The sequence below is a fragment of the Oryctolagus cuniculus genome, chromosome 8, assembly GCF_051225735.1.
Source record: "Oryctolagus cuniculus isolate XC-2025 breed Fujian yellow rabbit chromosome 8, ASM5122573v1, whole genome shotgun sequence".
NCBI classification, from domain to species: Eukaryota; Metazoa; Chordata; class Mammalia; order Lagomorpha; family Leporidae; genus Oryctolagus; species Oryctolagus cuniculus.
This window is the reverse complement of record NC_142874.1, coordinates 28,296,126-28,440,304: the sequence shown is the minus strand read 5'-3', so window position 1 is coordinate 28,440,304 and position 144,179 is coordinate 28,296,126. Positions and strand designations below refer to the sequence as shown.

Sequence of the window (144,179 nt, the reverse complement as noted above, 5' to 3'; positions counted from 1 at the left end):
AATGCTCCCACCTGGCGCTCTGGCTCCTGTCGACTTTCCCTTTCCTTCTTGTCAGATGTCTTGCTTGTCATGGTGTTGTAAGAACACTTGGGAAACATACATAGAAAAGAACAGCAGTCCCGCATTTGTCCTTTACAGAGGCTCTTTTCCCAGTACGTTTTTTTTTGTTTGTTTGTTTGTTTGTTGTTGTGTTTTTGTTTTGTTTTGTTTTGTTTTTGTTTTTTTTTGTTTTTTTTTGGTTTTTTTTTTTTTTTTTTTGACAGGCAGAGTAGACAGTGAGAGAGAGAGACAGAGAGAAAGGTCTTCCTTTGCTGTTGGTTCAGCCTTCAACGGCCGCCGCGGCCGGCGCACCGCGCTGATCCGATGGCAGGAGCCAGGTACTTCTCCTGGTCTCCCATGTGGGTGCAGGGCCCAAGCACTTTGGCCATCCTCCACTGCACTCCCTGGCCACAGCAGAGAGCTGGCCTGGAAGAGGAGCAGGCAGAGGATTAGCCTAGTGAGCCGCGGCGCCGGCCTTTTTTTTTTTTTTTTTTTTAAGACTTATTTATTTGAAAGGAAGAGAAATGGGGTAGAGTAGAGGGGGTGCAGAGGGAGAGGGAGAGATTGATTTTCCAAATACTGGTTCACTCCCTAAATGTCCACAACAGCCATGGCTGGGCCTTGCTGGAACCAAAAGCCTGGAACTCCATCTGGGTCTCTGGCAGGGGTCGCAGCGGTGCCAGTACTTGAGCTGCCTTCTGTGCCTTCCCAGGGACACAGCAGGAAGGTGAGTGGGAAGCAAAGTAGTTGGGACTCACACCAGTACTCCTGCACAGTGTGCTAGCACCATAAGCAGTGCCTTCACACCAGCTTCAGCTTTTAGCTTTTCTGAAGACATGACTTCTTACTTCGTTCTTGTCCATGAACTGCATCTTCGCATAAGAAGGTGTATTTTTTTCTAAATCTAGGATAAGAATTTGGTAATTTTTACGTAAGAGAAAGAAAAAGATGAGTTAATTATAGGAAGCCTATCTTGAGTCACCTAGACCTTGACTGCACACCCTCTGGCCTCTCTGTAATTCTCTGTGCGACTATTTCCTGGTACCTACTAAGCAGTGACCTAAGGATACGTTTTGTTGTTGTTGTTATTGTTGTTGTTGAGTTCCCACTATGTTGCACATCCCAGGGTGAGGGGAGCTTGTCTGTATGCCTTGAACACTTAGTAATCACTTAAATACAGAGTAAGAAAGTGTGTGATGAGATAGGTAAGAGGTAGAATTACAATTTGAAAACCTTGTTTTATTGTTTACACCTCATATATATAATTTTCCTTCGTAAGAATTTCAAACTCTACCCTAGTTCTTTACCTGGTATTAATATACATGAGAACAAAACCTTTCCCCCATTTTCTCAGTAGCAAACAACAGGTTCCGACAAAAGTGAGATTGAAAAGGACAGAACTTTATTTAAACATTTTAGAGAATGAGCAAGTATCCAGAAGAGCCAGAAAATCTACCTTAAACGCTCAGCTTCCCAAAACATAGATCCACCCAGGACTGCCCCTGTGAAGTCTGATCACTCTTGTCACATTTATTTTTCTTATCTGAAAAACACACTTGGAGTCTTTCATGGTGCGTGACCTTGTGGAAGTAGACCTGTCTGACAGGGAACGTCAAGTTCAAGGAGGCTAGACAAGTGTGCCTCTGGCTTCTGTTTTGGATAGACAGGGCTCCCAAGAAAGTCCCTCCAACAGAAGTTTGTTCAAAAGATGCCACAGGGGGCCAGTGCTGTGGCTCGGCAGGTAAAGCTGCCGCCTGCAATGCCAGTATCCCATGTGGGTGCCAGTTCAAGTCCCGGCTGCTCCAGTTCTAATCCAGCTCCCTGCTAATGCACCTGTTTTTCATTTTGTCTCTTCCTGCCTTTTTAAAATTTTGCTTCTCACTTCCATGTCTCTACATTATATGTCTGTCACTACTTTTTATCTCCCAGCAGTGGGTATTTCTTATAGATTCACTTTGCTTTCTGCTCTTTTTTTTTTGTGTCCTGCCTCCACTCTCTGTCTTCTCTTACCACACTCCCATTATGCCAGCTTAAGTATCTTAAGTATGCAGCTTAAGTTGCAAACCTCATGGCTTCCTTTTTCTTACCGTGTTTGGTGGAATACACCATCCTGTAGCTTTCCTGATGAGTGTGCAAAGGAAGTAAGCAATCTTCAGTATTTCCTGAGCGACTTCTCGCTCTTCCTTCATTCTTTCTAGAACTGCTCATTTGTGTCTGTAACATCCTGAGCCTTTTTAAAGTCTTTGGACAGTTTGTATTGGTCTCTGCATCTTTACGCTATTCCCAGAGGAAGCCATTCCTTTTCTTTCTGAGAAGTCGATGTTCAAGCATTATGTTGACATTTTCCTTTTGGCTATACTCACATAGTTTTCAAGAACTCTCTGTTTCTTCTTACAGTCCCAAACTGTATTATACCCTGTTCTGGACTGATGCTTGCAATACTTTCCCCTATATATCCAAGGATGCTAATTATAGTTTTGGAATTTTTTGTGTATTTGCACAGACTTTGTTAGCCCCTGTTAACTTTCTTCTGTCTATTTTTCTTACTCTCGACCTTTCACATTGGATGCTTTGCCATGTGTCAGGTGACACTTTTTGTTCACATGCTAGCTGAGCATTCTGAGTGTGTATCCTGGGCTTACCTATCCCCTCCTCTGTCCAGAGGGATCACATTTGACTTGGACATTTACTGTGTGATCGTCTTTGGGACTTCCCCTGCAAATGCTCAGACTCTGATGAGGGTGTTTGCCCAGGAAGCACGGAAAGTGAAAGCCTTATTTGCCGCACTGGGAGAGGGACTGTGGTGGCAGGCAAGGTGTTAGCTCTGTAGGCACACATTTCTGTGGGACCGTGGATGTGCAAGGCAACCTTGTCCTCATCTATGATGGGTGACGTCTCCTCCAGAGAGCACCTGTTTTATCCTCTCCAGAAAACAGAACACTGCCTCTTGCAGGAGTGAGAGGTGAGTAACTGTAATAGAGGAAAGACTGTATCCAGTTTGCTGATTCTTAGTAGATTTTCAGCCAGTTCTGTTTAAATTTTCTTCTCTTGACCTACACATGAAGTCATAACTGGCACCAATCATTTTAGAGTCTTCTGGGGACTTTTAAAAATGTGATTATGGTTAATTTCTCTTTCCTATTTACCTTCTTTGGTTTCATATTCTTGAGAGTCATATTCCTTTCCCTAACAGTCTTTCATCATTAGCATTTGTAGCTGAGGTCATCCATCCTGGTCTTCCCATGCCGGTTGATGTATCATTAAAAATCCCTTTATCTTTATCGTGGTTTCAAGATAAGGTGAAAGTTCCTTTGTGTATCTCACGTATAATCTTTTCTGAAATTTTCTCTTAATATAAAATTTTCTCTTTATCTAATAAGATAAATCAGTAGGAGAGTTTTGGGTTTGGACCTTATCTCTATTTTTAGGTTAGTTTCCAAACATGCATTTGCTTATGAGAAGAAGATGTATCAATTCTTTACAAATACTTCTCATATGATTGGTATTTCAAATTGTCAACACTGAAAATGTAATCTCAAGTTTGTGTTTAAAAATTAGGGTCTGGCCTGTGCCACGGCTCAATAGGCTTAATCCTCTGCCTGCGGTGCTGGCACACCTGGTTCTAGTCCCGGTCAGGGCGCTGGATTCTGTCCCGGTTGCTCCTCTTCCAGTCCAGCTCTCTGCTGTGGCCCAAGAGTGCAGTGGAGGATGGCCCAGGTCCTTGGGCCCTGCACCCACATGGGAGACCAGGAGGAAGCACCTGACTCCTGCCTTCGGATCAGCATGGTGCACCAGCCGCAGCGGCCATTGGAGGGTGAACCAACGGTAAAGGAAGACCTTTCTCCCTGTCTCTCTCTCTCTCTCACTGTCCACTCTGCCTGTCAAAAAAAAAAAAAATTAGGGTCAATGCACTTCCACCACAATGTGAGAGGCAGGCAAGACCACCATAGCCCATCAGGGCCAACTGAGCAAAACAAACTCTTTTTATTACTATTTTAGTGGTAAAACAAGTCTTCCCAAAACATGTAATGGAAAAATCTGTTGCTATTAAGGAGAATCATCTCCCTTGAAATTCATTGTACAACTCCTTATACCTTACTATGACATGTTGAAAAGATGAATGATCAATTAACATTGAATAGCATTATAACCATAAGGTAAGGAAATAGAAAAGTTCTCCTTTGTGAGACCTCGGGGCAGATATTGTTTCCTACTGCTACTGTCTGGTGAGCTCTGTAATATTTTTGTCATTCTCACAAATAACTCTTCTGCTCTTTGTCATTGTGGCATTGTGATTCTTTCCTACAATGGTCTAGAAAGAAATTAAATCCAAGGAGTCCTTTGAGTTCACACATGTTGGTCAAGAAAACAAAAAGTTCATTAAATTAAAACAAGGAGTGGGCATTTGGGGGCAGTGATTAAAACACCTCTTGAATGCCCACATCTCATATCCAAGTGCTAGGGTTTGGGTCCTGTCTCAAACAGGGTACACCAACTTCCTGCTAATAAGCACCCTGGGAGGCAGCAACTTATGGGTCAGTTAGTTGAATCACTGTCACCAACATGGGAGACCTGAATCGACTTCTTGGCTTCTGGCTTCTGGCCTGCCCAGCCCTGGATGTTATGGTCTTTTGAAGAGTGAACCAGAAAATGGAAGATCCATTTTTGTCTGTCTCTGTCTCTCTCACTCTGTGTCTCTCTTCCCTAAACATCAAAACAAAACAAAAGAAAGTCTCAGTATCCACAGGGGTTGGTTCTAGGACCTCCCATGGATACCAGACTTATTCCTGAGTTTGCTTACATAAAAGAGTATAGTATTTTCATATAACTCATGCATATACTCCTGTATTTTTTGACTCATCTCCAGATTGCTTACAAAATCTAATGCAATATGAATTCTATGTGAACAGTTCTATGGTATTGTTCAAGGATGATATGAAGAAAAAAAACCAAACTCTGGCCGGTGCCGCGGCTCAATAGGCTAATCCTCCACCTTGTTTAAATGAAGATGGCGGCAGTGATAATGTGTAAGAGAGTGAATGTCATTAAAATTTCAGAAGAGATGATGGTGTTCATAATAAGGTGATGACAAAGATGGAGGTAAAAGAAGAAAGGGAATGATGGCAGTATTTTGATGTCATTGAAAAAAATCACATTGAAAGAGAGAAGTCCAAAAACAGCCAATGATATTGAAGGAGAAGAACAAAGTCAGAGGACTGACTTTAAGGTTTACTGTAAGGATACAATTGTAATTATAGCATGGTGTGAATGAACAAATAAGAAATAAACGAGTGGAAAAGAAAATCACAATGTGCTCCATAAATATACACATATTTTATTTAGTTATTCTTATTCATTTAAAATATAGGGAGTGGGAGAGAGAAAGTAAAAGAGATAGAGCGAAGAGTGAGAGACATAGAGAGACTGCCCGTATGCTGGTTCACTGCACAGATACCCACAACAGCTGAAGCTAGGCTGGGCCAAAGCCCAGCGAAGAACTCACACAGCTCTCTCATGTAGCAGGGACCCACGTACTGGAGCCCTGTCCCCCTGCTTCCCTGAGTGTGCATTCAGGAAGCTGGAACTGGAGGTGAAGCTGGAACTTAAACCCAGGCCCTCAGATACGGGATGCTGGTGTCCCACAGAGCGTCTTCACCACTGCCCCAATTACCTGTCCCTCAGTCATGTTAAGTTCTGTATTAATTCTCTATTAATTTAATGAGTTATTTGAATATTTGATTTTTAACATGCAAATGGAGAATTTATTTTTTATATTTAGTTTCCCTTTTTAAAAAGCTTTGGTTCATATTACATAGATTATGACTGGGGGTGATTTTTTATGGCCTACTATAAGATCAAATTTTGTGAGTGTTCAATATGTATTTGAATATAATACATATTTCCTTAATATTAATTACTAGATATATGTAAATGTATGTAGTTGTATTCTATATGTCCATGTTTGAATATTTGTTAACCCAAACACTGTGTGCTTTCTTGTATTGATAAAGTATCCATCTGTGACTGAAAAACCAAGGCTTAGACAAGGGGAAGATTTTTTGAGACTATAGTACAATGTGGTGAATAGAACTAATAACAGTATTATAAATTCAAAATTGCTTCAAGAGTAAATTTCAAATGTTCTCACCGCAGGAAAATCTAAGTATATGAGGGGATGGGTATGTTAACTAGCTCAATTTAATTAATCCACAGTGTATTCAAAAATCACAACCCCATTTTTTCTATCAATTTACACAATTATAACTTATTAATTTGTCATACAACAGAAACTGTGACTTTGTCAATTTCTCACTGATGTTCTTTCGGTTTTAGCTGTACTTCAACTTTACACATTATTCATGTTTTGAATTCTGTCCCCAAATGTGTCATTAACTGTGCAATACAAAATGAGGCAGCAGTTTAGTTCCTCAGTGTTTCTCACTGCTAAACTAATGGGCGAAACTAGTCCATTTCTAAGGGTACTTGTAGATCCAACATTCTGTGACTTTTATTTGCAGTGACTATTATTGTAAAGCACCTTTGACCTTTGAAGACCAATTATTCACAATCATTTCTTTCTGTATAATTGTGCAGACTGAGGAGAGATATGAAACAGTCAAGGATCAAAAAGCAGATCTCATTGGTGGAGAATTCTTCTCCATCAGAGTTGAAATTAAATGTAGGCATAAAAGGAGAGACTACAGGATGCCTGCCTCTATCTGGAAGGCTGTCATAGGGTCTCAGGAAACTGCATGAGGGACATCATATGTCATTAGAATAGAGACGAATATTTCCTCCAAAAGGCTCTGGAACTAGGTATTTCACCCTACCAATCTACTATTAATCTATTTTATATCATTGTAGGCTTTAACTCGTCATTTAAAATGACTGCACAGTATTACACTGTGGTCAATTTAACCGAGTATCAATTGTTATAAATTTAAATTAACCTAACTACATTTATTTCTTTCATGATTGTTTATCTCAGATGAAGTTGAAAAAGCTCAGAATTCTCTACCATTACGAGTAATCATCCTATCGCAATCCATTTTTATGCCAACCACAGCTTCTGTTTAATTGCATTGACCAGAGCAATCTGATAAATGCTTCATTGCTAGAGAATATTTGCTAAATCCCAAGGTTTTCTTATGGGACTGCTTTCATTGTTTCAAGTAGAAAATTCACACAGTGTCATAACCTGAATTTACATTTACCTGCTAGAGATGTGATGGAGTTTGTTTAATCTTTAACTAATACCTGCAAAACACAAAGAATTAATACAAATGGGCAAAAACTTCTTGTAATCCTTTGACATAGTACACTATTTATAGTCACAACTAAAAGGAATGAATACTGGAGGACTTATATTTGTTATGATACCTCATATGTTTCAACATTTAAATATTTTTAGATAAGAAAGTGAATAAAATAACCACTTTGATGAACATAAATTACCACTTTTACAAATAAATAATAAAAATTGTTTGGGAATGTAAGCCCAGTGCCAAAAACTACCTTGTAATAACCAAAATCATATCAGAAAATAAATACTTCAAAATTCTACTTGTTCTAACTGTTTCTAAGAGATTCTGTCTCATTCATTCATTAAATCATCCCTGTAATGATATGATTATTCCTTATTTTTATAAAGCTTATTGAGAGTGACATAAATACACCAGTCAAAAACCGATATGATTCACCATTCAAATTATCTAAATGTTGATAGGAATTATTCTCAAGCTCAATATCTTAGGAAATCAACTCTTAAGAAGAGACATACCTTTGTGGTAACCAATCCATCATCTCAATCCAAAATCTGTAGTCTTCAGAATTCAATTTATGATGTAATAATAACAAAGCATAGATTAGAAGTCAACAGGGGGGCCGGCGCCATGGCACAGTAGGTTAATCCTCCGCCTGCAGCGCCGGCATCCCAAATGGACTCCGGTTCGAGTCCCGGCCGCTCCTCTTCCAGTCCAGCTCTCTGCTGTGTCCTGGGAAAGCAGTAAAAGACTGCCCAAGACCTAGGGCCCCTGCACCTGCATGGGATACCAGGAAGAAGCACCTGGCTCTGGCTTCGGATGGGCGCAGCTCTGGCCATTGTGGCCATTTGGGGAGTGAACCAAAGAAAGGAAGACCTTTCTCTCTCTCTCTCTCATGGTCTGTAATTCTACCCTGTAAAATACATAAATAAAATCTTTAAGAAAAAAAAGCAGTCAACAGGAATTCTGTGAGAATATGATTAGCTTCCTAGAGCATTCTGCTTTAACATTGTAAGCAGGTCATCTTACTTACCTCTTAAAGGGCATATCCTTTGTCGCTGTTTGCTTTCTGATAAATCCCCACTGCAAGGGGAGTATTATATTGGCCATCTCAACATTCCCCAGAATACCATCAGCTAGATATATGGTATGTCAACAAAAGCAACAAAAACAGCAAAGCTCATCTCAAAATCTGAATCCCCTCTTTTAGATCCTGCAAAGCAAAAGTTGCCTTGCAATTTTCAGAATGAGTCAACAGAACAGTGATTGGCCTTCCTCTGCCTCTTAATCATAATTTCCAATTATGATCCCGCACTTGCAATTTTATTTCTCAAACCACTTTGCTTTATTCAACTAATTAAAAATTGGCTTACATCCTTTCTGCTTTCCTAAAAATAGCCTGTGTTTCACATTGTTTCCCAATAGTCACAAACTAATTTATATTTATGCAGCATTTGAATAGAACAGAATTGAAAGTTGCTTTATAAAGCAACCTGTTCTGTTTCTTCTTGACTTCCACTAAACTTCATCCCCACCCCTTGCTTCTTTGCTGGCTCCTCCACCTGTTCCTAACTGAGGATGCTTCTTAGACTCCTGACAAAGACTGCTATTTTTCTTCTTCTACAGGTACATCCATTTCTTGTGTTTCTTAGACATATCTACCAATCCTATATTTCCTCCAAGCAAAACACATGTACCTACACAACTTATGTCACACTAAGATCATTATGTTATACTTGAAACTTTTTCTCTGAAATTAATGACTTTATTTTTTAGAAGTTTTACATTTACAGAAAAGTTGAGCAGAAAGTTATATATTCCCTCTCAACTCTCCCTGATTCCCCCTCCAACTAACATCTTGCCTTCATGTACTACATTTGTTAAAATTGATGAGACAATATTGATATACTACTGACTGGGGTCTGTGGTTTACATTAGAATTCTTTATGTTGTGCCTTTTATGGACTGGACAAGTATACAGCAGCGCACATACACCATTACAGAATTATGAAAGAATTTCACACCCCCAAAATGTTCTGTGCTCTTCCTATTAATCCCTAGCAATCACTGATCTTTTTGCCGTCTTCATAGTTTTGCCTTTTCAGAATGTCATATAGTTGGAATCATACAGTCTGTAGACTTTTTACGTCGTTTCTTTCATTTGGAGGGAGAGAGAATCTTACTATATATATATATATACACACACACACACACACACACACGTATATAAATATCTCATCCATGTCTTTTTTGTAGATGGTTCATTTCTCTTTACTGCACAGTAAGACTCTGTCATTTGCATGTTCCATAGTTTGTTTTTCCATTCACCTATTCAATGCCTTTTTTGGCTGGTTTTAGGTTTTTGTAATTATGTATAACATGTCTACAAACATGTGTGTGCAGGTTTTTGGGTGCCCACTTTGGTAATACCATGGCAGTGATTGCTGGATAGTATACTATATTTATTTTGTAAGAAATCATCATACTGTAACCATTTGACATTCCCACCAACAATGAATGAGAGTCACTATTGCTCCACATCCTTAATAGCACTGGGTGATGTCTTTGTTTTCTAGTTTTGTAATTCTAACAGGTGTGTGATGGTATTTTGTTTTTTAATTTGTAATTCCCTAATGAAATAGCACATTAAACATCTTTTCACATGCTTATGTGCAATATATATATATATATATATATATATATATATATATCTTGGGAGTTGTCTGTTCATATCTTTATATTTTTAAAATTGCATTTTTTGCTTTTTTATTATTAGGTGTTAAGAACTCTGTGTATTTTGTACAGTAGTTTTTTTTAATCAGATATATATTTTGCAATTATTTTCTTCCAGTAGCTAGTTTGTCTTTTCTTTCTCTCAATTGTGTCTTTATGCAGAGCAAAACTAATGAATTTCAACTTATGGATTCTTTTTTCATGGGTCATGCTTGCGGTATTGTATCTACATAGTCATTGCCAAACCCAAGATTGCATAAATTTTTCCCATATTATCCTGAAGAAATTAATGGGTTTTGCATTTCATGTTTTAATCTATGATCCATTTTTGTGGAAGCTATAAGGTCTGTACCTAGACTCACTTTTTCACATGTAGATTTCCAGTTGTTGCAGCAAATTTATCAAAAATATTATGCTTCCTGCACTCTATTCCTTTGTTCTTTGGCCGAAAATGAGTTGACTGATTTCATGTGTGTATTTCTGAGTTGTCCATTCTTTTCCACTCGTTTATTTCTTATTTGTTCATTCACACCATGCTATAATTACAATTGTATCCTTACAGTAAACCTTAAAGTCAGTCCTCTGACTTTGTTCTTCTCCTTCAATATCATTGGCTGTTTTTGGACTTCTCTCTTTCAATGTGATTTTTTTCAATGACATCAAAATACTGCCATCATTCCCTTTCTTCTTTTACCTCCATCTTTGTCATCACCTTATTATGAACACCATCATCTCTTCTGAAATTTTAATGACATTCACTCTCTTACACATTATCACTGCCGCCATCTTCATTTAAACTCTTACATTTGCCTGTAATAAAGCCTCCTTCTCTTTAGTAGGATTATTACTGACAGTTTCTTCTTTTCTTAGTTCACCTCCAGATTTAAGTTGTAATTTTTGAAAATACGAAGTAATATTTACTTCAAGTAACAGCATTTAATGAAATTCACAGAATCATTAAATACCAATGAATTTTATGATAAATACGTACTCCATGTAGGCACGACTAAGAATGAGAGTTTCTAACTTTTCAAAAAATTCTCCGAACCTCATTTCCAGTCCATCCTCATTCCTCATGCCGATCCATTTCTATGGTTTACATAATTATAGGTTAGCTTTCTTTTCTTGACCTTCACCTGGATGAATTTGTACAGTGGCTACTCTTCCCTACCTGCCTTTATTGGGTCAGCACAATGTTTTTCAGATTCATGCATGTTGTTATATTTAAGAATAGGCTACTAGTTTTATTACCAAATAATATTCCACTGTGTGCAAATATCTCAATTTACGTATCCACTCTGCCATTCGTGAACATTCCAATTATATCTAGTTTCTCTTATTATGAGTTATGTTGCTGTGAACACCATGTAATTCTTTTTTAAAAAATATGTATTTACACCTCTCTTGAGTAAATATCTAGGAATATAATTAATGGGTCATAGGTAGGTTTATTTATTTAACATTTTAAGGAGCTGCTGAGCCCTCTTCTAAAGCAATTGAACATTTCAGGCTCCCACAAGCTGCGTCTGTACCGGTTGCTCTCCTATCCTTGCCACCTTCTCTCGTCATTAGCCCTTTCTGTTTTTGACATCTAGTGGGTGTTTAATGGTATCTCATTGTGGTTGTCAGAATGATAAATTAAAAATGAAATCAGTTCACACCAGCTCCTGTTTCAACACCTCCAGCGACTTGGTAGCACCTGCTGCTTTGCAGAAGATTCCTACTGCTCAGTGTCCCACGGCCTCTCCGAGCTCCAGGGAGACTGTGCCACGTCCACACGCCTAGTGTCCTCCTTCTTGTCCTCACTCCCACTGTGGGTCTGTCCCCATCCATGGGTGAATGTTTTCCCGAATGCTCACTGCCCTCTCCGTTCTCTGGGCTTTGTGCTAATCCTTTCCCGTTAAAGACCCTTCCTTTTTTTCCTTCTGGGAGAACAACAGCTATCTGATCAGCTCAATTACCCCCTTTCTCTGGAACCTTCCTCCACCCCCCCTCCCCCGTGTAATGCTAGACAGCATACCTCTGTGCCCCTGGGATGCATTGTACCCTGTGCCTATGATTCTATTTTAGCCTGTACAGTTTAATTACTTTTATATTAATATCTTTACCAAATGACTGCTATGTCCCCAAGACCAAAGGTTATGAATGATTTATCACTGCAGCTTAAGCTCCAGAATAGCAACTGTCAGCCAAAAACGATTTATTAGGGGCAGGCATCAGGCATAGGAGTTAAGAGGCCTGCATTTCATATCAGGGTCTCTGTGTTTGATTCCAGACTCTGCTCCTGAAGTCAGCTTCCTGCCAATGTGGGAGGTAGAAGTGATGGCACAAGTAGTGGTCTCTGCCACATGTGTGGGAAACTTGGGTTGAGTTCCTGGCTCTCAGGTCCTATCCCAGGCAGGGGCCATTGTAGGCATCTGAGAGTAAACCAGTGGAGGGGAACACACACTCTCGCTCTTTCTCTCTCTCTCTCTCTCTCTCTCTCTCTGTGTGTGTGTGTCCACCTCTCAAATAAACAAATAAATATTTAAAAACCCTTGTGTTTCATAGTTGAGTAACACACTTATCTTCTTTAATCTTCATTATGGGAAGTGTGTTCTGTGCTTCACCAAGAATAGAAAGCAAACATTTCTCCTTATGTGAATGATTTCTGAGTTTTTGCTCTATTTTCAATGTGAAAAGAAAGTCCATTCTCTAACATTTTCTAAATTTTCACGAGTGTATGTGTTTGCCATAAATTTAGTTCAAAACAGTCATTGGCTCGCTTAAAGTGGACATTATAAATGGAAACATGATGAGATACTTTAATTGGGCCACCCTGAGTAAGAGGAAGGAAATAATGTGTTATATTTTGTCTTTAAGATCTTAGGCTGTGGGACTGGCATTGTGGCATAGCTGGTAAAACTTCGCCCAAGAAGCTGGCATCCCATATGGATGCCAGGTTGAGCTGGGGCTGCTCTGCTTTCTATCCAGCTCGCTGCTAACCTGGGAATCTATTCCCTGCTAATGGCTTGGGAAAGCAGGGGAAAATGACCAAACTGCTTAGGCCTCTGCACCCATGTGGGAGATCAGGATAAAGCTTCAGGCTCCTGGTTTGGACATGGCCCAGTGCTGGCCCTTGAGGTCATCTGCAGAGTGAATCACAGATAGAGAATCTCTCTCTCTCTTTCTCTCTTTCTCTCTCTCTCTTTCTCTCTGTCTCTACCTCTCTCTCTGTAACTCTGACTTTCAAATAAATAAATACATATATTTTTAAAAGATCTTAGGTTTTTTATATATTATATATATTCAATAGGATATTCATACAAACATTGATTTCATGATATTTATAATAGTTAACAATTTTCCCGATGTTTCTTGGTAATATTAACCAAGCTCATTTTCCTAATAAAAAGTGTCAGAAATTCAATTTTTATCCTTGTGTTAATGGATAAAGAACAAAATACAAATAAGCTAATGAAAATACTGACAGTGCCAAGAAACCTGGTAGTTGATCCAGGAGGGGTTCCTTGGATCCCGTCACCCTCTTTGCGCAGTTTCTTTTTTCTTTTTTTTTTTTTTAAAGAGTTATTTATGGCTGGCACGGCGGCTCACATGGCTAATCCTCTGCCTGTGACTTCGGCACCCCAGGTTCTAGTACCGGTTGGGTTGCCAGATTCTGTCCCGGTTGCTTCTCTTCCAGTCCAGCTCTCTGCTGTGGCCCGGGAAGGCGGAAGGCAGTGGAGGATGGCCCGAGTGCTTGGGCCCTGCACCCGCATGGGAGACCAGGAGGAAGCACCTGGCTCCTGGCTTCGCTCCTGGTAGCACGCCGGCTGTAGCAACCATTTGCAGGGGTGAACCAACAGGAAGGAAGACCTTTCTCTCTAACTCTGCATGCCAAAAAGAAAAAAAAAAGTTATTTATTTGTTTGAAAGACAGGGGTTACAGAGAGGCAGTGGTATAGAGAGAGTGGTCTTCCATCCTCTGGCTCACTCCCCAAATGGCCACACAAGCCAGAGCTGGGCTGATCTGAAACCAGGAGCCAGGAGCTTCTTCTGGGTCTCCCATTCAGGCACAGGGGCCCAAGGACTTGGGCCATCCTCTACTGCTTTCCCAGGCCATAGCAGAGAGTTGGATCTGAAGTGGAGCAGCTGGGACTCAAACTGGAGCCCACATGGGATGCTGACTCTTCAGCTGGTGGCTTCACCCACTATGCCACAGCGCCGGCCTCTGCACAGCTTCCTTACTGGAGTGATCTTCCTCTTGAACAATGGGTGCCATTGTGTGCCACTAACATGCACTAGTCATGCTTGATGATTCTGGGAAACTGAAGAAAAATACCTGGAGAAGGCTTTGCTCTGCGAAAGAAAGCGCTCTGTGTGTGTAAAACTCTCTCTTCAGAGTGGCCCACCTGCCCCAAACCCATGCCACGGCAGGGGTCTGGCAGGGGCTGTCCCCGTTGTGAGCAAGACTACACATTTCCAGTGCACGGTATCCGTCTCAGCCTCAAACCGCGTCAGAACTTTCCTTTACGTGGGGGTGGGACCTCTACCTGAAGGTTTCTCAGACAGCTTTGGGCTGCAGTCCCAAGTTTACCAGGAGCTGGAGCTCTCGGAGTCTGTCCTCCAGGAATTAGGATAGAACGCTGAGATATTCCTGCCAGTCTGGGATGAGCACCCACAGGAGACTATAAATGCAGCGTTTGATGTTCAGGATGGCAATTCTGTAAAAGTGGGTCATCAGAGAGAAAAGAACCAGTGAAGCAGGTGTACAAATCCTTCCTGTTCTCTTTCCGCCATAGCATTGATTTTTCTCTAAAATAATATATTATGAGACATTATGGCTATTGACCATTGCTTGTGCCCTACAATTAGAAGCTTAAATATATACTTTTCAAGATTTTTTTCCTCATTGATACCTTCCAAGTGCTAAGAAGAGTGCCTAACACTAAGCAATTCAGTAAGTAATTTCTACATAAAAATAAATATTAGTTTCAAATCAGTCTATTTCAAAACAAGATACTTACTCCCTGCAATATATATAGTCTATCTGTAGATTTAGTCTTGAATTTTTGTGCACATTCTAAAAAATATTCATAGCTATTTGAATCTAGAATTTCAACAACAATTCTGATCAGAAATGAAATGGAACAATCTGTTAAGTTTAGAACTGATTTCACGTGCACAGTTGAAGAAGTCAACTAAATTCCAAGCTGGGATATTCAAATTTATTCATATTGCCAAGACAAATAGAAGATGCTAAGTGAATAAAACATCATAATGTCTTTTAAATGATAAATTGTTCTTTGTACCCATGAGTAAGTAGAAAGGAGACTGTACTTAGAAGACATCAAAAATGAAATGGAGATCAACCAATTGTGGCTCTGTAACTTAGAGCATTATGTGAATTAAAAGTAAAGTTTGTTAGAGGCCGCATTGACACCACATTCCTGGGAACATTCAGAAGCCTTCATTTTCCCTCAAATCTGTCTGCAATTTGAGCCTTAGTTACTCTGGAACTAATCAAGGTAACTGCTACACCAAAAGTTAAATAAATAAATAACCTGCACTATTTCTTGACTTTATTGAGCATAAAGCATCAGCGCTTAATCTTTTCCTTTTTTTTTTTTTTTTTTTTTTTTTTGGACAGGCAGAGTGGACAGTGAGAGAGAGAGACAGAGAGAAGGTCTTCCTTTGCCGTTGGTTCACCCTCCAATGGCTGCCATGGCCGGCGCGCTACGGCCAGCGCACCGCGCTGATCCGATGGCAGGAGCCAGGAGCAATCTTTTCCTTTTAAATTCTTCTGGCTAATATTTGATCCCTGAATATTGAAAGAAGGGCATGTATTTGTCAGATCTGCTACCAAATAGCTGTGGAGATTTGGATAAGTCACTAAATAATAAAACTGATCCCATTCAGTCATATTTCCCTGAAATGTTTGTGGTTTTGGTAAACTTCGCAGTACACACTGTTACACGTTGGCTCTTTTTTTCTTTCTTTTCTTTTTTTTTTTTTTTTTTTTTTTTTGATAGGCAGAGTGGACAGTGAGAGAGAGAGACACAGAGAAATGTCCTTCTCTGCCGTTGGTTCACCCCCCAATGGCCGCTGCGGCTGGCGCACCACGATGATCCAAAGCCAGGAGTCAGGTGCTTCTCATGGTCTCCCATGTGGGTGCAGGGCCCAAGCACTTGGGCCATCCTCCACTGCACTCCCTGGCCACAGCAGAGAGCTGGCCTGGAAGAGGAGCAACTGGGACAGAATCCGGCGCCCCGACCTGGACTAGAACCCGGTGTGCCGGCGCCGCAGGTGGAGGATTAGCCTAGTGAGCCACGGCGCCGGCCAACACGTTGGCTCTGTCTTAGCCTCTTCACAGTCAGAATGCATCCTGAAGAAGCAGATGTTCTTGCCAGAGACAGTTCACCAGAACAGACCACGAGAGGATGATTCAAATGCCTCACAGCCTATTCAGATTGCCACAGAGATGACACGATTGAGTCTCAGCCATAAACTGGGGGGAGGAAGGTGGTTGTTTTTATCAATCCATTTTATAGCTTAGGAAACTGAGGCTTATGAAGCTTAGTTTACACAAATTCACAACATTTAATTACAGAGGTCTTTAAAATTTCATAGAAAATGCATATTATGGAAAAACTATGCATGGCTTTAAACATTTTTGTACCAAAATAAACATTTTAATTTCATTTTCCACGAATTTTTGGAGTTCCTTCATGTACTAAAGAAAATAAAAGTAAAAAAAGAAAAGCAAATTTTTTTCCACATGCAGCGACATTAGAAAGTAGCAGGTTTAACACCCACTGGTTCCCTTTATTACCACGTTCTCCTCCCTCCTTAAACAGCTCCGAGTGGGCACAGCGATTCTCTTAAGGACGGGTTAGGCTGCTTCCTTACTTAACACTCTTAACGTTGCAACGAGAATGCCAATTGGATATTGGATTCCTCATTGCTTCCTTCGTGGCCCTCTGTGGTGTGCCTGGCAAATTCCCTCCCCTCTGTGGTCTCCTATCTCTGCTTCATTTACTACATATTAGCCTGATTTCTGGCTCTTCAACGTGTGAGCTCCTAACAGTCTCTAGGCCTTTGTAGCTACTTGTCTTTCTTAGGACCCTCTTGCATCAGATTTTTTCATGGCTGCCTTCCTTCCAACATTTAATTCTCAAGTGAAATATCACTTCAGCCCCTCTGCCCAGTAGTTGGGTGTCATTAGAACATGGCTTAGCTTCTTTATTGAATTTATTCATTTCAATGAATATTTCATTTCATTTATGTTGTAAATGGCAATATTGCACATACTCCCCCCTCCTGTATAAAGCCAGTGACTTCAAGGCATGGATTCTCTCCTGTTCTCTGCTCTATTTCCACAATTTGGAGTATAATTGGGTGGCAAATAATGTGAATTATCAATGGCAAAAACTCCGTCCTTTAACATTTGCCCACCTGCTAGATCTATAGATGAATGTGTGGCCTCCATTTCACGCCGTTGTCTCGTCTCTGCCACTCTTCATGCAATGCTCCATGCAGTGAAACATGGCTTTTATGTTGGGCGCTGTCAGTTGGAGGTCAAAAAGAACGTTAGGTCTTCATCCCTGACATCTCACAGTTCAGTGACCTTCATTTCCACCTCCAGTCTCCCTTGGGCTTTCACAGTATAAATGAAAGTTTTGCATACTGCAGTGGAAGTATTCCCTCTCCCTTGACATTGCCATAACATTTCTTTACTTCCAAATCTCCACTTGACTGGGAAGTCCCCAGGTTCCTCCCGGCATTCTTATTATGCCTTCTTTGTGCTCCAGTTGCTCATTATGTAGGAAATGATCCTGATGCGTACTAATCGCGTGTCTGTGTCTTCGCTTCCTGGAATCTAAACTGCTTGGGGGGTAGGGAGATTCTTCACTCACTGTGTGTAATTGGTGCCTACTGTTGTTTGGCTCTTATTGGCAGAACTGAATATACATATTTTCAATAAGTTTTTAAAACCATGATGATGCATGATGAAAGAGATGGAAACCATCAATTAGTCTTTTTTTTTTTTTTAAAGATTTATTTATTTGAAGAATAAAGTTACACAGAGAAGGAGAGGCAGAGAGAGAGAGAGAGAGAGAGAGAGGTGTCTTCCATCTGCTGGTTCACTCTCCAATTGGCCACAACAGCCAGAGCTGCACCGATCTGAAGCCAGGAGCCAGGATCTTCTTCCGGGTCTCCCACATGAGTGCAGGGCCACCTTCTACTGCTTTCCCAGGCCATAGCAGAGAGTAGGATGGGAAGTGGAGCAGCCAGGTCTCAAACCGGCACCCATATGGGATGCCGGCACTGCAGGCGGCAGCTTAATTTGCTACACCACAGTGCCGGCCCCTATCAATTAGCCTTTTAATGGCATTTTATACATGTCTCATTTGAGACAGCAGTGTTTTGGAACTCCAGTTAGTGTGCAATACAGTCAACCTGAATAGGACACTATGGAAGCCCAAAGTGTCTGGAGGATGGTACGTAGGATATTTGGAGAATCTTAATGTAGAGAGCTCACCAACTGAGCCCATTCTAACTTGTATATGTAGATACAACATTAAGGAGAAAATGGTGATTGTAGTCATCCTATGATGACATTACATACGTGACATATTAATGTGATCAAAAGAAAATCTTCCAAAGTACATATAATTTATGAGGATGGTCAGAAAGTAGCTGTACAAGTATGGGTAGGAGCCTGTGTAGTGGCCTAGTGGGTAAAGCTGCCTCCTGTGGTGCCAGCATCCCCTGTGGAGCCCAGCTGCTCCACTTCTGATCCAGCTCCCTGCTAACGCACCTGGGAGAACAGTGGAAGATGGCCCAGGATGGCCCAAGTGGTTGGCCCCTGCAACCCCATAGGAGACCTAGAAAAAGCTCCTGGCTCCTGGCTTCAGTGTGGCCCAGCCAGTCATCACAGCCATTTGGGGAGTGAACCAGCAGATGGAGAATTAATATCACCCCCCACCCCTGGTAACTCTGCCTTTCAAAAAAAATCTATTAAAAAAGTATATATAAAATTAGACTCCTTTGTTCATCAGCAAGAGCTTCTTGGTTAACTAGAATAGGGATTTTTTTCTATAGTCAAATTTAATTTTAAAAAGGATGGCTCCCTTGGTGCCATTTGCCGTTGTGTGGGAAACACTGCCAAATGAAGCCTTGAGAACATTTTGGAATTTATGTTCTGATATGGATTGAATAGGATTTGTTTTCCCAAAACCCATGAAGCTGTTTAAACTCTGAATCTCAATGCTGTGGTTGATGGATTAAGGGTGAAGACTTGTTCCAATGATGGATTCTGAGAGGTGGGGCCAATGGGAGGTTTTGGGTCTTTGGGCATGTGACCTGAGAGGGTGGTTTGATTGTGTGTTCAAGTTTGGCCTAGGTTATCTCTCTCCTCCATCCTCACCATGTGATTTGTCCACTGTGACCAGCCTCCTTAGAAAATAGACTATGGAGCTGCCCAGTCCTGAACTGTGATTTCCAAACTGTAAACAGAAAGAAACTTATTTTCCAGAGGAGCTCCTCTCAGGTATTTTAGTTAAAGTAATGAAAAGCAGACTGATACATGTTCCTTGTGATAAATTAGCATAGGATTGGGCTTGACAGCTTTACAGAGGAGCAGGTAAAGTGGGTTATTTCACTTATAACCAGCAGGAAAAGGAAGCAGCACAACCATGGGAAAAGTACTGGCATTTACTACCAGGAAACTTAAATTTTTACTCCTGTTTGTGATAGTAATTTCATTTGTAGGAATCTATCATAAAAGAAAATGAAAAAGAGCAATTATAAAATGCTTAATTAAAAGATTATGGCATCACCTAGAACTGAAACTAGGTGGAATAAATGTAAACAATTGACAATGTGAGTGGTAACCTGTGCTTCAGATGAAATGGCGAGATATTTTGTTACTGCACAATGATAACCAACAAAGCAGAATTATTACAATACCAGATAACTAGTCAATGGAATAGATTGAACAGATAATGGGACTTTATATGTAGAAAGATAAAAAGAAATCACATGTAAACAATAGCAACAGCAAGATCATATATATATCATGTGATTTCAAATTTATCAAAATTAGCATAAGAACCACCAAAACCATAAAGATAATATTAAATACAAGGATGATGGCACAGTGATAGCTTTTCTCATTCAGAGTTTGTGCAATTGCTATTTTTTATGAGTATATCGCTCAATGAAAGAGAAGAAGCAATAACAAAGCTCTTTGATTTTAAGAAAGGCGATGAGTTACCTAGTTGCACAAGTGTCAGAAAAGCAAGGGTTCAGCTGGCTGATGAAGTCACTGGCATGAAAATCTACTGTAACTCCTTCCATCACTAATTTATTAGTGAAACATTAGGAAAAAACAAGCCAAAGAAATAGAAACATAGGAATTTTCCCACCAGAATGTCTAAAATATACTCTCCTAGATAATGGTATTGTGAAATGATTATGAGACAATCATCCTCTAACAAAAACAAGAGAGAAGGAAGAGCAAGGATGGCTTGGAAGAGAAGAGACCTATATGAAGGAGGAATCAAAGGAGGCAGGAAGAATGGAAAAGGGGAGAAAGGAAGGGGGAAGCAAAGGAAGAAGGGGCGTTGGGCTCAGATTTTGATAGTCACATCCAGTGTCCCTTCTCAACGTCCTTTGTCATTTCTGGCAGATATTGACTACTCAGAATGGCAGATACAACTCAATAGATTATATTGAAAACCAATACTTTATCTCTTCCTAATGCCTTTAGCATGTAGATAGTTCTCCAGTCACATCTATTTCATTTTTCCATTGTTTAGTGTTATTATCATTCTTTTTTCAAAACCCCCCAATTTTATTGAATTTTAATAGCAAAATGCTTCTTTTAAATATACTTTTGGGGCCAGTGCTGTGGCGTAGCAAGTAAAGTTGCTGCCTGCAGTGCCGGCTTCCCATATGGGTGCCAGTTTGAGTCCCGGCTGCTCCACTTCCAATCAGCTCTCTGCTGTGGCCTGGGAAAGCAGTAGAAGATGGCCCAAGCCCTTGGGCCCCTGCACCCACGTGGGAGACCCGGAAGAAGCTCCTGGCTCCTGCTTCAGATCGGTGTAGCTCCGGCCGTTATGGCCAATTGGGGAGTGAACCAGCAGACGGAAGACCTTTCTTATTCTCTCTCCCTCTTTCTCTCTCTCTGCCTCTGCCTCTCCTCTTTCTGTGTAACTCTGACTTTCAAATAAATAAATAAATCTTTAAAAAATAAAATAAATATACTTTTTATGAGGTGCAGTGCGATAATTCAACCAATGTGTACTGCTGGAATCAGGATATTTGGGATATTTCCGTTTCCTTACACAAGTGATCGTTTCTCTGAGATGGGAATTTTGAACCCTTCTCTTCTATTTTTTTTTTAAACTCATGAGTAAATTGTTGTGAACTGTAGCCCCCATTCTATGAGCTCTAGGACTTACTCTTCCTATCCAGTTATATTTCAACTATGACAAAGATGTATCCCATAGATTTTTTGAGTCAAATGTGTTTACAGACAACTTGCAATTTCTTTTCTGCAGAAACAGTTTTCTTTAAAAAAAATCTATGCAATTGAAGTCAATCTTTATTTTACTAGAAATAAATAATGACAAATATAGCTTTTTGAAGTACTTCCTATTTTAAATTTTAAGATCATGTTAAAGCTTGAGAGCCATGATTACCTACATATACATATATGATTACCTACATAGAAAATACATGTTCTCGTGGCTATGACATATTGGGAGAAAAAAAAATAATTGGGAATTGAGTGAGAGAGCCTAAGTTCCAAATCAAAGCATGTGAATAAAACTGATCGTGGGCCTCTGTGAATCAGAACTCACCAAATATTGTTGAAATTTGATGATTAAGCCTAATGTCAAAATAAGTATTTGATATAATAGTTAACAGTAACATCTTTAAAACTGTATAGATCATTTAAAAATCTATATAATGTAAAATTTATACCTAGAACTACATCCAATATATGTTATAGGTAGCATCAATTCTAAAAGGTAAAAATTTACAATAATGAGAAGAAACCATGAAAAAGCTGTGTGAGGACTCATATTGGGGGCTGTTGTGTCTGGTGCTGGTTTAACGTGTTTGTTTACAAAACTTAGGGAACTCTATAGTGATCTTTGTCTAGATTCAGCAAATTTTCTAAATATGTCTTAATATAAACCACGCTTATATTTTATTTTTAAATTTAAACATCAAGTCATTGCAACGTTAGAATCATATGTCACCTACTAACTTGACATTTTATAACTGCATACATTGGTATTTTATGTTCTATCAACTATTTCAATGGTTAGATACTTGAATGACATGCAACTGAAAGCCACCCCTCATTGGTATGACTTGAATTTTGTACTCGTGTGAGTCATTTATCCTATCTTCACTCCTTAGACCTGTTTATACTTCTAGCTTGATCATAAAAGTGAATAATGTACCTGGTTCATCCTCAAAAATCATCAGCATCCCTGAAACACTCAAAAGAGGATTAGCATACAACAGGGCAAAGAGTAAATTTTAATTCTAATGTGATATATTTTGGATTTCCACTCAACTGCCTAAATTATATAAAATCCATGGAAAGAGAAAATGCTTGCTGACAAAAGAAGTGTTTACAAATGGTAGCCTCACCCTTGTATTTCTTAGTGTAAGCAGAAAAAGTTATTTCAAAACATATCTATGTCTAAAAGCCCAGTGTAATGAAACATTCTACAATTTTTGCTCTCAAAATATTTACTTATTCTCAAAAAAAATCATTTTTGTACTGTAAATTTAAAATGCATTCAATCCCCAAACTTTTCTGCTATAATTAAGTTAGTGAATTTTTATGGATAGGATGTGCTTAGCATAGTCTAAATTTAGTATTAAAAACAATATCGTATGTATATCAGTAGGACTACTATAGCATGAACAAACTAATTAAAAATTGTGTGCTGAAATCATTGCCCTTTTTCCTGGTCTATTTAGTAAAAGAGTGCCCCCTTGTGATTTCTGACATCCTGTACAGCAAACAGCAAGGTCTGACGTATCCCAGGGAAATTTTTGTAATAAAAAAAAAATCTCCTCTCATCCTTAAAATACAATCAAACGCTTTATTTTTGCACATGAAACTACTTTAACTTGAAATTTAAATGTATTTTACTGGAAGTAGAACAAAGTGCTTCATGGGGATTTATGAGAAAGTAGTTTTAAGAAAACCACTGAACATTCCAGGGCTCCAGCTAATGGAATGCACACACTGCTGCTGTTTTCCATTTTTATGCCCATGTAGGTGGCTCTCTACTGACAGAATCCTTCCTAGAGAACAAAGCTGCCAAGCCCACACTCATTAGAATTTCCCTGACAGTGTGGCGCACGCATGGTGGCTTGTTTTGTGCTTTCTCTTAGGACCCTAAAGATGCAGTGGAGGAGGCCGGATGTTCCTCGTTGCTCCCAGTGGAAGGTCCAGTGATACAGACACTGAATACTTTGCTTAGATCCAAAGCCCAGCCAAGTTCATACTGAGACTGAGAATGGCACAGCCTGGGGAACTTCTGCCCATGCAGTTCTGAAACAAAAGAGGAAATCCTGTTGTGATACTAGACTGAATGCCATGCCACTGAGAAACTCTGAAATTAGGTTACTGGAAGACTGGGTTTTTATGCAAAACTACCAGACTAACTAATCTCATGACTGTTGATTCTCAGTCAATAATTTACAAGCATGTAGGTCGTTGGAGCTGTGGAGCATCATTCTCCTATTTAAGAACAGAAAAATAGTCATATGCAATCATATTGCTCAGGAATTAGTCTTCAGTTTCTGCATACTGAGATCCGCTGCTAACAACGAAAAAATTACCATCTCCAACTTGACTCGGTCAAAAGATAATTATATGAGGAAAATAAAAGGGTGATTAATAAACCAGGGAGATGACAAAGAACATTGACTTTACTGTAAAAGTTGATTGGTCATTGGTTGGGCTGATGGTGACAAAAATTGGAAATAGGAACTAGTCTCTCAGTGATATTTTTAAGCTATTCAGGTTTCACTGTCATTAAAGAATAGAATATTAATAGGTGAACATACTGTTCCCTGTCAATGTTTCTCTGGTTCCCAGTTTCTCAACAAAGAGGGGCACAGTTGTGCTCTGTGTTGTCTTCAGACATTTTTGGCCAGCCGTGGTGGCCATTTTGGGGGTGAACCAATGGCCGGAAGACCTTTCTCTCTGTCTCTCTCTCTCTCTCTCACTGTCTAACTCTGCCTGTCAAAAAAAAAAAAGCCATTTCTGGGTGACACGAGTAGGATGGAGGGGACACTGGGATCCACTGGGCCATGCATGCTGCTGAGCATGCTCTATAGCACAGAGGGTCCCCACGACAAAGAAACTCCCAGTCCAGTGGGACCCCATTCTCCTCATCTGTGAAATGTTCTGGGATAATAACATTTTTTTTTTTTTTGGACAGACAGAGTGGACAGTGAGAGAGAGACAGACAGAGAGAAAGGTCTTCCTTTGCCGTTGGTTCACCCTCCAATGGCCGCCACGGCCGACGCACTTAGCTGATCCGAAGGCAGGAGCCAGATGCTTCTCCTGGTCTCCCAAGCGGGTGCAGGGCCCAAGCACTTGGGCCATCCTCCACTGCACTCCCTGGCCACAGCAGAGAGCTGGCCTGGAAGAGGGGCAACCGGGACAGAATCCAGCGCCCCGACCAGGACTAGAACCTGGTGTGCCGGCGCCGCAAGGCGGAGGATTAGCCTAGTGAGCCGCGGTGCCGGCCTGGTAATAACTTTTAAAAGAGCATGTGTAGAGAGGGCATTTAGCATAATGATTTAGAAACCCATGTCCCAGATCAGAGAACCTGGATTTGATTTCTGGCTTCTTCAGCTTCCTGTAAAGGCAGGCTCTGGGAGTTCCTGGTGACGAATCAAGTGACTGGGCGCCTGTCAACCACATAGGAGATCTGGATTGAGACCTGGCCCTAGCTTTGGTCCCAGCTGAATTCTGGCTATTGTGGGTATTTAGGGGAGTGAGCCAATGGATGGGAGCTCTGTTTGACAATGTCTCCCTACCTCTCTTAAATAAGATAATTTTAAAAATGTGTTGAAAAATGTGTAATGAAAATTATTAATTAATATGTAGGATTTAGGCTATATCACTCTTTTTTGTACTCCATTGTGATCTCCCACATTCAGGCTCAGATATTTGGGATCAGGTCCAGAAATCTACGTGTAAGTCAACCAGGTATATATCACATGGGGGTTTGGAGACTACATTTTTAAAAATTAATTACTTAATTTTTTTAAGGAATACAAATTTCGTAAGTACAACTTTAGGAATATAATTATTCTTCCCCCATAGCCACCCTCCTACACATACTCCCACCCCTCCAGCAATCTATCCATTTCTTCCAGGTTTCCCAGTTTGTGGGCAGACAGCTCTTTGTAGTAATTTCTGATGACTCTTTGTATCTCTGTGGTATCTGTTCTTCATCTCTATTTTTATTGACTTTCTTTCTCCTTTTTTTTTTTGGTTACTTGGGCCAATGGTGTGCCAATTTTGTTTATTTTTTAAAAAACCCAGGTCTTCGTTCTGCTAGTTTTTGTATTTTTTTGGATTAAATTTTCTTGATTTTTCTCTAATTTTAATTATTTCTTTTCTCCTACTAGTTTTGGCTTTGATTTGCTGCTGTTTTTCCAGATCCTCAAGATGCATTGATAGCTCATTTATTTGGTGCCTTTCCAATTTCTTGATTATAGGCACCAGTTGCTATGAACTTTCCTCTTAACATTGTTTTGCTGTATTCCATAAATTTTGATATGTTGTGTTGTCATCTTCATTTCTTTCCAGAAATTTTTTATTTCTCTTTTGATTTCTTCTATGACCCACTGTTCATTCAGGAGTAGATTGTTCAGTCTCCATGTATTTCCATATGTTCTAGAGATTCCTGAATTGCTAAGTTCCAGCTTCATTCCATTGTGGTCTGAAAAGATGCATGATATGATTTTGATTTTTTAGAATTTGCTGAGACTTTCTTTACGGCCTAGTATGTGTTCAATACTAGAGAAAATTCCATGCACTGCTGAAAAGAATGTGTATTCTTTAAGTGTAGGATGAAAAGTTTTGTAGATATCTGTTAGGTCAACTTGGTCTATATGTTGATTAACTCTGTTGTTTCTTTGTTGATTTTCCATCTGTGTGATCTGTCCATTGTTGAAAGTAGAACACTGAAGTCTCCCATTACCATTGTATCGGAGTCTACGTCTTTTTTTTAGATCCATTAATGTTTCTTTTAAATAGCCAGGTGACCTTTATTTAGGTGTGTGTACATTTACAATACTCATGTCTTCGTGCTGAATTGATCCCTTAATCATTACATAGTGCCCTTCTTTGTCTCTTTTAACAGTTTTTGCATTAAAGTGTATTTTTTCTGGTATTAGTGTGGCTACACCAGGTTTCTTTTGGTTTCTGTTAGCATAGAATATCATTTTCCATCCTTTCACTTTCAGTCTGCATGCGTCCTTGTTGGTGAGATGTGTTTTGTAGGCAGCAAATAGATGGGTTTTGTTTTTTATGCATTCAGCCAGACTGTGTCTTTTAACTGTTAAGTAGAGGCCATTTACATTCAAGGTGATTATTAATAAGTAACAACTTTGCCATTCCATTTTTCCAAATATTCCTAATTTTTTCTTTGGATTTCCTTTATACATTCAATGGGATATTTCCTTTCTTTACCTTCTTTCACAATGATGACCATGTTTCTGTGTTTCTATTTGCAGCCCATCATTAAGATCTTTTGTAGGGCTGGATGGATGTTGACAAATTCTTCCAATTTCTTTTTGTTATGGAAAAACAATTTTATTTCACCTTCATTCATAACTTATTTCACCTTCATTTATTCATTATTCAACAATTTAGTTCACCTTCATTCATAAATGAGTGTTTTGCAGGGTATAGTATTCTGGATTGACAGGTTTTTTTATCTTTAGAGTTGGAATATATCTCACCATTCTCTCTTAGCTTGTAGGGTTTCTGATGAGAAATAAGCTGTGAGTCCAATTGGAGATCCTCTGAAAATAATCTGGCATTTCTCCCATGCACGTTTTAGAATCTTCTCTTTATGTTTTACTGTGTTAAATGGTTACAATCTGTCGTGGTGAAGATCTTTTCTGGTCATGTCTATTAGGAGTTCTATGTGCTTCCTGTACTTGGATGTCCCTTTCTTTCTCCAAGTTAGGGGAGTTTTCTGTTGTTTCACTAAAAGGCCTTAAAATATTTTTTCCCACACCTTTAGGAAGTCCTATAACCTGTATGTTGGGTTGTTTGTCAGTATTCTGTAGATTCCCAACAGTGTTTTTCGTTTTCTAATTTCCTCTTCTTGTTTTTGGTTTGACTGTACAATTTTCTGTGCTTTGTATTCTATGTCAGATATTATTTCTTCTGTTTCACTGATTCTGTTTTTAAGGCTTTCCACTGCATTTTTTGTTCGTTCTATTGAATTCTTCATTTCATTTGGATTTCTCATTAAGTTCTCAATTTCATGGGAGAAATTTTCTTCTGTATCGTGTATGGATTTCAATAGTTCATGCATTTGCTTCTGATTACTTCTGTGTATCTTATGATCAACTTTTTTGAATTCCATTTCTGGCATTTCTTCAATCTTCACAATATAGTATTGAAGTGTTATGTTCTTTTGGGGGCATTATGTTGTCTTCCTTATTCTTGTTTTTTGAATTGGTGCAGTTGTTATTCGCATGCGGAGATACTCCTTGATTTCTTTATTTTTTCTCTCTGGTGGCGTTTATCTTTGCACTATGCTTCTGTGGATAAGTGGAGTGTCTGCCTTCAGGGAATAACTAGAGGCATGTGGTGGGTGTGGCCAGGGAGCTCTGTTCAGTTCTCCAAGGTGAAGGGCGTGTCTAAGGTGACACACCCAGGTTTAGTGTGGTAAATCTCCTCTTTTTTTTTTTTTCCATAGGGAGTATTTTTTTTCTGCTCAGCTGAGCACCTTGCCTCAAAAAAGACCAGTGCCTGGGCTCTAGCCCCAGTGGGTATGTTATTTGTCCGCTCTGCCACAAGGACCATACAAAGGATCTGTGTAGTCCTCAGTGTAAGCTCAGATTCCCCAGCAATGTCCGTCACCTGTGGTCCCTGTGCATGTTGAGCCTCCCACAGTGACTGCCCAAAGTCCCAGCCATGCCATGAGTCCTCCCACACAGCCTCAGTTTTTTTCACAGTCCTGGCACACAAACCTCTCACAATCTCAGGCACCCAGACCCCTGTTAGTTCTCTGCACCAGAGTCAGGAGTCTCCACTCAGCTGGTTGCTGGATGGGGGCAGGAGCTGGCACAGCTGTTACATATGTCCAAATGGCACCCACTCTATTGGCTTGTTACAGGATACCATTGTAAGGTGACTGGGGAAAGAGAAACGTGTCCCTCCTTTTTTTTTTTTTTCCTCCTCTAGTTTGGTAGGTACACTATCCCCGACAGGGCTCCAAGCCGGGTTCCCTGTAGGCTCTTCCTGCAGCTTTATCACTAGTGGCTTGGGCTGCTGTGGTCTGGTCTCAACTCACTCTCCAATGCTGGTACATAAACTCTCGACTGCTGGGGTCCTGAGTTGTGGGCATCCACGCCCTCCACGAAGGTCTACTGTGTCCCTCTAATTTTCCCAGAGTTTCCTCTGCCCTTTTCTCCCTAGCTCTTCCCTGAGACTGCACTCTGCACTTTTTTTAAACTATTGTCTCCTAGACCAGAGCAGTAAGCTCCCTCCCTACTCTGCCATCTTAGAAGCTTGCCAAGACCCTTTATGGTGTCTACGTTTTGAAAACTTCTATTCTGGCTTTCTCTAAAGAAGTCTATCAGTTAGGCACATACTATTTCTTTATCTTTATGCCATTTTATGATTTTATTTTACAAATTCAAGTGCTAACTATGGGGTCTGCATAAATTTATTTTCCATTTTATTTCCCTGGCAGAAATAAGTCTAAGAATCAGCCTCACCTCAAGTAAAGGAACAAATGCAGAAGGGGAGGGAGACATACATAGAATTTTAGAAATAAAAGTAGTATTTCCTTGCTTGTTATCAAATGGAATAATTCAATTTTGTTGTGTATTTTTCATGGCCATGTTTATAAGAATTTGTGGCTAACTACAACAAATCTTTGGAGGTTATGAACCAAGGAGTAAATTTGATTGCCTTTTAAGTGTCTTAGGGAATTCTGAGATATTTTAACTGGTCATTAATTTTTCACATTCTAAGTTTACTAGCATAAACAAAATAAGACAAACACATTTAATCCCTGGACTGAACTAGTAACTAATGAAATTATAAAGTTTGCTTTCAAAGCTCTGAGGAATCAGTCATCTTTGTGTCAGTCAAGTCTGCATATTAGAAAGGCCGTTAATATACTCCTATGATAGATCAATTTTCTTCATTCAAGCTAGAAGCACACGATTTAGAATTCTTCAAAAGATATTTTCTAAAACAAACGAAAATCACTAATGGAGACATGTTCCACATTTGAGGGGAAGGTCACTACCTCGCTGATGAGAACGAGTGACCTAGAGGGTTTCTTCAGTTGAATAAAGATTTACAGATAAACAATAAGGAACCATTTAGAGATTTGGATTAATCAGTGTAATAAATCTTGAAACAATGCCATTACAAGGGAATTTAGCCTTCACAGCTTACTATATAATTTAAGATCCATTCTAACAAATGTGTTAAAGTGAACCGATGACAAATCTCTGGAATTCTAATCAAGTTGCAGGGAAACTACTATTAATCCTACCCATTTTTCTAGCAAAGTAGTGAAAAAGGCCTTCTATATTAGGTATGCGTAGAGAGTCTAGTCATCAGCAAACAAATGCTGCATTCTTTGCAGGCAGGAATATGGACAATCTGACTTTCACATTTTCTGGCATGTACTCACCAAATCATTGTTCAATTATCCTACATTGGGATAAATATAAATTTTTCTAGCTATAAATGGAAATTTTTCAGATCCAAATTCAATTGTTGACATGATCTTAAACACTATGGCTGTTAAACCTGCCTCCCCAGATCTTCCTTCACTCACTTCATAGCTCTCTGCGAGACGACTAAATCCTACCATTTATTTCTCTTGAAGAAAGAAGAAGGAAAAGGGTGATAGGGACCTGGGATGTGAGAATAAAGTGGGAACTTTTATGTATTTTTTTTTTCACCTTCTGGCTTGTGGCTTGCATTCATGAATATGTACTTGTTGATGAACTGTATTCTGCTTACTATTTGAAGAATTTTATGTGAATATACTTCTAAAAAGCAGGGTAATGATTAATTTTATGTGCTAATTTGAATGGGCCACAAAGCCAAGATACATGGCCAAAGAGTATTCTGGATACATCCATGAGGGGGTTTTGGATGAGATTGACATTTAAGTTGACAGACACTGGGTAAAGCGGACTGACCTCTGTAACTCTAAGGAGACTTATCCAGTCAGCTGGAGGCCTAAATAGGACACAAGACTAACCTTCCCCCAGAACCCCACCCCTGGCAAGAGAGAATGCTGCCAGCATATGGCTTTGGGACTGGAGCTGTAGCATCAGTCTTTCCCTGGATGCCCAGTCTGCAGGCCCACCTGCAGATGTGGGATTCGCCAGCCTTCAAAGTAATGTCGGCCAATTCCTTTAAACTATGTTTTTCTTTTTATGGCCTGCTGATTCTGCTTCTTTTGAAAACCCTGGCTAATACAAAGAGATTCTAAAACCTTAAAAATTATATCATCATAGATTTCTCGTTTCTAGCGTATGGAGACTCCTTCCTATTCTCACCCAACAACTACTGCCTCTTTCATAAAATGTTTCTGATTTTTCGCACTAGAATTAACACTAGAGTTTAGTTTCACTAAAAACTACCTATATTTGTATACATATGAAAGATACATACAAGTATATGTGTTTGCCTGTCTGGTTTCATACATTGAACCACCTGTTTGTGAAAGTCACTCAGGGTGTTGAAGTTAGGCAATATTGTTCATTTTTATTACTCTAAGTAAGAAATATATATATTGCATATAGGCTACAAAGTTCCTTCAACACAGGCTTTAACTCCATTCAGGAACTATGTGTGTGTGTTTGTGTGTGCGTGCATGGTTGTTTTTATATACACAGACATACAAAATACAATTACATACACACTCACATGTATATAATAATTTAGTTCAAATATTTTCTAATTTCCCCTGTGAATTTTTTTTAAAGATTCATTTATTTACTTGAATGAGTTACACAGAGAAAGGAGAGGCAGAGAGAGAGAGAGAGAGAGGTCTTCTGTCCGTTGGTTCACTCCCCAGATGGCCGCAACAGCCGGAGCTGTGCTGATTCGAAGCCAAGAGCCAGGAGCTTCTTCCAGGTCTCCTATGTGGCTGCAGGTGCTCAAGGACTTGGGCCATCTTCTACTGCTTTCCCAGGCCATACCAGAGAGCTGTATTGGAAGAGGAGCAGCTGAGACTCGAACCGGCGCCCATATGTGATTCCAGCGCTTCAGGCCAGGGCGATAACCCACTACACCACAACACCGGCCCTCCCTGTGAAATTTTTAAAAGGAATTTATTAATACATTAGATTCCGAAGGTTCAGCCAATGCATGGTAATTATAACACTAGTCTCAATAGTTCCCATGGTAATGTGATACTAATACAAAGAGAATAGATGCTATATAGTTCATAGATAGAATTCTAAGACTATAAAGCTGACTTTTAAAAGACCTGGTTTTTTTTTTTTTTTTTTTTTTTTTTTTTTTTTTTTTTTAACTTATTTGACAGGTAGAATTAGCCAGTGAGAGAGACAGAGAGAAAGGTCTTCCTTCCATTGGTTCACCACACAAAGGCCGCTACGGCCGGCGCACTGAGCTGATCCGAAGCTAGGAGCCAGGTGCTTCCTCCTGCTCTCCCACGTGGGTACAGTTGCCCAAGGACCTGGGCCATCCTCCACTGCCTTCCTGGGCCACAGCAGAGAGCTGTGGAGAGCAGCTGGGACTAGAACCCGGTGCCGATATGGGATGCCAGGGCCGCAGGCGGAGGATTAGCCAAGTGAGCCACGGTGCCAGCATGACCTGTTCTTTCTTTCTTTCTTTTTTTTTTTTTTTTGACAGGCAGAGTGGACAGAGAGAGAGACAGAGAGAGAAAGGTCTTCCTTTGCCGTTGGTTCACCCTCCAATGGCCGCCGCTGCAGCCGGCGCACCGCGCTGATCCGATGGCAGACCTGTTCTTTCTTAATAACTGATTTCTACATTTTTAAACATTCAGAATTTAAAATTATTTTTGATTTTGTATTTCTAGCATAAACTCCTTAGTGTCAGAAATACACACACACACACACACACACATAGTCCATTTAAAATATGGTCCATCTAAAAATATGCATGTGTTACATAGAAATAACTTATGCAAAGTGATCAGAAATCATGTACTTAATTCCTTTATATCACAACTATTATATCAAGATATATAGAGAAATGCTTAGAAAGAAAAAAATAGATGATACATAGATAGTCAGATAGGTAACCTATAAATTAACCCATATGATGTCTAGGCAAGCAAGTACATCATCCTTATGGACCAAAACGGTTGAGTGTATAAACACTTGTCGTGAGAGAAACGTCTACCTAGAATGGTATCAAATTCTATTTCCAGGTATATTAGTACTACATTTATGTTTAACATTTGTTAGATCTAAATATGTGCTTGTCTTTCATTACGAGAAAGTAGAGAAGCTCTGACATTCAATTCAGCAGCTCTGACATTTCATTCAAACATAGTCTGTAAGCAAATTGTTTCTAACAGGCAGATCCGCATGTTATTATTTGGATTAAAGAATTTCAGCTAGGCTATTATGCCAAAGTGAATTTAGTATTTTTGTGTGTGAACAAACCTGGAATTTCCAGGGCTTCCCGAATGACCATCTTGTTAAAACTGTGCAATGACTTGTGCAGTGCCCTCAGTGTTATAAATAGTGTTGAAATGGCACCTCTAGTATATAAGACTTCTGTGGTTGATCTTGTAGCACCGTCACTCACATCTCAGATTTTCTGATGTTTAGCTTATAGAAGAGAAAAGATTCGTGTTTCTTTTAAACTTAGACCTAGCCTCCTTCTGTGGCCCATGCAATATTTTATTTTTGAACTCAATTTTGAGTAAAAGACATATACCAGCATGTAGCATTTCATGTTTTCAAGGGCATGACATTTTGTAAGTCTTGTTTATAGTGCACTCCAGGAGTTTTGTGAAGTGCAGTCTTTCATTTCTGGGTCACTGGTTAAAATTGGGATCATTAGTGAAGTTACTGTTAAGGCCTACCTGATAAAAATCCCCCAATCAAGCACGTTTTTATTGAGTGGAAGAAAACGGGATATTGACACAGGTCAGTGTCACCCCAGTGAAGGCCTGTTGGTGAAACTGTCACTGGGCTCATTTCTCTTACTATAGCCAGCAAAACTTTTGCCAATCTCACTGTGACATACATATTACCATCCAGCCTTGTTATAAAGTAGAGATCTTTTTAACATTATTTTTAAATGATTTTCCTTTCAGTTTTACAAGCACTTTTTGTTGAAGAAGACGATCTTTGCTCCAGGGATTGGTTTTAGCTCCTTGGTCAGATGTAAGTTGCTTGTAGATGCTTGGATTGATTTCTGGTGTTTCTATTCTGTTCCATTGGTCTCTCTCTCTGTTTTTGTACCATTACCAGGCTGTTTGGGTTATAACTGCCCTGTAGTACATCTTGAAATCTGGTATATTGATGCCTCTCTCTTTCTTTTTGTTATATAAGATTGCTTTAGCTACTCAAGGACTCCTGTGTTTCCATATGAAATTCAGCATAATTTTTTTCTAGATCCGAGAATAATGTCTTTGGTATTTTGATAGGTATCACAATGAATCTGTAATTTGTTTTTGGAAGAATGGACATTTTGATGACAGTGATTCTTCCAATCTATGAGCGTTGAAGATTTTCCATTTTTTAGTATCTTCTTCTATTTCTTCTTTTTTTTTAATGTTTTGCGATTCTCATTGTAGATATCTTTGACATCCTTCGTTAAATTTATTACAAAGTATTTTATTTTTTTTTGTAGCTATTGTGAATGAGATTGATTTTAGAATTTCATTCTAAGTCTTGGTATTGTCCCTGTATACAAAGGCTGTAGATTTTTGTGTATTGATTTTATATCCTGCTACTTTACCAAACTCTTCTATGAATTCCAATAGTCTCTTGGTGGAGTCTTTTGGTTTCCCTAAATATAGAATCATGTCATGTGCAAGCATAGATTGTTTGACTTCATCCTTTCAATTTGTATCACTTTGATTTCTTTTTTTGCCTAATGGCTCTGGCTAAAACTTCCAGGACTATATTGAGTAGTGGTGGTAAGAGTGGGCATCCTTGTCTGGTACTGGATCTCAGTGGGAATGCTCCCAACTTTTCCCCATTCCATAGGATGCTGGCCATGGGTTTTTCATAAATTGCCTTGATTGAGTTGAAGAATGTTCCTTCTATACCCAAATTGCTAGAGTTTACATCATGTAAGTGTGTTGTATTTTATCAAATGCTTTCTCTGCACCTATTGAGATAATCATATGGTTTTGTTCTTCAGTTTGTTAATGTGGTGTATCACATTGATTGCTTTGTGAATGTTGAGCCATCCCTGCATACCAGGGCTAAGTCCCACTTGGTCTGGGTGGATGCTCTTTCTGACGTGGTGTTGCATTCTGTTGGCTAGAATTTTGTTGAGGATTTTTGTGTATATGTTCATCAGGCAAGTTGGTCTGTAGCTTTCTCTCTTGCATCTTTTTCAGGTTTAGGAATTAAGGTGATGCTGGCTTCATAGAAAGAATTTGGGAGGATTCCCTACCTTTCAATTGTTTTGAGTAACTTGAGAACTATTGTAGTTAGTTCTTCTTTAAATGTCTGATAGAATTCAGCTGTGAAGCCATCCAGTCCTGGGCTTTTCTTTGTTGTGTTGGGGGGGGGGTCTTTATTACTGATTCAATTTCTGTCTTAGTTATGGGTCTGTTTCGGTTTTCTTTGTCTTCATGGCTCAATTTAGGTAGGTTGTATGTGTCCAGGAATCTATACATTTCTTCTAGGTCTCCCAGTTTGTTGGCATACAGCTCTTTGTAGTAATTTCTGATGACTATTTTTATTTCTGTGGTGCCTGTTGTTACATTTCCTTTTTCATCTAATTTTATTGATTTGACTCTTCTCTTTCTTTTTGTGGTTAGTTTGGCCAACGGTGTGTCAATTTTGTTTATTTTTTCAAGAAACCAGCTCTTCATTTTCCTGATCATTTGTATTTGTTGATTCAATTTTGTTGATTTATTCTCTAATGTTAATTATTTCTTTTCTCTTACTAGTTTTGGCTTTGGTTTGCTATTGTTTCTCTAGTTCCTTGAGATATATGATAGCTGTTTCTCTAGTTCCTTGAGATATATGATAGCTCATTTATTTGGTGCCTTTCTGATTTCTTGATGTAGGCACCAATTGTTATAAACTTTCCTCTTAACACTGTTTTGCTCTATCCCATAAGTTTTGATATGTTGTTGTATTAATGTTTTCATTTGTTTCCAGACTTTTTTCTTATTTCTCCTATGACCTACTATTCATTCAGGAGCATGTTTTTCAGTCTCAGTGAGTTTGCATATGTTCTAGAGATTCCTCAGGTGCTGATTTCCAGCTTCATTCCATAGAATCAAAAGGATATTTCTGGGGTAAAAATGCTTTGAAGTCCAAGTGTAATTATTTCACAATATGTGTTTTCCATGGACATTTTGAAGACCTGGCTTATTCTTCAAGAGAATATGAAGAAATCACTATGAATAAGTTATCCTTGGACAATTATTTTATTTATAGGAGACCATCAATATTGAAAATAAAAACAAACAAAAGTTATGCTGGCCTGCCTGCCTGAGAGTAATTGAATGTGTTTGCCTGACTCATCAATATGTTCATTAAGACTTATGTCCACAAGGGACTGAAGTGAGGGAGAGTCTGTGTTTGAGATTCTTTCATTGATTTTTCCCTCTTGCACTGTCCTATGTTATCTTCCTCTGAATTTATACTTCTGTTATTAGGATGGATGATTCAGGAGGAGATGGGTCCCTCACATATAGCACTCACTGCTCTGCAACACTTTGCATTCCTCATAGTATTCATCAGTATTTATTTATATGTTATTTATTACTTTCTGGCATCAGTACTTAAAAGAGATTTGTTAGCACATGCTAGTCACTATAATCTAAGTAAACAGCTGCCATGGCCTGATTGGAAGAAAAAATACAATTCTGTTACGACATTGCCACAGCATATACAGGTGGTTTTCCTTCACCACTGTCACTCCTGCAGGGGACTGTGGTGACAGACAATGCTTACCTAATGGATTTTTTTTTAAAGTACATGTTTTAGAGAACTCTGCTTCCTAACTGCATAATGAGAATACGACAGTTCATCACCTTTTGTCATCCCAAAAAGAATATCAAGGCATCAAAGATAGCCACAAAGAAAAAGACCATATAAAAATAAGAATTGGAAAGGAAGCAAATTTTTTTTATTTATTTTTATTTTTTATTTTTTATTTTTTGACAGGCAGAGTGGACAGTGAGAGAGAGAGACAGAGAGAAAGGTCTTCCTTTGCTGTTGGTTCACCCTCCAATGGCCGCCGTGACCGGCGCGCTGCGGCCGGCGCACCACGCTGATCCGATGGCAGGAGCCAGGAGCCAGGTGCTTCTCCTGGTCTCCCATGGGGTGCAGGGCCCAAGCACCTGGGCCATCCTCCACTGCACTCCCTGGCCACAGCAGAGAGCTGGCCTGGAAGAGGGGCAACCAGGACAGAATCCAGCGCCCCAACCGGGACTAGAACCCGGTGTGCTGGCGCCGCAAGGCGGAGGATTAGCCTAGTGAGCCACGGCGCCGGCCCAAGGAAGCAAATTTACAGCAACAGTTCACAGAGCATCATTTTTAGTGAATTCAATCTACAAAAATCTAAAGTTATAAAATAATTGAATTATAATTCTTTTTTCAGATTATCAAAAAAAAGGGCAGAGGAATGTCCAGGAAAAAATGTTACAACATGTATATCAGATATCTCTACAGATAAAATATACTTTATTTGAAGAAATTAAAAAATATCATTTCTCAGGCAGGTAATGTGGCTCAATGAGGTAAGCCCCTGTTTGGGCTGCCTATAGCCTGTGTCCCTGTGCCAATTCAAGTTCCAGCTCCTCTGTTCCTGGTCCAGCTACCTGGGAATGCATCCTGAGAGGCAGAAGAGGATGGCTCCAGCCCTTGGGCTACTGCCACCCACATGGGGCTCCTGTGTAGAGTTACAGGCTCCTGGCTTCTGCGTGGCCCAGCCCTGGTATTGCAGGCATTTGGGGAGCACACCGTTTTTTTGAAAATCAAACCCTTTCTCTCTCTCTCTCCCTCTCTCTCCTGTCACTTTGTTTTTCAAGTAGATGAAGATAAATAAAATACTTAAAAGTTTATTAAAGAAGAAGAATATTATTTATTGGATGATATGTTTATAGATAGAAAGACTCAGTGATATAAAATTATAAATTCTGAGAATTCAAAGTAATTTCATCTAAAATCCCAACTGGGGTAGGTATGTGTGTGAACTGATCAGCTGATTCCAACATTTGTATTAAAATACAGATGTTCAAAAATATCCAAGAAACATAAAGATCTCATGGAAATTAAAGGTGAAGTATTATATTATCATTTATCAACAACTATATAAACTGATAATAATTAAAATGACACAATGATAAAAAATAGATGAATGGAACAAAATAAGTTTGAAAAATAGTTCCTGCACACTGTCAGGATTTCACTCCAATTTTTCTTTATCCTATCATCAGTTCATGCACATCTAGATTGATTTCATATATTTGTTCTGATTTAGCTGCTGTAAACATGGGAGTGCAGGTACAAATCATACAAAAAAAGAAAAACCTGTAGAAAAATACAATTTACACAGATAATTTATAAAATGGAATATATAACTGACAATACATGAAAATAATTAAGTTCACTTGTTATAAGAGATACACAAAACCACCATGTTCACCATACTATCTCAGACAGCAATCTGTGAGAATTTCAAGTGTTGATGAGAACTTAGAGTGACCAGAACTCTCCAACTCTCTACTGGAATTATAATTGGAACAACCACTTTGAAAAACTGGTAATCAGTTAAAGCTTAAAATATGCATAATTTTGACTTAGTAATTCCTCTCCAAGATATATGATAAACACCCAAAAGGAATGCACAAAATATTCGTTCTCCAAATACCAGCTATAGTATTTTATAGCCACATAGTTAGCAATATCCAAAATCTATAAAATTCATATTTGCCTCTCAAATTTCCATTAAGAGTAGACTAGATAAACGAAGTATGGTATAGTCGCATAGTAAATTACACAATGATAATAATGAAAGAACTTCTACCATACATGACACTATGGAAGAATCTTACGAACATGATTTTGAGCAAAAGGTGGATGAAGTGTAGATACGGTGTTGGTTCATTTATATTAACATAAAATCGGGTTTTAGAAATCTTGAGGAGAGCGGCTTCTTACAGTGATTCAACAGAGACTTCTGTGGTGACGGCAAGGTTTCATTTCCTGGCTTCCTGCGGTTACACAGGTGAGTGCATTTATCATAAACTCATCATGACATTGAGCATGATTTTATACTGCTTTCATATATTCATGCTACACGTCAATTGAACATGATCAGGAGAATTTACCTAAAGTGCATTTAGAATATGTCAACATGCAAATTTAAACAAATGTGGACATATTGATTTAGGATAATATAAATTGTAGCAAATGAACTGTAGTTACATGAGATAAGTTAAACAGAGAAACAAATCTGAACGGAAGTATCCCTCTGGGCAGCCAGATGCTTCCCTGATGTGTGAAAGTAGTCTCAGACTTGGCTTTGTGGAACTGTCGTTTTCTATTACTTTTACCTACGTGGTCTTCTCTGCACCCCGTCCATTAAGGACACCATTTTCCCGTCAGGCAGCATCATCTACTCTCTCTTTTCCCTTTTTGACATATGATGGTACATTACTGGATTCTCTTTCTTTTTAGTTAGTCGCCAAGTTCTCTCAACTTTGCCCTGCAGTGCTGACTCTTCTTAATTCCTACCACTACTGGTTGTGTCACACACTTGTTGTAATAGTGTTATCTCCTTGTCTCAATCAACACTGTTTTCTGAAGCATAGGTTATATTTCCCCTCTAACAAGGAATAAAACTTTTTAAATTATTTCCCTTTATAGGAAAAATTCCAATCCATTTGACCATTGACTGTTTTCTAAGCAAACTTCTTACTTTCCTATCTCAATCCTATCTATGCTTAATTTTTTGGTCACAATAGTCTTCATAACTATTTAGTCATAACTACTTGATGGACTTTATGTTACTTAATGCTTTGTATATTTCATCCACATCACTATTACAACTCCTTGATTTTCACATTAATTTTACACCAATTTTATTTCTCAGAACTCATCCTACATATGTCTGCCACTTATGCAATATCTGCACTACTCCGTTAGACTGGGATTAATTAGAAGATATGGAAGGACTCTTAATGTGCAATTGGAGTAACTCTGAGAGTAATTTGATATTTCTCTCATTCACATTTTAGAATCTTTTAGTTATGTTTTACTGAAGAGAGTTTTATTGGAATGTGTCACGGTGAAGATCTTTTCTGGTCATGTCTATTGGGAGTTCCATGTGCTTCTTGGATGTGCTTTTCTTTTTCCAAATTATGGAAGTTTTCTGTTATTATTTCACTGAAAAGGCCTTATAATCCTTTCTCTCTTTCCTTGCCTTCAGGGACTCCTAAGAGCCATATGTTGGGTCATTTGATGCTATCCTGTAAATCTCCAACACTGTTTTTTTAGTTTTCTGATTTCTTCTTGTTTTGGTCTGACTATAAAATTCTCAGAGATTTGTCTCCTAGCTCAGATATTCTCTCTTCTGCCTCACCAACTCTGTTAAAACTTTCCACTGTGTTTTTTATTTGATCTATTGAATTCATCATTTCAAGTATTTCATTTTGATTTATCTTTAAGATCTCAATTTCATGGGAAAAATTTTCATTCGTGAATTTGCTTCTGACTGCTTCTGAGTAACCCGATGATTAGTTTTCTGAATTCCATTTCTGGCATTTCCCCAATCTCTTCATCTTCAGCTTCTAGTATTGAAATGTTGTAGTGTTCCTTTGGGGGGCTCATAGTGACTTCCTTATTCTTATTTCTTGAATATTTTCCTTTATTCTTTGGCATTTTTTTGATGGCTTCTGTCTTTGGTCTGCATCTCTGTGACTTAGTGGGGCAGCTACACTTTCAGTGAATACTGAGAGGTGTGTGCTGGGTGTGGCCAGGGTGCTCCGTTCAGTATTCCAGGGTGGGGCAAGTATCCAGGAAAGACCCCCCACTGGGCATGGTAGCTCTCCTCTGAGCTGATGGACTCCCCGGTGTTAGTCCCCAGTGTGCTCACACTCACCACTCTGCTTCAGGAACTGCACGTTTGATCTATGGAGTCTTTCCTGTGAGCAAGGCTCCCTCTGGTATGAGCTGTTATAGGAACCGAGGAGCTGTGGGAGTATGGAGAGGTGCTGTATTGTTGTGGCCCTGGTTTATTGGCTGGGATGTGACCTCTGTTATTTATTGTTGGGCGTGCACAGGTGGTGGCCCAATGCCTGAGTCCAAAGAGAAAAAAAATAGTTGCAGGTTTCTGCTGTGGCAGGGAGGGGATGGTGCAGAGCGACGTGGGAGAGGGATGCACAGTCTCTTATTTTTTTCTTTCTTCCCACTTCTGCTGTCTTAGGGGGTTTGCATGGAACTTTAAAAGCAGTTTACCAAGCTCTCCCTGCAGCTGTATCAGCAGTGCCACGGGCCTATGTTGTCCCCTCTCACCTGGTTTGCCAGGGCTGGTGTCTTCCTCCAAACTTCTGTTGTTTTCTGCTGTTTGCTCCCTCGGTGCGGGTCTGGAGTGTTTCTTTTTTTTTTTTTTTTAAACTTTTATTTAATGAATATAAATTTCCAAAGTACGACTTATGGATTACAATGGCTTCCCCCCCATACCGTCCCTCCCACCCACAACCCTCCCCTTTCCCACTCCCTCTCCCCTTCCATTCACATCAAGATTCATTTTCGATTATCTTAATATACAGAAGATCAGCTTAGTATACATTAAGTAAGGATTTCAACAGTTTGCTCCCACACAGAAACATAAAGTGAAAAATAATAGATGATTTTTTTAAATGATGATGAAATCAGATCAGACCTATTGTCATGTTTAATCCCAGTGAGAGTCAAGTTGGGAATTGATAATTTCTTTTTTTTTTTTTTTACAGAAGATCAGTTTCGTATGCATTAAGTAAAGATTCCAACAGTTTGCACCCACATAGAAACACAAAGTGAAATATATTGTTTGAGTACTCGTTATAGCATTAAATCTCAATGCACAGCACATTAAGGACAGAGATCCTACATGAGGAGTAAGTGCACAGTGACTCCTGTTGTTGACTTTACCAACTGACACTCCTGTCTATGGCATCAGTAATCTCCCTATGCTCCAGTCATGAGTTTCCAAGGCTATGGAAGCCCTCTGAGTTCTCCGACTCTTATCTTGTTTAGACAAGGTCATAGTCAAAGTGGAGGTTCTCTCCTCCCTTCAGAGAAAGGTACCTCCTTCATTGAAGACCTGTTCTTTCTACTGAGATCTCACTCACAGAGATCTTTTGCCAGAGTGTCTTGGCTTTCCATGCCTGAAATACTCTCATGGGCTTTTCAGCCAGATCTGAATGCCTTTAGGGCTGATTCTGAGGCCAGAGTGCTATTTAGGACATCTGCCATTCTATGAGTCTGCTGAGTATCTCATTTCCCCTGTTGGATCACTCTCCCCTTTATTTATTCTATCGGTTAGTGTTAGCAGGTACTAGACTTGTTTATGTGCTCCCTTTGACTCTTAGTCCTTTCATTATGATCAATTGTGAACTGAAATTTGCTCCCTTGGTGGGGGTCTGGAGTGTTTCTATTGCTCGTGCTGGGTCTCTTTCTAGGGTTACCCCAGAGCTCTTTCCCCCAAGTGTATTTTCTCCTGTTTTTTTTTTTTTTTTTTTTAAGATTTTATTTATTTATGTGAGAGGTAGAGTTATAGACAGTGGGAGGGAGAGACAGAGAGAGAAACTTTCCATTGGTTCACTCCCCAGATGGCCGCAATGGCCGGAGCTTCGCCAATCCGAAGCCAGGAGGCAGGCGCTTCCTCCCGGACTCCCACGTGGGTGCAGGGGCCCAAGCACTTGGGCCATCTTCTACTGCTTTCCCAGGCCATAGCAGAGAGCTGGATTGAAGAGGGGCAGCTGGGACTAGAACCAGTGCCCAGATGGGATGTCAGTGACGCAGGTGGAGGATTAACCTACTGCGCGATGGTGCCAGCCTTTCTCCTGTTTTTAAGCATTAATTTTGCCAGCCTAAGTCAGACCATCCTGTTGCTGTTCTGCATCTTGGAACCCCCCAGAAGCTATTATATTAAATTTAACATTGTGATAGATTTACATTTTATATATTGATCTAAATAATGGATTAAAATATAATGATGTAAGATAAAGTCAAAGACAAAATTTTTCACTTCTGCCCAATTTTATTGTCATTTGATCTGTAATAAATTATAAAGCATTCCACACTCATAATAACTGTTTGTTTATGCAAAAAGCTGCCAGCAAGTTTAGCATAATATAACCTACCCTTGAAAAGGAAAAGTAACAATTGTCACTACTGTATTAATAAATATTACTTAGAATCTCATTGTGTTTCCTAAGTTACCCCACAATCCATCTAGGTAATTTAGTATAAGTTAAAAGAAAACATGAGTATGTGACAAATATATACCTTAGAAATTTGATATCTGATCACTACAAATCTTCCCTTTGGAAAATTATGATGTTAACCTCTGTTAAATCTGCCAACTTCCTCATTCCCATGAACCTTCATAAACAATTAGTGTCGGCACGTGAGCTCTCTTTTGAAAAACCTTTGGCCCCGTGGCCGAATATCTCAGCTAGGAGACCTAAATTCCTTTAAAAAGATGCGGTGAACTACCACCAGTTCCTCTTTAACCATAAATTTTATTTCTGATACTACATTTAATTTTTAATATTTATTTATTTGAAAGGCAGTTACAGAGAGAGACATTGAGAGAGAGAGAGAGAGAAATTGAGAGAGAGACATAGAAAGAGAAAGGGATCTTCCATTCACTGGTTCACTCCTCAAATGGCCTTAAGAGATGGGACTGGGCCAGGCTGAAGCCAGAAGCCTGGAACTCCATCCAGGTCTCCCATGTTGGGGGAAGGGGCCCAAATACTTGGGCCATCTTTCACTGATTTCCCAGGAACAAAGGTAGAGAACTAGACAGGAAGTGGGTCAGCCAGGACTGGAACAGGTGCTCTTATGGGGTGCTGGCATCACGGGTGGCTGCTTAGCACATTGTGTCACAACACCACCCCACTCCACCCCCTCAAGAAACAATGAAAAAACCAACAAAATAAACTACTTCTACATTATTCAGTTCTCCCATGTTGAAGATCACCTTCTCAACTGGAAAATACATCTTCTAGGGGCTGGTGTTTTGGTGCCGTGTGTTAAGCCTCTGCCTGTGATGCCGGCATTGATATGCATGCTGGTCCAGTTCAGTCTGCTCTGCTTCAGACCCAGCTCCCTGCTAAAGCACCTGGGAAGCAGCAGCAGATGGCCCACGTGCTTGGGCCATGCTTCAGCGCCTGGCTCCTGGCTTCAGCCTGGCCCAGTCCTAGCCATTCTGTAACCCTGCCTTCCAAACAAATAAGTCAATCTTTAAAAGAAAAAAAAATATATGATAAATATCGTGCAATTTTTTTACCTTCTCTGACATCTGTTAAAATATTGACTATGATCTGGGAGATATCCATTTCTTATTTTCCTTTTATATTTCCATCACAACTCTGAAAAGTGATGTGCTTAGTTCTTTTTTTTTTTTTTTTTTTTTTTGACTGACAGAATTAGACTGTGAGGAGACAGGCAGAGAGAAAGGTCTTCCTTTGCCGTTGGTTCACCCTCCAATGGCCTCCGCAGCTGGCGCGCTGAGGCCGGCACACCGTGTTTATCTGATGGCAGGAGCCAGGTGCTTCTCCTGGTCTCCCATGGGGTGCAGGGCCCAAGCACTTGGGCCATCCTCCACTGCACTCCCTGGTCACAGCAGAGAGCTGGCCTGGAAGAGGGGCAACCGGGACAGAATCCGGCGTCCTGACCGGGACTAGAACCCGGTGTGCTGGCACCGCAAGGTGGAGGATTAGCCTAGTGAGCCACGGTGCCGGCCTCGTGCTTAGTTCTTAATATGATCTTTTATATTCTGCACTTAACAATTATCACAGAATTACTACAGGTTTGTCTTACTATTTTGTATTTTCTCTTATGTCCAGCTGCCCTATCACACTCTGTTCATTCAAAGTCTTTGCCACTGTAAAGCAAACAGACAGCTTTATAAAAATGACTCCATTCAAATACACACATACTTTATTAAGAATTGGGTTATTCAAAATTTAGACTGTATAAGTTTTTAACTGGCCAAATTACTTTTAATAGATAAATATTCCTTATGTTGTAGCATTTTGTTTCATGAAATTTAGTTCAGTGATCAAAGTCATTGCTATGGAATAAAGAGACAAGGCCAGAATAGGTTTTGTGAACTTTTGGGACACCGGGAATTGGAAAAGAGAAGTATGGCCTGAAAACTGAATGTCTTCTGAGGATGTTAAGTGAATTCCCTCCAGGCACTTTTCCTAGGGATTAGAATATACACAAGCTTAGTTTATCGTGGTGCGAAACATTTTCAAACCCAAGCTTTTATGCACATCTTCAAAAAGGGTATGAAAAGTGGGTATTATGGAAAATACTATGTGTAGATTTCCAAATGTTTTTTTAAATACAATAAACTTGATTTATACCCCATTTTCTATGAGGTTTTTGAATTTCCCTTGAATTACATAGAGTATATAAAATATAATGTATGTGTTCTGGATAAATATAAAGATTGAGTAGATATGGAAATAATATAATCAAAATAAATTAAATTTTTGGAACCATTACTTCATATTTAGGCCCAGAGGCATAGAGTCACCACAACGCTAGAATCACACATCAGAAAGAAAAATTTGCCCAGAATCGTTTCCAATGAGTTTGGTTCTCTGAGATTCCCCAAAAGATAATTTAAATATTATATATGAATTCAAAAGGATAGGCAAGACAAACATAATGAAGAGGGAAATTTTTCACCGCTAATAGTTTCTGATCAACTGTGAGAACATTAGAACAGAACATGAATAAATATTTGTATAACTCAATGCCTTGAAGCATAAATCATTTATCATCCCTGTTGATTTATCTGACATAAGTGATAGATATTGATATGGTAGTCACTAATAGTTTTTAATCCACTTGCCCTTCTTGGGAAATTGGGTGCTGTGGAAACTGAGATATAGTAATTAAGTATGAATGGGCAGAATGAGCTATTCTCAAGTGATTGAGTACAGGCTTTGCTTTCTCAGGCACTTCTGAAACACATAAAGCTCTCAAAATCAGGAAATTATGCAAGCATGCATATGTCATGCATCCTTTAACATAAATATAATCAGAGTGATTTGATTTTTATTTAAATGTTATTAAAATTTGATTAAAATTATCTAAAGCAATTTATTGCTCTGATGGTTCCAATATCCTATTTGTTAAAATATACTTCTTCTGAGGAAGTAATTTAATTTTCTACCTGATAGTTCAGTTCATTAATTATCGTATCTTCCAACCCACAGTCCTTTTGTAAACATGCCAATGTGTTGTGTCTGGAAGCTGGGGGTGAACAGCTTTTGCACAATAATTCTTCCCAGAGTCTCCTGACTTTGTTGTTTCCCAATTTATATTCACAATATTAAGTCCCACACTTGATTACAAATTCCCATGGAAGGGAGTGAAAATAGTGTATATTGGGCCTATGTTGAATACTTTCCTATTTTAACTTTTTGCATTTGTTGAATCCTTATAAAATACTTCAAGCTTATATTGATTTTTCAAATTCACAGAGCTTTCCTATCTATCAGATTAGTCTATAAGCTTCCACAACCCTGCTAAAAATATTTTAATAAATGATGCTGGGAAAATTGGATTTCCATGTGCAGAAATATGAAACAAGACCCTACCTTACACCTTATACAAAAATCAACTCAAAATGTATCATGGATTTAAATCTGCAATCTGACACCATCAAATTACTAGAGGAGAACATTGGGGAAACTCTGTAAGACATCAGCATAGGCAAAGAGTTCTTGGAAAAGACCTCAGAAGCCTAGGTAATCAAAGCAAAAATAGACAAATGGGATTACATCAAGCCAAGAAACTGCAGCACTGCGAAGAAATCATTAATATCCAAAACTTATGAAGAGCTCAAAAGAAGCAATCCATTTAAGAAATGGGCATAGGACATGAACAGGAATTTTTCAAAGGAAGAAATTCAAATGGCCAACAAACACATGAAAAAAATGCTCTGGATCACTAGCCATTAAGGAAATCCAAATCAAAACCAAAATGAAGTTTCACCCTCATTAGAGGTGAAAAATGGTTCTTATATAGAAATAAAAAAAATGCTGGTGGGGATGTGTGGGAAAAAGTACCCTAATACATGTTGTTGGAAATGTAAACTAGTACAGCCATTGTGGAAGACAGTATGGAGATTCCTCAGAGATCTGAATATAGACCCACTATATGAACCAGCATCCCACTCCTGGGAATTTACCCAAGGAAAATGAAACCAGCATGTGGATGAGTTATCTGCACTCCCACGTTTATTGCAGTTCAATTCACAATAGCTAAGATATGGAATCAACCCAGAGGACTATCATCTAATGACTGGCTAAGGAAAATGTGGTATATACCATGGGATATTATGGAATATTATTCCGCCGTAAAAAGGAATGAAATCCTGTCTTTTTCAACAAAATGGATGTAACTGGAAACCATTATACTTAGTGAAATAAACCGGTCCTCAAAAGACAAATACCATATGTTTTCCCTGATCTGTGGAAACTAATAGGAGTACACAAAAATGTAACACATATGAGAAAAATTGAGATTTTGATATTTGATTATTGTTTACAGCACTTATGTCTACTGTTGAGGAACAGTGTTGTTTTCCTATTACTCATTGAATTATTTACTTAGTGGAGAGTTATTTTCACAGTTATAAAATAAAGTGAAAATAGATCATTGTAAACATTAAAAGAAAGTATAAGAAAGGAACAAGAAGGGAGGGGAGGGGTGTTGGCAGGAGGAAGGGTATGGTGGAAAGTATCACTATGCTCCTAAATCTGTATATATGAAATTTGTTCACCTTATATAAATATGTTTATAAGTGTAAAGTTACTAAATTTTCAACATATATTATTTGATAAAAATCACATTTAAAGCTATATTCATGTTGATTTGTTGTTTTGTTTTTCCTATGGATTGATTTACAAGCATGATGATTTCTAATTGTTCTTGGTTACTATTACGATACACTATAAATAGACTAAAGTATAAATAAAAAATTTAAATGTGCCGGCGCCGCGGCTCACTAGGCTAATCCTCCGCCTAGCGGCGCTGGCACACCGGGTTCTAGTCCCGGTCGGGGCGCCGGATTCTGTCCCGGTTGCCCCTCTTCCAGGCCAGCCCTCTGCTGTGTCCAGGGAGTGCAGTGGAGGATGGCCCAGGTGCTTGGGCCCTGCACCCCATGGGAGACCAGGAAAAGCACCTGGCTCCTGGCTCCTGCCATCGGATCAGCGCGGTGCGCCGGCCACAGCGCGCCGGCCACGGCGGCCATTGGAGGGTGAACCAACGGCAAAAGGAAGACCTTTCTCTCTGTCTCTCTCTCTCACTGTCCACTCTGCCTGTCAAAAAAATTAAAAAAAAAAAAATTAAAAAAAAAATTTAAATGTGAGTAAAAATTAGAATAGCCAATTCTCAAAAAGCATAATTATCTACGTATAAGAAAATTTGTACTTTACCTGGGGAGTAAAAGTAATTGATCCTTGTGCTTTATGTGGTTATGTGCATGGCTTGTTTAAATCAAATATTATAAATGCTATGTTTAATAACTTTAACTTTTTGAAATATGTATTTGGTGTATGAAAGTATTTTTATTGATAATTTAGATGGTCAGTTGCTTTCAGGTTTGGCCAGTTATATATTTTTTATAAATTTAGATGTAATTGGGCAAACGCATGTAGTTTTTTTAAATTTCTATTACATTTAAGATAAAACTCCTAATATTAAGTGGTTTCCCTTAATTCATGCAGTGCTTCACACAGAGTACTTTAATTCATTCTGCAAGAGTCTCATGAATATCTTATTATTCTAAGCCATACAAGGGCAATCTTTTCATAGCTCATGACAAATGATTGCACAGTTATGTTTTTCTCATGTCCCAGTATTCCCACTCAATCACTGGCTTATTCTGTATCACACTCTTTCTCCATACATATAGATAAATACATTAATGAACAATCACAGTTATGTAATAAATTGGAGGGTGTTGTGGAAAACCTAAGTAAAGCTTAGGTACTGGAGGAGGGACATTTGGCACAGTGATTAAGATGTCATTGAGAAGACTGTATCCTGTACTGGAGAGACTGGGATCAGTTGCCAATTCCAGCCTCCGGCTAATGCCTACCCTGGGAAAGCAGCAGGTGATAGATCAAGTAGTTGCGGCCGTGCCATCCATGTGGGATATCCAGATTGATCTGACTTTTGGCATCAGCCTGATCTAATCTCAACTGTTTCAGGCATTTAGGAGGCAAACCAGCAGATAGAAGATTCTGTCTCCGTCTCTGCCTGCCTGTCTCTGTTTCTCTACCTTTCAAATAAAATGAATAAATAAATAAATAAGTTTAAGTAATCTATTTACTGAATTCAGGTCTATGCTTTCTAGAATGAGTGCAATATGATATATTACATTTTTCTTACCGAATAAGGAACAATTGTTAAATATCATGAAACATTCCTCATGTTAATACATTTTTTATGTTAAAACACGAAACAATTTCTCATTTTTAGGCATTTCATGTAAATATAATGAATATGCTATATTAAAGTTTTTGATGAAAAATTTAAGAAATGTAAAAATATATGCCACAAAACTGATTTTCATAAAATTTACATTCTATTGCTTCTACAAGAGACCCCAAACCAATCAGAGACGGAAGCTCTGAGGGAACTCAACAGGCCATCCTTTTCCAGTGGATCCTCTTGCTGCTGCTTGTGCAGTTGATGAAGAACAGAGACTGCACGTGGGACAGTGGTGTGGTCCCACCCCTTCAGAAGAGCAGTCAGACAGCTTGGCAATAAGATGAGCACATCTGGCTTTTCTACTCTGAAGGTGTTGGTAATTAGTGTTCACAGGAATTGGCACTTACACTGCATGTGGGTCTGCCTTTCACGCCTGCAGTGTTTGTCAAAGGGATCTTACAGAATAACACACTGCACAGAATTTCACAAGGGGTTGACTGGTTCAAGGGAATTTTTTGAAATGCTCTTGTGATTTTACTTGACTTCATGACTCTGGTACAACCAAATAGGTTGAACTGCCAAGACAGCTAAGGAGCTAATGGTGAGACCAGGCCCTGTTGGAGTGTGCTAACATTGAGGATATAGTCTTTGCATTCAACCACTGGCAGATAGTCTGGGTGCAACTCATCAGTTAGAAGTTGGTCTGTGAAATATAACTGATGGATTATGGATCCAAGTGGGGAGTTGTGCATAGTTCACCCAGGGAACATATTCACATTTCTGTCTTTAAAATAAATAAATCTTTTTTTTAAAGGAAATTTGCCAGGTAGGAGATAGTGAGCTGGACTCAAATCCAGGCCTATTAGGCTCCAGAACAGATCTACTGCATAGCAACTGGCTCTCTGCTCACCTCTCTCATTCAGGGTCCAGTCACATGCCACCTTCCGTCACTCACTGTGCTCACTGTGATTGGATCCAGGTTTCCCTAACTACTGTTCGTAAACAACCACTCAGTACTCCATCCAGGCCAGGTGCTGTAGGTTGAGTAGGACTTGTCTCCCCAGACCCACACAGATGTTTAAACTTTAATGTCTTAGTGGATTCAGGGTGGAGACTTGATCTAATGATGGCACCTGAGAGGTGGATCTGGTGGGGAGTGTTTAGGTCATGTAGTCTGGGAGGGAAGTTGTCTCCAGAAGATTGACTTGAGTTCAGGTTTGGCCTGCTTGTTCTCTGATTGCTGGCTTACCACGCAGTCGTTCCTCTGCACCAGTGAAGATGAGCTTCCAAGGGGCACAGACCATGGGGCCACTTGATCCTGAAATGTAAGCTCTAAACTGTAAGCTGAAATAAACTTTTTCTCTCCTAAGAAGCTTCTCTTGGGTATTTCAGTTGTGGGAACAAAAGCAGACTAATACATCAGGCTGTGTGCCCTGACTGTGTTGTCTCAGATTTCTCCGCTTTTCCATTAGACTGAGATGCAGCTCTGCTTCCATGTTTTCCATGGTGGTCTTGATGTTTTCAAGAATGCTGATCAGTTCCTGTTGTAGCAGTCTCTCAGCTTGGTCTTGCTTGATTTTTTCTCCCCAAGATTTAACCAGTGCTACTTAGTCACAAAAATGAGCCTTCCTTGAATTTACCGTATCTGCAAGCAAACAGTGTTGCTCTGTCTCGTTATTGATATGAGCCTTCATCATTGGTATAAGGCAGTGCTTACTAGATTTACCTACCCTAAAATAATAATTTCCCTTTGGCAATCAATACGTATCTTGGGGGAGCTACTAAGAGATTTTGCAAATACCCTATATCCCCTCATAATGTTGCCTATTAATATTAGCACCTTGACAATGCTGCAATTATTATTGTACTGTTCTAATGTAATTTTCTAAGTTCTTACATTTGTTAAATTGGATTCTTTAATGGAAAGCTATCTCTTCTCCCATATTTGTTTTCAGTTATCCATTTATATTACTATGAATATGCATTTTTGATGCATTGCAGCAATGTTTGTTGCTCAAAATATTCCAGTTTAGGATGTTGGAAGGTCTTTTAGATTAATATCTGTGCTCTTTCAATGTATTGAAAGAAATGGCTTTATTTTAGTGCAGTTTTAAATTGTAGGAAACTGTGAGGATAATGTACTTTCCTCTAATACCATTTTACTTTAGTATGAGCAAGCTTATTACAATAAGTGAACCAAGATTGTCACATTATTATTAACCAATGTTGGGATTTCCTTCGTTTTTGTCTAATGTCCATTTTCTTTTTCAGGATCCCACCAAAAGAGCACATTACATTTATGAGTCTTAGCTCCTTAGGTTCTTCTGGGCTGTGACATTCACTGTTTTAAGGAATTCCCCTCAGGTGGTTTTTCAATGTCCCTGTGTTTGGGTTTGTCTGGTGTTGTTCCTGTGACTAGACTGTATTTAGGGTATAGGAAGAAGACTACAGAGATGAAGTGCGGTGTCTATCATGCCAAAACCAAGAAACAGACTATCAGCACCTCTTTTCATTGCTGCAGTGATCTTTAATCAACTTGACTTTTTTTTTTTTTTTTTCCAGATAACTCCTACAAGGATGCACTGCAAAATCATCTCCAGGAATGGATGGTTTTTCAAAATACCTTTGAGAAGACTAAAGGTAGCTATGGAAAATGATTCAGAGTCATTTTCTTATCTTCATATTGGAAAAGACAAATGATTCAAGTAAATGGGCTGAGCTGAGTCACTCTTCCGTATTCTGTTTTATATCACAGACAAGGTTAGGATAATGTATTTGTAGCATGACTTTGAAAACTGCATCAGAAACAATTCTTTTTACTTTACTTATTTATTTTTATTTATTTGAAAGAATGTCAAGGAGAGACAGAGAGAGAGTGAGTGTGATTCCATTGATTGGATCCTTTCCCAAATTTACACAATAACTGGGACAGGCAGAGGCCATAGCTAGTTCAGGGCAACACTAATTCCATAGGATAAAGCTGATGTTGGCACCGCTATGCTTCTCCAATCAGTTTGAAGGTCATGTACCCTATGTAGCCTTCCAGGTGGTCCTTAAGGGTCTTGGCCACACCCAGGAGCTGTTTACTTGATTGGCAATTACAAAGCCCTTTAACAGGAAGCAGGGTTCTGGTAAATGAGCCTGGGGCTCCTGCCACCTGCCCGCAGTGATAGGGTCCTTCTCTGGAGGCATGGTGTGCCACACCCTCTTAACCTCCTGCATGGGCAAGGCAGGCAGGCACAGGATCACCCACAACATGCTTGCTAGTTGAGCACTGCTGAAGTATTCCTTACCTCTGGGAAGGGTAACCCTGGAATTCTGGGTTCAGGGGAGGTCCTCATTGTCTGCACTGTCTGGATATGTGAAAACAGTGTTCCTGTAGTGACTTTGGAGGATCTCAGGGGATAACAGGTAGATATGCTTATGAAGTACCATCTGAATTTACAGAAAAGCAACTCTTCCTGCAGACACTAGTTAGAAGTTTTTAGCATTGGTGTGGACATTTCAGCCTCTTAAGATTTGGTGAGTGACAAAGGAAGCTGTTTCCTTAATTCATGGTGGAAGTGTTATGAAGTTGTAGAAATTATGCAGGCTAATAATGAAATTTCTCAATGCCAGACGGCTATAGTTTGAACAAGACGTGACTCCTCAGATGTTGGAGTCTCAAAATCATGAAATGATGATACTTAATAGGGTGGTGGCTTAACCCGAGTACAATGCAGAAAGTGATTGGGAAGCGACTGGATTAGACTGGGTTGTTCAGGGTGGGGCCCTTTGATCAGGTGGAGAGCAGGCTCACACCAAAAGATCTCTGGACCTTGAGCAAAGGTAAGGGTTGGGCTTTTAAAGCTGAAAACCACAATTGCATTTGGAGGAGAAAACAAATGGGAACGAGGAACAGGTAACATTTGGCCCTCATTGTTTCATAAAACAATTGCAGTTGCTGAAGGTACTGCCAAACAGGATAAGGTGGCGAGACTTCCTGGAGCCACTGTTTGGGTTTCAAAAAGTCCTGGATTTGGTCACACGAGGGAGGGAGGTGAAAATGGAGGTAATTTATGTCTGCTGCTTCTTCAGAATTTGGACTCCTGGGCTTGAGATTGTCCCTTATTACATAAGTTTGCCAGTACCCTTTCGGTTCTTGTGAGAATGCTTTGATTCTGTACTCTGATCTTTGGACATGGCTTTGTCTTGTTGTAACACCTTGATTTCCTGTCATCTCTGGGTAAAAATGGCAGTCTTCTTGTTTGGTCCCTCCATATGGTCTCTACTACAATGCCTTGTATTTAGAAGCAATGCTGTATTTGCTGGCAATGCCATTGTTTTTATAGGGTTTGGGATAGACGGACGAACATATCTGTCAAAAACTTGGTATCAGACATTGTGATGCAGCTCATTAAGCTGCCACATGGGACACCTGCATCACTTACTAGAGTGCAGGTTTGATTTCCAGCTACTCTGTTTCTGATCTAGCAGGGCTGGGCAATGCTGAACCCAGGAGCCAGGAACTCCATGCTGATCTCCAATGTGGATGGTGGAGACCCATCACCCTGTTTGCCCAGACTCATAATCGGGAAGCTGCATCAAAGTGGAATAGCAGGAATTCAAACCAGCACTCAGAGATATATATATATATATATATATATATATATATATAAAACTTATATATATAACTTATATATATAACTTATATATATAACTTATTAAAAATAAGTTTGTTTTGGTGTAAATTTTTTTTGGTGGGGCAAATTCATGCTTACTAGGGATATTCAAAATGTTCATGGAAAATATGTATTATTAAAATGCACACTGGTCCCAGTAGGTGCTACTTTGAATATGATGGATATTTAAAGACTTCCCATGAATACATTTTGGATTTTGGTTTCTTGCAATGATTTAAATGCTCAGTCAAGCTTTGATCAAGATTCCTTTAGATAATAATGTTGTTGATGAATAAAATGCTGTCTTTTATTGTTTTTTTTTTCTCAGTTCCAAACACTGTTCTAGGGACTTCCTATGCATCATCTTATTTAGATCCCCATCACAACCATGGAAGATAAGCATTGTTCTTATTTTTGTTTGGGGAATCAAAAAAGGCTTACAGTTGCTCTAGTACTGTTAGAATAGTTGCATGCTTCAGTGTACTTGCTATATGGTAGACCAGCTGTACTTGCCTTAGTCACTTGATATGGTAAAACATTAAAGATTGCTTTTTCTAGTCCCCAAATCTGTGTTCTCTAGACCCTTCTCGGCTGCCTCTTTTGACTCTCCTTTTTACACTTCATCAATGAACACCAGCACAAAGATAGAGCCATTGAATGAAAGCTTTGAATGCCCTTTGTGTCTTAAGTTGATAATCATTGTTAGAATTTTTGCAACAATATATAATTTATTCCACACTTAAAAGCTCTTACTTCATTTTTTTTTTAACAGGCAGAGTGGACAGTGAGAGAGAGAGACAGAGAGAAAGGTCTTCCTTTGCCGTTGGTTCACCCTCCAATGGCTGCCACGGCCAACGCACTGCGCTGATCCGAAGGCAGGAGCCAGGTGCTTCTCCTGGTCTCCCATGGGGTGCAGGGCCCAAGCACTTGGGCCATCCTCCACTTCCTTCCTGGGCCACAGCAGAGAGCTGTCCTGGAAGAGGGGCAACCGGGACAGATTCTGGCGCCCGACCGGGACTAGAACCCGGTGTGCCGGCGCTGCAATGCGGAGGATTAGCCTAGTGAGCCAGCAGCGCCGGCCAAAAGCTCTTACTTCGTTTTAAGTCGGGTATCCATACCGATAACTTCAGGTCTTAATGTATGATCTCGAATACTGAAATTGAAAAATGATTTAATCGTGGAAACTTAATAGTCCTCTTTTTGTCTTTCACTGCCTTTATTTTCTATGTAGTGATAAATGTGAGTGCAGAATTTGTGACTGAGAGGTAGTGTCAGATATTTAACCATATTTTCTCATGAACATTCTTGGCAATGAGATTAAACATACCTTTTAAAGAAATCACATTACTCACATGTTTATATAGTAGTCAAAGATAATAAATTTTATATCAATCTTTAATGCACTGTTCATTTGTTTTCAAGTCTGGAAGTAGATATCATTTAGCTAGAGATAGCTTTTTACAAAACTGTCATTCTTTATAGTGCTCATACATTTTTCTAAAGAGAACAAATATTTATTTTATTTAGAATTATGTTAAGTCACACAAAATGAAACAAATTGTAAAACATGTTTTCCCAAATGGATCATCACTTTCTCTATGACTTAATTTCCTCTGACAATTTTTGTAACCATAATGGTTTTCTACTGAGAACTCTGGTTAGGTTTAGTGAGGCACACATATTTCACGCTACTGTGAAAACCAGTCAAATCAAATGGAGAAATATCTATGACAGAATGGACAGTGCAAAAGCAAGACAGTTCAGGGAAATTGATGTTGAACTGGGATTCATAAAGCGTGCAACAAAGCCATAACCAATATTATAACAGTTTAAGCAACAATCTCCTTAAGATAGAATACATTGCAGGATGGTATACTGCCTTTTAGATTCAGAGGGGAGAGAGAGACAGACAGAGACTCATCTGCCAAACCATTGAAACTTCTTATTGTCTTAAAGCCATATAAGAAGGAGTTAATGTGAGTAGGCCTGGTCAAACCCCTTGCAATGGTCAAAATGTATCCACCCAAATTCGTTTGCTGAAACTTGATCACCAATATCATAGGCTTAAGAGATGAGAGTCTTTAGGGGTGATTAGGTCACCAGTGCAGTTTTTTGGCCTAAAAACAAGCCATGTCTTTATAGAAAAAAAATTTGTTGAAGGAGCCATGTGTCCCTTCTGCCCTGTCTCTGTTCTGCTGTCCCTCATAAGAACACAACTTGCAAGGCGCCATCTTGGAAGCAAGGATGGGATTTTCAACAGACTCCTGAACCTTCCAGGACTGTGCTCTTTGACTTCCCATCCTCCAGAACTGTGGGAAATCCCTTTCTGTCGCTACCCAGTCTAAGATATTTCTTATAGCAGCACAAATGGCCTATCTCCCTCCCAGGTACAATAGCATCAGAAACTCTGTTCACAGCATTTATCACCTTTGGTATTCTGCATGTAGCCACTGATCAATTTGTCTACTGTCCAAGTTGTATATTCCATGATAGCCAAGACTATATGTGGGTACTTCAAAATGTTTGTGTGAAATTGAATTAAAAATAAGTTTGTTTTGTTGTAAATTTTTTTTTTTGGTGGGGCAAATTCATGCTTACTGGGGATATTCAAAATGTTCATGGAAAATATGTATTATTAAAATGCAAATTATGAATTTGCATTGGATTTCAAAAAATATTTTGGCTACCCCCAAAAATTAACTTTTAATTCCATTTTACCACAAGCTTTTAAAAATGCTCTTATATTGGTTTTTCTCTAGCTTCTAGAAAAACCATAGTGAAAAGTGTGTAGACTATATATAGAATATATATATAGAATAAATGAGTCAATGGCTTCACTGATGGAATTATTTAATCAACAGTAGCTATGTAATATATAAATTCTTGCTGAAAAATTCCCTAAACTATATTTTTAATAAAGTATAATTTCTGTAAACATCAATTTATACAACTCAACTTTGCAGTATCTTGTAAGAAATAGGGTTCAAATCAAGGTCTGGGACAAATATTCTGGTGCTCCCTACATTATGCCACCTGTTTTGATAATATGCTTTATGCCTAGTTTTAAAATATCTGTGTTGAGAAGTGTTACTTTGTGTTTGTTGAGATCATATAGCACTAAACATAGTGCTGGAGAATGTTTGTGGCTAGAGATACTAAAAGTTAATGATTGCCATTTGAACTAAACCAATTTTTGAAATTTCCATAATAATTACAAATGGTGAAAAATATACTTGTCATCAAAGTAGTTCACATTCTAGTGAGTAGATTATCACTTAAAGTGCTTGTTTTGGAGCAGATGATTGGAGCAGTGGTTAAGTTGCCACTTCATATGCCTGAATCCTAGACTGGGGTACTGGTTTTAGTTGTAGATTCTCTGCATCTGGTCCATCTTCCGGCTAATGCACACCCTGGAAGGCAGCAGATGATGCCTGAAGTACTTGTATCCCTGCACTCACATGGGACATCCGGATTGAGTCTGGGCTGCTGGCTTTCTCTTGGCCCAGCACTACTTGCTGTTATGCAAGTGAACCAATGATTAGAAAAAAGAAAATAAAGAAATAAACCAACTTTTTTATGTTTATTTATTTGAGTGGTGGAGTTAGAGAGAGGGAGAGACTCAGAGAGAAAGGTCTTCCATCCGCTGGTTCACTCCTCAAATGGTCGCAATGTCCAGAGCTGGGCCGCACTGAAGCCAGGAGGCAGGAGCATCTACCAGGTCTCTCTTGCTGGGGCAGGGGCCCCAGCACTTGGGCCGTCTTCCACTGCTTTCCCATGCCATTAACAGGAAATTGAATCTGAAGTGGAGTAGTGGAACTTGAATCGGTGCCCATATGGGATGCTGACACCACATGTGGAGTCTTAACCTACTACACCACAGTGCCAGCCCCAGTAAATACATTTTTAAATTAGGTATTTAGTGGCTGGCATTGTGTTGTTGTGGGTTAAGGCACTGCCTTCAGTACCAGCATCCCATATGGGCACTGGTTCAAGTCTCAGCTGCTCCATTTCTGATCCAGCTCCCTGCTAATGCTCCCGAGAAAGCAACAGAAGGTGGCCCAAGTGGTCCAGAGAGAGAGAGAAGAGGTCTTCCATCCAATGGTTCACTCTCCAGATGGCTGCAACTGCCAGGGCTGCACAGATCCAAAGCCAGGTCTACCACACAGATGCAGGGGCCCAGGGACTTGGGCCATCCTCCACTGCTTTCCCAGGCCACAGCAGAGAGCTGGATCGGAAGTGGAGCAGCTGGGACTCAAACCTGCATCCACATGAGATGCTGGCACTGCAGGTGGCAGCTTTATCTGCTAGGCCACAGCTCCGACCTCGAGATTTTTATTTCAATATTATGTCACTCTTTGATTCTGGAAATCATCTGTGCTTTGAAATCTACTTTATCTTCTGTTAATGCTCATACAGCCACTTCAAATTTTCTTTTATTAGTATTGGCATGATGTATAATTATTTTTCTCCCTTTCATTCTTAACTTCCTTCTATCAACATTTCTGAATCTGATTTCTTGAGGCTGCATATAATGGAATCAAGCTTTCTTGCTTTTACTACCCTGTTGATATCTACTTTTAATTGATATTTTCACATCATTTGCATTTATTCTAATTGTTGATGTGTTAGGACTTACATCTGTCATTTTATTTTGTTTGTCTTTATGATTTTATTTTCTGTTTTACTTTCCTGTTGTTTATTTGTACATTTTTTAGAGCCTCATTTTTTTTTTTTTTGATAGGCAGAGTGGACAGTGAGAGGGAGAGACAGAGAGAAAGGTCTTCCTTCCGTTGGTTCACTCCCCAAATGGCCGCTACGGCTGGCGCTGCGCTGATCCGATGGCAGGAGCCAGGTGCTTCTCCTGGTCTCCCATGCAGGTGCAGGACCCAAGCACTTGGGCCATCCTCCACTGCCTTTCCGGGCCACGGCAGAGAGCTGGACTGCAAGAGGAGCAACCGGGACAGAATCTGATGCCCCAGCCGGGACTAGGACCCAGTGTGACGGCGCCGCAGGTGGAAGATTAGCCTAGTGAGCCGTGGCGCCGGCCTAGAACCTCATTTTTATAACTTTAATAGAAAGTTTTTTTCTGGGCATTACATAATATATACATGATTGAGTCTAATGTTATCATCATTTTACTTGTTTGAGAAAAGAAATATAACCCTCTTTACCTAAATTTATGTTCCCCAGTTAGTAGCATTTTTTTTTTTGTCTTAAATATTTCCTCTCTATATATTTTGAACCACATCAGTTGGTGTCATCATTTCTCATGAAATACACTTAGGAATGCATACAGGAAGTAGAAAAGCCTGTGGTGCCTATCTATAATATACATTTTTATTGTTGTTGTTCTTGTCTGTCCAACTGATCTTGCACTTCAGGAGAAGAGGTAGAAGTAAAAACCCTTTGTCTTTGTCGGAAAAGCAGTGCATACATTCAAACCACTCTTGATGTTAACAAGTCACAAGAAACTCAGTGTCCTAAACCAATGAGCATTTATTATTTCATAGTTCTGGAGCCCAGATGTACAAGGATCTCACTGGACTAAAATTATTAGGTGTTAGAAGTCTTATTTGTAGAGATGCTAGAGAAAAAATTGATTTCCTTCTCTTTACCAGTTTCTGACACCTGCCTGCCTGCCTTCCTTCTTGGTTCTTTCCTAACAGCCGGTTGAGTCTTTCTCACATCCAGTGCCTCACACTGACTCTTCTCCTACCCTATCTGACATGTCAGGGTACTTGTGTTTACACTGGGCTCACCTGCATTACCCAGGGTATTATTTCATGCTCTGCTGATTACCAGGCTTATGTGAAGTGTGGCTGGATGCAGATTAAGAAAGACTAAGTAGACTTGATATACATCAGTGTAGTCTGTATAAATTAAAATAAACCATCAACAAAACTCAGAGCAGGAGTGGGTGTTTGCTGCAGCCGTTAAGATGCTGTTTGGGATGCCTACATTCCATATTGGAGTACCTGGTTTGAATCCCACTTCCACAACTTCTACTCCAGTTTCCTGCTGGTGTGTATTCTTGCAGGTAATGGCCAAGTATTTGGGTCCTTGCCAGCAATATGGGAGACTGAATGGTCTCCAGGTTTTTGCTTCAGCTGGGTCTTTCCTTAGGATTCACACAATTGAAGAGCAAACTAACTTATGGGAGCTCTCTCTTTCTCTCTGTACCCCATCACTATACACACACTGTGCTTTGTCTTTCAAATAAATAAATAGCTTTAAAAAAACTATAGTAAAGCAAGCAGTGATTATGGGACAATATCAAGAGATCTCACAAATATATAACAGGTGCCCTGGGAAAAGAAAAGAGACAAAGTGGGAAAAGATCAACTAAAGTGTTCATGACTTAGAATTTGCCAATTTTTGAAGTATAGCATACTACAGATACTACAACCCCTGAGACCCTAGGAACCACACACACACACACACACACACACACACTATACCATACCATACCACACCTATACAACTCATTAATTAATTACTAAAGTAATCAAGAAATTCTGGTTGGTAGGGATAAGAAGAAAACACTGCACACATAGACACCAAGTACAAATTACACAAGAATTCTAATCAGAAACAATGGAAGCCTGAAGAAAATGCAGTGACAATTTGAGATTCTGAGGGAAACACACATGCCCACTGTAGATTTTAATAGCTAGCAATGGAGTTTTTCAGACAAATGAACGTAGAGGGAAATTGCTACAAAAGATGCGCCTCCAAAAATGTTAAGATCATCGTCAGATAGAAGGAAAAAGATAGCTGGAAGAAATTTGGATCTACACACACACAAATGAAATGCACGAGATATGGTACAGGTGAAAGTGAATAAGGGAGCTGGAGTCGTGGCTCAGTGAGTTAAGCCACCAGCTGCAGCCCATCATCCTATGGTGGAAAGCCAGCCCAGGTCCTGGCTACTTAGCTTCTGACCCAGTTCCCTGCTAATGTGCCTGAGAAAGTGGGAGGAGATGGCTCAATTACTTGGGCCTCTGCCGCCCATGTTGGAGACCTGCGTAGTTCCTGGATCCTGGCTTCCACCTGGCTCGACCTAGCTATTGTGACCATTTAGATGAGAAAAAACAGATGGAAAGATTCTCTCTGTCTCTCTCTCTCTCAGTCTTGTCTCTCCCTCCCTCTGTTGCTCTGTCATTAAAATAAACAAATAAATAAATAAATCCTTTTTTAAAAAATGTGACTATGGACAACAACATTAGCTTACTGTTATCACTCTAAATGATAATGATTGACTGAAATCTAAAGTACTGATACTGCATTATAAGCTTTATAACAAATGGGAAGGAAAATGTATGTCAACCATAGCACATAAGAAGCAGATTATGGAAGGATGAGCTATGCATGAAGTTGTCAGGTGAAGACAACATATGAAAAAAGACGCATATTCTAGACACAAGTGTAACCCATAAAAAACTAAATCTAATGTGTAATAAATCATGAATGGAGAAAGAATCACAAGCAATTGGGTTTTGGATTCTATCTGCAAGAAAGCAGGAAAAGTGGAAAAATACAAATAAATAGAGACTATAAAACTACATTCAAAATCAATCATCAACATCACTGTAAGTATATGTAAATGGTCTAACCCCCCAAATCAGAGGTCAAAATATCATCAGGCTGAATAACAAGGAAATACTCAGATAAGTGTTTTCAACAAGGCACACCATTTAAATATAATGACAAAGCAAAGGTTAAAGGATGTAAAAATATACTACTGGGTTAATGTTGGAAACTATATTTCAGAATAAGGAAAATTACAAATGTTTGCAAAGAGGGACATTACGTATTGATGAAGTCAACTGAAAACACAGCAGTTTTTTGAAAAAAAAAATTTATTTTATTTATTTGAAAGAGTTACAAAGAGAGGTAGAGCCAAAGAGGTAGAGAGGTAGAGAGAGAGAGAGAGAGGTCCTCCATCTGCTGGTTCACTCCCCAAATGACCACAATGGCCAGAGCTGAGCTGATCTGAAGCCAGGAGCCAGGAGCCAGGAGCTTTTTCCATGTCTCCCACGAAGATGCAGGGGCCCAAGGATTTGAGCCTTCTTCTACCACTTTCCCAGGCCATAGCAAAGAGCTGAATCGGAAGTGGAGCAGCTGGGACTTGAACCGGCGCCCATATGGGATGCTGGCACTGCAGGCGGTGACTTTAATCCACTGCGCCACAGCGCCGGCCTCAACACAGCAGTTTTAAATGTATGTTCACTTACTGTGAAAGCTTCAAAACACGAAGGAGAACAGATATACATTTATATTTGGATACTTGAACAATCTTGTCTCAAGCTGATAGAAGAAGCAGTCACAGAATCAGTAAGGGTAACTTTAAACATCATCATGATACTTGTTCAAACTGACATTGAACAAAAATTATATGTTGAGTATCAGCAAACACAATTTGATCTACTGAGCCACGTTGCACACTACAAGAAATGGAAATGTGTTTGGATGGGTGCCGCAAAACCACACTGTCTTAGTTCATTTTTTGCTGCTGCAATAATATACAAATTGGGTAGTTTGTAATGAACAGCAATTGTTGGCTCATGGGTCTACAGAAGCCAGCATCTGGCATGGGCCTTCTTCCTAAGAAATCATGGTAGAAGGACCAAATACCAAAAGATATCAAGGGACAGAACTTGCAACTCTAAGCCCCTTTATAAATTACACTAATTGATTTGTAAGAATGGACCAAGATGTAAACACCTCCCCATGGGCCCCATCTACTAACAAAGTTGAATTATGGATTAAATTCTCTACACATACTTTTCTAAAGGACACATTGAAACCATAGCACCCACTGAACTATTTTTATCCTTACTAAATATAGAGGGAGTTTCTGTTTGCCATGAGGGTACAATGCGGTTTATAAAAATCTCATTGAATGTGTTGGAATAGCCATCAAAGACAAGAGATGAAGGAATAAACAAGGGTTAAACGAGAAGGAGTGAATGGGTGCAGGAGAAAACAAGGAATGTTCTCCACCTAAATGGTGTTTTTCTGACTATGAGGCGTATTTTATGTTTGAATATTAGTTCCATTGATCACTTCAACTTGTCTAGATCTACCACATTCTTCAAGTTGTGATTCAAACATTTGTGTTTTCAAGAAGACATTTGTGAACAAAAGCAAGGAAGGAACTCTGAGCTACTGAACTTCTTTTAGCACTATTGCTTAAATTGTACATTAGTTTACTGTTGGTATCAGTAATAACCTCTAAGTATAAACACCTTATAAATAGGGAATGAGAAAGAGTGCTGGAATTCCTATGTAGGCATTTTCAAAATTGTATTACTATCATTAGCCTTTTACATTGTTTTTAGTTCCTGAAATATTTAATTTGTAAATTTATTTGTTCTCTAATTCATACAGCAGTTTTCCAAAGTACAGAATAGTACAAAAGGATTCTCTGTAATGAAAACAATTATTAACTGTATAACTTAACATTGGTAATGATCTCTTCATCAAAACTACAGTTAGAAAATAGAATTTAGGCACTTTGCAAGCATTGCCTGTGATGTTAGTATTCTCTTTCAATATTTGCATATGTTATGCCTTATTAGATGCCTTTTTCATGCATTTAAACTTAACGAAGGCAGGCTCCTTTTATAAAGTTGGTTAACCTCAAGTTTCTGTTTCATTTTTGTACTCCATTTCTTTTTTTCATTATTTTTATAGATTTATTTATGTATTTGACAGGCAAAGTTACAGAGATGTGAAAGCAGAGAGAGAGAGAGAGAGAAGTGTCTTTCATCTGCTGGTTCACTCTCCAAGTGGTTGCAATGGCCAGAGCTGTGCCAATCCAAAGCCAGGAGCCTGGAGCTTCTTCTGGGTCTCCCATGGGGGTGCAGGGACTGGGGCCATCTCCACTGCTTTCCCAGGCCATACTCGAGAGCTGGATCGGAAGTGCAGCAGTCAGTACTCGAACCACTACTACTGCGAGTTTTGTTTGTTATTTCTTTGTATTTTAATTTATACAGACTACACTGGTGTATATCAAGTCTACTTAGTCTTTCTTAATCTGCATCCAGCCACACTTCACATAAGCCTGGTAATCAGCAGAGCATGAAATAATACCCTGGGTACTGCAGCTGAGCCCAGCGTAAACACAAGCACCCTGACATGTCAGATAGGGTAGCAGTCAGTGTGAGGCACTGGATGTGAGAGACTCAACTGGCTGTCATGAATCCTATGCATTCCAATATTAATACATCCATCTTGCTTTAAAATCCATATCTATGTGTACAATATTTATATATGAAGTGAACATGAAAATATTGAAAATTGTTACATCTATGTGTGTTCATTGAAGTATTTTTTAAATTATTTGAACTGTTTAAAGAGAAATTGCAAACAAAACCTAGTAACTTAAATAAGTAAAATTAACATTTCTAGACAGACCTACACCCACAGATTGGGTAATATGAAGAGTATTTAGGTAAATTAAGAACAAAATTATGAGCATATTAAATGAGATATAGTAGATGAGCTACAGCAGTATTCCAACTAAACGATTGAAAGACTAAAAGAAAGCCTGGTATAAGGTAGTAGTAAAAGAAAATGACATGAAAAGCACTTCAGAGAAATAGAAAAATGTTTGGAGGACAATCTACACATTTAATAAATTAAATAATAATGATTAATATAAGTTGTACTCAGATTTGAAAACAACAATCTTCAAAATGAACAGACCAAATTGATTAATTTATGTGATTAAGAAAAGTACAGGGACTGATGCTGTGTCATAGCAGGTACAGCCAACGCCTGCAGTGCTGGCATCCCACATGGGCGCTGGTTCCAGTCCCAGCCGCTCCACTTTTGATCCAGTTCCCTGCTAATGGCTTGAGAAAAGCTGTGGAAGATGGACCAAGTGTTTGGCCTCTGTCACACACATGGAGACCTGGAAGAAGCTCCTGGTTCCTGGCTTCAGCTTGACCCAGACCTGGCTGTTGTGACCATCTAGGGGAATGAACCAGAGATCTATCTCTATTTGTCATTCTCTCTCTCTCTCTCTCTCTCTCTCTCTCTCCATAACGATGTCTTTCAAGTAATTAAAAATATATTTTAAAAAGAACATAATAACATTTTTAGAAAGTCAGAAACTTTTAATTAGGTTAAGGAAATATATTCTGCACATTCACACAGGGTTGATTGAAATTTTCTATAAATACTCATACCTTCCATGATCTAAGTTTCCATTAAAATTTTGGAAATTCTTTGTCATTAATTCTTTTTTTAAAAAAATATTTATTTATTTATTTGAAAGTCAGAGTTGGCCAGTGCCATGGCTCACTTGGCTAATCCTCCGCCTGTGGCACCGGCAACCTGGGTTCTAGTCCCGGTTGGGGCACTGGATTCTGTCTCCTGGTTACTCCTCTTCCAGTCCAGCTCTCTGCTGTGGCCCAGGAGTGCAGTGGAAGATGGCCCAAGTTCTTGGGCCCTGCACCTGCATGGGAGACCAGGAGGAGGCACCTGGCTCTTGGCTTCAGATCGGCACAGTTCCCACCGTGGTGGCCATTTGGTGGGTGAACCAATGGAAGAGGAAGATCTTTCTCTCTGTCTCTCTCTCTCTCACTGTCTAACTCTGCCTGTCAAAAAAAAAAAAAAATTCAGAGTTAAACAGAAAGAGGAGAGGCAGGGAGAGAGAGAGAGAGGTCTTCCATCTGCTGGTTGACTCCGCAATTGGCCATAATAGCTAGAGCTGCATGAATCCGAAGCCAGGAGTCAGGAGCTTCCCACAGGTCTCCCAAGTGGGGTCTCCCACGTGGGTCTTGGGAGGACTGGGGCCATCTTCTACTTCTTTACCAAGCTATAGCAGAGAGCTGGATTGGAAGTGGAGCAGCCCAATCTTGAACCAGTGCCCATATGGGATGCCAGCACTTCAGGCTAGGGTGTTAGCCCACTGCACCATAGCACCGGCCCCTGTCATTAATTCTTAAAATATTTCTTTTCTCTTCTTTTGCTCCTTTAGTTCTGGGAATCCAAGTACACAAATAAGAGATCATGTTATCTCATTCACACACATGCACACTATTTATATTAATTTTTAAATTGATAGCTGTATCTATCCCATATATGTTTGAGTTGGCTGATTGTCCCCATGCCACCATTTACTGTACATTTCATTTCTGAAATTTGTTCATTTCTTTTTTATGGTTTATATTTTCCTGCTGAGGTTTCCCTCCTCATCACCCATTCAGTCTATCTTTTCCTATAAATCCTTTACATAACAATAGGCACTGAGCTCATTATAGATGATAAAAGGGCAATTTCATCAATAACATATAAAATAAATATGTACTCATGTGCCTATCAGAGCACCAGTATACAAGGTGACTGTTAATAGACCTGAGGAGACACTGCAGCACAGTAATAGCAGGAGGCTTCATTATCACTCTTTCAACAACAGACAAATCGCTGAAAAAATCAATAAAGAAACATTGGAGTTGAACTAACTTTAGATCAGAGGCATCAAATAAGCACTCACAGAAGCTTCCATCTAACAGAAGCAGAACACACATTCTTCTCAAGAGTGACAAGCATTATTCAAAACAGAGAATATGCTGGGCTACAAAATAACTTAATAAACGTGTGTTTGAAATCATATCAAGTTTCCTTCTTGATAATCATAGTGTAAAACTAGAAATCAATAATAGGGGGAGTTTTGGAAAAATCAGAATTATGTGGGCATTAAAAAATGTGCTCTTAAACAACCAATGGACTAAAGGAGAAAATAAAAGAGAAATAAAACTGGCCTGAGGCTAACAAGCATGGTAACACAGTATAGCAAAGTTTATGAGATGCACCAAAAAAAAAAAAAAAAAAACAGCTTAATAGGGAGCTTTACAGGGGAAACCATCTACATCAAAAAAGAGTATCAAGTAAACAACTTCAAGTTCTACTTCAAGGAACTAAAAAAAGAGCAACATGCTAAACCCAAAGCTATTAGAAGGAAGAAAATTCAAAAGATCAAAGCAGAAATAAAAAAATGAGAACAAAAGTAATGATAGGAAATATTTTTCAAAAATTAGAATCTTTTAGAAGATGAATAAAATGGACTGTCACTTAACGAGTCTAAAAACAAAAAGAAGGCAGAAATAGAATCAGAAGTGGAAGAGGAGACATTACAACTGACAGCTAAGAATACAAAGGGTCATAGGAGAGTACTATGGGAAACTTAGAACAAATGGATAAATTCCTTTAAATATGCAATCTATCAAGAATAAATAATGAAAAAAGAAATTTTGACAAAGAATAAAAAGAATGAATCAGAAATAAAATCCCATCAAAGAAAAGCTCAGTACCAGTTGGCTTCACTACTGAAATCTAGCAAACACTTAAAAATACCAATTCTTCCCAAATTTTTCCAAAAAATGTTCTGATTATTGGGGAATGCAACATTATAACCTGACAAAGAAAAATTAGTACTCAAAGAGTAAATTGAGGAAAAGAGATTAAGAGTGAATGCCTACGTGTTGTGGTTTCCTTCTGGATAGGTCTCATGGGACTTTATCAAAAAACTAATAAGAGGAGATGTGTCATGGTGCAGTGGGTTAAGCCACCACCTATGACACCCACATACCATATAAGCTGCTCCACTTCCTATCCAGCTCCCTGCTCATGTGCCTTGGAAAGCAGTGGAAGATGGCCCAATCACTTCGGCCCCTGGCATGGAGGATCCAGATGGGGTTCCAAGCTCCTGGCTTTGATCTCATCCAGCTCTGCTGTTGTGACCATTTGAGGAGTGAGCTGGTGGCTGGAGGTTGACTCTGTAATGCTGCCTTTCACAGGCATCAATAAATCCTTTAAAACACTATGATAATTCTCAAGGAGATGCATGTAAAACATACTCACCTATGACATAACTGTTCAACTGCTCCAAGAACTACAAACCTGTAAATTAATATGTATCTTAGATTTGAACTTCTAATCAAAGAAACCGAATGAATCTATTTCATAATTCAGAATATACCAAAAAAGTAAGAAAAACAAAAGACAAATAATCACTCTCCAAGATCAAATACTAGAAAGGGGCACCCAGAGAGCAAATAGAGGCTAACAGGTCATTCAGAGGTGTAGAAGATTAGATTCAGAGAAATAAGTATTAAATGTAACAAAATGAATGTATCTATGCTCAGTAAAATACTCAATCTACAAATTAAATGGGGTCAATGTGCCCCAGGCTTTTAATGAATGCATGTACCACCATTGAATTGTCCTAATGAAATTGCAGTCAAGGATAATGTGAAAAAAATTACACGTTTCAGATAGAAAGTGTAGGTGTCTCATTGTAGGTTAGTGTTGAACTTAGCATCAATTTTACATCAATAATTAAAATGAGACAAATTATATACTATATCCAAATATAACCCAAATCTACTTAATTAAATTTAACAATCATTTATAGAAACATCTCTGAATAAGAATAGAAGAAAACTAATAAAATAGTGGAGCCTTCAAGCCAATAGTGAAATGCTGAAATAATTGTCAGCCAATGGTCACTGTCATCATTAAGTAGGATGTGTTGATCAGAGGCAGGGTTCTCTTTTTAGAAGCAGAAGATAGCATCAGTATTACACCAATATGAGGTGTGCATTTGGCCTAGTGGTTGTTAGGACACCCATATCCCACATCTGAGTACCTGAGTTTGTGTCCCAGCTTTAATTCTGACCAGTTCCCGGTAATACATACCCTGGGAGGCAGTGATGTAACTGATTGTGTCCCTACTACTCAGGTGGGAAATCTGGATTGCGTTCCGAGCTCCTGTCTTAGCCTGCCTGACCCCAGTTGTTGCAGGCATTTAGGGATGTTCTCAGAGGAAGAGAATGCAGAATAAACAGTTGAGTATGCATATTTACTAAAGACTATTTAGCTTGTGAAAATTGTGCTTATTCATTAATTTTGTTTATTTGAAAAGAGGGATGGAGAGAGAGGGGGAGAGGAGAGGGAAGAGAAGCGAGAAGAGTGGTGAGAGACCACAGGAGAGAGGAGAGAGGAAAGAAGAGAGAGTTGCCTTTCCTGGCTCACTCTCCAAAGGCCCATGAACAGCTAGGGCTGGGCCAAGCCTCGGCTAGGCAGAAGCCAGGAGTCAGGAATTCCTGTCAGTGCGGGTCCTCCATGCTGAAGGCAGGGACCCATTTCTCCAGCCGTCTACACTACCTCCCATAACGTCTATTAGCAGGAAGCTGGGATTGGGAGTAGAGCTGGGACTGGAACTCAGGCACTGGGATGTGGACATCCCAGGTCTTGTCTTACCAAGTTTGCAAAACACAAGTTCCTAGGTTTGTGCTTCATCCCTTATCGTGGCATAAATTTCACACATTTTCAGACATTCTTTATAATTTACAGTGTAGGTTTGTTTTGTTACCATTTCTTCATTTGCTTTATTATATTTCCCTTATAATTTTGCATATCAAATTTGAGAAACCCAAAAAGAAATTATCATGAGGTCCTATGATTTTATTTTGAAGTTAATTCTAGCTTAGATATATTTTAAGATTTAAAAAATGATGTAGTTCTTTTAGTTATGTATTATCTGGCTCATTTGATTGCTTGATTAATAAGAAATAAGTGGTATATTAAGCATTATGATTTTAGTCACTTCTGTTTAATATTGAATGCCAAGTACCTAGGGAACATTCAAGAGATATGTATTTAAATTTAAGTTCTGCAAGTTGGGCATGTTATATGAGTATCTGAAGATATTTTTAAATTGAAAGACTATAAAAAGTAAAATGCCATCATAATATCTGAAAAAGATACTGTAAGGGATAAAGAAGAACATTTTATATTAATGAACTCAATGTATCAAAAATACTGTAACTCTATTATACTTATTTAACAATGGTTCAAAAATGCAAATAAAAAACTAACAGAAATGAAAAAGAAATAGACAAATATCAATAACAGTTGGTGATTTAATGCTTTCCTTTAAGTAACTGGCATAATAGTTAAACAGGAAAGTACTAGGAATTCAAATATTTAAACAATAGTATCAGCTGACTTTTGCTAATGCATAACTCTTCAATTGTTAGATCCACATAGCACCTGGTTGCCAATTCCGTTACTCCTATTCCGAGCTCCAGGAGTTCCTGGAAAGTTGAAATCATCTTTATCACACATGCTCAGAATCCACATGCTCTATCTCAGCTGACACTTCAGTGCTCTTTGTAAATATGCATACTCAGCTGTTTACTCTGCATTCTCTTCCTCAGAGAGCATCCCTAAATGTTGTCTATGCAGCCTGAGCTAGAACTTTGCAATACTGTGTTTCAATATCTAATGAAAGTACTGAGGGAAGACAATATGTGCCTCCTCAAATTAAAAGCTTAGCCACCTTTGCTTCTGATTTTTATCAGAAAAAGAACTTTTTCCAACCATTCCTGTTCTTGCTTCCTACATTTTACCTCATCAAACATTCACCCACATATTCTATCCCTTATGTTTTGATTGCTATGTACAAAATTATCTTAACTAATAAAATCACTTTCTGAAATTTGCTGTTATTCTTAATTTCTTTAAGTTAGCCACAGTTTTTTCCCAAATGATCTCTATTTCTTAACCGCACACTTTTTTATTCCATTAATAAATTTTGTGACTCCTTTCTAATAAATCAACAATTATTTCACAATCTGTACTACAAGCTCTTTTTCTCAGTTCACATTTTATACTCCTTTAATAGGATCTGTGGTAATCATGAAATTCCCTTCCCAAGGTAGGTACAATATGACTTTTTTGTGTGGTTTGTTGACCACACTTTCTCTCTCTCTCTTTGGAAGCTATAAATTCCTCTCCCATTTTCTTAACATAAAATACTCATCAAAATGATTCTTAGAATCATTCTTCTATTTTAAGTCACCATACACCAACTTTTAGCCAATCTCTGTAATCTATGTATGAATTTGTAAATGCATATTGAATATTTCCATGGATACTTCATCCATGTTCCAAATTTTAGTATTTCATAGGCAAACTAACTTTTTCTCTATTTTTACTGTCAATTTCTCTGTCCTCACTAAATACAATGTCTCTTTTCTAAAATGATCTCTTTTATTGAAAACCAAGTGACAGAGAGAAAGAGAGGAAAGAGAAGGAGAGAAAGTGATTTTCCATTCATTGGTCCCCTTCCCAAATGGAAAACTTGAAGGAGGGGAGCAGGCCAAAGCCAGAAGCCAGGAACTCCATCCTAGTCTCACACATGGCTGGCATGAGCTCTAGCACTTGTGCCATCATATGCTGCCTTCCCAGGCATGTTAACAAGAAGTTGGATCTGCAGCTGAGCAGCTGAGATCCAAAGCTGTGCTCCACTAGGGTATTCCAGCATCACAAACAGCAGCTTAGCCCTCTACCCTGCCTTTCATGAGGTCACAACCTTTAATATCTTAAGGCTGCCCTTAACCATGTGTCTCTCCCCTAGCTCTCACCTGTAAGTCCAAATTACTTTAATTCGAACATCTCTTTCTCTCTTAAACAACCATGAAGACCTGTAGTGGCCTTCTTCCTAAGCAGAAATGCCTCAGATTTTATTAAGGCCTTACAAATAACATTTCATTACATTCCTTCAGGACACTGATTTATCCCCCTTTGTCTTGGCCTTCTGTGCTGGCTCATACTCATCTCTCTAAATGAGTATTTTTGTTATTTTTGCTTGTTGAAATCTACTCATTTCTTGGAGTTGCCTTTAAGAACTATCTTCCCTTAGGATCCTTTCTAATCATTTCTCATGAGTGTGACCTGTCACTCTTTCCCATAATATCTGTGCTCTTATTTAATGATCTGCTCAGCTATATATTCTTCTAAAAATAGTTATTTACTGGCCAGCACTGTGGCTCACTAGGCTAATCCTCCACCTGCGGCGCCGGCACACCGGGTTCTAGTCCAGGCTGGGGAGCCGGATTCTGTCCTGGTTGCTCCTCTTCCAGTCCAGCTCTCTGCTGTGGCCCGGGAAGGCAGTGGAGGATGGCCCAAGTCCTTGGGCCCTGCACCCGCATGGGAGACCGGGAGGAGACACCTGGCTCCTGGCTTCGAATTGGCACAGCATGCCGGCCATAGCAGCCACTTGGGGGGTGAACCAATGGAAAAGGAAGACCTTTCTCTCTGCCTCTCCTCTCTCTAGCTCTGCCTGTCAAAAAATATATAGTATTTACTTATTTATTTGAAAGGCAGACTTACAGAGAGAGGGAGAGACAGAGAGATAGATGGATCTTCCATTTTCTAGTTCACTCTCCAAAGAGACATAATAGCCAATACTAGATCAGGCTGCAGTCAGGAGACTGGAACTCCATCCTGGTTTCCCTTGTGGGTGGCAAGGACACATGGGTGTCTTGGGTGCTTGGGTGCCTTAGGTGTTTGTGTGCCATGTGGTTGGTAGTGGACCATCCTCCACTGATCTCCCAGGTGCATTAACAGGGAGCTGGATTGGAAGTGGAACAGGTAAGACACATCCGGGGCCCATATTGGGATGCTGGCATTGCAGGTGGTAGCTTAACTCTGTGCCACAATGTTGGCCGGCCTATATATCCCATTTCTTTTCTTTTATTTTCAGATTTATTTATTTGAAAGGCAGAGTTGGAGAGAGAGCAGGAGAGAGAAAAAGAGAGAGAGAGAGAATCAAGCGAGAGAGATCTTCCATCCACTGGTTCACTCCCCAAATGCTCCCAAATGGTCATAATGACCAGGACTGGTCCAGGCAAAAGCTAGGAGCCTGGAATTTCTGCTGGGTCTCCCACATGGGTGCAGGGACCCAAGCACCTGGGCCATCTTCCACTGCTTTCCCAGGCCATTTTTGGGAAACTGGATCAGAAGTGGAGCAGCCGGGTCTCAGACTGGTGCCCATATTGGATGTTGGTGCTGTAGAGGGCCGTTTAACCTGCCCCACTATATAATATATATAAATAACAAACATTGGATTTCCAGAGATAGCATTGCAAGAGGACATTTGTTATAAAATTTTCCTTATCCAGCTTACCTTTTCCATTGCAACCGTCTTTGAGTTAACCATTGCAGTCCTGAAAGTACTTTTGTGTGTGTATTTATTTTAAATTCTTGCTTTCATGTGAAAGTGTGATTAGAAAAAGAGAAGTCATCTCTGCGTCTGAGAGGAGCCTGGTGCTGTCAGTTAGTGCTGTGTTCTTGGTTTCAGCTGAACATTAACAATTTCACAGAACATCAGCCTTAGTCAAGGTCTCTCTGTGATGGTGATGGATCAAGACAAAGACAAGGCCACTCCATAATCACACCTTAACACAGACAGACCATGAATATTGTCCAAAAGGAAGAAAAATGGACAAGCATCTCCCTTAGTTAATATGATGACTTTTTTTTAGAATTAAAGTTTCAATCTCCTTTTTCATAAATTTAGTAGCAAGATAATAGTAAGATTTATTAAGACACCAATCATAAAATTACCCCAGGCTTTGAACAGCATACAAGCATAGTAAAGACTTGCTTCCTTAAATGCTCTCTAAAAAAGCACCCAATACAAGCTCAAATCCTTTATAGTTCTTCCTAATACTCTCTCTCTCTTTTTTAAATATTTATTTATTTATTTGAAAGTCAGAGTTAAACAGAGAGAGGAGAGGCAGAGAGAGAGAGAGGTCTTCCATCTGCTGGTTGACTCCCCAATTGGCCACAATATCCAGAGCTGCACTGATCCGAAGCCAGGAGCCAGGTTCTTCCCCCTGGTCTCCCATGGGGTGCAGTGCCCAAGCACCTGGGCCATCCTCCACTGCCTTCCCAGGCCACAGCAGAGAGCTGGACTGGAAGAGGAGCAACCGGGATAGAATCCGGTGCCCCAACTGGGACTAGAACCCGGTGTGCCGGCGCTGCAGGTGGAGGATTAGCCTAGTGAGCCGCGGCACCGGCCAAGTCCTCATAATGTTGTTCAACTCTGAGAACTCTCCCAATCCTTGTTAAACACAGGCCTTATGAGGTGCTCCAAGTCAACACATTATGGCTTGTCTTCTTCTGTACCCAACTCTTGATCAACCAGCCCCAAGAGTACACTTCTGCTTTTTCCTCAGGTCAATCTTTTCTGTACACCGTCCTTTGTTCTGTTTCAGGGCCCCTTGTGTGGCCAGAATGATGTGGAATGGCGATATTTAACCCAGGCATAAACTTTTATAAAACAGGACATGCACCATTTTTAACGAGATCTGAGACTTACAAAGCTAACCACTTCCAGTCCTGGACCCTGGCTTCTCTGTTTTGGCTGAACATTCACAAGTCCTTGCATCACTGTGACAATCCTGATGCTTCCCTCTTTTACCTAACTGTGCCTAACACTTCCAGTGCTGAAGATACGAGTTTCTATGTAACTTGCCAAGGATGTGTCTGGGTTCTCACACTTTAATTTTAATTGATGTCATGTTTCTTAATTTCCTGTTATCTCTCTGAAGGACTTCAGTACAACTAAGCTGTAGCCAGTGAACTCTACCATCTTTGCAGTACCATATGCATCTCCCTTCCTCAGTATCTTTGTTTTATTTTTTATTTTTTATTTATTTTTTTTTTTATTTTTTGACAGGCAGAGTGGACAGTGAAAGAGAGCAACAGAAAGAAAGGTCTTCCTTTTCCATTGGTTCACCCTCCAATGGCTGCCACGGCTGGCGCACCACGCTGATCTGATGGCAGGAGCCAGGTGCTTATCCTGGTCTCCCATGGGGTGCAGGGCCCAAGTACTTGGGCCATCCTCCACTGCGCTCCCTGGCCACAGCAGAGAGCTGGCCTGGAAGAGGGGCAACTGGGACAGAATCCGGCGCCCCAACTGGGGTGAGAACCTGGTGTGCCGGCGCCGCAAGGCAGAGGATTAGCCTATTGAGCCACAGCTCCGGCTCTCAGTATCTTTCAAATATCAGAACCCTCACAACCACATTGCCCTTCTCTCTGGCCGTTTGCCACATTTCCAGCAGTGAAGGCATCAGTCCTTGGCTGTTATCTTGCATGAGTAACTACTTGCATCTTACTAGTTAGAACAGCATGTTTTCTGCCAGCAGTGAGTGGAACAGTCACAAACACACATTTAAAATGCTTTCAGACAATTCAGTTGTCATGCAGGCATGCAAGTTCTATCTTTCTTCATTCTGCTTGAGGACACAGTAAACTATGATTTGAGGTTTTTACTTTGGGAAGACCTGATCAATACACCATCTAATCTCTTAAATGTGTGTGTCCAGAATGCCCTGCACATCCGGGAAATGTAACCAATATGCACTTTTTCAAGATTAATTATATATTCCTTGATCCCACATAAGTTACTTACTAAAAATAAATTATTCCTGTTCATTTACTTTCTTTATTTGAAAGACAGAATTAAAGAGAGAGGTAGAGACAGAGAGAGAGGTCTTCCATCTGCTGGTTCACTCCCCAGATGGCCACAATGGCCGGAGCTGAGCCTATCTGAAGCCAGGAGCCAGGAGCTTCTTCCTGGTCTCCCAGGTGGGTGTAGGGGTCCAAGGACTTGGGCCATTTTCTACTGCTATCCCAGGCCATAGCAGCTGGGACTATTACCGGCACCAATATGGGATGCTGGTGATTCAGGCCAGGGCTTTAACCTGCTGAGCCACAGTGCCGGCCCCTCCTGTTCATTTTAAAATGACTCTTGCTCATAATACTTTTACTCCTGTCATCGTTTAGAATGTTATTTCATTCAGTTCTAAATCCCACATTTATTTCTGGATATTATCTGCCCCTTCTTGACACTGCATGATATCAGTGTAGTTTTAGTGATACGATGTGTACCCTACATATGTAAGTAGGAGACCATAAAAGGTGGAAAATATCAGAATCCTGCTAATTAATCCAGCAAAGACGAGCGACTATCTACTAGAATAAACTCCAGCAGTTAGAACCAGACATATGGAATTAATTAATGCATCTAATTTCCTTGACATTGTTGCATCTTCTCAGATCAGAACTTGCTATGTTGTCAGATACCAGACATTGGTGATATGTTGGATTAATCAGTTGAAATCTGCACCAGAAGGAAGAAATGAGTATGAGTATGAGATATAAAAGCAAAAATGTAGAGGAAAGTATACAAAGGCTTAGAAAGACACTATTAGTCTAATTTTACTGTATGTAATTTGCTTATCTTTTGCTAACCCGTATCCCTTATCCCTGACTGTTTCTCTGACATAACTCAAAAGGCACTCTCTACTGAGCTATTAAGAAATCCACAGTGAGAGCTCTGTAATTCTTGAAAACCCCTGTGGATGGCTCTCTATAGACTATAGTAGGAGAGCCTATCAAAGATATGAGTTTATTGATTTCAATTAGGAAAAAATGTGATACTGGAATTTTAGGCAGTCAAGTTACAATACTTCAACATTAGAGGAAAAATTATACACAGTAACTATATTGGCTGCGATAATCATAATGAGCCATAGAGATAAAATAGGTATTTTATCTAGGAGTCCATTAGAATCAACGCATGGCAACATACTAAGTTAAAGTAGAACTTCTAGATCTAGTGGGCAGATGTCTCTCTTGAGTATTCTAAACAGTCACATCCTGTTTATCCAATTTATGAGCAGAAGTCAGTCCTCAAATCTAGAGCCTCTTGACAGAGGAGGAGGGAGGAGGGTGAGTGTCTGTAAGAAGTACCAGCCCTACAACCTGCATGTGTATCATAATTCTTCAGAGGACACTACAGGGTTTTAGTAGAGTGACTGTAAATTGGGAAAAATGAATTACTCAAGCCTTCTGGGAGATTGGAAATTGGCTCTGAATGGACAGTCATATTTAGGATCCAAAATGACCCAAGAGTTGATTTAAAAGGGGGCTTATGGAGGTTCAAGGCATTTGGACATTAATTCTTCTCATAGTGGATCTGGTGGAGCTGATCCAAGTCCTGTGATTCTCCCTCTAGTGCTAGGAAGTAGAGTGGCATGAATATATATTGCTGAATTGTGATCCCTAAAAAAATGACTATTATCATAACAAAGGTGAAGCGGAAGCGCCTGAAACAAGAGCAAAGCCAAAATATGTCTGTTGGTGCCAGCATTGAAGTCTGGGGTAATTATGCCCACTTGACAACTCTTTTTTCCAGAGTGATGACAATACACTTGCCCTGAATCAGAGAATCACAAGGGCTCTGCTGGATGTGGTGACTTCAGTATCAAAGACAAACTGCCCTGTGCCATCCTCACTCAGCAGGCATGGAGCACATTTTCTGAATTATCTCAAGATTATCAACCCTCATTTCTGTGTTATACTGCCTTGCTGGCCCATGGCTTTGCTAAGATTATGCAATTTGTTCCAGATGAGCAGGAAGCAGTAGGCCTTTCAGAGTGTGGGAGACCCACCCTAGGACATTTCAGTAGCCCTTAATACTGCTTTATTGTAGCTGTAGTGAGGACCTGCAGGTGAGTAAGCCTCTTAGGTTTTGTTGGTCCATAAAAAACATTAGCTTAACTCTCATTTTAAAAGGCTTTTACACACACACACACACACACACACAGAAGAACTGGGTTTTTGATTATTTCATCACTTTCAACGTACTGCATTTTCTCTTCTCTCGTTCTTTCTGTTGGAAAATAGACTGTTTTAATATTATGTTTTAAAAGACAACTTTTATTCTCTAGTTTTTTCATTATTTTATTTATTTTAACAGTATTTCCGGGATACACTAAAAGGTTTTATCTTTTACTTTATTTGCACTGTTTAGTATGGGCATTGTCTCCCAGTACTGTGGCTTCTTGTATCTGCAGGAGAATATTCTTCCTAACCTGCTTTCGTCTTTTTTCTCAGAATTGCAATTTCTCTGTATCTCCAACTCTTTCATGCTATTTTAGCCAGTTTCCACTTTTTAATTTTCTGGGAATCACTCTGGATATCCCTTCCCTTTTGATCTATCTTTCAGTTCATTAATTCTTCACTTGGTTAAACTGAATCTTATTTACATTCTGATTGCTGTAGTTTCTTTTCTCAACTCCTCACTTACATCGTTATCAGTATTTAAGCTTTAGTTTCTTTTTATCTTTTTCCAATCTCTTGAGTTGAATCATTTATTATCCATTTTTATGCTTAACATTTTTCTTTTTGATGAATTTATTTAAAGCTATAAATGCATTGATTTTGCTTCTATTTTATTTATCAGCTTTTAGTTGCATTGGATTATAATTGTATTTGGTCTGCATACTATTACTTCTCTGATATTTATTTATAATGTAATTAATTAATGATATACTTTTTACAAATAGTAATTTTATGCCTGAAAATAGTATACTCTTTTTATTTTGTAAGCAGAGTTTTATGTACATCTGTAGTTCTTTTTTTTTACTTATATTGCCTAATTTTATGCTATGCTTACATGTCTAACCAGTTAATATTTGAGAGAGATATATTAAAATTTCCAGCTGCATTAACTGATTTATTTTGTTTTCAATGCATGTCTACTTATTTTTTCTTGATGAATAGTTTCTATTTTTTTGGATATATAATTTTCACGGATATATTTGTTTTCACATTTTTTTGGTATATGAATTCTGTTTTTGTCAATCAGTCCTCTTCTTTCTTTCTTCCTCAAATATATCCTATGAGATTAATATTATTACTACAACTTCCTTTGGATTTTGATTCTTAAACATTTTCTCATTCTTTTCATTTTCAAAATTTTTAAGTCTCTTTGTGCATCTCATGTAAACAATATGTTGTTTGATCTTGTCTTCTAATCTAGTTTTAGAGACTCATCCTCTTAGCTGGTGAATTTAATCTTATTTTAGTTGTTATAGCTTAGACTTATTCTTGGTGTACTAGTTCTAATTGGCCATTAACAGCTCTCGTTTGTTTTTCCCCTTGTCATACTACAATTTCAGTAGAATGATTGTTTTCTTCTGATAATCTGTTTTGAATTCTATTTTACTCTGTGCAACAGTTGCCTTATCTTAAAAATGATACCAAATCAAGTCTCCGGTGTGGGTGGCAGGAACCAAATTATGTTAGCCTTCACTACTGCCTTCAAGTGTTGCTGTGGATTCATTTTGAGAGGAGGAGCATGGTGGGGGCAAGAGGCGCATTGTCACCACACAGACACCAGGAGTTAGGTGAAAGTGGGCCAGGAGCGAGCAGCCTACAGACTCATTAATTTCAGTTGGTGCAACAGCTTATATTGCCGAGGCAGCCAATCCAGTCAAGGGGCGGTTTATGCCATAACAAATCACTGCCTGTTGTCAGGCAGACTCCGTTGCCAGGTGTGTTCTGAAGCCACTCCTGAGTAACTGGTACTCACTTGCCAGTGGCCATCTTGGCATGGCCTTCTCATTCTACCACATTCAAGGATTGGCATCAGCAGGAAGTTTTGAGTTATCAGCAAAACGAGGCATCAAACCCAGGTACTCTGAAGTGAGACACTGACATCTTACCTGTTAGGCCAAGCACCTGCCCCCACAATATGTTTTAGTTTAGGGATAACTAGGGGTGACTTATATATTCTTCATCAGTTTAAGTAATCCTTTACATCAATCTCTTTCCTTCTGTCCCTGAAAATTTTATTTGTATTTATGGAGATTTCTGTAATTAATATTATATTAATTACATTAGACTTGGCATCTGGCAAGCAGGCTGACAGTAAAAAGAGATTTTTCTGGGGATTTCAAGATGGCTTAATAGGGAAAAAATACAGTGCTTTAGACTAGGGGGGAAATAGCAGGAACAAAGCATAGGAAGTGCATGCCCAGGGGAGAGTTTGGAGAGAAATTGGCAGTGGATATTCTACAGAAGGAAGAGGGCTGAGGTGGATCAGCATTTAAGATGAGGGTGTGCAGCAATGAATACGACACCAAACATGATCCCTGCAGCCGTGAGTGGGAAGATACACAAGCTTTGGAGAACACGGTGAGTGCAGAGACTGCAGCAGCCCATGCCACTGGTGATACTGCCTGAGGAAGAGCATTGCAGATCACACTCCCTTTGAGTTCAGCCTGCAACCCTAACAGGGGTGGGGTACCCACTTGAACTGTAAAAGAAAAGCACATTTCTTTCCCCCATACCCCACAAAAGTGCCCAGCAACTGGTGAGCAGAAGGTGATATTTTGACACCAGTAGCATCTAGGATGGTTCTAGTGCATGCGTGTGATCAGGGGATTTCACCAGAGGGAAACATTTGTGTCCCCCATTGACTGAGTCTGGTTGGAAGGTTTGACATGGGGCTGGGCATCTGTGTAGGACATAGAGATGCCCCAGCATCTCAACATGTCACAGGCTCTGGGGCTCAAACTGCCAAGGCAGAGCACCCACAAACAGCTGGCTCTAGGAGCATCTCTGCTCTCTTCATATAATGGACAGGATAGCAGAGCAGATCCTCTGTACCCTGTGACTGTGGTAGACTTGTGTGCTGAGACTGTAGGAACTCTGTGATGACAAGATAGGACCCAGAGTGTAGCTGGGTCTCTGGGTAACCACTGTGCCACTTCAGAGGACTATAGCTCCCAGCTTGCCTGTTATAGGTCATTGCAGAGGGATCTGTGCTCATACTGAGGACTGCAGAGGTTGTATGGTTCATTTGAAAGCAAAAGTGAATGTTACACCCACTGTGGGCTAACACTGGGCATTGATGATCTTGGAAAAGAGGAGATGAGGGTGTAATTAGGACAACAGAAGTGACCATACCCTACCCTCTGCTGACAATAGAGGAAATCTACCATGCCCAACTTGGATGGTAACCTGGATACTTGCCCCATCTTGGAACACTGAACAAAGCTCCCTGGCCATAGCCAGCACGCATCTGTGAGCATTCACTAAAAGAGCAGACACTTCACTAGTCACAGAGGCATAGTTCAAAGGTAAAACCCATCAGAGGAGAAAACCAATATGTATTTCCGCAAATGCCTAAAAAATAAGTACAGAAATTCAAGAAACAAGAATAATAAAGAAGGCAATATGAATCCCACAAAGGCGCAAAGCAACACATCAATATTAGAATGTGAAGAGGAAGAGATTGGTGAAATGCCTGAAATGGAATTCAAAAGAATAATCTTAGGTTTTCTCAGAAGCAGTGAGAAGCAAATTCACTAGCTAAAGACATCTACACATGACTTGGAGGATAAATTTTCCCATGAGATTGAGATTTAAAAAGAAATCAAAATACGGGAAAGCCTTAACAACAGATTTGATGAGGCAGAAGAAAAATATCTGAGCTAGAAGAAAAATCTTTGGAAATTCATCAGTGAGACCAAAACAAGAGGAGAAATTAGAAAAATTGAAAACAATGTTTGAAATTTATGGAACACTATTAAACATATAGGTCTTAGGAGCTCCTGAAGGTGTAGAAACAGAGAATTGATTAGAAGGCCTCTTTAGTGAAATAATTATAGAAATTTTCCCTAATTTGGAGAAATAAAGAGACATCCAAGAACATGAGGCACATGGACTCCTAACAGACATGCCCAGAAAAGAACTTCACCATGACATATTGTAGTCAAATTTTCAACAATAAAATATAAAGATTCTAAAAACTTCATGAGAGAAATGTCAGAATACTTTAAAGGATATCAAATAAAACTCAAAGCTGATTTCTCTTCAGAAACTCTACAGGCTAAGAGAGAATGGAGAGATATAGTCCAAGCCTTAAAAAAAATCAAACCAGAATACTGTACACTAAAAAGTTCTCATTTATGAATGAAGGTGAAATAAAGGCAATCCATAACAAACAGAAATTGAATTTGTCAATATTCATCTAGACTTACAAATGATGCTTTAGGATGTGCTACACACAGAAACACAGAAAGATAGTCACTATTGTGAAAGAATGCACAGGTAGAAAATCTCTTAGGAGAAGTACAAAAGAAATCCAAAGCATACCATAGGAATATTTACACAAAAATGATAAGACCAAGTTGTTACTTATCAATAATAGCCCTTAATGTGAATGGCCTAAATTTTCCAATTAAAAGATACAGACTGGCTGAATGGATTAAAAAACAAGACCCATCTATGTGCTGCCTACAAAAAGCACACCTCTCCAACTAAGATGTCTGCAGAGTGAAAGTGAAAGGATGGAAACAAATTCCATGCTAACAGAAAGCAAAGTTGAGCCGGTATAGCTATCCTAATATCAGATAAACTAGACATTGACACAAAATCTGTTAAAAGAGACAAGAAGCGCACCAAGTAATGATTAAGGGATAATTCTAAAGGAAGATGTGACTAATAAGTATATATGCATCCAATGCCAGTGAGTCTGGCTGTTTAAAATGACTGTTAAAATGACTGTTAATGGATCTAATGTGAAACATAGACAGCAACATAATATTTGCATCAATGAAATATCAACTAGACAGAAAATCAACAAGGAAACAACAGAGCTAATCTATCCTATGGATCAAATAGACCTAACTGATATCTAATGAACCTTTCACCCCACAGTTTCAGAATACACATTCTTTTCATCTATCCATGGGACTTTCTAGGATAGTTGATATGCCAGCCTATAAACAAAGTATCAGCAAATTAAAAAAATTATGAAAGCATAACATGCATCTTTTACTTGCCACAATGGAATGAAGTTGCTTGGCATGATGGACCTAACATTTCTTTAGGACAAATAGTATTACCAATGTATTTGATTATATTTAACTTCCTATCTCTAACAACATATTGAACTTTCTTGTTTATATACTATTTAGAAAAAAGTTTTGAATTTGAGTTTTGATGTGCCAATTTACTGAGGCCAGTCATGCCTGAAATATCTTTTTAATTTTTAGTTTTTATGATTTCAAGAGGCAGAGAGAGTCAAAGAAAGAGCCCCCATCTGTTGTTCACATCCAAATGCCAGCGAGGGCTAGGACTGGGCCAGGGCAAAGCTGTGAGCTAGGAATTCAATCCAGGTCTCCCACAAGGGGACAGGACCCAAACACTTGAGCACCCATGGCTCCCTCCTGGGGCCTGCATTAACAGGGAGCTGGAATAGGAACTGAACCCAGACAACCTGATGTGGGACATGGATGTCCTAACAGGCGTCTTAAACCCTTGGTCAAATGCTCGCCCTGAAAATATTTTTATTATACTCTCACATGTATATGGTAGCTTAGAAGGATATAAAATTTTAGGATCAAACTTTTCCCCTTCAGCTTGTAAAAAAATTACAAACAACAGTTGTACATATTTATGGGCTGTAATGTGACATTTCCATCCATGTAAGCAATAGGTACTGATTAAATCAGAGTAAGCAGTGTTTCCCCTTCTTCTACATTACTTTATGATTGGAGGCTGGGAGCTCCCTTCTTCTATTTGTTCGTAAAATATCTATTAGTTTACTATGACCTGGAGTCCCCATGGTGTGCCACATGACACTAGGAACTCATTCTTTTCTAGCTGATTCTGATTGGTCCCTGTCATCCAGACTCCCTCTTTCCCCATCTACACTCCATACCTCTAGTAATGACTGCTCTGTGGTCAGAACTTATGCAACCAAAGTTACTAATGAAATTCTGATGTCAATCAAATGTGTATTCCTTCACGAATAACCTTATTCTCATTTTTAAGCTTCCAGAATTTAGTTGTTTTTAACTCTCATAAATTTGTTATTAGCCTGGGTGTTATTAGCCTGTTCTTTTTGTTTTGTGTGGGACACTGGGGACCCCTTCCACCTGAGAACTACTTGTAGAACTGGGAAATATATCTCAATTATTTCCTCTAGTATTTACAGATAGTTATTTTTAGGTTCCATTTCCTAAGACTTCTGTTTTCATGATGCTACTGATGCTGCTTCTATATTATATATTGTTGGCTTTTATTACATACACACACATATATAAATAATGAAATATATAAATAACATACTTAATATGACATAAAATATATAGCATAATAATATATGTATTCTGTATATATTATATGTATATCATCTCTACTTCCATTTGGAAGATATTTAAGAGAATTCTTCAATCCGTTCTTCCAACTCCCCAGTTTCAGTTCTACTTTAATGGAACTACTATATCTTTGTAGACCATTATTTCTCACATGGTTTCATGTTGCTAAAATTTTCCTTAATACTTCAGAAATATTTTGGGATTATCTGCATGCTTTTTTTCTTCTCCAAGTAGCCCTACTTCTTATGCATAATCTATGTTCTACAGTGTTTGCTTTTTATTCTGAGACATCTAGTTATATTGACATGTGAGTTCATGTTACCAGATGTCGTTGACTGCTCTGTCTGCTAACTCATGTTAGAGAAGTTTTAAAGGCAGCCTCAGTGTTTACCCTTGGTAGTTCAGGGAAAAACAGACTTGAAATCCACGGGAGGTGAGCTCCAAAATTTCCAGGACCATGACAGACCTCTCTGTAAAGCTACTCCTCTAGTGAATCGAATCTGTATTTGAGGAGCTGAACCCCGCCTGCTCAAAAGATGTAAGGGGAAGGAATAAATGCACAAACCATTGAGGCCCAGGACTCAGTCTAAAGTTTTCATCAATTCCTGACCAGAAGTCGCCCTGTGTCGTTAGGACCCTGACCACCTCTCACGGTATATCTTCTGCTCCCCCCTGCTGACCTCCACTCCAGCCCTATCTGCTCTTTTCTGTTCACTCAACACAACGTGCTCATCCATATGCCACATTCTTCGCATTCACTCTCCTTTCTACTCACTGTGGTATCCTCCCAAATCTCTGTGTGACTACGTCCTTCTCAGATGTCTTCTCCAAATGACTCCCCTTGAAATATTGGCAAAGTGTACCCCCACGTCCCCAGTATTTTATTACACATCCTATGATATCTTCACGGTAGTACCCAAATGGTTTTTTTTACATACTTGGTGTGCATTTCTTACCTGAGTCCTCTGAAGAGACACGAAGCAGAGTATCATTTTGGGACAGAGATTCTGTGTCTTGTTTACTTATTTATTTTTATTTAAGTTTTTAAAATTATTTATTTGATTATTGAAGAAGAAGAGAAATATCATGTACTCCTTTCTGCTGGTGCACTCTCCAAATCCCTAAAGTGATGGGGGCTTAGAGCCAGGAACTCAATCTAAGTCTCCCTCAGGGAGAGCAGAAGCCCAATTGCTTGAGCCATCACCACTGCCTCCTAGGGTGTACATTAGTGGAGAGCTAGAATCGAAAATGGAGCTGGCTTGGGGCACAAGTATCCTAACCCACAGCTTAATCACTGCACCAAATACCACCTCTTGCTCATGACTTAAGTCACTGAGCCTACAACACATAGTTCTGCATATAATACTCTCCAGCAAAGATATATTCACTTATTGACAATTTCAAAGATCCTAGCTTATATCCTTGAAGAGAATTTTATTTTTATTTCTGTGCTGAATCTTATAATCTACAGTTGTGTGAAATAGAAGAATTAATGTTTCTAAGTCCTTAAAATGACACAGATTTCACAATGAATGTGGGATAAGCACATGTTATTAAAGAGTAGAAAAGTTGTGGTTCCTTGGTTGTGTGTGTGTGTGTAGGTGTGTGCATTTCTGTATGTGTTGTTATGATTATGGTGGGGGTAATATTACTATCTGAATCAATAGCGTGAGTTACTTGAGGAGTTTGTATAATTGTACAGAGTTTAGGTGGATTTGTTCACATGTAAATTCTGGAAGAGACTAACTTGCCTGAAGTTTTTACATCCTACTGTGATGCAGAATTGTTTTCATGCAATCACAAGCTGTCATTCCATGGAGAGTTAGAGACCTGGTGATTCCAGGTCTGCAGGATACTCGAGGGTTGATGCAAGAGAAATCTCCTGGGAAATCAGAGTGCTGAGTAGTATCACTGAACATTGTCTTGGAAAAGAAAGCCTTCTACTGTATCCCAGAGGTCACAGTCACTGCTTTCAGCTTTACAGAGAGGGACTTACTATTAATTCATAAAAAGCACATGCATTTCCCCCCTTGCTCCACACTGGGATTCATGATGTAGATGTGTCTTCCTCAATAGCCAGGGTCAGCATCGGCTGCCTTAAATTTCAGCCTTTACAGGGAAAAGACAATTTCCATATACTGCTTCCCTACAGGTCCACACACCCACTCAAGCTATAAGGGCATAATTATCATCAGTCAAGAAAGCAACTTCTTGCTCCAGTGGCTCTTGTAGTCTTGGCAGCCCAGTATCCAGGTATCACAGACAGAAGGCGGATGCAGAGTTCATCTCTGTGTAGACAATCAGAAGCAAGGAGACAGAAGGGGCCGTCTAGGTAAAAGATATTTTCTGGATATGCCCTTTGGCTTCTGGTTCATCACAGTTCCAGAACCCCAGCACCTAGAACCTTGTACAATGACTTGGCTGACAATCAGAAACATTTCCATTGCCAGTAGCAATGGACAAACTGCTGGAGACCTATTTGTGAGAAATTCTACATCTTCATTTCTGATGTTCAATTAGGCAATCAGAGCAGCTAACATGCTTTTTATTTCCGGATTAACTCAATTTCTTAGTAGAGAATGTTTGAAGCCAAAATCATAACTCAATTTCTTAGTAGAGAATGTTTGAGGCCAAAATCACTTGAGCAGTTTGGAGGCTAGACTTTTGTAAAGATGGAATCATTTCCACTATCAAGTACAATAAGAAATTTTATGATTATGACAAAATGGACTTTGAATATTAAAATAGCTTCAAGGGTAATTAAATCACTACTGTTCTTCTCTTCTTGAGAATTTCCAGTGTAATCAGCATGACAATGATGCTTGAAGCTTTGACAATTGGGGCTAAAAATCAAAATGAGAATAAAGGTAGCACATCGCCACAAACAGCAATATTATTCTTATGTATTTAACATTTGTTTGGGTAAGGATTAAAGTATTTTTAGGTACAGGGTTTCTAGTCATAATGATCAGCAATATAGAACAGTAATAGATAAAAATGCTCATGATATAGGGAGGTAGAAATTCTAAAAATTACTTCTCTCTGCTTAATTACAACCAATTGCACTAATAGACATGATGTGACTTTTGGCAACTTGGGAGTACTCTAAAATATAGTCTTCCCAAAAGAACGGATGCCTAAGAGGAATGCCTAAAGGGGTCTGCATTGTGGCTCAACAGGTTACACTGCACCCGTGATGCCCGCATCCCACATGAGCACAGTCTTGGCTCTCGGTCGCTCCGCTTTCAAGCTAGCTCCTTGCTACTGTGCCTGGGAGAGCCGCAGTAGATAGCTCATGTACCTGGTCTCCTACTACCCATGTGGGAGACTGGATGGACTTCCATATTCCTGGCTTCAGCCTGGCCCAGCCCAGGACATTGAGGCCATTCTGGAGTGAGCAGGCAGCTAGAAGGTTGATTCATTCCCCCACCCCTGCTTCTGTTCCTCCCATTCTCCCTGCTTATAATTTTGTCTTTCAAATAAATTAATAAATCTTTAAAAAAATAAAGAATGCCTGAATGAATTGCTTCATGCATACCATGTTGTGCCTTTAAATCTGTTCAATATTATCCCTAAGTCCTAGATTATTATCTTCTGTTCAGCAGTGGAACACAAACAAATCCCACCATGTATTTTTTTTTTAAAAAAGTCCTGCTCTGAGCTCTTTCATGACACATTAACTATGATAAGCAGAAGGGGCAGGGTGCTAATTACTATAGTGATGTGATCCATTTGCTAAATGGTGAGAACATCAATAATTCATAAGAATTAGCTGTTAAAACATTTAAAGTCAGACAATCCAAGCCTGGCATCTCTGATAGTAATCTTTTGTGTGTTCTTGTTGGCATTCAGACATTTCCTTTTCATTATGAAACATAAATGCATGTTCCTTCTTCCAGCAGTTTAGATGATGAAAGATGGCAGATGTATGATATTCTAGACTGATGGAGTTACTACGCCAACCCAGCAGACAATTTGCAGATGTCTCATACTTAGTGAAAACCAGTGTTACAAATGCACACTGAGTCATCTGCCATTCAAGACCAATTACAGAAGAGAAACTTCAATAGCAGAAATATTATGTTATCATTGGGGTGGGCATTTGGCCGCATGATTAAGATGCCACTTGGGAACTTGAATAGCATATCAAAGTGCCTGCATTTGAAATGCAGCTTGGCACTGATTTCTAGTTTTCTGCTGACATGAACCCTGAAAGACAGCAGGGCCTGCCACCCAAGTGGGAGACGCAAACGAAATTCCTGCTCCTAGCTTTGGCCTGGCCCAGGACTGGCTGTTGCAGCCATTTGTGGGGGATGAACCAATCGATGATCGATCTTTCTGTTTTTCTGTCACCCTGGCTTTCAGTTTACACACACACACACACACACACACAATATGTTAAAAGAAGAGAATATGTTACAATTATTCTTCTACTTGGAAAAGAAGACACTGACTCATTGTTAAATCACATGATCAGTCTGAATCCAATCATTATTACTGGGGTCCCAAAGTTGTACATGTCACTGAACCATTATCTACTTTAGGATTTTATCTTATTTCATCTTTTGCTTTAGTATCTGATATATGCTTACATATTTATAAAGGAAAACATACTCTTTTTTTTTTTAAAAGATCTATTTATTTAAAAGGCAGAGTTACAGAGAGAAGAGACATAGAGAAAGAGAGATCTTCCATCTGTTGGCTACATGGCCAGGGCTGGGCCAGGCAGAATCCAGAAGCCAGGAGCTTCGTCCTGGTCTCCCACATGGGTGCAGGGGCCCAAGGACTTGGGCCATCTTCTGCTGCTTTCCCAGACACATTAACAAGGAACTGGGTCTGAAGTGGAGCAGCCAGTACTTGAACCAGAGACCATATAGGATGCTGGTGTGGCAGGTGGTGGCTCAACCTGCTATGCCACAATGCCAGACCCAAGCAAACATGTTCAATAACTTCTCTAAAAATCTTGATTAATAAAGTAAATGATTGCTCTTGAAACATAAGCAACAATTGAGAATAATAAGGCTTTTGAGGGCTTATCCAATTCTAAAGAAAAGAATACTAGGGACCAGTATTGGGGTGCAGTGGGTTAAGCTGCCACTGGTGATGCCAGCATCCAAAATGCAGCCCTGATTTGTGTCTGGGCCACTCTTCTTCCAGCCCAGAGCCCTGTTGATGTGCAAGGGAAAGCAGTGGAAGCTGGCCTCAGTGCTTGGGCCCCTACCATTCAGGTGGGATTGGGCCTCTGAACCAGCAGATGGGTGGGCTGTTTCTGTTTCCATCTGTTCCTCCTTGCCGTCACTCTGCCTTTCAAATAAATAAAATAAATCTTAAAAATAAGAATAGTAATACATATGTGTATATATATGCATACATATATATAATGCTGTCAATATGAGAACTGTGACAGGCAGTGCCTAAGTAAACTCATTGTTGGGAGTCTTGAGAAAAAGAACTATGTCCTAAAAAATATTAAGGTAATCATTGCTTCAACAGCTTTGGTGCAACAAGAAAGCGGTGTTAACTGAGATGAATCTGTTCTCAGGTATAACAAGAGGGAGAAAAGATTTCTAATCTGCAAATTCAAAGGGAAAATCCCTACATAGCTGCAGACACTGGAAAAATTATTTTGGTAAATGATTCCTTAATGCTGCAAGTAAAATTTAATGAAGGTCTCACAAAACAATCTCAATACACACAAGGAAGTGACTAGCTTAAATCCTAAAATCCTTAAATCATCAATGCTTCGGTCAAAATGATTTGACCCATGCTAAATCCACATAGAGTTGTTTATTTTTCATAAGCCACCGTTACAATCCTTCATTAAAAATGTGATTGAGTACTAAAGATATAAACCTCCCTTTGACAAATCTTTCTAATGACACTTTTTGCTGAGAGTACAATTAATGTCTACCTCTTTTTGTACCTTGGTGATATAACCAAAGGGAAAATCTTTAAATTGACTTTTGTATTATATAATTATAACATTTTTCTGGCTTTCTAATGAGAAAAATGTTATTAATAATCTTACCTTCCAGCATAATTTTGCTTTTTATCCCATGTAAAATTTTCTTCAATTAAATTTTCATGCTATCAAGTAAAATGCTAGAAATAATTTAATTTTTATATCTATTAACCACTGCTTCCAGGAATGAAAACTGTCATATATCACTAAGACTCAGATTCAACTCCAGAAAAATGAAGGTGATTGTATATTGTGTCATCTCTAAATAAAGAGATTTTTGCCTTTGCCCTATGGGAACCAAGCCAAGAAAAGCAGAGTTCCAAGACCAGATAAAGTCAGTCATAGATACAGGCCTTGAGTACAATTTTATTTTATTGAAAGACACTGGGTGATCATATATTATTATCCCCAAATACATTAAGACAAGATATGTGACTTGCTGTTTCCAATAATGGGCTTTAGTTAACATGAGGAAAGAATGACTCAAATAAGATATTTGTTGTAGAGGTGGTCATGTTAGGGCACTCACTAGTTTTGTTCAAGAGTACAAATATCATGGTGTCTTTTCTTTCTTTCTGCATTGTATCAGATTTTAATATAAATAATTAAAATATTTTATCAGTATCACAGTTAGGCAGTTTTTAATCTTAAAAATGGAACATCCCAGGGCCGGCACTGTGGTGCAGTGGGTCAAATTGCCTCCTGTGGCAACAGCATACCATATGGGCCTTCAGTTTGAGTCCTGGCTGTTCCGATTCTGATCCAGCTCCCTACTAATGACCTGGGACAGCAGTGGAAAGCAGTGGAAGATGCCACTGCACCGATGTGTGAAACCTGGAAGGAGCTCCAGGCTCCTAGCTTTGGCCAGGCCATTTGGGGAATGAACCAGTGGATGAATGAGCTCTCTCTGTCTCTACTCTCTCTCTCTCCCTCTCTCCCTCTGCAACTCTGCCTTTCAAACAAATCAATAAATCTCAAAAAAAGGAAAGAAATGGAATACCCTCTCTCTGCCTACTCTGCGTTGCCAGGAGGCCTTTTGATTCTAGACTCTGCAATTAAGGAAGCAGGATAGAGGGAGATTGGAAGGTAGCAAGAGGGAAGATACGGCATTCTTCCTGTGCTCTAGGAAACAGCAGCAGCATTGGGCCCCATCCTGTGTTTCTGCTGTTACTGTTTAGAGGAGCTTAGTGAAGCTTCCTCCCAGAGGTGTGACCAAGGGCCCAATAGGACTACTCCTCTGAGCCCTCAAATTCTCACACAATTAAATCTCTCCTTTTATTTCCTAGGTTCTAGAGGTATTGGATGCTTCCTTTAGTCATTAAAATCTGGATTTTTCTCAATTTGCTTTTCACTTTTAGTCTTCAAATACTACCATAACCAGTTTCCTGCAGCAAATCTTTTCTGAAAGGCCTATGACAGTTTTTTGATTTCCTAAGTGGATCCTATAGGGAAGCCATTGAAGAGTGTTAAGCAAGCTGCTGACATCTGATCTGTGTTCTGGAATAACCATTCTTTGCACTGGGGATAAGAGATTAGAAGAAAGAATCCCTGTGCATGTGTTTGCTAACAGCTGGGAGACAGTTTTGAAAGATCAGAAGAGAGTTGACTAGGATGACTGCAATATTGATAGAAACAATGAAATAAATCTAAGATGCAGCACATCTTGGTTGTTGGTACAACATGGGGCTGAATCAAATATGAGGAATTAGAGGGAGAAGTAAAAGGATTACAAGTGACAGGATTGATTGTGATATTAATTACTGAGAGGAATATTACTGGAGGTTGATGAGGTTTGGAAGTAAGATCACAGGTTCACTCCTGGAATAATAGAATTTAGATTGCCTGTGAGTCGTCAGAAAAGAGATATCCAGTAAGAAGTTGTAATGTGAGTTTATGCTAAAGATATGATAATTGTGAACTATGGATGTATATTTCTGTATAGTGAGTTTATTGGTAGATGTTGATGTTGTGGGTCTAGAAAGAGTAAATAGAATGAAAAGAAGTTCTAGGAGCCATGCTTGAGAAATTTCAGCATTTAATGACTATATAAGGGTAAGACTTCAAAAGACAAACAGAATCATACAAGGTGCTAAGAGGAAAACTAGTATGGTATTGTATCCAAAAAGAGAACAGAAGGAAATGCTTAGAGAAGGAATAAGAAACCAACATTTTCAAGGTCAGAAGGAGCTCTGGGCAGGTGTTGTGCAGAGGTTAATCCACTGCCTGTGATGGCGGCATCCCACATGAGTACTGGTTCTAGTCTTGGCTGCTCCACTTTCAATTCAGCTTCCTACTAACTACCTGGAAGGGCAGTAGATGATGGCCCAAGTGCTTGAGCTCCTGTCACTGATGTGGGAAATGCAGATGGAGTTCCAGGCTCTGGGCTTCAGCCTAGAATTTCTGTGGCCATTTGGGGAGTGAACCAATGATGGAAGATTTCTCCCTTTCTCTGTCTCTCCCTCTTTGTAACTCTGCCTATAAGCAAATCTTAAAAACAACCAACCTATAAGTTCAACCAGGTTGAGCTAGTATACAGGGCTAAAGCAGAAGTACCTCATCTTGTTTCGGGAGAGATTATGAATTTTTGTCCTTAGAATTTGGTAACTAATTCTATGTGCAAATCCTTTCAAAGCAAGGGAAAAGCTATAATTACTTTTCTTTTTCACCATAGCCACCCTTCTTTTAATCATTGACTTGTCTTTGTCTTTCTGCTGGTGATAATTTGAATTGACAAATTAGACATGGGTCCCAAAGTCTCCTAACATATGCACGGCACTTATATTTTGGTGATGATATTGATAACTGCATTTCTCAATGCATAGAAGTCAGAAATAAACTCTTCCTTACTCAAGTCTTGAAAAAACATGACCAAGAATATAATCAGATTCTCCAGGCCAGTGGTATTTTGAATATCGAAACTCTGCCCTTTAAATAGGAACATGGTTTATTATTATCATAAAACTTTAATAGCTCATTAACTCCAACCTATAATCTCCTATTTCTACAGCCCTATATGTAAAAAAAATGGAACTTGTAACAATTCTCGGTGAGCACAGACATAATGAAAATATATCATCACTGAGTAAATTTCCATTGCAATTTTGTCCACAATTATCACCTTATTGAGAGTCTATTAAGTTGTGCTAGATAGTCTGAAGCCTGACGATTAAAATGAAGCAATATCCATTGATTTTTAAGGGCTTTCAATACCTGGGATACAGGTTACTAATAGCAAAAATTGATTGCTCAGACAAATGAACCAGCAACTTGGCAATGCTTTCGCTAATTTCTATCTGAAACACATTACTTGGAGGATCTAAAGAACTTTATTTAGTTATTCATTAGCTAATACACATAACTGTTTGATCTGGCATTAAGTGAGTCAGATTTTTAAGTTTCTTTATCATGTTTTGTCTTTGTACCTGCAAATGGTGCTTTTGGACCATAAGGAGAGGTTGAGAAAGCTGAATTGGTTTGAAAAGTGTAGGATGGATTGGGACATAGTTTGTGTCTGTGTATTGTTATTCACAACATGAAGTATTAATTCTGGTTCTGCCATTTGGCTCAGTTAGCTAAGCAAGTTATTAACCTCATTAGTGCTTTCTTTTTATTGGCAAGAGGGGAATCTCAACACTATCTACTCAATTCAACTATTGTATTAAATAAATTAATGTATATACACTTTTTAGCACAAAACTTTCTCTTTTTTTAAACTTTTATTTAATAAATATAAATTTCAAAAGTACAACTTTTAGATTACAACAGTTTTCCCCCCATAACCACCCTTCTACCCACAAACCATCCCATCTCCTACTCCCTCTCTCATCCATTCTTCATTAAGATTCATTTTTAATTATTTTTATATACAGAAGATTAACTAAGTATATACTAAGTAAAGATTTCAACAGTTTGCACACACACAGAAACACAAAGTATAAAGTACTGTTTGAAGACTAGTTTTACCATTAATTCACATAGTACAACACATTAAGGACAGAGATCCTACAAGGGGAGTAATTGCACAGTGACTCCCATTGTTGATTTAACAATTGACATTCTTATTTATGACATCAGTAATCACCCGAGGCTCTTGTCATGAGCTGCCAAGGCTATGGGAGCCTCTTGGGTTCACAAACTCCAGCCTTATTTAGACAAGGCCATAATCAAAGTGGAAGTTCTCTCCTCCAAGATCTTTCATTTAGGTCATTTTTTTGCCACAGTATCTTGGTTTTCCATGCCTGAGGAACTCTCATGGGCTTTTTAGCTGGATTCGAATGCCTTAAGGGCTGACTCTGAGGCCAGAGTGCTGTTTAGGGCATCTGCCATTCTATGAGTCTGCTGTGTAGCACAAAACTTATCCTATATTTAATAGCACAGAAGTGTTCGTCTTACCCACTTGCAAGGACCTCTATAATATAATTAGAGATGTTTGCTAGAAGCTTTGCCTTAGGTGGAAATTTGACTTTGAATAAAACATAAAACAAAATGTTTTAAGATAATTCTTACAACTAATATACATTTATGCATTCATTCAACAAATATGTCCATGGCACCCACTTTAAAAATGATTCTGTATTCATTTCACAAGGAAAGAATCCACTACTCTCAGGTCTCATATACTGATGGGAAGAAATTAAAACAGAAAAAAAAAGAAACTGCCTAATAGACTACTGAATAGCAAGAAAAATGAAGATAAAGGAAAAATGGGGTTGTCGATGGAAATATATCTGAAAGAATGAGATTCAGCAGAGACCTTAAATAACGAGGAAGCATACATAAAAATATCAGTTTTCTTCAAAAACTTCATGAAAGGGCCAGTGTTGTGGTATAGTTGGGTTAAGATTTTATTTATTTGAGAGTTAGAGTTACAGAGAAAGAGAGAGAGAGAGAGAGACAGAGACAAAGGTCTTCCATTTACTGGTTCACTCCCCAAACGGCTGCAGTGGCCAGAGCTGAGTTGATCCGAAGCCAGGAGCCAGGAGCTTCTTCTGGGTCTCCCACATGGGTGTGGTGGCCCAAGGACTTGGGCCATCTTTCACTGCCTTCCAAAGCCATAGCAAAGAGCTGGATCAGAAGTGGAGAAGCTGGGACAAGAACCCGTGTCTGTATGTGATGCCAGTGCTGCAAGGCAGAGGCTTAGCCTACTATGTCACAGTGCTGGCCCTCCTATCCTGCTTTTGATACAGCTTCTTTTATTTATGCATGTGAAGCAGTCATTATGGCCCAAGTACTTGGACCCTGCCACCCACATGGGAGAACAAGATGGAGTTCTGGGCTCCTGGGCCTGACCCTGAACTGGCAATTGTGGCCAGATTGGGAGTGAACCATTGGGTGAAAGATCTTTCTCTTTCTATCTCTATCTCTCTGTCTCTGTCTCTCTCTGTGTGTCCTCTCTCTTTCAAATAAACAAATAAATCTTTCTTTTTAAAGTTTGTGGAAGATGTATTATGGAAAAACTATGTATGGATTTAAAAATTTTTGTACCAATATAAACTTAAGATTCAATTGAATTTTCCATGAACTTGTTGAAATGCATTTAAATAGTCATCAATATTTTAAAATGTTCCCATTTTGGGGATGTTATAAATACATGGATTTATAGTCCAGTGACAAATTGTCTTTCATTTGATTGGTATTTTATATCCATTACCTGAAGTTACACTAGATAAATCATGAAGAAAACTGAGATATTTGTATGTCATGTTTAAGACTTTAGAAAAGACAGGCAGATGTTACTGCAAATTATTAATGAGGAAAAAGCCTTTCAATTTCATTACTCCATACAAATTTTTAGATGCCATATGTTATATCTATGTCAAGTTTTCATATCTTCAAATGCATTTTAAGTGATAAGAATGTTCAACTTTGTAATAATTATCAGGTTATAGCTTATAATTTATAAATCAGCTTAGTATCTATCTTCTTTGCTTGACTTTTAAAAATTTTTTAAAAAATTAAATTTATTTGAGAGGCAGTGAGGAAAAGAGAGAGAGAAAGAGAAGGAGGGAGGGAGAGAGAGAGAGAGAGAGCTCTTTTCCATTGGTCCACTCCCTAAAAGTCCACAATGGTAGAGTTGGTTCAGACCCAAGCCAAGAAGTGGGAATTCAAACTAGGCCTCACACATTAATGACTGGGACCCAACTACTTGAACCACTACCTGCTGCCCCTGCCCCCCCTGACTGCACATTAGTAGGAAGCTGGAACTGGAATTAGAGATGGCACTTTCACTCACATGTTCCATATTCCAGTATGGGTGGAAGTATGTCAATCACCTTTTTTTTTTTTTTTTTTTTTTTGGACAGGCAGAGTGGACAGTGAGAGAGAGAGAGACAGAGAGAGAAAGGTCTTCCTTTGCCATTGGTTCACCCTCCAATGGCTGCCGCGGGCGTACCGTGCTGATCCGAAGGCAGGAGCCAGGTGCTTCTCCTGGTCTCCCATGGGGTGCAGGGCCCAAGCACTTGGGCCATCCTCCACTGCACTCCCTGGACACAGAGAGCTGGCCTGGAAGAGGGGCAACCGGGACAGACTCCAGCGCCCCGACCGGGACTAGAACCCGGTGTGCCAGTGCCACAAGGCAGAGGATTAGCCTAGTGAGCTGCGGCGCCAGCTGGCAATCACCATTTTAAATGTTAAGCCAAATGCTCACCCCTAACCTTTAAAGAATTTATTATATCTGACTATTTGAGAAGCTCAGTATAGGTAGTATACTCTTGCTTTTTTTTCACTTGATAATTTGAGTTTTATTTTCCAAAGCATGAACTAAATATATGAAAAGTCAGACTTTTCCTTTTACCACCATAAAAATGTAATAAAAACAGGGAGCAATGGGTTTTTAATTTTATAAAATTTGAAGCTCTCAATTCTTTTAAAATTAATGACCTTTTAAAGCAAAGTAATTTATTTAAAAAGTGCTATGCAACAGCTTCTTGTTTCCAGGTGAGGAGGGGAGGAGTTTGAATGGATGAGTTGGTGCAGTCACCATCTATCACTCTATTAAGTCAATATTGGGACATGTTTTTAACATCTGGAGCTTCCATGGATAGAAATACAATCTCCCATTACAACTCCACACTGGATGTGATGAAGCAAAAAGAAAAAGCTGGCTCAGTCTATTTATCAAACCACATTGCGCAGTCTGAGATGTTACGGGAAATTCTACCAAAAGAGACAACACTGATATGCATGAAGTGTAAGAAAAAGAAAAAGGAAAAATTCTGCTGAGCAGAGTAAAGAAATGAAAGTTAAATAGTGAAGGGAGCTTTTTAAAAATTTATTTTATTTGAAAGGCAGAGTGACAGAGAGATGGAGAGAGATGGAGATAGAGAGGGGGAGAGAGAGAGAGAGAGAGAGAGAGAGAGAGAGAGAGAATCTTCCATCCAGTGGCTCACTCTGCAGATGGCCTCAATGGCCAAGTTTGGGCCAAGCTGAAGCCAGGAGCCCGGAGCTTCATGTGGGTCTCCCATATAGGTGGCAGGAGCCCAGGCACTTGGATTATCTTTCACTGCTTTCCCAGGCACATTAACAGGGAGCTGGATTGGAAACGGAGCAGCCAGGACTCAAATAGGCATTCAGATATGGGATGCTCCAGGACAGAGCTAAATGCCTGCTCTAGACAAAATTTTTAGACAATTAAAAAGATCGACTTTGAATCATACTTCATTTTCTTTCACATGTTTGTAAGACTAATATCTGAGTATATGAAAGTGGATTTTTAAACTTGAAATTTTTGCATACTCATTTTATTGTCTATAAAAATATGTATCAATAAGCATTGCATATATGCATCAGCAGGATCCTTCTGGTTAAGTTGGATCTCACAAAGCCAAGTAACAAATGACTCTTTATCAGCAAAGTTCCGTGTGGCAGCAGGTGCGGGGAGTCATAATTGAATACATCCCCAAGCCTTGATGAATTGGCAGATTATGTGATTTACAATCTCTCCTTCAACAAAGTGAATATCAATATATTGATTGTGCATCCCTCTTCTCTAAATAGAATGGAAGTCTAATGATAAAAAAAGTTTGAAGGAACATTGAGGAAAGTGAATTTAAATTGAGGTGGATGAAGAATTTCAATTTTAAGTGAGTTCATCTCTCCGGGTGCACACAAGAGCTTGTTGGGGCACTGGGGCATTTCTGCAGGGAGATCACTGTCAGAGGCTCTGTGGGAGTCACAGCAAGCAGCAGTGCTGGGTATGGCTGCTCTGATCCTCTGAGGAGGAAGGCAGGTGCATTGTGTAAACTACATGTCCGTGACCTTGACATCAATTCCCCAAACAATTCTAAATCCAATTATTAAACGGATGATTTGTGCACACCTAGCAGAGGAAGGCAGATTCATTAGGACCCAGCATGGGCACACGAAGTGCAAATTCATGTCACAATAATCTCATTTCTTTTTCGGGCAGAGTTACTAGAATAGCAGATCACAGAAAGTAGGCAGAGCATACAAATAGAATGCAAATGTCCAAAGGAACGAAACAAGGCAAATGTGATGATGGCCTCAGGACTTCCTTCTTCTGCTGCTTCAGGACTTGAGGCAAAACTTGGCTAAGGAAGCCGGAGTAGGCTCTGGGAGAGAATTGACTAATGACAGCATGGGTTCCACAGGCTCTTTCCTAATAGTCCCACCTCTCTGCCTGGTGAGAGGGAGCTAATATGATCATAGCGGCACAGAGGGTCTTCTCCTTTCCTTCCAAATGCATCCAGCACCTGGCAGGGTGGGGCATTACCAGACTGTTGATTATGGTGCAAATCCTCTAGTTCTGTGTAATCTGTAAGACCAGTGCTCCGGAACCGTGTATACACTGTTACTAGACTACTTCTTTCATTTCTTTTTCAAAAATCCCAATACATATTCCTTCCAGAGCTACTATCTGAACAAAGTTTTTAACAAGGACCAGAAATTCTGAAAAGTACAGATAAAATTCATGTGTTAAATTTCTACTACATATGTAACCCGTCTTAGCTCTCTTTTTTATCTCTTGTCCTCACTGCTTCTCTCTCTCATCCTGTGCTTGTCACCCATCTCCCCTTTTATTTTGTTTTATTCCCTGGCTTTTTTTTAAACTATCTTGTCTCCAGATTTATTAGGATAAATTAGTCTGATTACTATGCTTATTCTCAGATTCATTCATTTCTAACTTTGGTCCCATATTCAATTCAAGTCTGACCACACCCTTTTCCCCAGGGAAGACTAACAAAGTGTCCTCAGCTGGTTGAAGGGCAGAAAGACGGGTACAGCCAGATTCCAAGATATTTGCTCTTGTGTTCTCTAGACTTACGTATCTGGAGTTGAGAGGAGGTGTGAAAAAAATGAGATGCCTTCTCATGTTGAGTTGGAAGTGCTGTTGGGAAGAGGTCCACGGTCTTTCTCTGGTTCTGTCAGCATCTGTGTAATGTTCAGAACTTTGACTATGCTATAGCGTCTATGAATTAATGCAATTGAGTTTTTTTGGCTCAAAGACCGGTGTGGCTTTGCTTTTCATGGCCTGAGAACCTCATTTCCCAAAGAGTAACTCCCTGGGTCCCTTTGTTCTCACAGGTATGTAGACGTCATCCTTCTCCAAAATGGGCCTAAAAGTCACTTGAATTTGTAGCTGTCTGTGTAGACATGTGGCTTCCTCCTCACCACCATCTTCCAGGCTCCTTAAAGAAAAGCTGCAAGAATGCCAGGCCCTCTTTGCATATAATTTAAGATGGGAATGACAGATGGCTCCTTAGGGAGGGCTAGCAGGGCCATTGAAGACAGGTCACTTGCCTTCAGACAGCTGTAGAATGGAAGATGGCATTGGACTTTACCTTGACTTGTGCACCTGAAATTTAAGAACCCTTGGTAAACATGCCACTCTTACTAAATTCTGGGCTGGGTGCAGAAAACAATCCCAACTCTCCCATGAGCTCTTTCATATTCTGCATTCTCTGTTGGCCATGGGTGGATGTTTCAGTTCCTATGTCAGCACAATCCACCAAGAAAATGTTGTATCACTCTCACCCTCGAGGAGAAGGATTTGTGCAGAATTTCTCATTCACTCGACTTGGGGAAGGAGAAACCACCTTCCCTAACTCCCCCAGATGGAAGAGAGAGAAACACGTCACATAACGTTAAGCACATTGCGTCCACAAGGCTGGAAAGCTCCCACATCTCCGCTCCCCTGACAGATGGGATGAGGCGGGATGTTGGTGGATAGTAGACTTCTGGCATCTGCAGGGCATTGATTGGCTCCCAGTGCTGGCAATTCAGGGCTACTTCTCTGGAGCGTAAGGACTTTGCCTGCAGCTGGGATTTCCAGAAAAATGTACGTATAAAATTATCTCTCACATCAGGTGGTTAGGCTTTTGTTCAATTTTCATGCCAGTAAAGATAGTACATAGCTCCTGTGAGAAGCCTAGGTCCCATTTGGCTGGCTGATTTTCTTGTTTCCCATGACTGGTTCCTCTGGCAATCAGCAATGCAGATTAAATTCACCAACTAACTAGGAGCTTGCATCTCTCAGAAACATTGTGGGGAGGGTTCCATCAATATTTTATAAAGGGTTTGGAGAAACAATATCAGTTCTGAATTTGAGGAAAAAGTATGGACAGAATAAAATAAGGGAAGCAATGAATTAAGCACTGGAGGGAGAGAATGAAAGTTCTTACACTCAGAACCATCGAATTAGTGTAGCATAAGAATAAAGAAAGTATTTTGTACAAATCCATTGCATTGCAGGTGTGTGTGTGGAGTTACTATTAGGATTCTTTTAAAGTGAAACCAATCCAGAGCATATTGTTATTTCAAAATAATAAGCAGACACCATTTTCCTTAGAACTTTGGGCAAAGAAAATGTTTGTGATTTGTGAAAATTTCATATCCCATTTATTAGTGTCAAAACAAAACAGTCCATGGTTATTATGACATGATTGTTGGATGAATGGTAGGCGATGGAGTCAGGGCAAGTAGTAACTGTTATAAGGAATAGTTATAATTGGTGTTCTAGGGAAAATATTTTCATGAAGTGTATAAAGAGAGAAACATCCTGAAATACCTTTTAGATGAAAGTATATGATGAGTCAAATTAGCCAGGATTGATTTGCATTTGTAAGGGTTGCTTCTGATTTGTATTTAATGCATTTATAAACTAAAGGCTGGCTCTATCGAATTATTTATAACTAGACTGTGAGAGGACTTACATATGGCAGACTTGAAACCATATAAAAAGTGTGATTAAAATTATGACACACACCCAGGACGGGTGAGTGGCATAGGGGGGCTTAAACCACACGCACGCCTCTTGGCCATATCAACAGCTGACAAGTACCTTTTTTCTTTCTGAATGAGACACAAGCCTTTTCTCCAGCAGCAGAGGCTGGCAGATAGGGTTTAAATTGTTATTTTTTCCAAACGATGTGTGAAAAACAACACTTTTCATGAATATGCAAATTTTAAGCATCAAAGTTTAATGTATGAAAGCGTGGGTTATATGAAAGTCAAGTGTTTGAAAGTCAGGGACATTTCTCTTAAGATGTCAGTTGTAATTTTAAATACAGTAAGAAGTTTGGCTTTCAAAATGTATTTCTTTTGACTTTTAAGGTCTTAAAATGGCTTCTAGTCTTTTTATTTATTTTTAAATGTTGCAATTCAAACACTTTTTCTTGACATTACCCAGTATTTCTTGAGATTTATTGTTTTAAGCCATTTCAGTAACTCTTTACTTCTCTTTTAAATGGATTATTTATTTATTCTCATCTACTTGAAAGGCAGAACAATAGAGACAGAGAAACAGAGAGAGAGAGAGAGAGAGAGAGAGAGAGAGAGAGGAGACCTTCCATCTGCTGCTTCACTTTCCAAATACCTGAAACAGCCAGGACTGGGTCAGGTGAAAGCCAGGAGCCTGGAACTAAATCTGGTCCCTACACAGGTGTCAGGGCCCAGGCACTTCAGACATCATCTGCTGTCTTCCAGGATGCATTAGCAGGGAGCTTAATTGGGAGTCTGGCCGCTGGAACACTCACTGGCACTCCAAGCCAACCAGCTGTGCTACAATATCCACACCAGTCTACTTCTTTTTGCTTTTGAAGGTTTATTTATTTGAAAGTCAAAGTTACACAGAGAGAGGGAGAGACAGAAAGAGAAAGAGACCTCTTCCATCCACTGGTTCACTCCCCAAATGGCCGCAATGGCTAGGGCTGGGCCAGACCAAAGCCAGGAGTCAGGAGCTTCTTCTGAGTACCCCACATGGGTGCAGAGGCCCAAGCACTTGGGCCATCCTCAGCTGCTTTTCCACTGGCAGGGTGCTGCATTGAAAGTGGCACAGCCAGGATTCTAACACGCGCCTATTTGGATGCTGATGTTGCAGGTGGTGGCTTCACTGGCTATGCCACAATGCCAGCCCAACTAGTCTACTTCTTTCTCACAGAGTTGCTGTACTTTTTCCTGCATTGATCACTGTGCAGGACAGATCTAAGCCATAAACAGAGTCAACAAGAACGTGTTGAGATGATTGTAAGAGATCACTTTTCTTGACTTTATGAGACCAGTCAAAGTAAGTCCAGACTTTGTTTTTCACTCTCTGTTTCTCAGCATATATTTTAAAATTCACGTTGCAGGCAATTTAAAGGTCATCACATCCACAGTATTAGAGAAAAGCATCTTTCACAGATGTCTTGTCCCCGCATATGTCTATAGAGACCCTGCAGCTTGTGTCACTCTGTGCTTGCTACCTTTGGGAGTTCTTCCATAGATGTCATCATTAAAAATTCAAAGCATTTTACCCATTTATGGAAGCACACGGTTGTGGGAAAATGGGACTGTGTGCCCTTGAGAGTGATCAGCTTTAGTTTCTTTAACAGCTACACATTTTGATCTAACGATTTCTTTAGAGAGTGCTTTCTCCATAGCTTTTATTCAGAGAAATGAAGTTGATTGGAAAAGAAGTTAAAGTGAAACAATTTTATAGGCATTCCTAAACACATAGAAAAAACACATTGACTAATGATTGAACTTTAAACCTTGATTAATAGCTCACTTCAACCCATAGCAAGTATAGAATGCACAAAGTTGATCTGGTAGTGGTCACAATTGTCAGCTTAATGAATTTGCTTAAGAGCTTTGAAATATTAAAAATCAACTTTTATTAGGTGACAAATTATTTAGACTACAAAATTCTTATAATCATGGGCTGGTTATGATATGAAAGACCAAACTACATTCAGGGTTTATACATAAATTGTCAATTAACGGACTCAATGCCTCATGACCTATAATCAGTTCGGAGCTGAGAGGGTTCAGAAAGAATAGGGAGAGGCAAAAGACAAGATGCCAAATATTATTATTATTCTTTTTTAAAATGCTATTTATTTAGGGTCCAGAGAGACAGCTGGGGAATTGATAGAGACTTCCTATCTGCTGGCTCACCTTCCAAATGCCTGCAACAACAGGATTAGGCTGGGCTGAAGATGGGAAACTAGAACTCAATCCATTTCTAAAATGTTGGTGGTAGGAAACCAAATGCTTGAGCCTTCACTAGGTTGCCTCCTAGAATCTGAATTAGCAGGGAGTTGCGATTGGGAGCCAGAGCCAGGTATTGAGCCCAGTAACTCTCATATGGGTCATGGGTACCTTCACTGTTTTATTAACTGCTAGGCCAAACACCCATCCATAAATATTATTATTCTTTACCATTATTTATTATCAGCCCAATGACTTAACCACATAGAAGTGCTAAAAGAAAAAAACATGAATTTGCAATTCAGCACAAACATCTTTTGCCATTTCTTCCAAAATCAGAGAAAAAAGTCACAAATCAAAATTCCCTAAGAGCCCAAAATCTTAAGTGCAAAATAAAGTTCATTATATTTTTGAGTAAATAACACTAGGTAATGCCATCTCACTAGTCCAAGTGATCAATTTCTGTTCACAATTGATCATAATGATAGGACTAAGAGTCAAAGGGATCACATAAACAAGACTAGTGTCTGCTAATACTAACTGAGAGAATAAAAAAGGGAGAGAACGATCCAACATAGGAAGTGAGATACACAGCAGACCCATAGAATGGCAGATGTCCTAAACAGCACTCTGGCCTCAGAATCAGCCCTTAAGGCATGCAGATCCAGCTGAAAAGCCCATGGGAGTATTTTAGGCATAGAAAGCCAAGACACTCTGGCAAAACAAACAAACAAACAAACAAACAACAAGCTAAATGAAAGATCTCTGCAAGTGAGATCCCAGTGGCCCAGTGGAAAGAACAGGTCATCAGGCTGGTGCCGCGGCTCACTAGGCTAATCCTCCGCCTAGTGGCGCCGGCACACCAGGTTCTAGTCCCAGTCGGGGTGCCGGATTCTGTCCCGGTTGCCCCTCTTCCAGGCTAGCCCTCTGCTGTGGCCAGGGAGTGCAGTGGAGGATGGCCCAGGTGCTTGGGCCCTGCACCCCATGGGAGACCAGGAAAAGCACCTGGCTCCTGGCTCCTGCCATTGGATCAGCGCGGTGCGCCGGCTGCAGCGCGCCGGCCGTGGCGGCCAATGGAGGGTGAACCAACGGCAAAGGAAGACCTTTCTCTCTGTCTCTCTCTCTCTCACTGTCCACTCTGCCTGTCAAAAAAAAAAAAAAAAAAAAAAAAAAAAAAAAAAAAAAAAAAAAAAAAAAAAAGAACAGGTCATCAAAGAAGGAGGTACCTTTCTCTGAAGGGAGGAGAGAACTTCCACTTTGACTACGACCACGTCTAAATATGATCAGAGTCGGTGAACTCAAAAGGCTTCCATAGCCTTGGCAACTCATGACAAGAGCCTAGGGTGATTACTGATGCCATAAACAAGAGTGTCAATTTGTGAATTCAACAACAAGAGTCACTGTGCACTTACCCCTCATGTAGGATCTCTGTCCTTATTGTGCTGTACATTGTGATTTAATGCTATAACTAGTACTCAAACAGTATTTTTCACTCTGTGTTTCTATGTGGGTGCAAACTGTTGAAACCTTTACTTAATATATGCTAAACTGATCTTCTATATATAAAGATAATTGAAAATGAATCTTTTTTTTTTTTTTTTTTTTTTTTTTTTTTTTTTTTTTTTTTGACAGGCAGAGTGGACAGTGAGAGAGAGACAGAGAGAGAAAGGTCTTCCTTTGCCGCTGGTTCACCCTCCAATGGCCGCCGCTGCAGCCGGCGCACCGCGCTGATCCTGGCAGGAGCCAGGATCCAGGTGCTTTTCCTGGTCTCCCATGGGGTGCAGGGCCCAAGCACCTGGGCCATCCTCCACTGCACTCCCTGGCCATAGCAGAGAGCTGGCCTGGAAGAGGGGCAACCGGGACAGAATCCGGCGCCCCAACCGGGACTAGAACCCGGTGTGCCGGCGCCGCAAGGTGGAGGATTAGCCTATTGAGCCACGGCGCCGGCTTGAAAATGAATCTTGATATGAATGGAAGGGGAGAGGGAATGGGAAAGGGGAAGGTTGGGGGTGGGAGGGAAGTTATGGGGGGGAAGCCATTGTAATCCATAAGCTGTACTTTGGAAATTTATATTCATTAAATAAAAGTTAAAAAAATAAAATATTATAACCACCAGATGGTAAGGATTTCATGAATACAAAATTTATCCTGCTCATAGCTGAAATTCTAGGTAACATGCTTAAAAACAAAAAAAAAATAATTTACTATAACACCACCAAGAGGTCAATAGTTACAGTATTTATCTGCAAAAAGTTAGAAAGTTATAATTAATTCTTAACTCTCCAAATTACTGTAGATGACCTGTGACATAAATGATTATGAACTTGAGATAATTAGCTCTCTCTAGTAATAGTTCATAGCATTCTATAACATTTTCATTTAAAATGCTGGGTAAGCCATTCTACTTGACAATAGAGAAATGAAACTGAAAATTCCACTACAAAGTGCAATAAAACTATAACAACCAGCATGCCATAAAATGTAAATGCATTATATATACACAACACCATTAAAATAAATTTTCTAATTAAAAATAAAGTGTTATTTACAGCAAAGGGTATATATTTTCATGTGAGATAATATTTTATCAATATACTTACAAGGAACTATAACAATGGAATCTTCAGTCTTCATTTACTGTCTTTAATTAAAGCTTCATCATACTAATAACAAATTCTTCCTACAAAATTCATTTCTGATTGGAAACCTCCCACTGAATCTAGGGCAAGGAGAATTAAAATGTAATTTTCTTTAGTTATTTTAATGATTGTCTAGAGAAGTAGGTATAAACTGAGAAAATGAAGTCATAAGCTCATTAAATCTTTGTTTATGGTTAACACTAAACAGAAAGAGAAAGAAAGCACATGAAAAGTTGCAAGAAATCAGAAGACAGAGAGTATTGATAATTGTTACACTCCAGAAAATATTTCCTATTCCTACCATCTTTCCAAAATAGGACCTCCCTCAAGGTGAAGTCAACGCAAGGGGAGAACAGGAGTTTTCTGCCATCACCTATCCTCATTGTGTTGATTTTGTAGACATGGCTACCTCTCTTTTACCTAAACAAGAGTACTAGAGGGATCCTCAAGTCTGAGTGTCTGGGAGAGGCTGTGATCAAGGAAGAGGCAGAGACTCAGTTCTCAAGTCTTAAAAATCAGCAGAGGAACATGTATCCTAATAATCACTCTACAGTCTCCATGAGGAGATCCGCACTTGGGCTGAGTCTCCTGCAGACCTCCCCTCCTAAGGCTTTGCAAACCTCACCTCATCTCCCCTTGTACTGGCTGCTGCAGTTACACTCCCCAAAAAGTGTGAATGTTTGAAGATGACTTGTGAGCAGCAGCAGTAGGACAGCTCAACTTTGTGGAAAAGGAGAAGGCACACAGTGTTAAACATCTCAAGGAATCACCCCATGACAAACAAGCAGAGACTCTCATTCCCCAGCCTAGCTTTGCAAGCTGCAATAAAGTCACACAGTCTTGAGAATCAGCCTCCCAAGAAACGTGGAGAAAATGTTTAAGAGAACCTTAGCATTGCTGTCTGGGCTGACTGCTTAAGGTGTTTCCCAAAGCTGGTGAGTGAGTGCTTCTCAAATAAAAAGAATTCTGCAATGCAAGACATTAAGAAGCAAGGTAATCCAAGAACATGACACCACCAAAAGAGAATTTTCCTATACCAAAACCCTAGGAGCTGCAGATCTATGAATTTTCTGATGAATTCAAAATGACTGTTTTAAGCAACCTCATCAAGCTAAAAAATAACACAGCTAGAGAAGAAAATTAGGGCAACAATAATGAACACAAGACTGTGATAAAATAAATCATAAAAAGCTGACATTCCGGAGCTGAAAAAGTAAAACAAGTGATGAGAAACGTTAAACAGAGAACTTCAGCATCAGATTTGATCAAACAGAAGAATCTGTGAACTCAAAGACCACCCATTTAAAATTATTAAGTCAGCAATAAAAAAGAGTGATGAAAACTTAGAAGATTTATGACATATCACTGAATAAGCAAATTATAGTTTATAGGAGTCTCAAAAGGAAAGGATAAAGAGAAAAGGGCAGAAATATTATTTTTTTAAAAAAGGAAGAAATCTTCCAAAATCTTGGAAAAGATTTGGTCATCCAGTTTCCAAGGCCCCAAAGTCCACAAAGAACTTCAATGAAAAATAGATAAATAAATAAAAAAGACAACACCAGGATACATTTTAATGAAATTGTCAAAAGTTAAAGATAATTTTAAAAGTAGCAAGAGGACCCAACACATACAATAGGATATACATTAAACTATGAATGCATTTCTTAACAGAACCCTTGCAGATCAGAAAAGAGTGGGATGATATAATCAAAATTGAAAGGAAAATCCTGCCAACCAAGAATACTTTACTACTAAAGCTACCCTTCAAGAATGTAGGAGAAACAAAGGTTTCCCTAGGCAAACAAAAGCTGAGGGAGTTAATCACCAGTAGACCTACAGGAAATGCTAAGAGAAGTTCTTCAATATGAAACAAGAGAACATTTATAGACATGAAAATTTATGGAAGTGTAAAACTGGTAAATAGTCAGATTCAGAGTACTCTCATAATGTAGTGATTTTGTATAACTACAGCAAATGATAGAAAACAGAAGTACTAAAGTAGTGACAGCTAATTATATAGCTAAAGTAATGGGTAGACAATATAAAAGATGTAAATTATGATATCAATAATGAAGTTAGGAATGTTAACACACAAAAATGTAGGGTTCTTGTGAGTGATTGACTTTAAGCCTCCATAGGTAACCTGCATGGTAACTGCAAAGCAAAACCATATAAAGACATGAAAAAATAAAGAAAAAAGAATAAAAACATACCACTACAGAAAATCATCGAATAGCCAAGGAAAATAGAACACAGAAAACCACAAAACAATTAGGAAACAAGAAAATGATAGCAGTAAATTTTATCATCCAATAATTAATTTAAATATAAACATAGGTACAGGCACTGTGGCGTAGTGTGTAAGGCTGCTGCCTGTGATGCCAGCATCCAATATGGGTGCCTGTTCAAGTTTCAGCTGCTCCACTTCTGATCCAGCTCTCTGCTATGGCCTGGGAGAGCAGTGGAAGATGGCCCAAGTGTTTGGGCCCCTGCACCCACGTGGGAGACCTGGATGGAGCTCCTGGCTCCTAGCTTAGAACTGGCCATACTCCAGCCATTGTGACCATTTGGGGAATGAACCAGTGCATGGAAGACCTCTCCCTCTGTCTCTCTGAAACTCTGCCTTTCAAGTGAATAAAAAATATTTGAAAAATGTAAATAGACTAAAAGTTCCCATCCAAAGACACAAAGTGACAAAACTGGTTAAGAAAATCATCCAAAAAATGTTACCTTTAAAAGGCTCATGTTAGCTTTCACTTTAAAGACTTACACAAAGGCTAAAAAAGAATATGTGGAAAAATATATTCTATGAAAATGGAAACCAAGACACCAAGGAACATTGTACTTAGATAAAACAGACTTTAAGTCAACAACTGTTACCCATAAAGTTGCAAACATCAGCAGGTGAAATTCTTTAGGTGTCACCTTTGGGCCTGTCCACCATATCCTAAATAGATCTCTAGAAAAACAAAATAGTGATTGGTTCTTTCTAGACAACTGGAACACAATTTGTTATCTTGAAAAGCTCATGCCTGCCTTCAGGATAGTACCTCAGATCCTCACAGTTGATGGTGGCCTGTCAGTTCCCCCTCTTGGAAAAATAAAGCATTTAGTAAAGTTAATTCCACTGGGCCCTTTTTTAATGTCTGAAAAATTAAGCACTCAAGGGATATTTGGGGATCTCTCCTCATTATCATTCTAACTTCCTTTCACAGTTTATAAAAGGCCGCCAAAGTCAATTAAATCACAATGATCCCCTTCGGAGATACTAACAAATTCATGAAGGCTATATGCTTCTTCATATAACAATTTCATGTGACATATGACTGACAGCGGTTCAAAACAAAGCTACCAGGCTTAGAATATGGGGCTGTTAGGCAAAACATGTGCCATTCACAGAAAGCAAAATTATACTTACAGCAATACAATAATTTCCTGGAGCATTGATATAACTAAAATGATACAGGAAACAAACATAAAATTATTAAATTAGGTAATTTGGCTATTACATCCAAATCTGGTTTTGTAGAGACTCTTTATCTATTTTTTTGCATTTAATTTAATTATTCTTGCCTCTGATTTATAAGTAGACTCTCAACTCTGATGATAATGTTTTCCTTAGTATTTGTTTTGTAGTGCTGAAAGAAGCTGATCTCCAAGGTCCTAAATATTCTTGTGTATCTGCTAGGCCGTCAAATTATCCACCACTGGTCATGTGAATAAGGGGATAAAAATTTTATTTGTATAGAAGCTGAGTCAACCAACACCAGTGATTTGATGTATGAGAGTATCACAAGTGGCAGCATACATCTGGGTTGATCAGGTCTCAAATGATTGGCTACTATAATTTCAAGGTAGTATTGTTATTTATTATAATAATTTTTGCATATGAAAATAAGAATATTAAAGTAATTATATAAAAAATTCCTTAAAAACAACTTATTTGGAATAAGTTTTTTCTCATCTGGGCAACAATACCTTTATCTGATTAAATTATTGACTCATCAATATGTAAGTCAGGACCTTTTCTCATTCTCAAATTTTCTCAAGCCCCTGATATTTTTTCAATATTTATTTATTTATTTATTTTTAGAAACCTTTATTTTAATTAGTATAATCTTCACAAGTACATCTTTAGGAACATAGTGTTTTTTCCTGCCCTCCCAACCCTACTTCCTCCTCATTTGCTCTTCCCTCTCCCATTCTCAGTCCCATTCTACAATAAGATTGGTTTTCAGTTAACTTTATACAAGAATACCAATTCTATACCAAGTAAATATTTCAACAATTTGCACACACATACAAAATATAAAATATGTTAAAGAATAAGTTTTAAAGTTTATACTCATAGTACAACTCATTGAGGACAAAGGTTACATGGGGAGTAAGTACACAGTGACACCTGCTGTTAATTTAACAATTAACACTCTTATGTATGATGTCAGTGATCACCCAGGGCTTGTGACATGAGGTGCCAAGGCTATGGAAGCCTTTTGAATCCACAGTCTCTGTCAATATTTAGACAAGGCCTAAGCAAAGTGGAAGTTCTCTCCTCACTTCAGAGAAAAGTGCATCCTTCTTTGATGGCCCCTTCTTTCCACTGGGGTCTCACAGAGATCCTTTACATAGGACATGGGTTTGGTTTTTTTGTTGTTGTTGTTTTTTTGTTTTTTGCTTCAGTATCTTGGCGTTTTATGTCTGCAACACTCTCATGGGCTTTTCAGCCAGATCAGAATGCCTTAAGGGCTGATTCTGAGGTCAGAGTGCTATATAGAGCGTTCATCATTTTATGAGTCTGCTGTGTGGACTGCTTCCCATGTTGGAACATTCTTTCCTTTTTAATTCTATCTATTGTTATTACCAGACACTTAATCCTATTTATATGATCACTTTAACACTTAATCCTATCTATATGATCAATTTAACACTTAATATGATTGCTTTAACACTTAAGATGGCATTATTACCAACCAGCTTAGGGGGATTTGGGGTCCCATGGTAGCTTTTAGCTGTAACCTTAGAAGTAAGTCCATAGGGATGTATGCAGAACCATACAGTTTTACAGTTATAAAATTCCTCATCCCTCTCTTATTCCCACTCTTACTTTTTACTGGGTTCTATTTTCAATGTACTTTATATACATATGATTAATTCTATGTTAGGTAAAGAGTTCAGCCAATGGTATTATGAAGGAAAGAAAATAAAATGAAAAAGAAAACTTCCTCAACATTCAGGACAAGGGCTGTTCAAGTCATTGTTTTAAGTGTCAATTTCACTTTTACAAGTATCCTTTTAGGTGCTCTGTGGGTTTCACTACAATGTGTGTGATAAAGATCTTTTCTGGTCGTCTATTGGGAGTGCTAGGTACCTCCTGTACTTGGATGTCTCTTTCTTTCTCCAGATTGGGGAAGTTTTCTGTTATTATTTCCTTAAGAAGGCCTTCTAATCTTTTCTCTCTTTCCACTCCTTCTGTTACTCCTAGGAGCCGTATGTTGGGTCACTTGATAGTATCTTGTAGGCCAGTGCCGCAGCTCACTAGGCTAATCCTCCGTCTTGCGGCACATGGCACACCGGGTTCTAGTTCCGGTCAGGGCACCGGATTCTGTCCCGGTTGCCCCTCTTCCAGGCCAGCTCTCTGCTGTGGCCCGGGAGTGCAATGGAGGATGGCCCAAGTGCTTGGGCCCTGCAACCCATGGGAGACCAGGAGAAACACCTGGCTCCTGCCATCGGATCAGCGCGGTGCACCAGCTGCAGTGCACTGGCCGCAGCGGCCATTGGAGGGTGAACCAATGGCAAAGGAAGACCTTTCTCTATGTCTCTCTCTCTCACTGTCCACTCTGCCTGTCAAAAAAAAAAATTAAAAAATTAAAAAAGATAGTATCTTGTAGATATCCAACCTTGTTTTTTAGTTTTCTAAATTTATTCTTTTTTTCTTGTCTGACTGTAATATTTCCAGAGATTTGTCTTCTAGTTCTGATAGCCTTTCTTCTCTTTCACCTATTCTGTTGTTAAGTTTCACACTGCATTTTTTATTTGATCTATTGAAGTCTTCATTTCTAGTATTTCATTCTGACTTTAATATCTCAATTTTTTGGGAGCACTTTTCATTTAGATTTTGAATTTGCTTCTAAGTAATGTGATGGTTAATTTTCTGAATTCAGTTTCTGGCATATCCTCAATCTCTTCATCTTCACCTTCTATTATTGAAGAGTGTTCCTTTGGCGGCTCATCGTATCTTCCTTATTCTTATTTAGGGTTTTTGCTTTGTTTTTCTGTGTGTGTGTGTGTGTGTGTGTGTGTGCATCTATCTGGGGAATTTTCTCTTGTGAGGTTTCTCTCTGTTAGGAGCTGCTATGTGTTTGTGGGTTTCAAGTGGAAGCACAGAGAGCCACCTACTGGAGCCCTGCTTAACCTTCAATCGTAGGGGCGGATATGAACTTTGGTGCACTTAGCCCCCACTGCTGAGACCCCAGCTGGCTTCTCAATGGTTGATGGAATGGGCTCAAGTTTTCAATATTCAGGACTTTTCCTTGTTGTATGACTTGTGTGGTGTGGAAGAAATTACTCTGAAATGTTGTGGCCTCATTCCTGGGTTGGGGGTGCGGTGGGGTGGCCCCAGCAATTAATGGGTGTGTGTTCAGGAGGCTAAGGCTTATGTTCATAATTGTAACCATTCAAGATGGCTTCTCTTGGCAGGCTGTAGGTCTGAGTTGGGGAGGGGAGGAAGGAGATGGACCGGGGAGTGCAAGACCTTTCTGTTTGCTTTTCTTTTTTTTTTTTTTAAGATTTATTTATTTATTTATTTATTTGAAAGTCATAGTTACACAGAGAGAGGAGAGGCAGAGAGTGAGAGTGAGAGAGAGAAACAGAGAAAGAGAGAGAAAGAGGCAGGGAGGGAGGGAGAGAGGGAGAGAGGTCTTCCATCCAATGGTTCACTACCCAGATGGCCACAAAGGCCGGAGCTGTGCTGATCCAAAGCCAGGAGCCAGGAGCTTCCTCCAGGTCTCCCATGCGGGTGCAGGAGCCTATGGACTTGGGCCATCCTCCACTGCTTTCCCAGGCCATAGTAGAGGAGCAGCTGGGACTCAAACTGGTGCCCATATGGGATGCCGGCTCTTCTGGCCAGGGCTTTAACCCACTGGGCCACAGCGCCAGCCCCTGTTTGCTTTTCTATACCCTCTCTTTTTTTTCCCGTGTGGAACTTCAAAAGCAGCTCACCAATCTCCCCCTCCTGCTGCTATTCGCAGCTCTGCGGATCCACAATTTCCTGCCTAACATGGTATGCTGGAGGCTGGCACCCATGCCTGCACTGAGTCTCTTCTGCTTCTCTTTCTTATTTTCTCTTTCAGGGTGGACCTGTCCAGTCTGTGTTGGCCTCCTGGGCTTCCCATCTTGAATTTCCCATGGCCTATCTCCAGGGTGTATCTTCTCTCTTTTGTAACTATCTATTTCGCCCCACATGACTCGGTTCGTCCTGTTGCTGTGCTGCCATCTTGGGGAGCCACATTCTATCTCCCAATGATATTGTCATTCAAACATTTCCTCGAAATTATTTGAGCCAGATTTCTCAAATTTTATATGAGGGTTCTTCACTAAGTTTTTGGAGATTTGGAATTAAACATAAACTTATTTTAGTGTAAAAAAGTTTTGACATCCATGCAGATTTTTCATAAAACACATTTTCCATGTTTTTTTTTTTTTTTTTTTTTTTTTTTTTTTAGAAATCACTTGTATTTACTATTTAAAGTCTCTTCAAGGGGCTTCAATATGTTTATGGAAAAAAGTGGAATTGAAAGAAAATATGCATTTTCATGACCTTTCTTATGCCCCTTATATATTACTATGAAAATGTACCTCTGATATTTCTGTTCTGAGATGCTACTAAAATTTGTTCAAAATAATATTATCTTATTACAGCAGAGGATCTAAAATAATGCCAGGCAATATTGTGCATATTTATGGGGTCCTAGATGTTGATTATGACGTGTCTATATTGTGTAATATTCAGTCATGGTAAATATATTCATTCTTTAAAGAATTTAACATTTCTTTATAGTGGAAACATCCAAAAGCCTATATCCTGTGTTTTTTTTTTAATAGAGAAATATAAAGTACATTAATGTTATCCACAGTTACCCTACTGTGAAATAGAACCCCAGAACTTTTTACTCTTATTTAGCTATAACTTAGTAGTCATCAATCAGTTTCCCCCCTCTTCACACTTCCCTCCACAGCCTCTGGTAACCACTATTATGTATGTTTTTAAAATATTTATTTATTTAGGCCGGTGCCACAGCTCAATAGGCTAATCCTCCACCTCGCAGCGCCAGCACACCAGGTTCTAGTCCCGGTCGGGGCGCCGGATTCTGTCCCGGTTGCCCCTCTTCCAGGCCAGCTCTCTGCTGTGGCCAGGTGCTTGGGCCCTGCACCCCATGGGAGACCAGGAAAAGCACCTGGCTCCTGGCTCCTGCCACCGGATCAGCGCGGTGCGCCGGCCGCAGCGCGCCAGTCTCAGCGCGCCGGCTGCGGCGGCCATTGGAGGGTGAACCAACAGCAAAGGAAGACCTTTCTTTCTGTCTCTCTCTCTCACTGTCCACTCTGCCTGTCAAAAAAAATATTTATTTATTTATTTTGAAACTCAGAATTACATAGAGAGAGGGAGAGGAAGACAGAGATCTTCCATCTACTGGATCTGAAGTGGAGCAGCTGGGACACAATCCTGTACCCATGTGGGATCCTGGAATCACAGGCAGCTGCCTTACTTGCTATGCCACAACACCCATCCCACCACCATTATATTTTTAAGTTCTATAAGATCACATCTTTTTTAGACTCCACATAAGAGTGAGATTGTGTGATATTTGTCTTTATGTGCTTGACTTATTTCATTTGACACCATAATCTTCAGTTCCATCCGTGCCGTTCCAAATAACATGATTTCATCCTTTTCTTTAATCAAGTAATACTCCACTATGTATATATACATTTCTTTACTTGTTCACTGGTGAATGGACAGTTAGTGTTCATTTCTTGGTTATTGTGAATAGTGCTGTAATAGACTTTTTTTCCTTTTAAAAGATTTATGGAGTTCTCCCTCTGCCTTCTAACATTTAATCACTGGGAGAAAGAAATTTCTAGCAGAAAACTTTTCTCCTTTATAGGTAACTTGTTCTCTCTACTTGGTTAGCCAAAGTGCTTTTCATACTTCAAATCCAAATTTCTATCGAAATCTAATTTGAAGATGTTTATTTTGTTTATATTACATTCACTTTCTCTTAATGCAGTGTTCCCTTTAGTTTTCAGAATCACAAAATGTGCTCTTGGGACAGACATTGTGGCATAGTGAATTAAGCTTTTGTTAGGGAAGCCTGCATTTCATTTTGGAGTGCCTAGGATCAACTCTTGCGCCCAGCTCCAATCCAGCCTTCCGTTGATGCACAGCTTTGGGGGAAGCGGAGATGGCTGAAGGGTCCCTACCACCCGTGTGAGAGGCATGAATGGCGCCCCTGGCTCCTGGCTTTGGCCAGGGCCAGCCCCAACTCCAGCTGTTGTGGCCACTCAGGGAGTGAACCAGCTGATGGAAGATCACCATTTCTGTTTCTCTGCTTTTCAAATAAACATTTTTAAAAAGGAGCATGTTCTTAAATTCGCCATGCTTTTTATTTTTATTTCCTTTAGTTCCTGAGCTCTGTAGTGTGTTGTTTCTACTCCTCCTGCTGTTTCTTCATCTCTACTTTGGATTCAGAATCTATATATCACTGATTTGCACCTGTTTTTAATCTTAAGTAAAGGTAATTCCAATACTATCTTTTTTTAATTTTCAAAATTTATTTGGGAATCAGAGAGAAAGAGACAAAGCAACAAAGAGCCATCATCTGCTGGTTCACTCTACAAAGGCCCGCAACAGCCTCAATCCAGGTCGCCCACCTGGGGAGCATGGAGCCAGGATTCCAGAACAGGTACTCCAGTATGGAGCACTGGTGTCTTTCTTGTTGAGTGAAATGCCATTTCACTTCACTGTTTTTAAAAAGTCATGGTGTTTTGTATTTAAACAAAGTCATAGTGTTTTGTATTTAAACATTCTTACCTGCTGCATAGCAACACTTTCTGGCAAATGTTCTACAATTTGTCTCTCCCATTCTGTCTTCATTGCTTCAGTTTTATATTTGTGTTCTATGATATTTACCTCCTGATTATACATGGGTGAATTCTTCCCCAACCTGCTATTTTCAATCCATAGAGACCAGGCATCCACCAGCAGCCCTTCTTCGGGGAGAAAAGGCATAAGGAAATCTCCTAGCTTCTATCTTGTTCCATCTTCTAATCTTCCCACAGTGCTCCCTGTAAGACCAGCTGGAAGAAACCCCTCTGATGGGAAGTGGGAGCTGTGAACTCCCTGTGCTGCAGCGGGGCCCTAGGCAGGCTGCGGGACCGGCTGCAGAGCAACCTCTAGGGTTTTCCCTGTACAGGTTCTCCAGCTGAAGCTGGCTCAGTTCTTCATTTCACCCTTAGAGAGCTGCACTCCTTTCACTCTCAAACAAGAATACATTTGGCTAAATGCTGATGAACCTCTTGCATCACACAGAGGAAGGATACAAATGATTATTTGTAGAAATCTGTGTAAAGCCAGCCAAAGATTTCCCTGCATGCCACCAGTAACGTCTTCTTTAGCCTAACAGGCTTAAGAAGGGGCTGATGGGCGTGTCCAATACCCTAATGTGAGAGACTCCTCAGGGCTCATCCAGATCTCCTGGTTACTCCTAGGGACTCACCGAGGTGCATGTCAGAGAGTCCTTCCCCCTTCACCTGTGCTCGCCCTGCGGCACCGTCCTCTCCAAAGGTCTGGAAGGAGAACACAGCTGTTCCTTCTCGATGTGCTTGGAGAGGAAGACACAGAAGTTACTCCAGCTTCCAGGAGGCCTCTCTTCTGTCGTTGCTTTCTCAACCGACAGAAAAGGCCTCCGTCACCACTAGAGATACACAAAGGTAACTAACAAAACCTGCCGTCAAGGGTGCTTCGACAGACACCTAATTTTTACAAGCCTGCTGTCTGAAGGCAAATTACACGTGTCTTAATGCTTCTGCGATTTGCTTTCTTACCTTGAGAATGGGAATAACGATGCACATGAGTTAGTGTTGAGTTGAGGATTAGACTAGTACATCACAGAGTGGAAGTGCAGCACCTAGCCGTTGCTGTTATCATTATTATATTATAAATACATTAGAACAGGTATGTGCATGTGTGTGTGTGTGTGTGTGTGTGTGCAAATACATGCGTGCATGTTAACCCCGGAGTCCTTAGCAATTCCTTCAGCTTGACCAAACTTTAGACACCATCTCTTCTCATGCTAGGCCCAGGACTCTTTTCTCTTGGAGCTTTTACCTTAAAGAAAATCTTGTAATTGTAAATTCATTCCTGCCACTTTGAGATGTAAATCTCTTTTGAAGGCTCTTGTCAATTTTATAATCCAGGACTGTCTTTCCCAAGTACCTGGGAGCCATGGCTTTGAAATGTAATCATCAAGGACGATGGTGCACCTGTCTCGCAGGTCCTGCGGTCGGGTAGCAGCTGAACTTCTGTGGATACCTTGCTCCGAGTTATAAAACTGCATCTTATGAAGATAAGAGAAAGTTTACTTTTCCTTTGGGTAAAGCCAATTAGCAAACGCAGATGGCCTGGGATCCTACCTCCTTCTCCTACGCTGGCTCTTTAAAATTCTTGCCCTTTGTTTCGGCTGAGATGAGTTGAGACTGAGCTGTGGCCTCTGTGCCCTATTGCAAGAGCTTCAAGAAAGTCCTTCCTGACTGTTAACTTTGGGGCAACTTTTGCTTTGACTGTGCTATAAGTAGAACAAGGAGTTTTATGCTTGCACTTTTCTAAATCTTATCATCGGTAAACAAGCTTAGCACCTCCACTAATCTACACAAACCCATTTGCATCTAGACAATTTTGCACTAATGCGGAGCTATACAAAACTTCAGTCCATAATCTCACACTTATTCCTTAGTATAATTTTATGCTTTAAATGTTGTAGCAATTTCCACTTTGGTAAGGGAGACAACCTATGCAACATTGATTTACAGTTAATGTTTTACAGTTCTTTTCCTTAAGTGAATTCAGAATTATTTATCCAAACATGCACACATGTTCAAACCTGTTCATCATTTAGATTCTGCTCAGGAGCTTTTATTATGAAAATAAGTTTAAATACAAGCTTAAGGAGTTTCACCATTTTAATATGATCTCTGTGTTTTGGTAGGTAATTGCTCTGATTTTAAAAACTATCAACCAAACAGGTAGCTGATCCGAAGCCAGGAGCCAGGTGCTTCCTCCTGGTCTCCCATGCGGCCGCAGGGCCTAAGCATTTGGGCCATCCTCCACTGCTTTCCCAAGCCACAGCAGAGAGCTGGACTGGAAGAGGAGCAACGGGGACAGAATCTGGCACCCCAACCAGAACTAGAACCCAGGGTACCGGTGTCACAGGCAGAGGATTAACCAAGTGAGCCACAGCACAGGCCAATGCTTGTAATTTGATATCTGCAGAGAATAAGCTTAGGTGAGAGGTAATATTTTATATATAGTTTAACTTACAGTCTTTAACTAGTTTAAATATTATTAAAACTTGAAAGCAAAATAATTTCCAAAAAATGAGATGAAGATATTTTATTTATTTATAGAGAGTTTTTTTCACTCCTCAAATGCCTGCAGCAGCCACGACAGGGCCAGGCCAAAGCCAGGAGCATGGAACTCAATCTTATGTTTCCTACATGGGGTGCAAGAGACCCAGGTACTTAAGCCATCTCCTTCTGCCTCCCAGGGTGTGCATTAGCAGGAAGCTGGATTGAATGCAGAGCCAGGACTTGAACCCAGACACCCCTACATTGGATGAGGACATCTTAATCACTGTGTCAAATGTCCACCCCAAGAGGAGAATCTTCTATAACCTTTGCAGATAAAGATTCTCTCTCTCTTTTAGAAATGCATTTTATTTATTTGAAAGTCACAGTTACGGAGGGAGAAAGAGAACAGCAGAGAGAGGAGAGAGAGAATGAGAAAGAGAGAGAGAGAATCTTCCATCTGCTGGTTCAATCCCCAGATGGCTACAGCAGCCAGATATGTGCCAGGCAGATGACAGGAGCCAGGAGCTTCTTCCAGGTTTCCCACATGTTTGGCAGGGGTCCAAACACTTGGTCCATCTTCAGGCCTTTTCCCAAGACATTAGCCAGGAGCTGGATAGTAAGTGAGGCAGCTAGGATATAGAGTAGCACCATATGTGGTGCCTGTGTTGCAGCTGGTAGCTGTACCCTCTGTGCCACATGACATCTGCCTCTATTTCTTCTAACTTTTGTGGATGCCATTGTTTCACACTTAGAAAAATTGCCTCTGAGGTTTCTGTCCCTTGCCTAATTATTTTATAGTCTACTTTAGCAAAGGAGGAGAAAGTATATAAAACTGGGAAAGTAATCACACCCTCTATCGTAAGACAGAAGTGCTAATATACCCAGGAATATTCTCTTCATAGTAGGGACCAAAATTGCCTCTTAGTATTCAAGATAACATGATAATAGATATCACTGAAATAGTTTTAGCTTGACTATATTGCAATTTCAAAAAACGCACAATTCAAATCTTCTATGGAGTATTATAATAATGGTATTACTTTATTTCAATTTAATTTACAAAAAGAATTATAGATTCTTTTCTATCATTTTATTTTTAACACATTTATTCTAATGACACTCAGAAAATTTTTGGAATATGTTTTTAAAATGACCCTAATGCCTATGCTTTCACATAAATTTTATTTCACAATCATTTTTGAATGTTAATAGTATCTATTATTTTTCTTCAAGAGTACTTTTGGTTAAAAAGATTATCATGAATGTTTTCCTAAAAATATATTTGATTATAATTAGAAATGATTTATACAATGAATACAGTTAACTTTACCACTTAAAAAAGTAGTAAACGTGATAATAGAAGTAAAATATACATACTATTCAGATAAAGCTAATAATTGTATGTGTCCTACTACTCATCAACATCTCTAGTACCATGGGAAGAAAACAGATTCGATATTTTATGTAAAATTGAACATGGATCACCATTCAATAACTCATTACTCAGAATAGGGTAACCTAATATTAGGTTTTCTGATTCAAATGTCCTTTGACAATGCAGTGTTTTAAATAACTATGGTGCAATACTAAAAGCTTTATAGCTGTAATTTTAATGTAATCATTGAGTAAAAGCATAAAGCATGAAACATGCAATAAAATGAAAAATGTTTGTATATTTGGTGAAATATATCTTTGATACTGAGGTTTAATCAGAGAAACCAGGAAATGTAAAGCCTCAGAAGGAATTGCACCTCTAATATACAGGGGGGGTCTTAAATTATTTTTATTAGTAAGGTTAAAGTGCTCATATATTTCCATAAAGTACCCTAATGATCAACAGACAAGGAGATGACTTTAAGAACAAACCAGAGGCAATTGATGGAGAAGGATGCATTGTTGGTCTTGGCCAAGCAGATAGAGATGGAGAACAAAGTGGGAGGAGGAAGCAGTGTGACAGCTGTACTGGGAAAGGAGCGATGGGCTGCAGACGCCAGTGAGGGATTGCGGGCTTCAGGAGTAAATTCACATCGATAAACACTGACAGGCTTGGGAGGCTGTCATCCTGAGCATGTCATTCTAAAAGCAATTGAACAATTCAATTTGCTGATTGCAAATTTTGGAAATGTTTGGTTTCTTATCCAATACATGACCCTAGCATTAAGGAATTATGTATGCTTTATTAAACATGAAAAAAATCACCTGGTTATAAAGAGTAATTATTGGACATGAAGTTTCAATTTCAAACATAAAAAATCTTTTGATATCAAAGCTAAATTTAAGTTGACCATTTTACAAGTCTATTTTTACAAAATAATCTATAACATTTTATCTCTTTCTTTACATTTTAATGTACTTGAAAACTCCAAACAAAATTTATCATAATGTTTTAGAACTAGAGACTACCTCCATTGTCATTCATGTAACTGACCAATTTTGTATAAATATTTATATGTTATAAATATTAAATTAATACAGAGTACTAATATCAAGTGTAGGACCCAAATCAAGATAGATTTCTTATGCTTTAAAGAATCATGTTTTTCCGTTGTTCCTTGACAACTGATCTCCGTGTCCAGGAGATATTTTTCAAGCCTAGAATCAAAGTTATGGCCAAGAAAATAGAAACCTGAAGAGTAATTTCACTAGAGCATAAGCCAGCCTCACTTCTAGTTTGATTATTGAAATAGTGTTTTTGCTTCTTGTTCCAACCCCACACCTCAAATTGTCTTCTCTATTCAGCACACACACACAGAGAAGCGATCTTTTCAAAATGTAAATCAAATCACATTCGTCACATGCTTGGAATTGCTAATGCTATTACATCCGGAATAAAAATACAAACTTTTTATCATTGCCCACAAGGAACTGCATAATCTGGTCTTTGCCTAACTCTATGACCTCATCCATCACTGATGCAGAACAGAGCGTTCTTGCACCTTCTGTCCTTAGAGGCTCTTAGATGCATTCCTCACCCTCGCCATGATGACCCAGGGTGGCAGGCGGACCATTGATTCCAAAGGACAGACTGAACAGCAGCACTCGGAAGGGTTAAACTGGTTGCTCAGCCTTACACAATAGTGGAGCTGGGACTAAGCTGGCTCCAGGCCCTGTGCTTAATGCCATGCTGTGTTCCAGATATTTTCCCAGTTTCCATTTTTGCTGCCAATCTGATGGCTGTTTTTTTGGCTTCATCTGTACTCAAGACCATTCTATTACATCAATAACTTCTCTCTTTGCTTAAAGGGCAATGTTTTTGTTGCAAAGCTTAGTTTTACACATGATTTAAATGTGTGTTCAGCTATCATTTTTTGCCATAGGCTTTATGAATTGTCTGGATGGGTTATGGCTGCTGCCTTCCCCCATGATGCACAACTGCAAACCTAAGTCCTGGTTACTCGTTCACTAACTCTCTCTCTGTCTCTCTGTCTCTGTCTCTGTCTCTGTGTGTGTGTGTGTGTGTGTGTGTTTATCTCTCAGAATTTAATGTTACCTGAAATTACATTCTTAACTCATTTATACATTTTTCTCTATATCCTTTACTGGAATGTATTTTAAGGATGTCAGGGAATTTTCCTATTTATTCTTTATTTCCTATGAAAAAAATTGTTACAAGAGATATTCAACATATATTTCTCCAACTAATAAAATAATTTTCTTATGTTTAAAATAGCTTCTGCAAAATATTTTAGATGTTTTAAGAGCTGATAGAAAGATAAAGGTAGGAATGCGATTTTGGAATATTACGCATGTAATATTACTATAATTATATTTGTCCTTTCATCAATCCATTTAGCTAATTATCTTTTGACTTCTCATAAAATATACTGCCTAGATTTTAACAAAATTAATTCTTTGTTCCATCATGATAAGTCATTTTCCTCTTTCAATCATGGGTGCCCTATAAATAATAGTAACATAAAAGGATTCCATTTTATTAATATAAAATTATTTTGTCAAGTAGTATTCTTTCTTAGTTGATATCACACTGTACAAACATTATATAACTTGCACAGATACAAGCTACAGCATTTTACTAAAGTTAAGAAAGTGAATCTTTAATGCCTGGAAAAAATAAAAACAATGAATAGTGTGATCTTTCAGTAATCTTAGTCTTAAACATAGGATAGACCAATAGGTCTAATGAACTCTTGTTGTATAGTGTTTTCAACTTCATAAAAGACTATCCTAGAGCTTGGAGTCTATAGACAAGAAAATAAAATTTATAAGGAGCTGTCTGTGTTGGAAAACACCATCTGTGAGTTGAAATTGGATTTCAGAACCATGGCTTAAGGTTCTATCATTTCAGTATATTTATGGATTCAACATCTCTAAGCCACCACACAGAGGAAGGGAAATAAGTAAACTTAAATTGAGGCTCTAAAACAGGACAGGAAGTATAATCTTATTGTTATCACTGTGACTTTGTGAAATGGAAATCGAGATTGGAAAATGGCCTTGTGCTGTGGGCATTCCGTATTCAAAAGAAAAATACTTTTTAAGAGCAAAGGCAGAATAACATCTTAAATGTATATAATTTCATGGAAGAATGTATGTGTGAGGGTGGAAAGTTGCTGATAACCAATGCAGAATAAGACTCACATGATATTAAAAGACTGTATTATATTCTTTTTCATAGGTGAAAAAAAGTTGGCTTTGGCAGAATCCAATATTTTCATGGAGATATTTACTATTTGTTGGTTTAAAATACAGTGCCTATTGAACAGCGAAAAAATGAAAAGGAACATGAAGAAGACTCGATCGCTCCCAATAAGGGAATGTCCTTGCATTGCAGATGCCAAAATAAAACGAATGTGGAAGAAGGGTAAAGACCTGCATTTCTAATACCAGAAGAAATTATTAAAATAAAGAAAAATGAGGTCTCTGAAAGCCAGGAGCCAAGAAACTTACATCCAGGGGCAAAGTCAGTAAAAATAGAATGTGCTTGAGATCTGGAAGAGAGAATGCGTCCCCCATGCATAACACAACAGAAGTGAAAGTGGAGGGGAGAAGTGTAGAAGTCTCCATGAAGAATCAGAAAGGAGTAACTGGAAATACAGAGGTGATGAGTCTGAGATCCAGAAAGACCAATCTCAAGTCTGGTGCAGATTCTGTGGAGCGTAAATCTGAGCAGAGAGTAACAGGAGGGATCACGAGACAGGCAGAAGATCCAGAGAAAGATAAGGACATTGTGAGCAGCAAGAAAATGAGAACCAGAAGGCATTGTGAGGATGTTTAGCAATGAAACTGAAGCAAGGAAAATATAAAATTAGTTTAGTGAAAATTTTAGTATAACTTTTGCTATCTATGTAAAATGAATTCTGTAAGTAATGCTATTGATCTGTTTAAGAGAAATAAGGGTGTAATTTTCCAGTTCAGTGATCTTCAAAAGATCATGAAGGGGATTGCTGGGTCTCCTAGAGTGATAAACATTTAAGAAGTGCAGGGTGGGAAGTGGGGTTGGGGCCATGGTGTGGCCTCTGCATTACAAAATAAAGCCCTGGATATCCTAAAAATAAATAAATAAAATAAAATACAGTGCCTGATATTCTTGGATTATTTTGTCCATAAAATTCTCTGAATAAATCCAAACATCACATTGGGATAACTTATACTCTCTACCCAAGTCTCACTTAACAAAAGAGAAAGTGAAAAAACAATGTGTGTATGTGTGTGTTTATTCAATGCAATGGAAGTAACTGGGCTGTTGAATGAATGCAACATTTTAGTGTTATAATTCTTGAAACTCATGGAAGAAAATAGTAGACATATTAAGTTAAAAACCCCATATAACACACAACAAAGTTATTAAAACATTACTAATTCAAAAATTTCAGAATAAAGAAAAGGCCTTGTTCCTTCACTTTGCCCTACAGTATGCTACTACTGTGTGATGCTTACAGAAAAAGAATGGATAAGAAAATAGCTTTACAAAGTAATGTATAACTTACTCCTCTTAGCAAAATAAATTATGTGTTTTGAAAGGCAGAGAGAGAGAGAGAAAGAGAGAGAGAAACAGATCAGAAGACTGACCAAAAGAGATTGTTTACTCCTGAAATTCCCACAACAGCCAGGATTGGGACAGGTTTAGTTCAGGAGCCCAGAATTCACTCCAGATCTCCAATGTGGGTGGGAGTGACCCAAGAACTTGAGCCATTGCTTTATGATTTCCATGGTGCACATTAGCAGGAAGCTGGATCAGAAACAGAGAAGGAAGGACTTGAACCAGACTCTCAGAGACATACTGCAGATGCCCTAAGCTGTGTTTTAACCACTGCACCAAACACCCACCCCAGAATATTCTCTTGCAAATCTTATTATATCATTAGCTAATGGAAGGCAAATATCTATTGTTCATTAACAAATGTCTCCAAAATTCCATGCTTAAACAATGACATTTATTTTGCTTGTGAACTTGCAGGGCAACAAAGCTTTAATAGAGACAGCTGCTCGGCATTAGCTGGGGCTGGACAGAGGCTGGGGACCAGAATCAGTTCTGCCATCATGGGTCATCTTTCTTGTAGTTCATCAGTTCATCAGCCAAAATTTCAGCTAAGGCATTGCTAGACACTAACATGTGACTGGTTTGTGCTTGTGGAATGTGATGACTACATTTCATGGGCCATCTCAACAGTAAAGAGAAAGTCAGTGGGAACAGAATAACCTTTTATGACTTAGGAAAAGTCATAGAGCATCACTTCCACCTCATGCTATTGGTTATAATTATTTCTAAGACCATCTCATATTCAAGTGAAGATGATCGATTTCCTTCTGTTGATTGTAGATGACCAAAGAAGATGCAAATGTGTTTTAATGCCATTACAGACACTTTGAAAGTTTTAAGACAATGAAATCTCTTTTGTGTTGCCCCATCTTGCTCATGATACCTTTATCATCCAACACTAATTACCACTTAATGAAGACTGACATGAATTCCATCTAATGAAGATACCAGTCCAAAAAACCTGAGAGAGAAACTGCTTTAGAGGAACATTTCCTTTTAAGTGCATAAAGTAGGCGTTTACTTGAGGAGCAGTTTAATGAGTGGGATGAGAGTAGCTCAGGATGCATTCTTAGGAGGATGCTGAATCAGACAAAACTCTAAAACCCTGCCCACATTCTACCCCTTCAGGAAGCACACGAAATCCGCCCTCTTCTTTCTCCTTCTTTAAGTTAGTATTCACTCATTGTTTGTCATTAGCCAATTACCAGGATTGAGTTGAGAGGATAGAAAACTCGTGTGCTGTTAGCACTTGGATCTTTCAGTAGAAAGTAGAATTTATTGGGTTCAACTTGCAAGCTGGGAAGCTTGATGTCCTATCTGGGTCTTCCAGTCTTTCATTGTGTCACAAGTGGATATACTTGGGCCAGACGCGGCAGGATTAGACACAGGATGCAAAGGACAACACAAGAGAGATCCTGCCCTGGTAATACCTCACATTTTAACAGGAAAAGCAAAAGAAGGCAAACAAAGCTGACTATGTCGCAAGTTACTAAATATTTTTAAAAAATTTTTTTGGACAGGTAGAGTTATAGACAGAGAGAGAGAGACAGACAGAAAGGTCTTCCTTCTGTTGGTTCACTCCCCAAATGGCCGCCACAGCGCCGATCCAAAGCCAGGGGCCAGGTGCTTCTCCTGGTCTCCCATGGGGTGCAGGGCCCAAGCACTTGGGCCATCCTCCACTGCACTCCTGGGCCACAGCAGAGAGTTGGACTGGAAGAGGAGCAACCGGGACTAGAACCCGGCGCCCATATGGGATGCTGGTGCCACAGGTGGAGGATTAACCAAGTGAGCCAAGGCGCCGGCCCCAAGTTACTAAATAGTTTTAAAGGTGATACATGGACTAGATAGTTGAAGCACTCATCAACTTGTTCAGGCAGAGTTGAATCCCCCCTTCCTACTCTGATTATGCTTTGAATGATTTCCCGTATCTTCACAGCTTTTCCCCATCTTTACACTGAATTTCTGCCACAGTTTTTTAAGATTAATATATGTCAAATTTTATATTTAGATAAAAATGTAATATGTAGAGAATTCACTTCCTGATTTCCATAAAACCTACTAGGCTTCAAAAAGACAGTATACATTTTGAAGTTGTAGTACAGTCTTACATTTTTCTTCACTACTCCATTGAACGTCCTTTTCACAATTCACCAAAAAAAAAAAGTCCTAATTGGGAAATGCAATGCCTAATTTCTAGCTTCTTACCACTCACCTGTTTGTTCTGTTGTTTTCAGTGTGGTTAGCCATATTTTCCTTCTTTCCTGCTTCCTATTAATGTTTGCTTATCTCCAGTCTCCCTATTAAAATATATCAAATATCCAAAATGCATGCACTTTGAAAATTTTATAACTCAAGAAATTATACTTCTGTGCTCCCAGTTTTTCCAGGAACAGCTCCTGAAAACTAAGAACTTTTCCTGATAATCTCTGTTTCTTACCTTCTACTAACCAAGTATGAGGAACTCTTTGTCTATATTATCTCCTAACTTGTTTTTCTCAATATACCGGTACATCTGTAATAAGTCAGGACATCATTATCTCTTTCCTGGATCACCACAACTGCTTCCCTTCTCTCCCTCTGTTCAGTTCAGCTCCCTCAAAAACTATTTTAGAGTAAAAGGCTCACTGGCTAAAAATCACTCCCTTTCTGCAGCCATACAGATGACCCTGTAGCTTCCAGAACGTCCCAAGCCTCTGCCTTTTGTGCTATTATGTGGAGGGCTCCATCTGCTGCAATTGCTTTCCTTCTGCTTTTTCACCTGGTAAGCTTTCCGCCCTGGATGACTTGACTTGGAAATGGCATCCTCTGAGAACTGGACGGTACACCGTGCCCTCCTCTCTTGTTAAGGTACACTGAGAGTATGCCTCCATATTGTGCTCTTGAGATATTTCAACTGCTTGTTTCTTTTATTCTTTTTTTTTTTTTTTTTGACAGGCAGAGTGGACAGTGAGAGAGAGAGACAGAGAGAAAGGTCTTCCTTTGCCATTGGTTCACCCTCCAATGGCCGCCGCAGCCGGCGCGGCCGGCGCACCGCCCTGATCCGTTCGCAGGAGACAGGTGCTTTTCCTGGTCTCCCATGGGGTGCAGGGCCCAAGCACCTGGGCCATCCTCCACTGTACTCCCGGGCCACAGCAGAGAGCTGGCCTGGAAGAGGGGCAACCGGGACAGAATCCGGTGCCCCAACTGGAACTAGAACCCGGTGTGCCGGCGCCGCTAGGCGGGAGGATTAGCTTAGTGAGCCGTGGTGCCGGCCTGTTTCTTTTATTCTTAAGAACATCATTTATGTTTTAAAAAAAATGTTTCTGGCCATAGGACTTGAATCATAATCTAACCCAATAAAAATGCATTTGATTCACAAAAGTATATGACTATAGTAGTACCTGCCTTTATCAGTGTAATTATTTGTTCATGAATCTCTCTCAGCAGAGGAAGTTTGATAAAAACCATATATAATCTGTTTGTTCATTTATAGTCCTGGTGCCCCAAACAGAGTATGTACCTTTTAAACATCAGTTGAATAAATAACAAATAGAGAAGCAATTTCTTGGAGAACAGCCAACTCTAAAACAAATGCTGAAATAACATTTCTTAATATCAAAATTTGATAAAGTCAAGAGGAAGGTAGCCCAGAATGATCCTTTTGAATATGCAAAACATGTTCTTTTAACTCTTTGAGAAAATGTCCATGAATTTCACTCCAGTGCTTACCTTGTTTAGCTGGCTCACATTAGTGTTTCTTTTTTCTTTTTATTTATTCTTTCATATTTTACTTATATAAGGTGAACGAATTTCATGTATTTCATATATACAGATTTAGGAGCAGTGATACTTCCCAATCCACCCTCTCTTCCACCCATATTCACACCCTCTCTCCTCCTTTTCTTATTCTTTCTTTTAATTTTTACAATGAAATACTCTCCGTTTTTTTGTTTTTTTTTTTTTTTTTTTTTTTTTTGACAGGCAGAGTGGACAGTGAGAGAGAGATACAAGAGACAGAGAGAAAGGTCTTCCTTTTGCCATTGGTTCACCCTCCAATGGCCGCCACGGCTGGCGCACTGTGGCCGGTGCACCGCGCTGATCTGAAAGCAGGAGCCAGGTACTTATCCTGGTCTCCCATGGGATGCAGGGCCCAAGCACTTGGGCCATCCTCCACTGCACTCCCTGGCCATAGCAGAGAGCTGGCCTGGAAGAGGGGCAACCGGGACAGAATCCGGCGCCCCGACCGGGACTAGAACCCAGTGTGCTGGTGCTGCAAGGCAGAGGATTAGCCTAGTGAGCCATGGCACCGGCTACTCTCAGTTTATTTTATAATCATAACCTTAACTCTCCACTAAGTAAAGAATTCAACAAATAATAATAAGAAAAAACACTGTTCCTCAACAATAGAGACAAGGTTTGAAATTAGTTTTTCAATTCTGCAGTGGATTTACCAAGAATTCACAGGCATCTCTGATCTGTGATCATAAATGATCTCTGATCATAAAATTTTTTGTAAGGCTGCCTGAAAAAATAATGAAAGAAAATAAACAAACCAATATAGATTTATTTAACTTCTGAAAAAACAATGCAGAGTTACTGTATTGCCAATTAGAAACATTTGCTAATGAAAAATATTTTAGTAGGCATAGTAATAGAACTGTAAACAAAAGGCTTAAATTAATGCTTGTTAGGATATGCTGAGCATCACAATGAAAACACTGTTTTACAACTTAGAATGAGTCTATCCATAAAAATATTTTCTCTTATTAAAATGGTATGCCATTTTATTGAAAAATGGCATTTTATATTGCTATTCATATGGAAAGAGAAAAAGCATAAATCTTTTAAATTGAATTTTTGAATCCATAGTGGCTGTCTTAATTCCTATCTCTATGCCTAAAATTGACATTTAATAAATCTGCACATTTTTATCACTTTACAAAATAGATTCCCATCACAGCTGCTGTCTGGTGTGGACTCGCAAGAACAAAACATGGAGCTCACAGAGCTCCCTCCCGGAGGCAGAGGTTCTCCTGTGCCATTCGCCACTGTGTCCCCGTGGTCTGAGATAGTGCATGGCATACAGCAGGCACACAATAAATATGTATTAAATCACAAAATCTGACTTGACTAGAGAGAAACATCCGAACAGGGAACCATGTAATCACTGCTGTCAAGCAGGAAATACACACACTGGGTATGCGTATTGGCCCCCTCTCTACTGCCTATAAACCACTCATGGCTCCACTGACACCACATTGGCATCCGTGTCCAGGGAGTGCCGGATGGCAAATACTTTCAGCCTGTTGTAAGGGTAACGCAGATTTAATAGAAACTTGCTACATTTACTTTTTGAGAACCACAGATCATCATATCTTTTTCTCAGTCACAAAGAGATGTGCATATAAGAAAATATTTTGGAAGAATATAGCTTAATCAGCTATGCAGAAATATATGTGCTCATAGCAATTTAGTGACGTGCTGCCTGTATTTGAGTTGTGAGAAGCTCATTCTGAAAAAGATTAATGGGACCTTTGTGAAAAATTGGACTATCATTTTGCCTATATTTTCTCTTCTCTGTCCTTAGGCATTAATTATACACTTCTTTTATTAATAAAGATTTATTTTATTTATTTGAATGTTAGAGTTACGGGGGGCAGGGGGGGCAAGGTGGGAGAGAGAGAATCTGAATCTGTTGGTTCACTCCCCAGATGGCTGCAATGGCCAGGACTGGGCCAGTCTATAGCCAAGAGCCAGGCGCTTCATCCACGTCTTCCACATGAATACAGGGGCCCACGTCTAAGGGCCATCCTCCCTGTTTTCCCAGGAGCATTAACAGGGAGCTGGATGAGAAGTGGAGCAGCTGGGACTAGAACGGGAGCCTATATGGGATGCTGGCATTGCAGGCGGCAGCTTACTCTGTTGTGCCACGACACTGGCCCCTAATATGCACTTCTACAGCAAGGACATCAGGAGCAGGAGCTCCTGTGGAAATGTGGAATGTACAGATGCCACAGGCCCTTTGCTTAGCTCTTTCCTCTTGGTTGTCTTTTCCTTCTAATAGTCATTCGTCCCATTCCCTTGATTTATTTAGGCCAAAGGCCCATGGTCACGTCTTTGAGAATTTCTACACAGAATTCATTGCTCTTCACTATGACTACATAAAAGTATATATACTCATTTGTTTATTTTCTGCTCTGTTGCTAGAATGTAAGTTTTCTGAGTATTTTTGTTGCTGTATCCTGAATATTTACTAACATATAGAAGTTGATTAATACACACTTCTGAGATAAAATAACATGGATAGTGAAAGGGAAGATTTGGTAATGGAGAAAATGGCAGAGTATTTTTTATTAATAAAGCAAGTGGGTAACTCTGCATCAGATCAGTAGGAATTTTAAAGAAATAGTGTCTGGGCCGGCGCCGCGGCTCACTAGGCTAATCCTCCGCCTAGCGGCGCCGGCACACCGGGTTCTAGTCCCGGTCGGGGCGCCGGATTCTGTCCCGGTTGCTCCTCTTCCAGGCCAGCCCTCTGCTGTGGCCAGGGAGTGCAGTGGAGGATGGCCCAGGTGCTTGGGCCCTGCACCCCATGGGAGACCAGGAAAAGCACCTGGCTCCTGGCTCCTGCCATCGGATCAGCGCGGTGCGCCGGCCGCAGCGCGCCGGCCGCGGCGGCCATTGGAGGGTGAACCAACGGCAAAGGAAGACCTTTCTCTCTGTCTCTCTCTCTCTCTCACTGTCCACTCTGCCTGTCAAAAAAAAAAATAGTGTCTGATAATATTCTATACCCACTAAGAAGTAGCCAGCTACTCAATTTCTTCGAAAACTTTCCAAGCAATCAAGTCAAGTGATAGACCTTAAAAGGTTTCTTTCTGGGCCAGGGATGGAGAAGAAGTTTTCCAAAGATTCCCTGTATCTTATTGCCTAGTGTCCCCAACTGGCTCTCATTAAATCTACAGTTCCGTGTTGTGTGTGGAAACCTCTACAGGTCGTTGCTGGGAAAGCCAGGTCCTCTCTGAGACCCCTCTGACCAACGCACAGCAGCAGGGCTTTGCTTCGTTGGCTGGAATCACAGAATCCGTGCCAGTGTTTGCAGCAGCAGCCATGAACTGGCTGTCTCACCGTGTTGAGCCTGCTAAACAGTCAAAACACAAATGCTTCGGTCCTTCGTAGGTTCAATTTAAAGTAATACAACTTTTCCTCACCCAGTCTCTTCCCAGGCTCAATTACAACCCAGAGTAAACTCTTGAATAAGAAATAGTAAAAATGTTAATAAGTGATCTAACCCCATCCATATGATAAATAGATTTTTACCATATGTCTAGCAACGGGGGGATGCAATCTAAGGGATCTTGGCCAAGTAAATGTTATTTGCTAGTCCAAACCACTAAGCTAATTTGGATAAGACAGGTGTTTAGGTTATAACTTGATCAATTTCATAGTTTTGATCATTCAATATCCACTCTAATGAATTGCTTATGCTTACTGAAGGAATACTCTTTTTGTAGCCTAAAATTGGTTCTTGATAAAGAAGCAATGAAGAATAAATGGCTAAATATTTATAAACACAAAAACAAGTGAACAGAGAGGTTGTTAATTATTTGTGATTACTGCTGTGTGTTAAGTAGAAGTGAGAATCGGCACACACCAATCATAGTTTTATTATTCTCTTCATTTTTTATTCTGATACAAATTAAGACATTATGACAGAAAATGTGAGTTTTTTAATCACCTGTTTTGAGTACGTGCTTAAAATATTTCCTATGATTTGGCTTACTGAATAGCAAGGGCATATATACTCCATTTTAGCAATCTAAATAATGTTCTCTATCTTCCCACTTTTGTTCAAGTTCCTTATGTAAGTGCATTTTCTCTTTACACTGAAATATGTGAACATATATGTATATGTGCATACATCTACATATATACATATAGATTTTCCCTATACTATGTAATAACATACAGTAGTCCTTTATCCATGGAGGATACATTCCAAGATTCCCAGTCGATGCCTGAAACTAAAGGTAATAGTGAACCTTATAATTTAATGCTTTCTCTATCTTAATTAGGTATTTACCATGACTATAGCCATAGCTCTAACACTTAGGGGTGTAACAGCAAAGCTAAGACAGATTCCTTCTTCCTAATTTCACAGATAGAATATTTATTGTTACTGTGTATCTTAGCAACATTGCATATGATTTTTTCTCACTCAGTCAAGATCATCACCTTTTGACTTGCAAGAAACATTCCATGGCACCCTCTGTGTGTATCCAAATTACTGGGATCATTCCTTTAAGGATCTGGGGCCAGTATTACATAAGCTGAGTGTTAGTCAGAAATACAGGGACACCACAACAGTTGGTCTGATAGCTGAGATGGGTACTAAATGGTTAAGAGTTAGGTAGTGGACACAGCGTGGATATGCTGGGAAAATGGTTGATTCACATTCAGGGGGTGTTGCAATGGTACAAGATTTCATCATGCTACATGTAATGGTGTGCAAATTAGAACTCATTAATTGTGTGATCCTGGGATTTTCCACTATTTTTTCTAACTGCATTTGACCACAAATAACTGAATCTGCAGAAAATGAAACCTCAAACAGGAGAGCCTATTGTATGTTGTGTGTGTGTGTATCTCCTTTGTCAACCACCAATTAGAGTCAATAATAATCATTGTATAGCATCTGTGTTGTGGGGTGATTAATATTGAGCTTTAGCATCACCCACAGAGTTTTTTTTTTCAGTTTATCAATTTCAATCTCGGATAACAATTTTTTAGTGCATCACTTAAAACACACTAATACGCGGGTGCTAAAATGTGAGAGGTATAATACATGTTAGCTTAAAGAAATCGGAAAACCAGATCTATAAGTGTTTGTAAGCAAATTAAGTAGGGGAAAAGTTGGATGCATTTCCACTGAGATCTGGTACCAGACAGGGATGCCCACTCTCACCACTGCTATTCAATATAGTTCTGGAAGTTCTAGCCAGAGCTATTAGACAAGAAAAAGAAATTAAAGGGATACAAATTTGGAAGGAAAAACTCAAACTATCCCTCTTCGCAGATGATATGATTCTTTATTTAGGGGACCCAAAGAACTCTACTAAGAGATTATTGGAACTCATAGAAGAGTTTGGCAAAGTAGCAGGGTGTAATATCAATGCACAAAAATCAACAGCCTTTGTATACACAGGCAATGCCACGGCTGAGGAAGAACTTCTAAGATCAATCCCATTCACAATAGCTACAAAAAACAATCAAATACCTTGGAATAAATTTAACAAAGGACGTTAAGGATCTCTACGATGAAAATTACAAAACCTTAAAGAAAGAAATATAAGAGGATAACAAAAAATGGAAAAATCTTCCATGCTCATGGATTGGAAGAATCAACATCAACAAAATGTCCATTCTCCCAAAAGCAATTTATAGATTCAATGCAATACCAATCAAAATACCGAAGACCTTCTTCTCAAATCTGGAAAAAATGGTGCTGAAATTCATATGGAGACACAGGAGACCTCGAATAGCTAAAGCAATCTTGTACAACAAAAACAAAGCTGGAGGCATCACAATACCAGATTTCAGGACATACTACAGGGCAGTTGTAATCAAAATAGCTTGGTACTGGTACAGAAACAGATGGATAGACCAATGGAACAGAATTGAAACACCAGAAATCAATCCAAACATCTACAGCCAACTCATATTTGATCAAGGATCCAAAACCAATCCCTGGAGTAAGGGCAGTCTATTCAATAAATGGTGCTGGGAAAATTGGATTTCCACGTGCAGAATCATGAAGCAAGACCCCTACCTTTCACCTTACACAAAAATCCACTCAACATGGATTAAAGACTTAAATCTATGACCTGACACCATCAAATTATCAGAGAGCATTGGAAAAACCCTGCAAGATATAGGTACCGGCAATGACTTCTTGGAAAACACCCCAGAAGCACAGGCAGTCAAAGCCAAAATTAACATTTGGGATTGCATCAAATTGAGAAGTTTCTGTACTGCAAAAGAAATAGTCAGGAAAGTGAAGAGACAACCGACAGAATGGGAAAATATATTTGCAAACTATGCAACTGATAAAGGGTTGATAACCAGAATCTACAAAGAAATCAAGAAACTCCACAAGATCAAAGCAAACAACCCACTTAAGAGATGGGCCAAGGACCTCAATAGACATTTTTCAAAAGAGGAAATCCAAATGGCCAACAGACACATGAAAAAATGTTCAAGATCACTAGCAATCAGGGAAATGCAAATCAAAACCACAATGAGGCCCCTTAATTTCTGCTTCTGGCTGATCATACCTAAATACTGGAAATGCTACTTAAAATGCTTGAACTCTGTACTCCAGTATACCTGGATTTGGAATGTGAATTACTAGCAGTAGAAATATGAGCAAATCTGGGAATGTAGTTTCCTCATCCAAAACACAGAGGTCTTTGTGGGACTACATTTGCATGGATGTTGTGGTATCAGATAATAGGACAAATCATGACTTAGGTAGTGGTATTGTACATTTATCATCTCGTGATGTCTTCAAAGTGAAAGATGCAGGGGCCGGCACTGTGGCACAGCGAGTTAACGCCCTGGCCTGAAGCATCAGCATCCCTTATAGGCACTGGTTCTAGTCCCGGCTGCTCCATTTTCAATCCAGCTCTCTGCTATGGCCTAGATCATCAGTGGAAGATGTCCCAAGTCCCTGAGCCCCTGCACCTGTGTGGGAGACCCGGAAGAAATTCTTGGTTCCTGGCTTCGGATCAGCTCAGCTCCAGCCATTGTGGCTATCTGGGGAGTGAACCAGCAGATGGAAGACCTCTCTCTGTCTCTACCTCTCTCTGTAACTCTGTCTTTCAAATGAATAAAATAAATCTTTAAAAAAAAACAAAGTGAAAGATGTATAGACCTTTTAAATTACTTATGTGTAATCTATATTGCAATTAAAGTTCTTCTTTGTTCAGTTTCTCTTTGTGAAATCCAAGCATTTTCTACCTCTAACTTTACCTTTCTTCTTCAAGAGATGATCAGTGTGAGGATCCTGATACATCTCCATGGCTGGAAATAGTTCATCTTTATGCATAAATATGTTAGATGAGGCCTTTCCTGTTTTCTTAGTTTTGGCCAAGGTAACATAGATGAGCTACAGAGAAGAAGTACTCAGGCACATGTCCACTCCCGAAAATGGATGTCCTATTCCCTGAATAAATAAATGTGTGTGTTGTGTGTGTATTTGTATATTTATATGCACTCCAGGCATTATTTAATGGACACATTTATTTTTTGATAGTGAATGAAAATTTGAAAATTGATAAGGAAGTAGTTAACAAATCTGGGTGAATGTATTTATCTTTCACTCTTTACTCATATAATACAATATATTTGATAAGCATTCCAGTAAATATGTGCCTGGAAATGGATGCAGTTGCTTCAGTGGGCTCTCTCCTCTTTAGAAAGGTTGGAACGATTCTTCAGGTGAGTGATGTTCAGACAGCATTAGAACATACATGACCACCTGGGCGGATACAGAGGTGGCCCCAATCCCTCCTCAAGGGATGACGCATTGCCAGTTGTGGGGAGTACAGGCAGTGAACAGTTTCTTCAGAATCTGACTCAACTAAAGAGAACTAAATGATACTGCAGTCTTCCCAGGGAAGCCTGAATGTTGCATCTGGGCAAAGTCAAAGTTACAGAGTCCCATTTTGTCTTAACAAGGAATGATCCGATGGGCAATACTTGTTCAACAGCTCTCCACTGGGTTGAGCAATCCTTTCTCAGATCACATGCCTGTTCACCTTGTTCCTCACTTAGTCCTGATTACTTCCACTTCTTTATGCAGGTGTTAATCCTCAATACCGTGCAGCAAATTTGTCTCAGCACCTGCTACTGTGAAATCCAGGTACAATAATTTATTTAAGGTGGGATTTTGGAGCTGGATTTGTTATTGTCTGGATACCCATGAGGACTATTTCAATGATGACAGGTGAAGGACAGAGTGACCCCAATGCAAGATGACATTTCATAGTAAAGATATTTGCCAGCATAACTATATATTACTACAAGTTCAACCAGTAATATCTCCAATTTTATCTTATGACACCAAGAACAGAATGCAAACATTGATGTGGTGAGTAAATTATTTTTATTCCCAGTTAAAATTGAGGATGCAAGACACTGTAGATTCACAAGGAATAAAACAAATACACAATTACAATTATTCTTTCTACATAAGTCCCCTACCACCTAATATAGTTCATATACACCAAGATTGGTCATGGCCTAAGTTATTGTGGTCCACCCAAGATTAATCACAGATATTAGGATTTACTACATCCAGGTTACCAAAGAGCACTCCTGCCTCAGAATACCTCAGTATACCTCAGTAGGCTGTGAGGTGTGGAGAGAGTCAAAGAAGCATTTCATCTAGTGTGAGAAGAAAGAACTCTAGCCCAGCTGAGATCAGGAGCCCAGGCACCTTGTTCGTCCTGGCCCAGCCCCAGCTACTGTGAACATTTGGGGAGTGAACCAGCAGATGGAAGATTCTCTCTCTCTCTCATCCTCTCTCTCTCTCCTTCTCTTTAACTCTTCCTTTCAAATTAAATAAATAAATCTTTTCAAAACATAAGAAACTAGTGGATGGCAGACCTACAGTGAGATTTTGAAAGATGTGGGGAACTTGTGCCTCCATTAAGTGACAATATGATACAGTATATAACATAATAAAACTATCATCTCTATTCCTGCTGTGTTCTGACACCACAGCATGAAGTCGGCTGTAAATAATATGTGAACTAATGGACTCTGCTGGATTCCAGTACAACTTTATTTATAAAAACAGTAGTGGGCACTGAAAATAACTTTGCATCTCTAAATATCTACTAGTGCCTTTTAAACTACATCTATCCATAATATCTATTCTTTATTTGACTGCTTATCTTTCCCTTGCTTTGAAATGATCAGACTACTTACTAATGTAACTTCCTTGAATTTCACATCTTACTTGAAAATGTTTTAAATATGTCAATGATAATCCAAGTGATGAAATGATGAATTCCTGTAAAGTCAGTTCCAGCCCAGGACTTGAAAGTTTAAAAAATCATATATTAATCACAGGATTGACTTTAAAATCTTTATTTATTTTTCATTTTCATTTATTTTAAAGGCAGAGAGGGAAAGAGAGAGTCAAAGAGGAAGAGAGAGATTTTCATTCTGTTGGCCTACTCCCTAGATGCCCACAACAAGGGTTGGGCCAGGCCAAAGCCAGGAACCAGGAACTGAGTGTGGGTCTTCCATGTCAGCAGAGGGACCCAAGTACTTGAGCCATCCCCCTGCTGTCTTCCAGGGTGCACATTAGCAAGGAGCTGGGAACAGAAACAGAAACAGAGGAGCAAGGACTGGAGCCACTATCATGTTGGATGTGGGTATCCCAACTACATCATGGTCTCTGCACCAAACCTCTTTCCCCAAGATTAACTGTTATATTTACCAGATTGCACAGAGGGTCTGCAAGTTATCCAATCCATTTATTTTGGGCAACTCGTTCAAAATACTTTTAAGTTAAAATGGTATTTTATATATTAAATTTTACACTAAAACCAAAGATCTTTCCCATATAGCTACTTTTGTCGTGTGAAGACGAAAACCCTGAATGATCATACACTGGCGGAGGGGATCTGTGAAAGAAAGGCCGCTGATGTAATCTCTGGTTCTCATCATTAAGAGCAGAAATACATTTCACAGTAATATGTAACAACATGATACTCTTGTAACCTCTGCTCCACATACTGACTTTCATCTATGTGACAGAATTTTATGACCCTAACTTTGAGGTCTTAATTCAGGAAATTAACAGCAAGAAATGCTTAAAAGGACATTAGCATCCTACATCCAGAAAAGAGAGCCTGTTTGTGTTTAAGTTTTATGAAAATGTGCTTTGCTGCATAGGTGTCTGCCTAGTTGTGCAGCCTTTCTTTCACAGGGCAGCTGAGCACTTGTTTTACCACAGGTGCACCCAACACTCTTCTAAACGCCACTTTTGATTTCCATTTTCTTAATTTGTATCTATCAGGCTATCTAATTTCAATTTATAGTTTTTTAATGCTTATGTGATGATGTGGGAAAGATATTTTTGGGACTTTTTTTCCCCAAATTTTTGTCACCTATGGTTTTCATCACTGACTAAATCTTGGATATAAGTTTATCCTTGACAGTGTGTTTCCAGAAATATAAAATATATTCTGTCTTAAAACACACTAAATGTTTAAACATGTTTATTTTATTCTTTAATTCAATTTTAACCAACTCAGTGCGATTTGTAGATACAATTTTAAGAACATGACATTCTCTTCTTTTCTTCCTCCCCCTCCCCCTCTTTGTTCAATTCATTTATAAGTAAGGGAAGTTTTACAATGTTAAAACTGGTTTTGATAAGACCTGAATACTTCAGGCAATTTAAAGAAATAATGTTAGAAAAATTTTGCTGGGATAGATGCAAGGCTGGTTAATGTCTTGTAAGGCAGTAAGCTGGAACCTTCATGGTTATCTTCTCTAACAGGCAGAACTTGAAGTTACGAAATAACTTCAGACTGTATGGGTTCCAATAAAACAGTAATTAAAGTCAAGCATGGGTGCATTCTGCCAGACAAACATATAATCTTTCTGTGGCATGTGTTAACTGGTGACACTGAAAGATACACACTCACTCTCCTGCTTTATTTCCAAATTTTGAAATTTTAATAACACTTTCCAGTGCAGAAGACAAAAGTTGAGTAATACAGCTTCCTGTATTTTTCTTCTCTTGAAAATAGTTAGCATCTGGAATAATATCTGGTATTACTTTATTTTTGTGATGATCTAGGACTTGGTAGCACTGTGTATTCAATCATGTTGATCATCCTTCTTTCAGGAATCTCAAGATAGCTTTAAGATAGGAAAAACAGCAATCCATTGATAGATTAGTACACACCCAATACTCAAATATGAAGCTCTGATAAAAGCAGGCTTAAGTCATGTAACATAGTTCCCTTTGCCCTGACCGCATAGGCAGATCAAAACTTAGTATTAAAATAAAAGGAGGGGGAGCAGACATTGTGATGCCCATTTTCCATAACAGAGTGCCGAGAATCCAGCTGTGCCTCCACTTCCAGTCTCCGTTTCCTGGTAATGTACATCTTGGGAGGCAGCAGCTGATGTCTCATGTACTTGAGCCCCTGCCACCCACGTAGGAGACCTGGATATAGTTCCTGGATCCTGGCTTTGGCCTGGCCCAGCCCCAGAAGGAATCAGCAGATGAGAGCTCTCTCTGTCACCCTCCCTTTAAGAAAAATAAAAATGAGCAAACAAAAATTTAACAAATAAATAAGTGATTGTAATGACAGAAAAACATTAATGAACCACTCTCTTATTAGCCATACAAATATCTGATAGTCAAATATGAAATTAGTGAAAGACTAGTTTAGGGGGCCAGAGTTGTGGCATTGAGGATATAGTCTGCAACACCTTCATCCCATATGGGCAGCAGTTCTAGCAGTTCCAATCCAGCTTCCTGTTCATGTGCCTGGGATAGGAGTAGAGGATGGCAAAAGAATGTGGACCCCTGCACCCATGTGAGAAACCTGGAGGAAGCTTCTGGCTCCTGGCTTCAGAGGAGCCCAGCCCGGGCCCTTGTGGCCATCTGGAGCATGAACCAGTGGATGGAAGATCTCTCTCTCTCCCTCTCTCTCTGTAACTGCTTTTCAACTAAATAAGTGAATTGTAAATCTTAAAAAACAAATAAAGACTAGCTTAGAGCAGCTGAACTAAATATACTATAATAAATGTATGGAATATGATAAAAGGTAATGGAAGAGAGATTTACAACTCTAAAAGTTTATACTAGGAAAAAAAAACTAAAAATAATTGGGCAAAGCTCTTCATCCCAAGATTTTTGAAAATGCAACTTCAGGGTAGGGTAAACAAAGAAAACAGAAGGAAAGAAGTAGCAAAGAAATAAAGCTAATAAATTACAAAACAAAGATTATACTGAAAACAAGGATAAAAGTAAAAATATAATTAACAAAAAGCAAAATGTGTAATTTAAAGAATGTTAAAACAGAGAACACAAGTAAAAATATGGGAGTGGATACTGTGATGCAGTGAGTTAAGCAGCCCGTAGGGACACTCATCCCATTTTAGAGGGCTGGTTCCAGTACAGGTTAGCTTGTGCTTGTATTCAGCTCCCTACTAATGGGTCTTGGAGGCAGCAGATGGTGGCCCAAATCCTTGGATCTCTGCAAGCCACACAGGACAGTCTAATGGAGATCCAAGCTCCTGGGTTCAGCCTGGCCCAGTCCCAGCTGTGTCTGGCATTTGGGGAATGAATCAGCAGATGGAAGCTCTCTCAGCCAGTCTGCCTCTCAAGTAGGTAAATAAGTCTTTAAGAAAATTTTAAATAAGCATAAATAAAAATAAATCCATGTTTAAAAAGTTAAGAAAATGTTACAAATAAAGGTTCAGTAATACATTTGAAAATTTAGAAAAAAATTACAGAAAATACAGCAAAACTGACTTAAAGCTAAATGAGAAACCTAGATAATTGACTAATGATTAAATAAACTGAATCAAAAGTTAAAAATGTTCCAAAAAGCAAAACCAACATTCAAGGTTGCTTTTCTAATAAAAACATGAAAATATTCAAACACAGATAATGCCAATGTTAATGTAAACTCTTGTAGAAAGAACAAAAGAAGGAAATTAAAGAGGAGGAAAAAGAAAAAGGGAAAATGCATCCTAAATTTTTCTTATATGAAATCTGTGTGACAAAATAAATCCAAAAGTATTCAAAAAGATAACATAGTATGGATAATTTATTTCCATAATAAAAACAATATCAATATAATTCCTAACCATAGTGTATACAAAACACTATTTTTCTCTAAATAGTTAGTTACAAAAGAATATTATATATTTTTTAAAGATTTATTTTTATTTATTCGAAAGACAGAATTATAGAGATAGGCAGAGACAGAGAGAGAGAGAGAGAGAGAGAGAGAGAGAAGTCTTCCATATGCTGGTTCACTTCACAAATGGCTACAATGGCCGGAGTTAAGCTGATCCAAAGTCAGAAACTAGGATCTTGCCTCTCACATGGGTGCAGGGGCCCCAGGACTTGGGCCATCTTCCACTGCATTCCTAGTCCATAGCAGAGAGCTGGATCTGAAGAGGAGCAGCCAGGACTAGAACCAGCACCCATATGGAATGCCAGCACTTCAGGCCAGGGCTTTAACCTGCTGAGCCACAGCGCCAGCTCCATGATATCATTTTTAGAGATTTATGCATTTCTTTGAAAGGCAGAGTTTCAGTAAGAAAGGGAGAGAGGGAAATATTTTCCATTTGCTGATTCACTCCCCCAGATGGCTGCAATGGCTATGGCTAGCCCAGGACGAAGACAAGAAACAAGAACTCCATCTGGGTCTCCCACCTGAACGGGAGGAACCAAAGTACTTGTGCCATTTTCTGCTGCTTGCCTGGGTGCACCAACAGGGAGCTGGATGGCAATGGAGCAAGCAGGACTCAAAATGGCACTAATTTGGGATGCCAGTGTTGCATATGACAGCTTCACCTGCTGTGGCTCAATCCCTGCCCCCACTAAGAAATCATTTTGGTGATTCATTTTATATGTCCACTTTACTGGACTGCACTGTTTCCAGACATATGGTCAATCATCATTCTGGGTATTTCTATAAGTGTGTCTTTGCAGAAGTTTAACACTGAAGTTGATAGTGAATTAACAAGATCACTTTCTATGATTTGGGTGAGTCTCATCCAAACTGTCAAAGGCCTAAACAGTGTGAAATCTGACCTTCCATGAAGCAAGAGAGAATTGTCCTGGCTAATGACCTTCAAACTGGACATAAGACCTTCCTGATTCTGCAACAGCTTCTTACTGGACATTGACACTGAACTTGCCAAACTCCATAATCATATGAGCCTGTCCCTTACAATAAGCCTCTTTGCTGATTGGTTCTGTTTCTCCAAGATTCCTGAACAATATACATTTTGCTAACTGACAGTGGCATCCTGCTGTAACAAATACTGAACAATATGGAAGTGATTTTGGAATTAGGTGGTACATAGTAGGTGAAAGAGTTTTGAGGGTTATGGTAGAAAAAGCCTAGTTGGCACTGATGGAGATGTTTCTTGAAACATCAAAATTAAAGATGACTTTAATGAAATCTGAGAAAGAAACAGAATTTTAAAAAATCTCCTATCATCTTGAATACATACATCATCATGGACTGATTATGGCAGAAATAGGAACATTAAAGGATATCCTGGTAAAAATCTCAAATGGAAATGAGAGATAGGATTTCAGAAACCACATGAAGGTGGTCCTTGTAACAAAGAGACAAAGATTGTGGCTGAATTGTGTTCTATTATCAGTGTTTGTGGAAAGTAAGGATTGCAAGCAATGACATTGTATATTAGCTTCGATGAGTTTAATAAATTGCATCCTGTCTCCTCCTTATGTTTCATAGTAAAATATAAGAAGTGAGAGATACATGGAAGGCAGCATTAAGCAAAAAAGGAACCAGAATATGAAGAATCCGAGCCTATTCATATTATAAAATGAGGATGTGTGATCTGGGATGAACACCAAGGTGTAGTAGACAATCACTCCATATAGAAAAGTACCATGATTTCAAAGAAGCTTTCAAATTTTTATATTTGAAATGGGGGAGGATGCCATCAGTGGTTCACTTGCCCTCCTCAAGTGCCCACAAAGAGTGGGGCTAGTCCAAGCCCAAAGTCAAGAGCCATGAACTCAATCCAGGTCTGGCACATGGATTTAAGGAACTCAATTACTCGTGCCATCACTGCTGCCTCTCAGGATCTGCATTGGTAGGAAGCTAGAGTCAGGAACCAGGGCCAGGAATCAAACCCAAGTACTCTGATGTGGAGACGGGCATCTTAACCACTAGGCCAAACACCTACTCCCTACCCATGACTTTAATCAGCCATCTTGGCAGAAGCCAGGAACAGAGATGGGCTTATGTCAGCAGAGACACTGCTAGTTTGAACTAAAGGGGACAGAGACAGGATGAATGAAACAAAGACTTTGATTTCAAAGATTCTACAGGATGGACAATAGAGTTGTCTACAACAGGAACAATGACAATGATGGTGATTTAGGGATCATAACAATTGCCATGGCCACCAGAGGCACAGAGTATTCAGACCAGGGGTGCAAGACTGTTCTCTCCTAGGATTCAGAGTGTGGACATGCTCTTCAATTTCAGCAGGCCAAGCAGCCTCCCACCCAGACCCCAGAGGCAAGGCCACCACTCAGAGCCAAGGAGGCTGAGCTGCTGCCTAGGGCCTCATGGTGACAAGATTGCTCCTGTGGGCCCAGAGAATAGAGAACCAGCCAGAGAAGGTGATTCTGGAGCCCAGGATCTAATGGAACTAGATGAGATCAGATTAAATTGAATGGAATCTAATGTTGCTGGGGCCCCATCTCCCCTTTCTTCTTTCTCCCTTATTAAGTGGGAATGTCTGCCCCATGGCTTTATCATCTAGATTTTGTCTAATTTCACTGCTGGAGAGGAATTTTGCCTCAGAAAGCATCAATCATACCCAGAATCTCATGCACATTGGAATTAGATGCCATTTAGAAAGGACATTGGACTTGGAATAATGCCAAAATGGGTTAAGACTCTTGGGGTGGGGGACAATGCCTTTTACAAGTGAGAAAGTCAGCAATTTGGGGGGATCAGAGGGAAAAATACTGCGGGTTGAAAGATCTTTCAACGGAATACATGTGTTGGGCCAGGCATTGTGGTGTAGCTGGTAAAGCCGCCACCTGTGCATCCCATATGGGCACGGGTTCAAGTCCTGGTTGCTCCACTTCCAAT

At 39.4% G+C, this 144,179-nt stretch overlaps 1 long non-coding RNA gene across 12 annotated transcripts; it reads left to right on the top strand.

Annotated features, from left to right (window-relative positions):
- Positions 1-50,148: 50,148 nt before the first annotated feature.
- Positions 50,149-123,797, top strand: LOC149124943 (uncharacterized). 12 transcript variants are annotated; one of them, XR_016211774.1, is made up of 4 exons: positions 50,149-50,492; positions 51,716-51,793; positions 116,433-116,654; positions 122,926-123,792. It is a non-coding gene; the product is annotated as an uncharacterized LOC149124943 (long non-coding RNA). The 12 variants fall into 12 exon arrangements; XR_016211775.1 differs by lacking the exon at positions 116,433-116,654 and adding an exon at positions 101,999-102,124 and having other exon boundaries at positions 50,150-50,478; positions 122,926-123,797; XR_016211769.1 differs by having other exon boundaries at positions 50,150-50,478; positions 122,926-123,787.
- Positions 123,798-144,179: the final 20,382 nt, after the last annotated feature.